At 39.1% G+C, this 111,002-nt stretch overlaps 2 protein-coding genes across 4 annotated transcripts; both read right to left on the bottom strand.

Annotated features, from left to right (window-relative positions):
• Positions 1–640: 640 nt before the first annotated feature.
• On the bottom strand, positions 641–25,886 carry CLPTM1L (CLPTM1 like). Its single transcript, XM_057423111.1, has 17 exons — positions 25,573–25,886; positions 24,706–24,806; positions 22,612–22,801; positions 21,264–21,406; positions 19,203–19,281; positions 15,279–15,396; positions 14,074–14,168; positions 13,370–13,454; positions 11,603–11,706; positions 9,493–9,558; positions 8,349–8,399; positions 7,605–7,687; positions 5,885–5,919; positions 5,497–5,552; positions 5,372–5,416; positions 2,232–2,347; positions 641–971 (listed from the first exon to the last, which is right to left on the bottom strand). The coding sequence occupies exons 1-17, from the start codon at positions 25,741–25,743 to the stop codon at positions 887–889; spliced, it is 1,623 nt and encodes a 540-aa protein (XP_057279094.1). The 5' UTR covers positions 25,744–25,886; the 3' UTR covers positions 641–886.
• A 10,064-nt stretch (positions 25,887–35,950) lies between these two features.
• Positions 35,951–96,160, bottom strand: LPCAT1 (lysophosphatidylcholine acyltransferase 1). Of its 3 annotated transcripts, XM_057423064.1 has the most exons (15): positions 95,935–96,160; positions 89,117–89,259; positions 87,416–87,630; positions 79,149–79,261; positions 77,690–77,750; positions 75,171–75,229; positions 69,979–70,013; positions 67,023–67,077; positions 63,536–63,618; positions 52,666–52,791; positions 45,975–46,128; positions 44,990–45,088; positions 42,669–42,807; positions 37,959–38,170; positions 35,951–37,389 (listed from the first exon to the last, which is right to left on the bottom strand). In XM_057423064.1, exons 1-14 carry the CDS (start codon positions 96,049–96,051, stop codon positions 37,986–37,988), a joined length of 1,584 nt encoding a protein of 527 aa, XP_057279047.1. In that variant the 5' UTR covers positions 96,052–96,160; the 3' UTR covers positions 35,951–37,389; positions 37,959–37,985. The 3 variants fall into 3 exon arrangements, with proteins under 3 accessions (XP_057279047.1, XP_057279046.1, XP_057279048.1); XM_057423063.1 differs by having other exon boundaries at positions 35,951–38,170; XM_057423065.1 differs by lacking the exons at positions 63,536–63,618; positions 67,023–67,077 and having other exon boundaries at positions 35,951–38,170.
• Positions 96,161–111,002: the final 14,842 nt, after the last annotated feature.

Below are 111,002 nucleotides of genomic sequence, written 5' to 3'. Positions count from 1 at the left end.
GTTTCATCTTGTAAGTAGAACTGGGCAGGGAAAGACCCTTTGAAACACGAGAGAATTGGGCTATTAGGTCACAGGCTCACCCCATGATGAAGAATTTGAGATGCATTAAGAGACTTTCCTAGCACATAACAATGATTTACATTATATGAATACCTGCTATGCCAAGAAACCAGAAGGTCTGTCAACAATGCAGAAGGATTTATATAAACTCAGATACATATTGAAAGAAATAATTTTACAGGTTGGGCTGGGTTTTTCTTTTCCACATCTTCATTCAATTTAAGACAACCGAACCCTTCTGTCATATTGCAGGCTAAGAAGATGGCAAAATTTGAATTTTAACAGCCCTGCCTATATTTCCAATGTGTGTTTTTTTTTAGCTATGAAGGTAAATGCCCACATACAACTTTAATAATGATTTCTAGAATTTTCATGATTTGTAATTATCATGTAGCTCAATATTATACATGTTTGTCAGCCTCCAGTCTGGCAACAATGCTCGATTCTGTGGCAACACACTGACTTTTTTCTTTCATAGCCTAGTGGCATGAGCACTGCACTTTCAGTTAGTGAGTTATCTCAAAAACACAGATTTTGGTATTAATTACAATAGTCAGGACACTCAGGCTTTCACCAAAGAGAAGTTTAAATGCAGGAAGTTTATTTAATAACATCTGGCAGACTGTGGACCTTGTGAGGACAAAAGAGGATCTTGAAATAGGAGGATATCAAAACTAGATTTTGGCAATATAGAAGATGTATTGTCCATGTAGTTTTGTCATAAGCTTTAAAAATACTCTTATTAAATATGTTTTTCCTTCCTTAAGACCAGATAATACATGAAGCCAGTAAGAGTCCAGGGGTCAGAATCTTCTTCAATTCTTAGTTATTCTCTATGAGCTTTCTTTCTTGGCTTTTCTTCATAAGATTCTCCATACTCATTCACTCTGCTCTTATCCACAGGATAAAGCCTGGCAGAAAAAACAGATAAGTAGTTACAATACTGTCTGATACCTGAAGGAATTACGCAGTTCTGTGCCACTTAATTTTAAAAGTGACTTTCTTTCTCATCATAATATCTATTCCCATTTGTGGCAAAACCCCCAACACTATTAAAGATTAGCTACAGACACATCAGCTTCTTCACATTAAGACTTAACCAGCTGTCTCATACCAGGGCCTCTTAAAAGATGTATGATCTCTAAATCTTGGCTGGTATAATTCTCAAGCAGTCCAGGATATCTCTCAAACTTGAAACCAGCACCCAGCCACTGGCTGAGAAGTTGTTGAGCTGTTAACTTCTAGAAGAATACCTTGGAAGGGGGCCTATTTTATTTCAGTTATGTGTGATCACAGAAACCCAAACCTGGAGTCCACATTTAGTATTAATGGTTAGAGAGACAAATTCATACAGTCTGGTATAATGGGAACCTGGCTTAAAATTCTTGTTTGCTTCACGTATAAATATTTATTCTTGGGAACAAGAATACATTTTCTGTAGCTTCACTTATGAACAGTATTTCAGTGATGATTGCATATAGCCTTCCCTGTTTGATTTTTGTTACTTAAAGAATCTGAAACGCACCAGATACTTGACTTACTAACTTGTGTTTGGAAACCAGATAAAGAGGAAAGCAGAGCAGGGCTTTTTCCTCATCAGAAAACATCCTTAGCTAGTACCTTGCATAACAACTTGAAAAGCGTGCATCAGATCCTGAGCATATGTAGACATGTAGCCCCTCAGCAAGGGTTAGAAGCCCAGAACTCCAAAATGGGTTTATGAACAGAAGTTTAAGAATTGCTCTCCTTCACCTTGCTTCAGGTCTCAGGTTAATTTTCTTGGTAACTTTCAAATACAAAACTATCTGCTGAAAGGGATGAGTGCTGTTTTGGGAAGAGAGAAGGGGTAACTGACAAAAACTCTGTGTGTGCTGAGAGGAGTTTCTTGTTTACTCTCAGCATGCTCAAGGGTCCAGGATTATTGTCTGTTATGAGGAAGCCCTTTTGCTCCCCATTTGTACTGAGATCTCATTTTCAGGATACCCTACTCGTTATTCCCTTCACTAGGCACATACGCAACTACCATTATCCAGACCATACTGTACATTACCATGGTATAAAAATCCTCTGGAAAGTCTATCCCAAACTATTTCACAGTTCTTTATAGCAATAACACTGCAACCATCTACAGCACTGTAAAAAAATTTGACAAGTATTAAAGAAAGGCATACCATCTTTGGTAAAGATAGACCAGAAACACCACATCATCTCTAAAGCACGCCAGCCTGTGAGATGTTGGCATAGTGATGATAAAAGCAAATATATCATCAATAAAGGTGTTGAATGCCTACAAATAAACAAAAAGCATACTTCAGTTGGCTGTGAAGAAAGGAAGTAATCTGTCATACAGAACTGCAGGAAACAGGCTTCCTAGAACTATATTTTTCAGTAGGAACACAGACTGCTTGCATATTTATAACAATACCCAAGACTTATGCTGAAAAACTAATTAATGCAAATTTTAAAGTGCCTTTTTAAAAATGAAGACCATACTGTCTACTACAGATCCCACTATCACAGTTACAAGTAAAAGTCATTCATTCCTTGTTTGAAACATAATATTCTACACCACTCAACTAGGCCTACTATAGGTTCTGTTTCTGAAGCAGTAATAAAGTATTTACTCACTACTTTTTCCTGAGTGAGAAAGTTTAAATTCCCAGACATCCGCTGGGAAAGCAATGCAAAGCAACAGTATTTTGTCAGAGAAGGTAAAGAAAGTAAACAGAAGGGCAGCTCCTCTTGATCTGGCTCTAGCCTAAAGGGAAGACTATAAATCAAGTCTTGCAGTGCACCAGTTCTAGTACTCATATGGTGCAATAAACTGTTCCAGCTCGCTAAAGACAGCAGAAAACAAATCTAGCAAAGAATATCCACTGTTGGGTGAACAAACCGAGTCAGTATCATGGCTTCTCCTTTCAATATTAGCCAGTTGTACATTCCCCTATACCATAAGGGGGAAAATTATGTATTCTTTAAGCAAAGAGGGACTCACTCTTCAAAATGAACCAATGTTTATTTGATGAAACAAAACATCGGTAGGAAAAGGGGGTGTTGGGCAGGATAGAGTTCTGATTAGTTACAACAGGAAAACTCTTTCCAGCAAGTCAAAACAAATCCATCAATCCAAAGTGATCAAAGAACACGGACAGCACTTCTCAAGCCTGTTCAAAGGTTTGTCATGGCACAATGACAACCACAAGAAGCCTTGGCAAGCTGGAAAAGGCAGCCTTTCCAAATCAACACCCAAGCATGTGATTCTACAGCGATGAAAGGAAGAAAAAGCTCCATCCTTCAGGCATGTAGGCAGTCCTCATAAACCACTGAAACTGAATGCATCAAGGTAGCCTATCTAATAGTATTTAACTAGCTAGTCTTCTGCTGAGATTACCGCATTTGAAGGTACTCTTTAGAAAACTATAAAGGGCATAAATGTAAAAACTACAGAAACTGTAAAGTTAATCTCTGTTTTTGCCAAGGTCTTCCAAAACAGGGAAGAGTTAAAATGAAGGAAAAGTAAGCTCCCTAAACCAACAATCACAAGTAAGACCTTAAGACTGTTCTTTTCACTCTTCAAGTATAGAACAGAGGAAACTTTAGATATCCAGCAGGAAAAAGTATATTACCTCTTCCAAAGCCCAGTAAGTTAAACATTAATTGAAGCATCATACGCTTCTTTCTACATATACACAAGACTTTGTGGCTTGTTGGTAGCCTCTGGCATCTTAACAGGAACTATAAATGCTGTGTAAGAAAAGGCTATTCATCAAGAGAATTCTACCGTTTTAAATGTTACTTGCTTGGATACTTGCCCTCTGTTGTCTCTTTAACTGTTGATGTCTCTGCTCAGTTATTGTTTTTTGTGGCTGAAGTGAAATTGCTTCACCAATATACCTTTCCATTAAGAAACATGCTGATTTCCTTATTACATGTCAGAAACACTACATAGGTTTTCTTTTTATTTTTTTACTGTATTTCCGTATCAAACACTGTTTAGTTGCTACTCTGCTATCATCTATATTTCCATCTGTTTTCTTAGATGCCCCTAGTTCCTTAAAAATGTTAAGGCAGCAGGAAGTTGGGCTATTGCTGTAGGCTCAAATGGAAAAGCTATGAAAGGCAGATCAAATTTTTAAGATTTTAGTTCTTTTGTCCCAGATCACCGTTCAGAATTGGACATCGTGTCTTGAGCAGTTTTTAACAGTTTCTTTTGAAGTACTGATGTTCTGGAGAGTTATTATACATCAGCACAAAGGAAAAATAAATGAAAGCATTTATGAGTGGAAGCAGAAGAATAAAAGGGCATAGGCTGATGGCATCAAGGTCTTGATGATCCCAACACATCCAGCCAGGGTTTCTCAGGACCCAATGACTAAGGAAGCAAAGGACATTATAGAAACCCTAATGACTCAGAGAGATGGAAAAAGATGGAGTCAAAACACTGTCAGCTCTTTAGGGGTACAAGAACAAAACTAGCATGTAGTTGCTGACTGAGGAAGAACATAGGAGATACAGGAACTCAGCAGTGGGTATCCCTTGTCCTCCAAATCAGTGTAAAGAATCCTGACTGGGATACTTGGCTACATCCATCTTGGTGCTTGAATACTCTACAAACCACTTGGACACACAGTGGGTGTTCGTGGGTGTGCAGGTATCAAAGGGTTAGTAAGATGATTTTGTTTTGAAATAAACTCATCTTCCCTCCTCCAAGGTCTGGTGTTCAGCTCTGCTACAGCACTGCATTATTTCCTACAAGGGCAGTCTAGGCAGTGGGGACATGCAGCCACCTCTCTTCTGCCACCACACATTGATCACTACACTGTTCAGCAGCTCAGTACCACCCCAGCACAGAACACGGTGTACATTACTTCAGTCTTTGGCAGCTCCTGGAAGCTGCCAAAATAAGGTCTCCCGGTGGTCCTATCTGTTCCTTAAGAACCAGCCTTAATAATATAATTATTGATTAATATAATAATTAATATAATTTCTCTCCCTGTGAAATAATGCAATAAATTGAGACTGATTAATTTATAGGCAAGACCAACACTTGCACCCTACAAGACAGTTGACAATATAAAAAAACGTATTACTATCAAAACTAGGATACACGCATTATCCGGATGTGGAAGTAATTATGAAAATGGAAATCAATATTTCTTCTTTTTTTTTTTTAAAGAACAGTTTCAAACAAGTTTAGTTCTTAAAGAAAAAAAAGCACTGTCAGCCTTAAGCTAAATATTAATAAGCTATTCCTTGCAGAACATTATTTCCAAAATGAATGCACCAATCTTTAAATTAGAGCTTTACTTACTTTGTATGTGAAAGCCTTCCATGGCAAGTGTGCAACAGATTTCATCTAGGAAAGAAAATATCAATTTGTAATAAAGTCTGGAAGAAGAGACAAGAAAAGTAGTCTTTATCACTTTTCAACTTTACCTTGTAGTTTACAAACAGCTGCGGCAGCATAAATAGGAATCCAAAAGCATACACTCCTGAAGATAAAATATAGAAAACTTATAGACAGATGCACAATAGAAGTACATCACACAACTATACTTTCACAATTAGAGATTTATACTCATTTTCCTAAAGAAAGAAGATATATCTAAATCCTTTGTTCCCTTTGGATTGATTCGTCTCCCTTTCTCAATCACTGTGATAATTTTGGCACCTACAGTCAAGTTATTGCTCTATACTGCACTGATCCAGCTGATAGCTGTTAATTTTCTACTTCAGAGTCTTAGCCTCCACTTGAAGATATATGAATAGGAAAAAAAACAACCAACCCCCAAAAACCTAGAAAACAACATAAGAAGGGACTCACCATTGACAAAGCTGTTAATCAACCAGGAGTACCAGCTACAAACAGAAGACAGTCTGGTTATTTTTTCACCTCATCCACAAATACATACCTGTAATACACCCTCTACATGATGCAGGCTGACTACTCAAGAACTGGCTATGTTGTAAATTACTTAATGCAAGAACTAAAAAACTCGCATCTACCTTTGCTAAGGAAAGGCTCCAGAGAAAATAGTTTAAGTGAAGGATGCTTATGAGTCCACACAAGAAGTTTGAAGAGATTTATCAACTGCTTAAAACTGAATGTTTTTCAGAACATTCTAAGACTTCTGCACCCAAACTGACATCATGCACCCAGACTGCACACTGAACCCTGACAGACTTTTAAAGATAGCACTGCATTCTAAATACTAAGGAGACACTTAATATGGCACTGTAATGACTTCTCAAATTTCAAATAATGAATACCCTTCACAACAAACTATTATAGTAAACACTTAAAAAGTTATGACAAGGAATCTACATTTTTCCCTCTTTACATCAAATGTTGTTTAATGGATGTTCGATGGCGCATAATCGTAGCTACATAACAAATAGCAGTCAAATTCCACACTTCTGCTTGTGATTGTAAGAACAGCTAAGAACTGTGATGCTCAGGTTACATTATTTAAAGTTAAACTTTCACTGCTGTGTTAGTGACGTGTTAATAGCAACATTACAGCTGTAGGAGCACTTCGATCATCCACAAGCATGTAAAAAATGCATGAGAAAATGCCTGCAAGATTAAAGGATAATCCACTGGAAGATTTTTATTCAGTCACATTTTCTTAGATTTAACAATGACAAAAATTCTACGATATGCACTGTTTTAACTCTCTTAAGCTAGAGCTCAGAGAACCCCGGCATACAGTATTCTGCAGTACTGAATAAACTCAAGAATTTTTGAGAAAAGCAGAATTTAAACGCTGCATATTTTTTACCTCCTTTCTAAGACAAGAACCTTTTTAAAAAAGCCCTGTTTTTCTAATAGCCCAGAATTGTCCCAATTTCTAGTACAAGTGCTACAGCTCATGTGTATAGCAGCAGCACTTGTTTCTGATGTTATTTTAAACTACTCTTTGCTCTCTCTCCCTTCCCTTCTGGACCTAAAGACTATAAAAAGAACCCAAAAATATGCTTACATGGCTGTCACCATGCTTGTGTTTGCAGGTTTTTTTCTTCAAACAAGTCTCATGGCTGCATACTTGCTTGCATGTCCCCAATACAAAATGAACTAGAACACTCAAATTATTATTTAGAGTGAAAGTGGGCAAGAATTTGCCTTTTCATGAAATACTGGGTCTTCAGCTCTTGTGAAGTATCAATATGTTGCAGGAAGTCCATGGCTCTAAAGGAACACAGAGTCCTCTCTTAGAAACGCTTTCACTTGCTTGCCATCCCAGCTACCATATTTAGGAACAGAGGAACCTCTTGGTTGGAGCAAATAATTCTGGGACAGTTTTTACTTCTCTCTGTTATTGGACAGGTTCAGTCACAGAACCCCTCTCATCTGTCTTGCCACTTATCGGTTCTCTGAACATCAATGGCAGCTTACTTCCTTCTCTTCTGACTGACAACCTATTCTGGTTCCTGGCTCATTAATCAAACTAACTGATTCGTAACCTATCATCTCAAATTAATTAACATACAAAAGAATGGGAATGTTTCAAATGTATATAAGATCAGTTATAAATTCACAGTACCTTTTGTATTTGACATTCATCAAGGAGTAACCTGCACCTCCAATACACAATGGATAGAGCAAATATGACAAGTATTTCATAGCCTAATAGACAAGGAAAATAGTTTTTTCTTAGTTAGTTCACATTTTATGTACTGCAGACTTTTCATGGCATTATTAGGAAGACAGACACTTGTTTTTTTTTCTCCTGAAAATTTCTTCCTGTTCCTAAATGTCTGCTGTTATTTCCAGTATGCTTCCAGTTATAGGTACGGTGGTGAAAATTCCATGCCCAATTCAGATGAGCAAACATCTTAAAGCAAACGCACCAAGACGTAGCATGAATATCAGAGTCTAAGAGTAGCTCTCTACTTAACACCAGTGTTTCCACCAATATTCAACTCCTTTCAGAATCAGGAAGCACATGAACATTCTTCCAATCTAAATAATGAGTACAGATACCAATTTTCAAAGTTGTGAATGGTAACCCTTTAAGACATTTCTCTTCAGATCAGTCACTTACAATTCTGCTTCTCAGAGAAATATTTCAACAAGATTCAGTAACAAAAAAAAATTCTTTCAGTGTTTCTTTTCACAAGTTATCAGAATGAATTTTCACTCTCTGATCATCTACATGATGATAATCCACTTGACAACTATGACAACAAGGAAAATACACTTGCAGCAATACAAAGAGTAAAACGAGTCATTCAGCAGGCTGCTCATATAGACTTTATAGACCGGAAGTCACAGGATTCCTTCCTACCTGGGTATCATACTCCTCGGTTTTTTTTTCAGAGTCATTGTATGTGCCAAACTGCAATACATGAAAAAGTATAATCAAGTCAGAACTGGAAGGAAAAGCACAGCTATGTGACTCCCTAAACAGAGTTTCAAACTGCAAACTAAACTGCTTGGTCATTAAGGTAGGGAACAGTTCAAAATTTTTATAAGCATCTATACAAAAGTCATGCAAGTGTCACGTGCAGCCTGCCAAACACAGGGTATGCAAAAGTTTAATTTTTTTTCCCTTCACAAAAAAACATCCAGGAATTCTTTGCTTAGAAAAATGTTGTTGTGAGAGCAGGGTTCAGAAAGGAAAAGGAAAGTCAAGTCACTAAGAATCTGGCAGATACAGGAAGCCATTATTAAAAACCATAACCGTTTTCATGCATAAAGAGGTCAGTTATGGATTATCTCCACATCTCCAGAAACTGTAACTGCTTCAACAAAGTTCCTTGAATACTGACAAAGGAACAACCAGAGCCATCAGCCACTCGAGATGCATAGGCTTCAAGCCACAAAAATCTAGTACTTCCTGTGAAGTAAACACTGAAGGTTCAACAACTGTTTCTCCTATGAACAAGAGAAACTTTCAATGCAAACTTGGCTTTACATTAAAAAAAAAGTAATTTCAATCACTGCTGCCAATGCATCTCCTGCAAAGTCTCAGGATTTAATTCCTGTCCAGAAGATTTATCAAAAGCAGTCCTGCCCCCAGAATATCTAAATGTTTCACAATGGAGAAGTTACATCTGCAGCTTCAGCGAAATTCAGTGTCTTATGTCAAATCCCAGTGTCAGTTAAGAATGCTTTTCCAACACAGTGACAGAAGCACAGTCCCACCCACCTGTTAACATCCAGAGGGACTAGCAGAAGAATTCTGAAGTTTCTCACACATTAAATACATACATTTAGCTTTTTCTTTTACAGAACTCAAAGAAATTTGTAAGTTTGAAAACGCTTATCTAGCTTTTGGATTAAGCTATCTATAAACACAAGATGTATATAGGAAATTTTTATAAGGTTTTTATTCATCTTCATTTTACTAAAAGGCAAGTTGCACAGTAATCTGGAAAAAGATGGACAACTCAAGAGTGTAATCATGAACAGGCCAATGTCTACTATACCTGAATTCTGGGCCTCAAACCTTGCCACTTGATTGTCATTTTCAAAGCCTTCTTCACTTTCCAGAGCTGTGATTAGCAAAACCAAAATGTGCACAGAAAAGATTATCCAAAGGAATGCCTTATGTAGGATTTAAATAATCAGAATAAAGACCCCAGAACATCTACTTTAAGCATCCATTGCATAAAGCAGCAACAGCCTGATTGCAGCACACTGCCTGTTTCTCTTCAAACCAAATGCTGTGTCACCAGATAAATACAACACTGGGAGCCTGCACTATTAAGACTTAGATGATACACTTCAAGTACAATAGTGTAGTCCTTCCAGGATACCTGCATTGCAGTGCTCAGGTGGGGATTGCTGCTCTCAGCACCAGCATGCATCCCAGGTCAGTCATTTAGAGAATTCTCTAGTAACCACCTGCCAAGCAGGTTTTCATATACCTCTGAGGTCAGCTGGGGTTTGTATAAAGGTGCCTCAGAACTCTCAACAGTGATTCAGTGGATACCTACACGGTCATTACATTTCAGTAGTGGGCTGCAAGCAGAAGTCAGTGAATCCACTGATTTGTTTGGCTATGTACTGTACAGCTGTAACAGCTTCACCGTAACGTAGCCAAAGGCTCAGTTCTCCTGAAAATTTACTCATGTACCCACCCACATAGGTACTCATGTACCCATCTATACAGATTCAACAATTTAGACAATGCAGTAGGCTCACCAGGAGAGCTATGGTCCATGAAGCTTTTTGTGGACAAGGTTTGTTTACCTTTAGATACACCAATATTCTCTTCCCACCCATCATACATTCCAAACAAAAAAGGGAATACAGTAAAGATGATCCTTTACTGTCATCTTTGATGCAAGTGAAAAAATTGCTTATTACAGAAGAAATGTCACTTAGTATTACAAGAAAAACAGGAGTTAAGAACAAGTTGTGAAAAAGCTCTTCCCAACAGACAAATTCCCTTGAGATTTACAGCCCGTATGTTCATTCTCAACTTGAGACAACCATGTTATCTCACCATTACTCTACAGGAGACAATGTTACTTCAACAGAACCAACAGAATATTTCCCTTTAGTTTAAGTGTCCTACACAGTGTTCCTGCATAATCCTTTCAACCCAGTTCCTCCAGCCTGCAGTCCAAAAGCAACAGTCATAGGAACCACAGATCTCAGAGAGATTTAACAGATCTTTGGGCAACTTGAAGACAATCTCAGACAGGCATAACCACAAAATGAGATCTGAATCTCATTAGACTTAAAAATCTCAATCTACTGAAAAATAATGTTACAATCAATGAAATGGTACTATTTAGGACACCGCTGTTCATAGTTTTCACAAGAGCTTAATCTCTCTTATACAATAAGCTGAAACTTAAGGATCACTTTGTGACTTTGCATTCAGTAATTTAATCACTAAGAATTCTGAGCAGTTTTGTTTCCACAGGGATTATCTGCAACTATAACAGATGTGTACTCAGAAATTCCATGTGAGAGCCCTGAACTTAATTTTTAAATCCTGAGAAGTAAGTAGATCTGCAGGCAATGCTAGGTGGAGAAATCTCCCCTTCCTGCGACATCTCTCCCCTTCTTACTACTGCTGACTTGGTGCTTTACTACACATAAAGCTGGCTTCTAAGCAGTACCTGCAGCTAACTGACTGAACATGTTCTTCTGGAATAATGAACACAGCCAGCAGTCTCCTCATTTTCCTCCTTCCCCAAGCACCTCAGTCACAGCCATGGAGAATGCTGCAGATGTGTAGCACTGCCTGATGGCACACAGCCTGCTCTTTGACAAATGTTTCCACGAAGGCTTCTTGACATGGTTATACATGCCTGGTCAAGATGCCTATCAGATAATGCAATAGGAAGGAACCTCAGCATAGCTTTATGTTTGGTTTCCACGGTACCAGCTGGATCATCCCAGAGAAAAATTATACTTCCAATTTAGTTATAAAGGCATACAATCTCCTCTACCACTGAAAGCCAGTTAAACAATGCTGCAAAGACAGCATATTACAGCAGTATTTTTCCAGTAGCTAGTTTAGCATTCTTATGGAAGTTGCTGCAAATAATGGTATTTGGTTCTAGAGCTTTAAGAACTCACCTCAATCACTGCACCAATGCCTGCTGGGATCAGCACCAATAAACTTGTTTGTTCATCCAAAAGGAAGAGAAATATTACCACAGTACTAAAGCAACGCCAAAGCACTAGAGAGAAATAATGAAAATTAAAGGCTTATTAATATTTAAATGAACAGCTAACAGAATTTTGTTGACCTGTTTACTACAGTTCCACCTTGCACAGTTTAAGCATAAACTTATATATATATATATATCTTGATATATCAAGTAGTCCTAGAAACAGCCAGTGATCTATATACCTCCAGTCAAATAAGGAACAAAGGTATTTTATGAAATCTTTATCACAAAAGATGAAAGGAAATGCAAATATTTAAGGAAAACTCCTGTACTGCAGCAATTCAGCAATATATCGGTACTATTATGAACTATATTCATGAATCTTGTCTTGAAGAAGCTGAAAGGCTGTGAGGTAATGGAATGTCAGCCTTTGAAACTCATGCAACTAACTTTATGCTTGTAAATGTTAAGAAGTATATTTTGGGGTTATTTTTCAGGTTTTACAAAACCTTGCATGCTTTTAAGTGTCTATCAACTAATTCTTATATTCAAATATCCATTTCCCAGAGAAAGGGCAGAAAGACATTAGAGCTACAAGACACTGAGACATCAACAATTACACTGTACCAGAGCAGTAGCCTGTGACCCTTCTCCATCAGGGCAAGAAGGAGATACAGGCAGAAAGGTGACAAAGGCTTGCTAAAGAGAAGCAGGAATCAACAATTACTGGAGACCAAAGACTCATCCTTTGATAGTACAGTTAAAAAAACCCTTTGTCACTCAGTCTCCAGTTTGATTTTCCTCACTTTTCACTTTGAATTTTTACTAACTTTTTGGCATACATATGCTAACAGCAGTACAAATGCCTTGCAGAAACAAATGCACTGTGATAAAGGCAGGAAGAAGATTCTCCACATGAGAAAACCACATTGCTGTTCATGGTAATTTAAAATGCCAATTTTTTTACTGGTGGTATTGATATTCCTCACATGTTTCAATCAGTCTGTAAACCTGATAGAATTAGGGGCAGACTCAGAGGTCAAAAGACTCCTGGTTTATAATCAGAATGGAAAAATCTTATTAGAAAAAACAAGCGGTATCAGTGCAATAAACAAGGCTGAGAAGTGGCATGTTAAACCTCCAGTGTGCAGGGCTGGCTATTACCTTCACCTGTCTCTAAGAAGGCTTGGCAGGGTATCAGACCACTATGTTTCTCTCATTTTTCCTACATCCAAGTCAACTCAACCCTTCCACACTCTTCTGCCCAAGAACCTTCTTCTGCTCCTATTTACATAAATGCCCAAATCAAACAACAGTGTTACACGACAGCATTTTCCCTCCCTCAAATATTTTGGAAGCTGTAGTTATCTACAAACTTGCAGGACAGCATTACCCATGATAGTGCATTCTCTCCACCCACAGGACTTTCTCTGGTCCTTATTCTTTTCTCAAAGTATTTTTCGGTTCCTTCAGCAAGGGAAATACAGCAACTGACCTAATCTTAAACCAATTCTCAACTGCAAGACAGTTAAACTTGGAAGTGACACAAGTGCCTGAGACTGATACTTCAGCACAATGCTAATACCATTAGAACCAGCCTGTTTTCATACACAAAAACATATTTCATTTTACCATCTTGGTGAATCCACAAAGTGTCAATTTACTGCAAGACTGGAAACGCACACAATGTATCACATAGCACATGCACAAGACTTCACATTCTGGCCCATACCTGCTTTTGTTGACATCCCAATCATGCTCCTCTTTTTCTTCCAAAAACTGATATCATTTTTGAATGCAAGGAAATCAAAGAGAAGCTGCAAATAGCAAGAAACATACTCATTTGCTTGAAATATGCACTTACTAGAGACTGTCAGCTGAACTGTTAAAAATACATTTAAGATGGAATTAAAGAAAAAACATTCCAATAAGGTTTAGAAGCTTCAGAAATAAAAATTCAGCATAACAAATAAAATCTAAAAAGAAAAACTGTTTTTAGAAGCCCAAGCTCTAAAAACAGTGCAAAATGACACAATGAATTCCAAATACTGCTAGTACTAGCACTGCATTGTGCTCATCCAAATTTCTCCAGGGATTAGAAATCAGATTCAACCCCTGCTGTTGGTGCCCCACCTGTGTCACTGCAGTGGTAAACCTTGGATGACTCAATTAAATTTGAACCTATGTTGATAGGTATATTAATTCTAGGGGCTTTGGTTCAACTATAACTAAGAAAGACTTAAATGTTTTATATTTCAGTCAAGATTGTTAGTTTCTATCTAGTTATCTCAAATTTCTGTCTTATTTGAGATTTTTATATTAATTCTACATTGGAAATACAGATGGGATGCAGCAGAAAACACTTCCATTGTTCTACTGAAATTACTATTTCCTAGAACAGTGGTAATTTCTAACAGCCAAAGTTTCTCCACTTACATGGAATGCTGCTACGAAGAATGTCAAAGCCAGAAAGTACAGGTTAGTATCAACAAAAATTCCTTTTACTTCATCTGCATCCTTTTCTGAAAACCCTAAGACAAAAAAATCCAAATAATTATACAAGAAATACCAGACAAGTAATTGCTGTTATGCTAGTCACATATGAAAGAAATCCTATGTCACCTGCATATATTTGGTTAAAGAAGCAGCTTTATTGATAAAACCCTAGTCTATCTATATATTGGTGAATTATTTGTCTTGCCCATCAGTTACAAGTAGATTGATGTGCCTTTAACATGCTGTAAGAATTTTAAGGATTTACGAATCATTAAAATAGTACAGCACAGCAGCTTTTAAGATCTGTTGGCCTGCAAAGAAGTTCAATTGCTGTCTGAAGAGCTTAGAAAGAGAGGATTGGAAAGAATCCTATAGTCTCTACATCAACGCCAGTTCAGATACAATGTAGTTCCTTACTCTGGCATAAAGAACCCAACCACAGTGTAGTAAGAGAAAGCTAAGTCAGCAAAGATAACCCTGAAAATAAGATGCAGATTTTTAAGGATGATGATTAGACTTACAAGGAACAGCTGAACAGACGTTTAAAGACAGTAAAAGCTTGGCTATACCATCACCAACATAGAGCATATTAAGTTCAGTGCAAAAGTGTACACTTGCTCCACTACATTTAAGCAAAACACAGAATTTAATAGTTTAATGCATGTGAAGCCTCCAGTTTGTCTGAATTACCTTATAAATTTGTAACTGAGCCAAAGTGAAAGGCCAGCCACTTCTGAAGTGTCAGAAGCAGTGATGATGAGAACCAAGATTCCTTCTGCATGCTAACCCTGAGCCCAGAGACTTTGCTGTGGCTGCCTGTATTTCACTGTAGGTGTACGTCTACAGTGACCAGCTGCTTATAGCTTATAGCAAAGCTTATGTAACATTGATCCAACTTTTCTGTTCCATGGATGACAGGGGAAACCCATGGTGAAAATTACCTCTCCTTTCTTTTTCCTGCATGTCAACATTTTATTTGCATCTTTACGTTTAGGTAAAACAACCTGAGACTTGTAGCATTAAACCTTTTCACCAGCTAACCAGATGGAAGTGTTATGTATGTACTTACAAGAAAACCAGTGAGGGGTTGGTTGGGTTGTTTGTTTGTTTTTTTTACCTAATGTCATTAAAGATAAAAAACATACCAAATTGTTGGAGGGAGTACACAGCATCTTGCATGTGGATCCAAAATCGGAGTTTTCCAAGAGATATTTTATCATATGACACTGTAAGAGGTAGCTCTGTTGTTGAACGATTTATAACCTGGATTTCAAAAGATACAGTTTCATTTTTAATAGAGCAAAAATGGCAACAATTATTTCCATTCATTGTTGCAAAGTGATTATATTACATCACAATTTTAAGATGTCAGCTTGGTTTCTGAAAGGGAGTAAGATCTTAGACTTCTATATGATGCCTGAAGTCTTCAGGTTCTTTTTCCAAATGTTAAATTAGCTGTTTATTCTGTTCAAGTTCTTAGAGCAACCTCACTGTTACTGTATACAAATGCCTCCAAGATGTTTATGTAATGTTACCTCTGCTCAAGTGGGAGATGTGTGCTCAAAGTAATTCTCTCTTTTGACAGTTCTTCTCTGAATATATAAGCTAAGATTACCTAAGACAGAAGATTAAAAAAAGAAAAATGACATCCCAAAGGCCACAGTCTGAACTTTACTAAATTGAGGCTGGTTTTGAGAGAAATGGAAGTTAAATTCATATCAAAACAAAAGGTGGGGAAGCAAAGTGATGCTACTTGCTCGGACTGGTGAAAACACCACAGCTAAAGCTAAACAAGCTGCCCTGCTTAGAAACTTGGGGATACGGGGTGTCACAGAAATCTCCCTGCTCCAAGAGAAGTAAAATTCAGCAAGTTCTGCTGTATAATCTGTACTTTAGTGATGATAACTACCTGGGGTCCCCTGAAGCTGGAGGGGGAAATCTTAAATTGCCTCACCTTCTTCTGCATGATAGTGTAATGTCTCCTAAACAGGTTTAACACAAGCAAAGGAAAATTGTTCTCACAGATGTCAGAATTCTCTGCAACTACCTAGGTACAAGCTCAGGCAGTATGTTCTAAACTTGCAGGGACAGCTGCAGACTACGGGCAGGAAGGCATTCTGCAACACTTCAACATCTATTGCTGCTAGCTCCTGACTACTACCCAATCATAATTCCCACCTCAGAACTGCTACTCTGCATCAGCTCTGTTTCTACAGTAATTAGGTAGCTGACACCTATCTGAGATGAATGGGCTTCTTCTGATTTTTATGTTACAGAACATTATTTTAGCCTCCCCATGTTATCAGTCAGGTGTGAAATGGGGCTTATGTTCACTTTCCCGTTCACTCTTTCCTCCAGTAAGTACAAACGATTCTCAACCTCACCACTCTCTTAAGACCCTGAGAGCTTTTCAGACAGTGGCAGAACATGTATGCATGCAAAGGAGGAAAACGGAAGCTGAGACAGTCTTACAAATACAGCAGGAAGAAAGCCTGAGAAACTAGAATGGTGCCAGGGATCACTGAACTGTCTGGGAAAAAGGAAAAACAAACAAACCAGGGTGAAACCAACAACCTTAGAACTGAGGACAGAGAATGCTGGCAAGATTCTAAAGTTGTTTACCAAAAGCTACATAAACATCTTCCAGGCTTCTCCTTTTTAAAGGATGCCCGTAATCCGTCCATTCTCATTTCAGTTTCTCAGTCTATCAAAGATAGTATCAACATTTCTGAGAGAGAAGGAAAATTCATTTTATCTGTGCAGAACAGACAGGAAACAAAAACTGCAAATGCATGGGTGAATACCAAGTGCTCTCTACACAGACAAAGCACTACTAAGGAGCTAGGGGAAGTGTAGGAAGAAAATGAGATTTCAACACAAGACAGGATAGGAATTCTTCAACACAAAAATCAAATTAAATGAAGAGAAAGATTAGAAGAACAAACTCTTTCTCAGTGAACAATTAAAGTCCACAAGTGCTGCTTCACAACTTAGTTGAGTGTAATGGTTGCTAAGCTTCTGAGAAGTCATCAAACCTCTACAATACAGTCTACTTTTGTAGCAGGTTCTCAGAACATTACACATTACTTCTAGCAGTGTGTAAACAAAGCAAGTTCAGTGATATGAATTTTAAAGTTTTCTTTTTATTACATCAGAAGCCTGTACAACCCCCAAAGCCCCAGCATTGGCAAGAGCATTTAAGAACATGAGGAACATGTAACCTCTATACTACAGTATTTATCATAGAAGACCTACATCTTGGTTAACGTAATAGTCACTTCAAAATGTACACAGCCTAACACAAGCAGCGAAAATGCATCTTCAGCTTCATGACTTTAGGTTGGGCATACCAAACAGAGCTCATGTTCTGATTTACAGTCAAACGCTGACCTTGCTCCACAAAAGTTGGATCACCTTCCCTTATTCTTTCCTGCTCTTTACTTGCCCCTCATTATCTCACAGTATCCATAGTATTAGAGCCCTCTTTCTGTAGGGCTTGAGAGCAGTTTGGAATGTCACTACTGAGAAGTCACATAAGCTAGCATTGATGGAATAGTCTTTGCAGCACTTCTCAGGATCTGTAACAACTTTAAGGTAGTGACTTAGAACAGCATTAGCCGTGGCATGCATGACAACTCCAGGGATGTTACTAGTAACATGAGAATGCTGAGTTTATTTGTAAACAGGGTACATGACCACTTAGAAGCTCTCATGAATATACTGAACTGAATGAGCTGTGGTAAGAGGCTTAAAACTAAGGACAATGACCACCAAATAAAAATACCACAAAAGCATGTCTAAAGGAATACTGGACAAAAATATCTACTACCAAGATTTGTAACAAATGCTCAGGAATTTATTTTGCCAGACAAACTTGGAGTGGGGGGGATACAAGCTCTTAAAGAAGATTCTCCCCAATACTAAGTAGCAATTCTGTTCGTCTGAGCTAGTTAATCAATTCAAAAGTCAATTTAGAAGGTCTACAGAAAGTTTACATCTACCAAGGCTTCCATCTAGAAGATAATGAATCCAGACATACTCATTTAACAATTTTGAGACATTCCCCAAGACTTCTCAGAAACTCTGCTATATTCCAGTCAGTGCAACTGAGAACTGCAGGGCTTAAATAAGAACTGCTATGATGAATGTGGTTTAGATGCAGGGGACTGCCATGTGTAACTTGCAGTAAAGAAACTGCATGATTTCCCACAAGAGAAGAGCTGGAAAATACCCTGAATACAGAAAACTATTTAAATGTGTAAAGTACCCTATCTTTTTTTAACTGCAGGGGTGACTGAAAACTAAACGAGGTTGCACAGAGAGGCTATGGCATCTCCATCCTTGGATATATATCCAAACCCAACCAAAGAAAGTCCTGAACATTCCACTCTAGATGACGCTATCCTGAGCAGGGGAGCTGGACTAACAGTCTCCAGAAATCTCATCCACATCACCCTTCTGTAACTCCATTATTGAAGTTCCTAAATCCTGATTTGAGTGCACAAAATCACTGGATGTACAACACTGCACTGCATCACACCACCAAGCTTTTAGGTGCTCAGGTTACTCTAATGTGATAGAGAGCATCACAGAAAATTTAACCACAAATGAACTTTTTGGAGATAAGAGAATAGCTGCTGACTTAGTGTAGCACCAGTGTAAGATATGTTCAGTATGCTCAGAAGATACCACAAGCCACTCTGGGATGCTAACACAACTGCTTCAGCTCAAGGAGTTTTGCTCATGAGACTGCTCCTACCACAGCTGGTGCTGCAGTGATGTCCTCCATGTTCACCCAAAAGGCAGAAGCAATGGAACCCAAGTACCTTTTGGTGGAATAGAAGGGGGTGCTTGGCGGATACTTCTGCAAGAGGAGAGTCTCAAAACCCAGATCCAGCCTCTGTAGTTACCAGCTGACCACATTAACTTAAACAGTCATTTATAGAGTCCTTCTGTGAATTTATACTTTTTCATTATTGCAAACAACCTATGACAATATCTTAATTAAAACAACATTGAATATTACTGTTAAAACTGTTAAATGTAATTAAAGGTATTCTATTACTCACCATCAAATCTTTCACTCTGTTGCTTAGCTGATCAATAAATAATATTGGAAGGTAATGCACTGTCTTCCCCAACTGAACCCTAGGGTGTTTAAACATAGATTTTATGACTGTAGTGATCTAAAAAGAAAACTACTTTTATTCAAATTAGCACTCATTCATTACTTTCAGATCTACCCATGTAGCTATTTCCCACCATCTTTTCAGGCACAGTTTCTTTTAACACACAGAAAGAAAGAAGCCACTAGCCTAGAGTCTTTCATAGAGAGATGTCTGTATTAAAAAAATCAGGCAGGTCATATTTCTCCTTTTAGTTTGCTTTTATTCTTCTGTAGAAAGACAGAATAAGCAAAAAAAAACCAACCAAAAAGCCAAATGAAATTGGTTGTGATGATGCTGAAACTGCTGCATGACCAAGAGTAAAGGAAATTAAAAAGTTTGTTGAAGAGAAACATGCTGAAGTTTACTACCATGTATTTGTATCCTTTGTCTCAAGTTTCCCCCTCCTACTGCAGCAATGTCGACTCTCCACCATCTCCCTGACTCCTGTACGCTCCCAATAACATCTATCAGGTCAGCAACAGCATGTGTTCTTGCTAGCATGGGACTAGGAACACGATGGCTGGCACATACATGGGAAGGCTGGATACTACTGGAGAAACCGCACAAGGAGCAGAAATCTTCTCTGCCTTCTCAACATAACTCTTCTTTGGATTGCTCCAACACCTCACCAAACTGCACAATAACAGAAACTTCACAGCCCTTGGTTCCTCTACAAAACTCGAAAGTTACTTAGCAAATGACGATCTATATGCAACTGCTTTGTCAGTATCTTAGAAAAGTATTTAGCCTAATGCCCCCAGAGAGACTACTTCTTGTAGTTCTTTACTAGAAAGGTAGTTATCTACTCCGTGATGTTCTCAGTAAAAGTCTATGGAACTGGCATAAGGGAACTTTTTAAAGCCTGAAAGTTGAATTTGAGTTGTTGACAAAAGAAAGAAATCTCCGTGCATGATAAAAGACTGGATACTAAATACACAATGGGCAACAATAATACAGGAAAGTACTACATCAAGACTCAGAAATACCGCTTGGTTACTTAACTGAAGAGGTTTAGATTTCTATGTAATTACTACAATTGAAGCTACTGCTTAGTGGAATTGCAGCAGACTATTTCATATCCAAACTGTTTCCAGTATATTGCAATGACAAAACAGCACTGATGCCAATATAAACATGACCCTTGTTCATTAACCCCTGCTCAACCTGGTTTTGTTATGGGCCTATCTTATGAGTTACTATGTTTATCTATTCTGGCTGGGAAGCTATCCCAGAACCCCAGGATCTGCTGAGTGAGCAACTACTTCTGGATTTAACAGCATACTTGTAGAGAAAGGCATCAACATTCAGCAACACAAGCCAACACAGCACTATTTATATGGTTAACACTGGAAGTAATTTAAGCAAGCTGTGAACAGAAGCTACTGCCTGCATTTAGTGACCTAAAAACCTATCCTTGCTTTTTAGTATTTACTTGAGAAGATAGCATAATGTAGGAATGCACATTGTCAAAGTAAAATAAAGCCAATCATAAAGGAAGAAGAAAGATGTCACAGGAGATCGATCAGCTGTGCCTGTTCAGCACTTGCAGTTTGCAGAGTTACTTTGCAGATGAAGTATAACTGGAAAGACCAAGGGACAGTAATTGCTTTAAAGGCCAGAAGTGCGATTTGAGAACAAGGGGGTATGAAGTCTGCTTTTTTACTTGTTTCTATTTTACTTGTGTCTTTGTAGTTCTGTTTTGTCTTACTATGATAGCTCCATACAAAAAGTATTCTGATCTCTAGGCTGCCCAGCAACAAGATACCTTCAATACAGTTTTCTAGTCCATGATATATCACTAATTGTCACTACTGAAACGCAAGCACTAAGAGTACCTACCTGTCCTTGTCTCCTAAGCACCAATTTAAACACAAAACACTACAAGAGGCCAGAGAGGATTTCTTAAGAAATATGCAGTAAGTTCATAATAGCAAATGTAGCAAAATGAACTCATACACTTACATCTTCATGTAACGGTGCACATCAGCAGGGAGGGATGATCCATCAAACACAAAATCTTCTGCCATGATGTTTAAGGTTAATCTTGACCTCCAGTGAGAGACAGGTTCATCTAGAGTGTTGGTCTGTTTTTCTGCTTCAATTTGCTTTAAAAATAGAGTAAAACATACATGCTGCTAAGCAACACAAAAACTGGAACAGAATTATACTGCAGCTCACAGAAATTATGGAGTCATTAATTACATCATAAAACAGAAGCCCCACTTTGAAACACTTCACCTTAATTTTGACCAGATCAAGTATTTCGCTCAAATACAGCAGAACGGGTTGTAAAGGCCCACCATAATCTGACACTAAAAATCTTTTACTGCTCATTCACAGCCTTGTTCATCAACAATGAATACTGAGCTAATTAATACCTTAGGAATGTGGGTACTACTCAGAAAAAGTCACTCTGGAAGAAGGACTGGAGTGTAATTAGATACTGCTTCAAAACAGGCAAAAGGACGTGAATCATCACACTTTTTAATTTTTGAGAGTAAAAACATCAGACCATTTGTCCTGAACTTCTGAGCCTCTAAAGGCAAGTGCCGAAACCAAGTGAGGCCTTAGCTTTCAAGAGATGCTTATCCCCAGGCCATTCTACTTGCTTTTCTTTGGATGAACACCAACTGTTCTGACTTTTAGTAGCCTCAGCTAATTTTCAACTTTATTCTGACAGGATTCAGAAACTTCACTCCTGGCTACAGGTATATTTCTGATTCCAAAGAAGAAGAGTGTGAAATTCTCAAGCACCACTTAATACGAGACAGAAAAGCCATCCAAAAGTATTTAAATAACAGTATGTTTTCCCCCTCCAACAAGCAATCACAGCATTTGTCAAAGGATACTATCTTATTCTCTTGAAGTGAAAAGTAAGAACATCTTAAAGAAAAAGAAGCACTTTGACACTGGTCACTCACCAATAGCAAAATCAAATTCGTATCTCTGTTTTATAAAAGCAAAGCATAATTATTTCACATGAATCCAGTTCACTATAAAAAGCAGCATCTCACTGTCATCGAACAATACAGTATTTCTACAGAAAGCAATGAATCACTAAAGAAGTAATTAATGTTAACTAGGAAAATATTTTGATAACAGCCAATGTTATAGAGGGCTTTACCTCTATTGCGCTGAGTGGTCTACTAGTTGTAAACAAGCTGATAATCAAGAAGAGGAGTTTGGGTTTATTTCCCATATCATTATTGTTGTGAAGATGCAAGCACAGCAAATGCTAATGCTAGAAGTGTCTATGCAAGAAATTCTTCTTTTTGCCATTATTCATCTGTAGAGGAAAAAACCCACTTACCTGTGTGGCTGATTCTCCAGTGAGCAAATTAATCTCTTCTGGTTTAGGGACCATGTATGTGGTCAGAGGGCTTACTATATGCACCTGCTTACCATCATGCCAAGGCAAAATGCCAGCATGATGAAGAAATATATATGCATATAATGTGCCATTATTTCGGGTCTTCTTTGGTACAGAGACATTCACTGTCCTAAAATACAAAATAAATATGTTATGAGATGACATAGCATATGCTGAAATATTTACCTATTACATATAAGGATCACTGAAGATGTTCCAGAAGCAAGCAAAAAATGGCTGAGAACATAAAAGAAAAAGGAAGACATTTGGCTTGCCTGGCACACAACAGTTAGGGCTAATATTCCCTAATGAGCCATGGCTGGATAGTATCAATTTATATACTCCTGTATGTATCAATATTTGCATTTCCAAAGTTTTACTAATAAGATAGTTTAGGCTTTGTCCAATTCATACTTTTATTACCCTAACAACACAGGGACTGTATTATCAGTTCTTTTGTTGTTTTCCCCTGCCAATATGTCATAAGGCCAAAATTATCAGGGCACTTGTAAAAACAGCCTTCTGTGTGTTGAATATGTATGGTAGATCCTATACATGATACGAAGTTTTAAAAAGAAAATCACAATGTTTTGCCAAGCACTTTGCATTAATATTTTCACAGCTATGGCATGCCAGGCACAGAACTCCAGATTAGAGCCCCAAACCATGAAGTCACTCCCTTTGTGTTAGACAAGATATCACCCTACTTGCAACATTGCACACTGCCTGCCCTGTTCCTGTGAATTTGCTGTGCTTGTTTTGCTCTGACTACTTTCAGTGGCTTCACAGACTATGTCAGTAAAACAATTTTAATGTTTTCAAGTCTGACAATGTTTTATATGACCTAAACTGCACATCACGTTCTTCAATTACAGAAAATTCAGAACGTGAAAAAAACTGGGAGACTGACAAAAGTATCAAGAATAAGGTGACTATTTTAAACAAAACAAAATCCAAACCAAAAGTGAGGCAGCAAATATGAAGCACAAAACAAGTCGTTCTAATCATTTTAACTGTATCGAGGCATATGTAGAGTGCAGTGTTATACTGAGACATTTGTATAAGGACACAATCTGATTCCATCTCAGCACCAACATCCCTTCAGAAGATCTGGAAACCCAAAACTACCAGAAAAAAGAATGTTTACTTTTAAGGTTATTAGAGCAGAAACAGTTACAGAGAAGCATAGTGCTAAAACACAGAAAAAGAGAACACAGTTTGACTTTGAAGTTCTATTTCAGGCTTGAAGCCACAGCTATCAAGAACAGTGTGTAGGTAGCAGATTGGCTACATATGTTAGAAGGAAGTCTAAAGCGTTTCCAGGTTCCAGGCACTTTGACTTAGATTTTCACAACAAAGTTGGTCTTACTATTATAAGCAAAGCACATTTTTGTAAAGCATTTGTCTAAAACAGCAAACTACTCCAAACAAACCAATGCTCAAGTTCAGCTCATCATATGTACATTACTGACCTAGAACAGCTAGCAAGATGAATGTTTAGAGTGGAATCTGAAAATTAAGATACATGACATAGGACAGCATTTGAGATTTGAAAGTCTACAGGACAGAAACAAGCATTTCTGTATTTACCAGTATAACTGTTTTGCAAGCTTTGTTTCCTGCAACTACAAGATGATTTCAGTGTGAGAAAAAATTGTTTAAAGGTCTATCCCTCCGTGCCAGGTGAACTTAGCACACTGTTTCCATTGCTTTACCAACACTTAATGCATTAAATACTCTATGAAATTAAAGGGAAAAAACACTGTTTTTATTAACAGCACCACTTCGTCCTCAACTCTAAGGCTGAAATCCTACTAACACCTTTGCTGCTTTAACATAGCAAATACAGTTATTACCTTATGAAACAAGTGGGAACTGAACAGCCTGTACAGCATGCAAAAATAGTTTTTACTCTTCCTCCCCCCCCAAAAATGCAAGAACAACTCCATTCATTCAACTCTATCTTGCTTTATGCGCACTTAGTATGTATTCTACCTCAGAATTAAACAAAGATCTCATAGTCTGGTTACCTACCTTTCAAATTTGGACTCAATATCAAAATCCTCCACGTTCAAAACCAGATCTATATTATTCTCAGCACCAATATTTGATCGTGTGGTAGTGTACACGCTTAGCTGAAATCAAAACACAGCACAGAGAAATCAGGGCATAAAATACTGAACTCATGTAACCGGTACACTTCAGAGCACGGATCTGTACTTTACCCATTTCCCCGGTCACATGATGGTTATATACACTGGGAAACTAAAAATGCATTCAAAAAAACCTGTAGCACAGCTTCCTTCCTTTTGGCAGCAAAAAACCACTGTAACACAGCCACCGAATGTATTTTAACAGGATGACCTAGAACCACAGAATGGTTTGGGTTAGAAGGGACGTTAAAGCCCATCCAGTTCCAACCCTGTGCCGTGGACAGGGACACCTTCCACTAGACCAGGTTTTTGAAGTCACAGATCTCTACAGAAGCCGAGCCACTTCTCTAGCAAGGCTGCTCTGGTCAGTGCATGTGTCAACAGATGCATGAAATAAGCAAACGGAAACACACTTCCATCCCGCCCGTGCTTTAGCCACGGGCCTTATCCACAGGGCAGGGCACTAGCACCGCGCTCCCTTTCACCCCCCGACCACAGCGACACTCGGGGCTCGGACGATGGCGCGGCGCGCTCGGGCACTTGACGCGTGACCGCAGATGTCAGCCGAGTCACGCCGCGCTTCCCGCACCACGAGCGGGCACGGAAGAGACAGCCCCGGACAGGCACCGCCGCCCCTACCCTCCCACAGCAGCACCGCGGTCAGGGCCCGACGCTGACGGAGACGAGGGCTGCTCCCGGCCCCGCCACTCGACCTCCTTCCGCCGGGTGCCCCCTGCGCTGCGCTCACCTGCAGCTTGGGCCTCCGCGCCAGGTAGGGCCACACGCAGCCTGCCGTACCCCCCGCCGCCGCCGGGCAGGGCCGCGTGTAGACGATGCCGTACATGACCCAGCAGGTGTGCGCCACGTACACGGCGAACACCCCTACCACCAGGCTGGTGAACGAGCTGCGGCTCAGCATGGCGGCGGCCGAACCCCCCCCCGGCTCCCCGCTCGGGATCAGCCGGGCCGCCTCGCCGCCGCCGTTCGCGCATCCCACACGCACAAAACCGCCACGCCCCGACCGGCCGCTCGCTCGTCACTTCCGCCGGGCGCGGGAGGAAGCGCCGAGCCGCCGCGCAGCAACCGGCTGCAGGAGCGCCCCTCGCCCCGGGAGCGGCGTCGCTGCGTGCCGTCACTCGCACCGCTAGGGGGCGCGCAGGGCAGGGGCTGGCGGCAGCGCCGGGCTGCCTGTGTGAGAGGAAGGTGGCTGTGGTACAGGGCAGAGGGGCGGTGTGTGACAGCAGGGGAGCACAGAGCGGGGCCTTCAGATCAGCCAGCTCCAACCGCCTGCTCCCACTAGACCGGGGTGCTCCAAGTCCCGTCCAGCCTGGCTTTGAAGACTGCCAGGGATGGGGCAGCCACAGCTTCTCTGGGCAACCTGTGCCCGGGCCTCATGACTTCCACAGTAAAGAACTTTCTCCTAATATCTAATCTAAATCCACTCTTTCATTTTAAAGCCATTCGCCCTTGTCTTGTCACTACATACCTTTGTAAAAAGTCCCTCGCTGCATATCCTGGAGGCTGCTTTAGGTAGTGGAAAGCTGCACTAAGGTCGCCCCAGAGCCTTCAGTGCTCCAGCTTGAACTAACTACCTCTGAGTCCGTCTTCGTAAGAGAGATGCTGCAGCCCTCTGACCTTCACAGCCTCCTCTGGACTCACTCCAACAGGCCCACATCGCTCTTGTGTTGGGGTCAGAGCTGAACACAGTATTGCAGGTGGGGTCTCATGAGAGCAGAGTAGAGGGAGAGAATCACCTTCCTTGACCTTTTTTGATGCAGCCCAGGACATGGTTGGGCCAACCAACAATAAAAATAAAAATATAGAAGAATTAGGGAAATGAAACAAGCAACATGAGTAAGCAGTTAAGGACAGTGGCAGTACCCAGGAGAAGGGAAGGGAGTGGTGTCCATCCATCAGCAGCTGAGTCCAGCACTCCTGCCAAGCAGTAAATCACACTCTGCTCTCTCAGGCCTGAGCTACCAAACGTTGTCCCTTTATGGAGCTGGGAATGCTCCTCTGGGCCCTGCCCTATCATAATCCAACATCCGGAACCCAGGACACCAGAGAAAGGTGGGGAAGGAGAAGAGGGCATGACTGGAGGAAGTTGTGTTGCTACCTTAGCAGAGAACATGTCACCTGAAAAGACACTGAAAAGAAGGAGTAGCAGGGAAGGGCTGGATGTAGATTCAGTCCCCCATGGCTCCCTGTGGAACCAAGCAGCACAGTGGCAGGAGAAGCAGAGGGCTCTGCACACCAAAGCCAGGGTCATAGCCTGTCACCTCTGGCAGGCCTCACACTGCAGGGAAAAGCAGGGTTAAAAACAGATGGTATCACGTAAGGGACCTTTACCCTTGGAAAAAAGAAATCTTGCATACATTTTGTTCATTCACACATCTGTAATTTCATTAATAATGTCAATCACTTCTGGTTTGTAATGAATTAAAGTGTTTTGGAAAGTGTACCTCATTCTGATCGCATCCTCTGGCATTAATTTTCTAGTGTAATCTGCTTTCATAAGTATAGAGCAAATAAGTTACTTGCATTTCAGAGCAGAAGAAAAAGAAAAAATATATTTAAGCAAAAAAAAAGTTCAGGCTTTAAAGCTTTTCTTCATAAGAAAGCATGTCACACTGCTTCATGATCGGTCAGATCTCACTGAAAGAAATAACCAGATTATTGTTTTGGAAAAATTCAGTATTATCTCCTTTCTTACACAGAATGCAGTTCACCCATTTGCTATCAGTTACAGGTGTACTTTCACACAAACCACTGCATGACTGACCTGGCTTGGACCAAAGAACATACTCAAAATCTGCATCCATCCTGTCCTGATTTCAGCTGGGATGGAGTTCATTTTCTTCCTAGTAGCTGGTGCAGGGCTCTGTCTTGGCTTTAGCTTGAGAGCAATGCTGATAACACACTGATATTTTAGTTGTTGCTAAGCAGCGCTTACCCTGATGAAGGACTTTTCAGTCTCTCATGCTCTGCCAGTGAGGAGAGGCACAAGAAGCCAGGAGGGAGCACAGACAGGACACCTGACCCAAACTAGCCAAAGGGTATTCCATACCACAGCACGTCATGCCCAGGATATAAACTGGGCATGATCACCCAGAAGGGCAAACCGCTGCTTGGTTTGGGCTAGGTATCATTCAGTGGGCGGTGAGCAATTGTATTGTGCATCAGTTGTGTTTAGTGGGTGTTACTCCTCTCTTTTTGTTGTTTCCCTTTTTGTTATAATTGTTACCAGTGTTCAAGGCCAAATTGTACAGAGCCTTCGGTGACATGGTTTAAGTGTGAGGTGTCCCTGCCCATGGCAAGGGGGTTGGAACTAGATGATCTTAAGGTCCTTCCCAACCCTACTCTATGATTCTATTTAATTGCAGTTTTTTAAGCTGGTCTTAGCCCACATTTTACCTTTATCCAATTCGCCTCTCAATCCCACTGGAAGATGTAGGGGGTAAGCAAGCAGATGCTTTGTGCTTAGTTGGTGCCTGGGGTTAAACTACGACAATAACTTGAAATTAGAGACTAACACTAAGAAAAACATTAACTAGCCTTCCCCTGGAATCTTCATACTTTGATGAACATATGTAATTTCTGTGGTAAACTTCCCTAGTATTTCACTTGTATTCTTGTTCATATTAATGGTTCAGCGTATATATATAACTGGACTTCATTACACCTTTTTCTACTACCCATTATGAAATTCTCACATATTTAGGTATCTGGAACGTTGAATCACTTTGTCTGTTTCCTGGATAAATAAAAGCAGCCAGAACTGCTTTTCAGTATAATTTAGACAGACTTGTTCTCCAGACTTCGGGAGCTGTTTTGATCTTTTGATACTCCTCTTAAGCACAGAAAAATAGAACTGGAGTCAATATCCCCATCATCCTAAGGGGATGACCAAAGCCAAAATTCAAGGCCAAGCCAAAAACCTGGAATAACCCAAACAAAAAGCCCTTAAAACCCTGTATTTCATACTCCCAGTTGTCAGGTAAACAAGCACTGTTCTCGTACACACACTGCCACAAAGAACATACACCAACAAAGCACACCTAAACATATAAAACACATACAGACTCAGGCTTATTCACAACTATGATTTGTATCCCTTCCTTTATTGTAAGCCTTGTTAGTTATAAAACCCTTAAATCTAAGAAAAAAAAAATCCAGAGGAAACCAAACATTTTTTTTGTTTCATTTTTAATTCGGCTTCACGCTGAAAATTCCATTTACAAGCCATTCATAAGGAAAATGTCCAGCTAGGCAGAATGAGCCATGATTGTATAACTGCACATCAACACTTGTAGTGTATCATTTAGTTCCCTTTTAGTAAATCATCATACGACTTGTATAGCATAGTTTAAGTGTCTACACCGTTTGGCTCAATTCATCACATGCTATAGTCCATTTCAACCTATCAGACAACTAACAAGAAAAAAAATGCTCAAATTGAGGTATTTCCTTTAAGAATTTACTGATCACTGGTATTCAGAGGTAATGTTAAATCATATTGTTTTAAACATTGAAAAATGTACAAAACCAAGTTCATTTTTAAAAAATATTATCCTTAGTCTTCCATGCATGTTAATAAAAAATATAAAAATCAAATTTGTAGCACTGAAGCTATACCTTTCATTCTGCAAAAGTATATCCACAATTGGAAACACAAGCTACAAGTCATCTTTAGTACATTACTTGGAAGTATAGTCAGTTCAGTGCAAAGGTAATAGTCTATGTACACATACCATAGGAGCCATAGCAGGGGAATTTACAGCAGAAAATATGCATTCAGATTATTGTTACTATCCAGTAGCACTATATATCGTTACAGATTTACACTGCGTATCCAAGGGCTATGATGGCAAAAAGCTTGCAGCCAATAAGTATTTTTAAACACACCAGGTCTGCCTAGGCAGCCTCGAAGTCAACAGAATCTGTACCACAGATGGAACAAGCATGTAACACCTTGCAAGGACGTTCTATGAATCAGCTTCCTGCTCTGTCAGCAAAGCTTTGCCACCAAAAGCATCCTCTTCATGGCAGTGCCTAACTGGGATTTAGTTGCGGTTAAGAGAAAATTCCAAAATGTGGTAATTTAAAATGTTTACTTTTCTTGCTTTTCATTTAAATTCTCAAGTATGTTCAGAAACATAGCAATGTATTTTTCCAAAATATATACATGATGTCCTCAATGCAAGTTTAACTATCAAAACCATTTTTCTTTCTGAATTCTCTCTCAGCCTGTTGATAACTCAATTTTATTCTTCAAAAAAGAGGAACTAGTACCTGTGATCAAGTTAGAAATGTCTCACACACCTGGGGAGCTGCTGGGAATTATAAAAAAGGTTTAGAAAGTGGTCCCACTGAACAGATGCCAAATACTTTCAGTACAATGCCGCAACATTGAAGCTGTAGAGTACACAATACAAGGTTAGCAGATGCTAAGTCTTGGTCCTCCTCCAGGAAACAAAAATCTATCACTTCTAAAGAAATTTACTTCTGACTTCTATTTCTAACATTACTGATTTACATGGAGTTCCTAACACCCTTAGAGGGACTGGAAAAAGCAATATAAACAAAACACCAAACACAACTATATAGACAAGCAGCTGCGATGTCGGGTTTTGTCTAAGTATATACAATTGCTAAGGAGAGCTGTTTAACTTAAGGAATTCTAATCCGTGTATTTAAAAATATAATTTCATTTTTAGATGTTTACTTAAAAATCACTTCTGTAGTCTGGAAAGTACAGCACTGGCTAACCTAAAGCTCCCTTCTGAAATGTAAGAAATATTTTGCTTGAACTTCATTAGAAAAGAAAACATAGGACAAAAATATATACTTAGGGCATACAAGATCTTTACAAGTTTATTTCTTTAATATTTAAAATACAAAATTGTCTTCATGCTGGAGAGTGAATAAAAGACATGTATTTGGGTTTTCCCCATATACATTCATAGACTTAGAAATAACTTACTGTCAGATGAATTTCATTTCCAGTACCATGGTAGGATGAAAAGTGTTTGAGCTTCAGCTTTCTTCTGTCTCCATAAGGAGACTTTGTGTTTGCTATCACATTTATAGATGCTGCATTTGGAACTTGAAAGTAAACAGGCACACACTGAAAGTAATATGACTCAGAGGTCAATCCAGTTTAAGGTTTCATTATACCATGTTTCTTAATTTTATTGTTCACAGGAACAAGGAGAATCTCAAACTCTTTCAGAGCTGCTGCCACCTGAACACACATGTAATGGTTAAAGTGTGGGAAATGACAAAACAGTCCTTTGCCTAATGGCAGGCACAAGCCAAAGTAGCCTTGAGTTTTGGGTGGCATTACCAGAAAAGGACTTACTATTCACATGCCGCTTATGTCTTATGGAGAGAAGTCTGTGAATTATCACTTAAAAGACAGCAAAGTTTCCCTCAGGCTGCAACACACCTACAAAGAACAGTCAGCACAAGTGAGAGCTGTGGATACACAAAACTGAGTTCACCAGCCCAAGAGGCAGAAATGATTGTTCTTTACTGTGGGAAAAGGCCAGCTGCACGGTGAAAGCTCTGCTGCCGTACTAGCCTTGGCAGGCTCTTCTGCTTGCTTGTTCAGGACCTAGTTCATCCTGATTTTTCTCCAGCTGACTCTCTGGCTCAGAACTGACATTCTCAAATAACATCCCATTTATAACACCAAAATAGAATATTACAAAAGTAATTATGACTTTTCTCTTGCTTCTAACATTTTTGGTCAAAGTGAAAAACCTGAAACTTAACGCTACACTGACAGATTATCATACAGCACCTTTTGTTGAGATCCCCAAGCTAACCTCTGATGAGCCCTAATGTTCATACGGCCCTGTGCAACGTAGCTCAGAATAAAGAAACATGACAACTGAACCCCTCCAAACACGTTAATTAACAGGAATAACTTAGGTGCAGCCTGTGCTAAGGTGACTCTACTGTTTCCATTCCCAGAGACTGATCATCGGAAAACTGCAAATACACCTTTACTGAGGTTAGCCTGCACAGAAGCATGCTGCTCTGCCACTTTGCTCAAGAAAATGGAATAAGCAGCCGCTGCCATCACACAACTAATAAAATTATTTGCCTAACAAACTTGCAAGACAATCTAGGCAGTGTCAACTGCTGCAAAAAGGTCAGCATGTTGCACAGAAACATAAACCCTCTGTTTTATAAGCCTCTTAAATCCCCTGCTTTCTTGGTATCGCCCACTTCAGTTTAATCCCATTACACATGATAGAGCACATCATCCAATCTGGGGAAAAAAGGAAGCTGTTTTCTACAAAACAAATCACTCCTCCACTTGTAAAAGTCAAAGCAATTATCTTGAAATAAACCGGAAAAGTTTCCTAGAGCAAGGAACTATCTTAGCTTGATTCACTATGAGATGCAGGAAGTACTCAGATTCAAGTCCAGGCAAGTCTAATGGACAACCTGTTTGCTCCTGAATTCTCTTGGTAGTTTTACCTCAATATCATATAATTTACGAATGCTTTGATCACAGCTTGTTGGTGACTAACGTGTACACTCAGTTAACTGCCTTAGCTGTAACACGGAATGACTGTGTTTCTTCCTTTGAGGTGATGCTAAAGGACCGCACTGTTACACAGGTCTTGCAAGGCTCCTGTCACAGTTTTAATCTTTTTTTCCAGTCTTCACGGGAAAAAGGCAGGAAGATCCAATGAAACCTCAGTGGCTGTGCTGCCAGTGACCCAGACATTACTTGGATACCCAATGCTGCAGTACCTTCAGGAAATCAACCACTGACTGAAGAGCAGCTGGCTTTATTATTGCCTAGCCAGGACTGCAAGATTACCTGAATGACAGCCTCAATCCCTTTGCTCATCTGGGAAACAGATCTTGCTGTTTTGCTGGACAGATTAATCAAGGCACCAATGACAAATTCTTACTTTCCATTTCAAACTGCTGGACTTACTCTTCCTTCTTTTTAGTAAAGGATCTAGCTAAGTTAATCAGGCAGTTTAATTTTTCAAAATTAGCTGAAGTTCAGATACCTAAAAACTAACAAACCACCTGAACTGCTTGGTTCACAGGGAAATTCCGTGCTTCAGTACGAGTCTAGGAGCTGAACTTAAGGTCTGCTGATGTAAAACTCCTGGCCAACATTATCTGTCCTTTCTTAATTCTAGAACACTCACAAAAGTGCTGCAAAATAAAAAGAACAAACCACAGGCTTCACATTAAGCAGAATGCAACATTCTGGGAGGTTTTAGGACCCATACTCCGACCTAAAGGAAAATCTGACTTGGTCAGTTTTTAATCAGATTTTTTCTTCTCTTTCCATCCTAGTTCAGTCAACATATGCAAAGCTGTGCTTAATAGTGTATTTCTGATATCATGGCATGTGCTGCCCAAGTTCTACAAGTTGTACTCTTTAAGTCCCACTCTGCCCTCCCCCCCTTTTTTTTTAATGATAACACCATTTTTGAAGGAGCAGAGAGCAGGATGTGACTAAAACAGTTAATGTGAAAAGCTGCACTTACTGCAGATAATATAAAAGTGGGAAGAACAGCAGGTAGTGCAAGAGATGGCTATGTAAGGGAACTAATAAATTAATAAAAACACATCTGCTTTAGAAAATATACCAAGCTATGAGGTTGAATTCAGCACAATGACCCTTTTTTCCAGAAAAAGGTTTGCTACATTTTATGAATTAAAAAATACTCCAACCAGCCCAGTGCCTAAGACAGCTAACAAACCCAGTCAGTGAAACAAACCTATGCATAAAAGCATGAATAAACAGCTGTGTATAAAACCTATCTACTTCCAGCAGCTTTGCCACTAAAGAGGTTCCATCAACTGCCCCAGTGCACACGTGTCTCCTTTTCAACCTCTGCGACCCAAGGATTTATATCTTCAAAGTGGGATTAGCAATCACGCAAAGCCTGGTTGCTTTCTATCACAGTAAGATTATCCTAGCAACAATAAATACATTGAAACATATAGCATGATTCATTCGTACAAACTTACGTGCACAACCTAACTTCTCCATTGAGGATTACAAACTGCCTGCAATGCTCTTCACTGTACCTGCTTACAGCAGTGGACTCCTGAGGCATCTGTACTAGCACTTGCCTTACTGTGTTACAGGCATAGTTAAACATGCTTTGTACCTCCTAAACGTTTGTTTGGTTTTAGTGGGGTTTTGTTATGTTTGAACAAATATAAATGTAAAAAAAAACACCAAAATCCCCAATAATTTTGGGGTATCTTTAATTTTGTGGCTTTTTGTGTTACTTTAAATACATTCAAACTACAGAGTATACTTGTTCAACCACAGCAGAATAGCAAAGTTTTGGCAGGGTGTCTCATTCAATATGTAAAAATTCAGTCTGATGCAAGAGCTCTTCTGGCAAGGGATGGTAGTATTACATAAAGTAGTAAAATGCTCATCAGAAATGTCAAATGCCTTCACACCCCTGCATTTTGTGTAAGGAACATTTATTAGGTTAAATTGATGCAAAGAAGTGAAGTCATTTCTTCATATGCCTCCCTGTAAATTTAGGGGCTGTTGATAACACCAGTTAAAACAAAACAATGCATTTGTGAAATACATAATACTTCAACTGAAAACATTTACACATCAGTGTTTGGTGAAGGGGAAAAGAAGCTTTCACACCTACCCTGACACTGCAGCAAGCCACTGAAACTTGCCTGTCATCACCCAGCTGCTCCACAGTCAGATGCCTCTTGAAAAGGCTACTTAGATGGAACTACTAAAATATTTTGGCAGTTAAGAGTTTCATAGGTGAGTTGTGTTGAACACTGCTGCCGTAAAGCAATGTGTTACAGGACTCAACCCTCAATGAAGTCCGAGTTTATCACCATAGAGAAATGTGGCTTTTCTGTCACTACAAGGCAGTCTAGCATTATAGCCCTATATTCTACAGATGCTACAAATCTACAAATTACCTGAATTACATCCACTGTAATTGTGACGTTATGTGTGATCTAATAATGTTTTCGTGAAGGCCGACCAGGACTTCAACCTATGTTCATCCTATTATGGAAGCACCACAATTCATTCAGAATCTAAGTGTTGCTTTGTGGATCTGTTAGGTTTTTTTTGTTTGGGTGGTTTTCAATGGTTGCTTCCACCAAAAGTACTTGCATACCAAGCAAACAATGCACTGGTGACTGGCTGCCTTCAGCAGCAGCTCTGGACAGAACTCAACTGACACACGTGCTTTTCAGTGCCTCTTCACCATGCAGTGTGGCTATTGTAGCCTGCAGCACCCTTCAAACCAAACACCCTGAGCAGCTTAGTTGCAAACAAGCGCAGCTCTGAAGTTCACCACAATTAGTAAACATCTCCCTCACCAAAACAAACATGAAACCAAATGAACCTTTTGGTTTTCAGAAGACAGATCCCCAAGTTACACGCACCATACATGCAAATTAGGCACACTCCTATTTAGCCAACTTCAACCAGCTTTCTTTGCTGTTTTATAGATGAGGACAAAGAATCTCTTCCTCTGGAGCTTTTAAGTTGTCCACGGGATATTAAGCTTAACTTTTTCTTCTTTTCAGATGCGCCTCAGGGAACTATCTTTCATCCCCTGCACTCTGAAATTCCCAAATTCTCAAGCTCACATAACAAAGTTGAAAGATAACTACCTCAGCCAGCCTGAGCCATGTGCCATTAAAAGTCTGCAAGATGCAATATGCCCAGACTACAGTTCATGTGCTTTCCCTTATATACCGGTTTAAATTCATGCTGTATTATCACAGAAAGTAGACCTCAGGATGTATCCCTGTACCCTGGGGTATGCTCAACAAAATAAAGTGTCTCCATCTTAGTTGTCTGTTCTGTTTTTATAGCCTTCAGTGAAGGAAGGCTCCTCACCCCACCTGGAATAACCCATCCTCCCTATTCTAATGAGATGCACTGTAAGGAAATTTTCCTAATGCTTAACTTGCCTTTTAAATAAATAGCCTGTATCTACTATTAACGTGGAGAAAAGGCTATTCCTATCCTCTCTATAGGAATGTTTTTCATATTTGAAGACTGTTTTCGCATCTTCCATCAGTCTCCTCTCCCTTTCATTAAAGAATATTTCATGATTTCTCTTTTTTTTGAGTACTTTATGTCCTCCAGAATCTATCCAGCCACTCCCCATCTCTCTCAGGTGCCCCAACATGGACAGGTACTTCATCTGAGGCCTTACCACAACTTGAAAACAGAAATACCACCACACTTCTCACATGTTAACATGAGTTAACAGTGCCCAGTTTGTCATACTCTATACCATCCCTGCCCCAAGATGTTTTATGCAGTAATACCCACTCCCTCCTCTGCTTGTGCAGTTGACTATTCCTACCTAAGTGTAGTTCCTTATATGCCTTATTTTTCCAAACCACTTATCCTATTTCTCATGATCAGTTTTAACTCAAATTTTGTCTTGTCAGTCTGCTGCAGCCCTGTCAGCTCAGCATGTGTTACCTGGATAAATCAAAAACTATCACCTCCAAATGAGAACCCACAGACCCCAGAGAATGCATAATTTCCTATGTTTTTTTCCCTCATACCCTTTCTATTAAAGCCAGTTTCAGTTTGGAGACTTGCCACATACAGTTAGGAATGTCTAAGGACACATTCCAATACCCTAATGAGCTTTAAAACAGCTCCTGCTATGTAAAAAAAAATAGTAATAAAAGCATTTGGTACAAACAGATTTCCTTCTGCTAAAATTCCTCCCTTCCAAATCTGTATGACTCTAACGTGGAAGATTCAAATCTCAACAGTTTTCCAGTCACAAAGCCATCATATTTTAGCGCAGCCCTACAAAATTAGTCAGAGAAATGATCTGAAAGTATTTTTGGTTTGTTTGGAAGTAGAGTCGCCATCAAGAGTTATTTCTGTGACAGAGTCCTTCCCACTCCTTGAGGCTTTTGTCACATTTCCCAATCAGCGAAGCTCTGTGGTTTTATAATAATCTGAATTTTTCTCTGAGACCTCCGTTGGTAATTAAGGCATCTGGCTTTACAGAAGGAAAGATAAGAAACATTACTAATATAAGTGGGTTTAGTTTTTGTTGTCGTTTACTTTTGTTTAACCAGTTCTAAACCATTTTAAGCTCATATACTGCATATAACATATATGAAGGTTTCTATAGAGATTTAACTAGCATTTCTTAAGAATGTTCTAAAACTTGTTGCTGGCTTTGCCTTTGAAGTAACTGCAACCTTTTGAAATTTGGGCTGATACAGCAAAGCTTCCATAATGCATTCCATGCCAAGTTATCTGTGTATACAGGCTTGCCACAAAAGAAACCTGCGATTCCTGATAAATCGAGAGTAACTACAATTGTGTAAATGCCTCCCATTTAAACGCTGGGTGGGCATGACTGGAACCGATTAGAAGAGAAAAGCACAAACAGTTTTGTCATGTATTTGCCAACAGTATGTGGCATGTCAGTTTGGAAAACATTCACATTTAATTGCATATGGAAGATGACAGTAGAAAAGCGTTGGGGTGTGGGATAAGGAACCTTTCCTTTTCATCCTACCGTGGAAGAGACTGAAAAAGAAACAATTTTGTCATTCAACAATAAAAATTAAAAGTAATCCTTAGCAAGTTTTTGCATTATTGTTTCCAAACTGTTCACTGGAACCAAAACAAAGGGCCAAAATATGCTTGCCTTGCTCAAGAGAATAATCCCACTGAAATCAACAAGACTGACTATGCAAAGATGGACAGCAAAGTTTGGCCCCAGATAAACATCCCCATAACTAGGGAAAACACTAATCACCAAAGTGCACTTAACACCATAGTAGCTACAGTTTCTTTACACATGCACAGTCTCTGCGACACCTGGTACATGAAACTAGCCAATGGAATATAAATAAGTGTGCCGCTTCCTTTTAAATATGAACATTAATAATGAAGCACATTCACATTTTTGCCTTTCAAAGACCTTTTTGGGAAAAAAAAATAAAAACACCTTCCCCAAAATAACCTGGAACATGTTGTTAAATATAGCACATATGATCAAAGAACGGTATTAAAGAACTTTCACACACAAAACTGGTATTTGCTGTATAGCTGGAGTGACTTATGAAAATCCCAAGAAAAGACAATCCTCTCACCAGGAGAGGAAGGGAACAGCTGTAGTGTTAATTCAGTTTCTTCTGCAGGGGCTTGTTTCTATCTTCAGTGCTATCAGGGCTGAAGTCAGTACAGATACCATTAGGAACAGAAAGAGATGAAGTCTCCAAGCCACTCTCAGCTCCCATCTGATCAGCATAGAGATAGTCTTCTGCAAAGTGTGGGTGCAATTCAGCAAATCTGTAGAAGTCATCTAAAAAAATACAAATTGTTGTTACACAGAATCAGCTCTTTGAAACAGAAGGGTGCTAAATTTGAATAGTTACACATGTATAATCACATGATCGCTTTGGAGAAAAATAGCAGCAGTTAGCATAATGCTATTCCCACAGCCTGTTTTAGTTTCTCAGCAGAAGTTTACCACATCCCCAGAGGCAAGACGCTGCAAAAGGTTATCTAAGCCCTCCTAACACACTTCAGACCAAAGCTTAGCTTGTATGGTGAAGGAGTAAACAGACTCAGATTTGCATTAAAATGCATGAGGAGCACCCCATGTCCTGACATAACATCCCACTGTTCACTGGGGGAAGGGTAGGAGCCTTCCAGCTGAAGAACAACAAACGGCAAGAGCAGTCATTTCTTAAAATCTGGGCAGACTTTTGCAAACATGCCCTTTAATGCTTTGCACTCATAATTCTCTTCAGCCTAACACCAGCTGACCTTGCTGCCTTCCTCATTCGAGATGACAGCATGTCGAAAGTCCTAATATTTTGGAGAATATTACTGTGAGAAGATCATTAATTTGTGACACATTGGGGAAAAAAACCCTCCAATTTTAATGTTGGATACTAAAGAAGACAAAAAAAGAACAAGATCACCTCTTGGGGCAGGGGGAGGAATCCTTAACATCAAGAAATATAATTTTGTGTTAAAAATCAGACATTGAAGCCTTGTCACAACTTGCCCATAGGACTGTTTATACAGGCATAATTTGAACACAAGATACGAAGTCACAAGTGGCTATACTTATAATGTAAACTGATACTGGAAAACATTATCACCAACTCAGTCACCTACAGTATATCACTCACAGCCCACTCAAATTCACAGTGAAGAGTTTGTCATCAGGCAATCCGTGAGTTCCCTAGAGTGCAGCACAGATGCCAGCTGAAGTACCCTTTCAGAGGTGTGACTCGCTGGTACAACTGGGCTGGTGTGGAAGAAGGGAACTACCACAGCTTTCCCTCCCCGAGACCCTTCTCCATTTCAGATGACATGTCTTCCTCAGTACTCCGAAGGGCGAGGGAATGTCAACTGTCTCACAGGGGCACTCAACTGGTAGGTCAGCCCTGCTTCTGAACTGTTGCAAAGGGAGAAGTGGGGAAAATGAAATAAACAACTTAATTCTGCAAATAAAAAAGCATGCATCTAAAGTATTGGACCCTGTAACTGCAACAAAAGCTGAAGATGTTCAGGCTATGAAAAACAGCATTACCATCTTTGTTGAAAAACCTTTATGTACAAAAGGCTGATTGATCATGTAAATGATAAAGGCCTTCACGGAAAAAAAAAACACTACTTAAATGTTTGAAAATATATACAGCAAAGATTTTTAATGCAAGTTCAACTTTTTTTTTCTAACTGTAATCCCATAGCAAAGGATGTGATGTATCTGACCTTTTTCAAGAAAGGAAAGTAGAGTGCTCCTTTATATTTAGAATACTCAAAAGTGGTAGTAGTCATTTCTGGTAGAGCTCAGGAAGTAGACATTTTGGGTCTTACTGAAAGAACTCCCGAGGTTATTAAGGAGTATTCATCAAGCCTGTGCATAGCAGAGCCCAAGGAAAAGTGCCTGGATCCCATTTGCCTCATTTATCAGAAATGTGAGACAAGGTGATGGAGGAAGAATGAGCTATTTCAGCATTACTTCTAATCACAGGTCTCATCTTGGAGTCAAGCTTAAAACAATTGTGAAGCATGAGACTGGAGAAAAAGATAACCATAGTCATTTACTTGGGAAAAAGTAATTTTGCTTCCTAACCCTGCTAAAGGGAAAAATACAAAAAGAAAGACAGACCCCAAAGTGGAGTTCTTTAAGACTCCTGTGTTTTTGCATTAAGTATGCATATGTACAGTACAAACTTAAAGAGGTCTTTCTCCTGCCTTTGCAATACCCTCATAATACTTGATGCTCCTGACAGAAGCTCTGTGTTCATGAACCTCCTAGTTTTCGTTCCACCTCAGCCATGTAATTAATGTACACAAACTTAATAGGATAATCCTGTAGATAATACAGGCAGAGGTACTGCATTTTAAAGAACAAACACTTCTTCCTTCTCTCTCCAGTCATCCACAGAGGTATTCACAATACTGCAAATCCCCCTTTTCTTCTTATTACCATCAAGTAAGGCAGACTTCGGAACATTTTCACAGTCACCATTTGTCTATCAAGAACAGGTGGAGAGTATCCTAGAATTTGCAATGCCAACCTACAGAACCTATTCAAATTCTCCAGAAGCATATTTTAAGACTGAGAAATCATGCCTGTTTCCAGGTCACACTGAGCACAGCAGCTCTGGAATAAAGGTGTATCTAAGCAAGTAAGCAAACAGCACACTGCTTTAGAGAACTGATACACAGATCTTTTGACAACTAGTGTATTTTTAAAGATGTGACAAAAATCCAGACTTCTAACAATTCCAATCCAAGATTATCAGGCTAATTATACAATCTTGATTTTGCTGTTGGTCATTCTGTTTACCTGGACTTTTCCTTTGGGATGAGATCTCTGGCTTCAAGGACTCTGCTATATGTCCAGCAACTTAGGTTTGCTACTTTGGATTTTTTTGTTGTTGTTGTTCTTACAAGGAAGACTGAAGACTTAATATTCCTGCTTCACACTCCAACACACTAGAAAGAAGGAGCTTGTAAACAGAACCCTCTGCCATATGTGTCCAAAGTAATGTCAGTACTCTTTTACCAGATACAAAGTTCTGATTTCTTAGAACTTGACTGAATAACGCCTTCAGAAAAGGTGTAGTCTGAAAGTTTTCCACCTCTCCCTTCTCAGCATTTAAGTGCAAAAAACCGAGTATGTGGAGTCACATGCTTAGGAAAGGCAAGAGACTGGTTATTTATGGCAGGAATTTTGAAGGAAGAAATGCAATACCAAAAGTTTACTTTCATCTTCTAATTCTCTACCACAATAAACTAGACATTTATTCTCCCTATTAAGCTTTCATATATGTTAGAATCTCAGTGCAATGCTTGTAGTGTACAATGAGCATTTCTATAAGAAAAAGATCCAAGCAAAGTTTCAAAGAACTTATGTGACTACCATCATACTTTGTGTAGCCTCGCAGGAGACTACTCTTGACTACAGGAAATAAAACAGTGAAAATGAGAGTTAAGCACTACAATGTCCACTGCTGTGTCTCAGTGGTCCAGATTTTATTGTGACGAGAACACACCATGATCACGTAGGGAAAAGGGCAGACTTAAATGCAACTAAGTACTATTAAAGGTGAATATTCAATTACAAATTCTTTGCTAACTCACATGAACCAGCCTGAGTTCACCTGTACACTATTTCAAATTTAGCTATTCTCAAACAATGGAGCGTGCCAGAATTAGTATTCTGCTAGGCTTACCACCTTAAGATTCTGTGCTGGTATTTTTGAATATGGGGGAAGAGTTGAGTCACTGCTCAAATGAGTTCAGGGACAAGGAGCAACAGAGATAGGCAGGAAAAAGGCAATAGCATAGGATGCACCAGGAAATGCTGGGGACATGGCAGATCAGAGGTACAAAAAGGAGAGGGGTAGTATGCAGGAATCAAGGAGGCAGGAAATAGGGGAGGGCAGTGTCCACGATATTCCAATAATTAAAGTACTTCTGTAGTTGAAGATTTACATATATATTGCATGACTGAAACATAGAAATTATTAATGTAGGATTTACCAGCATTCATACCTTAATTTGTAAGATTTTTACAAATTAAACACATCCTGATTATCCTGAAGGAAAGCCACTAGGACATGGCATGTCATAAGCACTTCTATTGGAGATTTGTGTTATGTTGGCTATCAACAACTCAGTTCATACTTAAATGATGTAACTAAATTTAGAACCTTACTGCATAAATGATGAATAATCTGAAGTAACACTCAAGTACTTTAATTCACAGCATAATCTATTCACCCAGATCTCACCATTTTTAAATGCAACTTTCTCGCCTCTGTCTCACCTGCATTACAGGCTATACATATTGAGCAGCCTGGTTAATAGCCCCGTTTTGCCCCCACATACACTTGTGACTTATTTTCAAACAGGCTGAGAAATGATTATAGGAGCAGAAAGTATTATATCACTCTACATTCTGTAAGGGCAGAAATAGTGGGGAACAGATAAAAGAGACAAAGCAACAGGACAGAGCCAAGAGAGATTTCTTAAAGACATATATTCACATACATAGAAGTCACAGAATAGAACATTCTGAAAGAGATCGAGGTATTGCCTGACTTAATGTGTAAGGAAAACCTCTGAAAATATGCAAGCATCACATCTGATAAAGGGGAAACTCAATTTTTTCCAATGTAAATTTACTTTGTTTGCAGTGCTTTTATCATTATTAAAGTCAACAAGTCAACTAAAAATGGTAAAGTTTAGTACAATTGACTGGTTTGTGTATCTACATGAGTTCAGACAACTTTGGCATTTTGCGACAGCTCAGATCCACCTAAAATACTCACCATAAGTAATCTTTCCCTTTTCTTCTTCATCTACAGCTTTAAAAAGATGCGTAACATTAATCTGTGACACACCCATGGCAGTCTTCAGAATATAGGCTAAATCCTCTTCTGTTATAGTTCCATTTTCTGACTGGTACATCTATGAATCAAGGCAACAAGATAAATCACTGCATAACTGAATGCTAACTTCTATAAACAGCACCACGTAACTAAGTAGTTATGCAAAATTAAAGCTTGGTACTGGAAATTCTAGTCACTCTCACATTCAAGTGACCTACTAAGGATTTCTGATTAGTCTGGGTAAAAGATAGCATTGATTATTAGTTCACTTGTGTATTCTTAAAAAGCAAAGCTTGCTATGTTCAGAAAAAAAACCATATGTTTACATGCATAACCACCGGAATTTCAGCAGTATTCAGAGACAAGACAGTTTAACACTAACATGTCTTGCAGATGTGTAAATGAATAATTATTAGTCCACTGACTTATGTGCCTAAACTCCAAGAGAGTCAGGAGATACATGTAAAACATTGCGCTTTATCACTGAAAACAAATGACAAAGTGCTTTTCAAGAAATTGCACATGGCAGAGGACAGCACTTGTACCAAGCCGCACATTTATGAACTGGCTAGATCCTTCACTGGCTCCCAATAAACTGTGTGAATATCTCACTGTACACAAACCCAGGACAGGGGACAAGATTAAAAAAACCCCTCTCTTTCCATTTTTTCTAGAACACTGTGAGCAAAATTTCCTCAGCTCAATACTTTTTTTGATCCTTCCACTCACCACTAATAGGATAAAGCGTGCCATATCTGCTTCCCCTTGCTGAGCGCTTCACCTTTTTAATACATGCATAGAACTTCTTTGCAGTTCTACAGTTAACTTTATATTTTACTTTTATAAGTAAATTTTATACTTTTGAGGGAGCTCAAAATGGTGTATTATAAACTGTTCTATTAAATTTAGGTGCTTCCAAAGGAAAATAACTGTCCAATCTGAGCTTTTTTTCCCCTAAAATGGTAAAGTACATTGCACATTATGCATGATGACAGCTAAATCTTACTGAAATACTGTCCAAAAGCCACCTTCAAGTTTACTTTAGTCTTGTTCATTTTAATATAAAGACACAGAGTTGACCAAACAGCACCTGAGCATTTCTCTATGCCATTATATAGATCAAATGGAGTAAGGACAGAGACCTTTCTGCTTTTCCCTCAGAAGCAGCAGTAGGTTAACAGCTATTAGAGGCAGATTTTCCCAAATGTCTGTATGAACTAAATATTTTTGTTCCTTCCTCCTTTGTCAATCTTTTTTGATATTGACAAAAGGGTAAGAATGATAGATCTGGACACTAAACATTCACGGGAGCCTCATTTCTTTAACAAAACATAATTAAGAGAATAATACACTTATGCTGAAGACCTTGAAAACATCTACTCAGAAAATAAGGCTGCCAAGTAGAACCATGCAAGTGAATGTTCTCAATTCCATTCACTAATGAAGACAGCATCAAGATTTAGCACTTTTCAGTTTTAACAACACTAAAGGCACTAAAGAGTTCAAGGCAAAGGGAAGAGATGATGCAGGACGCAGCAGTTTGCATGCTGAAACAGAAATATTAAAGGAATTAACAAACAATAATTCAAGGTGTCAGACAAACCCACAGGAATGGCAAGCATTAAAGTATTGCTGCTGTCACTTTCCCAAAAAGCCTGCATTAACCATCTATGCTGATGCTATGACAAACCACTGAGGACAGAAGAACAAGATTAGGAGCACTTTTGGGAGGCATAAAGTCTGGGCAGAGACTGCAGGACTAACATAGAAGCATGGTTAAGCCTAAGAGGGAAGAAAATCTTAACAAGAAGATAAAAGGGGGTAAAAATAAAGCAAAACAAAACAAAGCAAAACCAGAACTCTATTAAGATGTAGGAAAAGTTTTTAAATATTTTACTAACTTGAAAAATGAAATTTGATTGAAACATTATAAAAAGTAGTAAGCACAACTCATTGGCCTTTAGTTTAGAGGAATAAATACAAAGGACTTCAGATTTTCAGCACGTTTCAATGTGCTGAGAAAGGATTCTACCAGAGGTCCACAGGGAGCAACTTCAAACTGCAGACTTCCATAATTCTACATAAACTTGCAGTGCATTCCCTCTGAACATGAACTCTTAATCTAATTTTCCATTACTGTTATTTTAAAATGTAATTAAGTATTAAAAGGGCATGTGAAACGAGCTTCTCTTAAGTCTAATGGCAGTATTAATAACTTCTAAAGGTAAGTAAACTACACAGAGGCTGAAAACGCTGCTTACCTGAAATGCCAACTGAATTGTTTCCAGAGTTTTGGATGGCTTGCAGACAACTGACAGAGCAATAACAAATTCCCGAATGTCAATTATGCCTTCTTCATTCTGTGAAGGAAAACCTCACCTCAAAATACTGCAATTTGTCTGAATGTTCATAAATAACCAACAGTTAACAAAGATGCAGAATATTCAGAAAGATCATTTACAGTTACATATGCCACCGCAAAGAAGCCTCACTGAAATGGAATTCTATGTCAGGGCAAGACCTTAGGTCACCAAAGCTCTGCAGAACCTTTTCAGAGTCTCAGTCAGAAGTGATAATTCAAATCTTTTTGGAAGACAGTGCTGCTACTGTCACCCTTCACTTGCATATTTAAGATTTTTACATTAAACCATCTGAATTACCAGGTAGAAATTAAAAATGGAGAACCACAACGCAAGGTAGCCTAATTTAATCCCTGAACACATGACATCTGTTCTTCGGTCTAAGAGAGAACCCTGTGCACATATCCACCTCCTGCTCCAATCAGCACCTCATCCAGATAAAGATAATAGTCGTTTCCCTATTCTGACTGACTGCCTGATGAATGAAGAACTGGCTCATCTGCCAAGTTCCTAGGTCCTTCAGGTTTCAGACACCCTAGAAGAACAAATTATTTATTTACAAGGTTAAGTAAAATAACAGCTAATAGGCACTGCATTCAGTTGCAACAAGCAGCGGCAAAGATTTCTTCCTCTTCATATTTTGCATTTAAAATCAGTTTTGTCCAGCTGATGCTTCTTTTAACTTCTACCTCAGTGAATCCTTTATTTACTTGATAACAGGTGCTCTTACTTTGCTGGCAATGGAATGCAGTAGGCAAATAATGTGGCGAAGTGCTCAAAAGCACCAGCCCAAATCAAACCTCTATGAACTCAACTGGAACTGAATTAGGCTAAAGTAAAGTTTACTTTAAGTAGTAGAATTTTTAAACATGATGTTGCTTCTTACCTCATCAAAAAGTGCAAACATACTTTCTAGTGTCTGTGAAACTGGAAATTCCAAGTATGCTGAAAATTCTTTAAGATCAATCTTTTCTTTTTTCATTTTCATGGCACTTGCAGCATATTTATCAAGATCATCTTCAAGTGTTTCTGGCTTCAGCCTAGAAAGAGTATTATTTTTGCACATTTTAAAAATAAACCCGATTTTAACAATACAAAATTCAATATACCAAGTGAAATAGTGGATGATATTGCTGTAAAACATTACAAAATCTAGAATCATAATTACTAAGCAACATGATAAAATAATGTATTAGTAATGTAATTTTAAAATTACAATTAGTTCTTAAACTGTATCGGAAATTACTGCAAGGTTTTAGGAACTCTAGTCTTAAACTTGTGCTTTTCATTCTACCTTGGTAACTGCTATTCTACCTTGGTAACTGCTATTCTACCTTGATTACTGCTTGTAAGCTGTTCAACATGGACAAGAAACACCACCATTATTAGAACTAGCTAATAAATATCAGGCATGATGTGGGTGGGATTTAGGTCACCTGAATATGGCTGTATTATAGGACAGTAACATAAACCAATTAAGCTTCCAAATTTACTAATGTCTCTGAACAGGAAGGACCTGATGCATCTTGCCTACAATAAATCAGGGATTACATAATAGAGATTATACGGCTAATCCTGTTTGCCAGTCCCCGTTCTTCACATTCAGTCTGGAGCTGGACACCATTATGAGGTGACCCAAACAAAGTTATAGCAGTTTATATAGCTACAGAAATTTCCCCAGTGCTTCTGATTACAAAACCAGATTCTGACTGATGAGTGAATGAATGGCAGAGATCTACTGCATGGTACTGCAGCATGGTTGCTGGTTCTTTTTGTTTGGGGTTTTTTTTGCCATCCTCCCCACCCTCAATTCAAGCTTCCTGTTTCTGTTCTGTGAAATGAAGTCTTACTACGAATATGATATATGGTTCTCTTAGTACGTGGGGAAAAGGAAATTCCCTCCCTACTACAGCAGCAATGAAATCTTGACTAGCAGGTTTCCTCTGAACTGATTTAGAGGACATCCAAGCATTCCAGTCTGAAGACAAAAGAGACCAATATATTCTTTTGCAGTATTATTCTGCAGTTGCCTGATTTGCTGTTTGCTGCTGCAGACAAGGAAAAGCAGTTATTTACAGAACTCATAAGCTCACTCCAGAATTGTTACCAGACTGCAGATGGGACTCATCAGCAGCTTCCTCTCAATGACAAGAATGAATAAAATACTTAATATCAGCATTCTCAGGAGCTTCTGAGAAAAGATAAGAGCATTTCTGATAGGAAGATTATCTGATACATCAGCCCCAGACCATGATCACTTCTTGAAATGAGCCTTCCTAAAAATTACTGCTTTTAAGCAAAAACACAACTACCATGCTTTCTGCCATTACTTAAATGACATGTCAAAGTTTACTAACTAAACAATGCGAAGCACAGTAATTCTAAATTATAAGAGCCAAACATGCAAGAATTCTTCCAGAGACCCATGGTCCCTACAGAATATTCATATGTTCTCCATCCTGGCATTAAAGCACCTATCTTAAGTTTTGGTCCCTAGACAGTATAAAAAGAGCAGCAGAATACTTCTCTGCAGAAATTCATTTTCCATGATCAGGCAGAGAAGCAGCAGGAACAATGACAAAGAAAACCATGGAGGCTTCAAGATGCACGAACAACCCAGCTTCCCACATGCAAGGTTACACGTAAGAAGTCTCCACAGATAATACAACCCCACTGTAGTAGCCGAAATGGATTGTAACTGTATCATAGAATCATAGAATGGTTAGGGTTGGAAAGGACCTTTAGATCATCTAGTTCCAACCCCCCTGCCACGGGCAGGGACACCTCACGCTAAATCATATCACCCAAGGCCTCATCCAACCTGGTCTTCAACACTGCCAGGGATGGAGCATTCACAACCTCCCTGGGCAACCTATTCCAGTGCCTCACCACCCTAACAGGACTTTCCTCCTTATATCCAATCTAAACTTCCCCTGTTTAAGTTTTAACCCGTTACCCCTTGTCCTTTCACTACAGTCTCCAATGAAAAGTCCCTCCCAGCATCCCTATAGGCCCCCTTCAGATACTGGAAGGCTGCTATGAGGTCTCCATGCAACCTTCTCTTCTCCAGGCTGAACAGCTCCAACTTCCTCAGCCTGTCTTCACACGGGAGGTGCTCCAGTCCCCTGATCATCCTCGTGGCCCTTCTCTGGACTTGCTCCAACAGTTCCATGTCCTTTTTATGTCGAGGACACCAGAACTGCACACAATACTCCAGCTGAGGTCTCAACGAGAGCAGAGTAAAGGGGCAGGATTACGTCCTTCGACCTGCTGGTCACGCTCCTTTTGATGCAGCCCAGGATACGGTTGGCTTTCTGGGCTGCAAGCGCACACTGCCTGCTCATGTGCAGTTTCTCATCAACCAACACCTCCAAGTCCTTCTCCACAGGGCTGCTCTGAATCTCTTCTCTGCCCAGCCTGTAGCCTGGGATTGCTCTGACCCAGGTGTAGGACCTTGCACTTGCCATGGTAAAACTTCATGAGGTTGGCATCAGCCCACCTCACGAGTGTGTCGAGGTCCCTCTAGATGGCATTCCTTCCCTCCAGCGTATCAACCGAACCACACAGCTTAGTGTCATCGGCAAACTTGCTGAGGGTGCACTCAATCCCACTGTCCATGTCAGTGACAAAGATGTTAAACAAGATCGGTCCCAACACTGATACCTGAGGGACACCACTCGTTACTGGTCTCCAACTGGACATTGAGCCATTGACCACAACTCTTTGTGTGCGGCCATCCAGCCAGTTCTTTATCCACTGAGTGGTCCATCCATCAAATTGATGTCTCTCCAATTTAGAGACAAGGATGTCATGTGGGACAGTGTTGAACGCTTTACACAAGTCCAGGTAGGTGACATCAAGTGCTCTACCCCTGTCCATCAGTTCTGTATGGATGTAGGATGAAGACAGCTGGCAACTGAATCCTCCCTTAAGATAAGCCACTACTGACATAGAATATGCAGGCTAACATCTGTCTCTAAATCAGAGACATTTGATTTGCAATGAACTGACTCAAAATTCATCTTCTAGTACTGAGAGAGTACTTGTTTTATGAGGTAGTATTTGAGACTTGTGAAATGATCTCTTCACCAGCCAACTAAGTCTGAAAAGCTAAAGTCTGAAGGCGAAAACTTGCACAAAAAGTAGCATGGCTTACCATGAATCTTACAGACATATCTTGTGGTTTGCGTTTCGTCAATATAGAGAAAGAGATGCAAGACAATCTCAGGAGTCAGTGGATCAGTGAGACAAACTTACTGCTTCAGCTTGAGTATGACTGCACTGTACATCTGGTAATCCAAGGTGGGCTAACTTCCTTCTAGCCCTTTCAGAATCGGAAAGTAATTGATGTCTGGATGACTATGACCTACTGAACATCTTCCTAAGCCAAATGTCCCAAATCCCACAGTAGGTTCTGAACCAATCTGTGAAATAGTTTTGAGTGTCTCAATGCCTTTAAAATTGTTACTTTTAGTCCAATAGAGACTATAAAAGCTAGAAAGCCAACAGAGATGCCTTTGCTCATGAAATCATGCTTCTTTGCCTAATGGCTTCCATGCAGCATCTAGGCTTTACAATACATAACATTATTTGCTGCTGTGGCATTTGGCTTCATTTTTTAGGCCAATGCGCACTAGAGAGAACCAAAGGTCATTCTGAGTCCCTGAAGATGGAAAGCACATTTTTCAAGATTAACAGCTCTAAATCCTTTACAGCAGACTTCACAAGGAAAACCAGATCCCTGAAGGTAGGGTATTTTCAGCATAATTACCACTATTTTTAGCCAGTGAGATGTCTTACCTCCTTAAAGCTAGTTTTAGCTGCATTTGACTATTTGAAAACAAACTCCTTTCTTGCACGCTGAGAACCTGCCAAAAACCTTCTAGTGTCTCTCAGAGCTGGAAGTTGCATAAGAACAGCTGGATCCTGTAGCTAGTAACTGTAAGCTGCAAGCTCAGAGAAAGATGCCCTAAGCCAGAAAAGCACAATACATTCAGTTCTACGTATGCTGGTGCAGTTCCGTGCTACTTCTTGGCATAGTGGAGAAAGGATGCTGAACAGCTGCAAAACTGACCTTCCAAATACTCTGGAAAACCCTGCCTTGATCCACAGGGCAGGGACTATCATGGTTGGTATTTGCTATGTTACATCTGATCTGTGATCACCTCCTGTAATGGACAGTATTGATCTGATCATGAATACAGATGGACAACATCCTCCAGAGGCTTACTCTTGTTATAGATCTCTGAACACTCAGGCTCAAGAAAGCAAAGGAAGTAATTAAAGATCCAAAAAGAACTCCAAAATAAATTGCTGCCCATTGTTAAAGACAAAAAGACAGAGATGAGACCTAATTATACTGTATTAACATTTTCTGAATGAGAAGATATCTGAAGAAGTCTTTCTTAAGATGCAAAGTCCAAACAAGCTTCAATGTCTCAAACATGGCAATAAATCCAGTCAAAGTAGATGACTGCTTTAAACAATGGCGGAATTAACTGTGGAATAAACAATCAAATGAAGCAGAATATTTACAATGTATAAAAGCTACAATAAAGACTACATACAGCATAGCGATCAGCATATTATTCAGACACAGATTACCAGGCTCAACAGAAGCATAAGTGCCTGAGGACTAACAAACGCAGAATCTGAGAACATGAGACAATGATCAATTGATCTCATTGGTACAGCAGTCATTTTACCACAGGGCTCAGCAGGAGACAGATGAGTTTCAGCCAGCTGTGACCCAGCAGCTGTACAGCTGTGTTAACAGAGCCCAAGAACTTAATTAGATGAAGCATGAGAACTTGCTGCTGTGGCTGCATGGCTTCTGGATTGGACCCCATCCAGCTGAGCACAAAGCAAGCAAATTTTACAGACAATGTTAATGAACTCTGTAGATACACAATGTGAATAGAAATAACTATCCAATATAGCAAACTGAGGTATAACTTGATTCCAAAGAACCTAAAACAAAAACAAGTCTGGATTTGCCTTACTATAAACTCTTGCATTTAAAACTCGATGTTACCTTGAAGGTACATTATTGCTTAAAGCCAAGTATTAAGACTAGATGCAAAATCCATTTGATAAAATGTATTGTTTCAGTTATTTAGGGATGTGAATGGATGATCTTAATGCCTCCCTGGCCTCAAAACCTTTGAAGAGGCAGCAAAATGACTGCATCACCATCAAACATGCATTAGAAATGAAGTCATATTACAATCTTCACCTAATCATGCCAGAAAAGTACCATCATAATAGCCCTTTTACTGGCACATACTCAAATCAAGACAACGTACTGTTTTATCAATGTACAATTACTCAAACCAGACAGAGAAATTTTGGGTTGTGGGAAACCTCACTCACAAATGCACGCAATATTTTTGGAGGCCAAAACAAAAACCCAGAAAAGCATAATTTGAAACAACAGCTTTAAATTGAGCAAACAGAAGCCAGACAATTTAATGAGAGGATTAAACTGAATCCCAGGATTACTGACTGCATAAGAAGAGGCAGGGGTGTTTGGGTTGTTTGTTACTTTTTTTTTTTTTGCTTTTTTTCTTAGTACTGTAAATTCAGAGCCTTTGGAACAAAGCAAGAATCTTTGCTTTCCCTTAGAAGTTTCTCCTATTCTACCGAAAGTCCTATCAGATGAAGGTCCTGACAGAAAATTACAGTATGCTTGTCACCTGAATGATTAATGCTGTCCTACATTATTTTCTCCAATAGATATCTCTTCTTTTTTTTTTCCCATTTACGTACACAGGATGGAAAATGAAAGACAAATTAATAAAAGGAAATAAAGTACAGAATGGAACCATGAAACTGCACTCGCTACTTTCAGGTGAGGAGAAAAAAAAAATGGAAAAGGGTGTTTGTATATTAAAGCGGTTAATAGGATGAGGCTGTAAATTCAGTCAGTGGAGAAATAGGAGAAAAGCTGGAAAACAGCAATCTACTATTTGGCTTTTCACTCTTTGTTGAGCCTTTTCTGAAAGGTAAAGCCAGAGGGAACTGACACCGAGAAGAGAGGAACCACACTGCACACACTAACCTACAGTTTCATTAGAAAGTCCATTTAGCAGTAATCTACTCAAAAGATCAACCACTGCTTTGTGCTTCTTGAGAAGAGGTGACCCCTCTGCCCTCACTATTATAACGTTACTCCACTCACAAGACTTGTATGGCACCACTGCTCTCTTTTCATTGTGTCACAGGGAAGGGCAACTGACTTAACTATATCAAATATCAGGAATCCCACAGTATTCTAGACACTCTTCAGGAAGTGTCTTTGATATTTGCTCAGGAATGAACACTTCAGACACACTCTGCTCACTTGAAAGAGTGTAGAAATAAAATGTTATGACCTATGCTACTCACGAGGATCTAGGGGTGGCGCTCGTAAGTGGAGATCAATATCGGTTTAATTTTGCATTAGTGTTTCCCTGATTGTAACAGAAAAACATTCCATATATATCCATAATGCAGTATTGTTATATGAAGGGAAAAACTATATAAACATAGATATATAGTAAATATGCATCTTACATATAAATATCGTATATGCTCACCCAAGGCTTCTTACAAGTTTTGCAAATTCTAAAAGACACGTGTCCGAAGGCAGACGAAGTTGTCCTTCAGCCAAAGCTAACTGACAGTCTTCAAATGTATAGTCTGTCACTGAAACTCCCAACGCCCTTGAACAAACCAAAGAAACACAGTAAGCAGGATAAGCTGAGAAAACCGAGTAGAATCATTACTTACTTAAGCAAGAAATCCTGTAATAATTATGCTCTTTATTCTGAAGAGCCATAATGAAGAGCCCATAAAAGAAGGTTCACATACAAAGAATGAAATATGGTACTCTAGCCATTACAGAACATCTATTTTTGCTTTACAAATACATGAAAATATAAAAGAACACAAGGGAAAATACAGGCAAAGACTTTCAGTTTCCTTAATATTTTCATAGAAGTGAATAACAAGGGTTTCAAAATTACACACCTAGAACAAAAAATACATATTTACTAATAAATATTTATATTAATACTACATTAACATTAATAAATCAATAATCACCTGAGCAGAACAACTATCCCCTTCAGGTAATACTGAAATTACACAATAGGCAAAATTTCTCTATAAAGAGTGGCTAGAACATAAAGTATAAAAGCAAGTAACTTCCAAGGAAACACAAGTTATTTTTAACTGTATGACATAAGAAGGGTAGAAGAAAAAAAACCAAACTCCCAAGCTTCCATATGCCAAACAATTAAGTATTCATTTTTCCTTTTCTTCTAACTTGATGCTCTTTATTAAGCATCACCAGCTTAATAGCAGCACCAACAAGCAGTCTAATGAAGCCTTCACAACTTTTCTTGATTTACCTTTATTCTTTTTATCTACAGGTTTTCTACCTTACTACAACCACCTTTTTCCATCTCTGAAGTTACTATACAGTAATGGCAAGATTGATACAAAATCCTAAATGCCATATTCGTTTTGGCTTTGACAAAAATCCTGCATTGAATTTTACACTTTATTATGGACATTTTGACCTGTAATGGCAGTTACCTCTCATGCAATAACCACTTAATTTATGTTAAGTAGCCTCTTTCCCAGAATCTTATTATAAGGCCTTTGAATGTCAATGTTAACAACATAAGCCAGTTCTCTTTTATCCACTGACTAATTGTCAAATTTCAGGAATTCTAATATATATTAAAACATGAACTTAACATTAAAGCTACTGATTAGGGTTTCTCTCTTTAAGGCTGAGAAAGTCAAATATTCAGGAAGAACAGCTCACTAATACATATGCAAGCCCCAAAGTACCAAATACGTTAAATAATTAGATCACATAACTGCAGAGTCATAGAATGGTCTGAGTTGGAAGGGACCTTAAAGATCACCTGGTTTCACCCCCCTACCAAGGGCAGGGACACCTTTCACTAGGCCAGATTGCTCAAAGTCATGTCTAACCTGGCCTTGAACACTGTCATAGCTATTTTTCTTTAAGCTAGTTATGAATAAACCAAGGACATACAGCATAGTGATTTTGGATGAACAGCTTCTCCCTTGCAAGAAGAAAAAACAAACAGAAAGGAACAAACAGAAAAAAACAAAAAGATAGGGGTACATAGGAAAGGCATCTTAAAATCCTGAAGACTGCTGAAGACTAGATCACCTCATACAGGTGATTGTAAGCAATTAAAGTCAGTTCCTTCAAATTTTTCACTTCTTTATCTGTTCCTGTTTCATTATTCTAGTCGTTCTAACAGTGTTCTAGTAATAGCTGTGAATCAGTAAACCAACTTAATGGAATGGACAAGATATTCTTGTGATGCCATTTTATGGTTACCATAGTAATGAATGTTGCATAAACATGTTGTGGTTTAAACCCAGCATCACACCCCTCCACTTTGCCCCCCTCCAGGGTGGAATGGAGGGATGGGAAGGAGAATCAGAAGAATGCAAAATCAATGGGTTGAATAACTAAAGAACAGCTTAATAAGTAAAATATAGTGATGATAGGAAGAATACCAACAATAACAACAATGGTGATAATACGAAACAACAAGAGAACAAATGAAAGCTCAGAAAATACAATACAATTGCTCACCACCCATTAACTGATACCCAGCCCAACCTGAGCAGCAATCTGCGCCTTCCAGGTAACTCCCCCGACTTTATATACTGGGCATGACGTGCTGTGGTACGGAATACCCCTTTGGCTAGTTTGGGTCAGGTGTCCTGTCTGTGCTCCCTCCTGGCTTCTTGTGCCCCTCCTCACTGGCAGAGCATGAGAGACTGAAAAGTCCTTGATCAGGGTAAGCGCTGCTTAGCAACAACTAAAACATCGGTGTGTTATCAGCATTGCTCTCAAGCTAAAGCCAAGACAGAGCCCTGCACCAGCTACTAGGAAGAAAAACAACTGTTACAGCTGAAACCAGAATAAAAATCCAGATGAACTCCCACATGCTGCAGGGATTTAAATCCAAGTTCAACCTGACTTAGAGATCAAGTATTGCAGGTCTTGTCAATTATTATGTAATAGGCTATTCAATATAGTTTTGTATCATACGATATGACATCATTGATTTTGCGTTGTATACTACTAACTTTCTTTGGGAAAAGGGGTGGATGAAACAAGAAGCATCTATCCTGCCAGTTAAGATTATTTCCTAGTCCCTTCTTTTGTACTCTGTGTGGACTAGATCATCCTTAGAAATTTCCCTGTAAACTGTCAGTGAAGTAGCTGAACTCCTAGGGCAGCAAGGACACACTATAAGGTCTTCCATCCACAGTGGCTTAAAGAATGTGGTAACAACTAAAGATCTTGCCCAGTCAGGCACAGTACGCTAGATTTCATCAGATTTTAAGGCATAGCACACAACAGAAATACAGGAACCTAATGGTGATCAGCTGAAGCCTAAGGCAACTACAGAGAAAAGGGGAAACTGGCTAAAAATAAGTTAAAAGAAGAAACTGAAAGGATAAAGTGCTCATTTGTGGTACAAAAGGGGAAGTGACAAGACACTTAAAAAAAGATCCTGAAAGGGGAAAAAAAAAAAAAAAAAATCCAGTAAGACTCAGCAGCTGATTAAAGGCGGCAATTAGAACAAAAGACCTCCGTTTTTAAACAAACTCCACATGGTCTCTCAAGGAAAACAGACAGACAAGTTAAAACATAGCCATAAGGTGGCAAGGCAAAGCAAGAAACAGTAACTTGTTGAAACTAAAAGCTAGAAGCTTTTCAAACACATCAAAAGCAAGATGACTAAGAAAGATTAGGCCGCTCAACCTAGGGGGGGAGGTCAGAATCCTGACTGACTGTCATCCAGAAACAATGCCAGATTTAAATAACTTCTCCAAAATAATGGTCCCCACACATGTTGAAGGAGCCTAGCCAAACACAAATTAACAACAAACACACAAACAAACCCCAACAAACAATCTAACCCAAGCTTATGATAGAGAACAAATTCCACACAAAAGCAGGGATCATCTTAGACTTGGTCAAACCATAACGGGAAAAAACAAACTTCATCTTTTACAGCGGTATGCAACCCTTCAAGAATGAGATGTATTTGGACCAGACTTCAAGTGCTTATCAGTACAGAAAAATTCCCACTACAATTAATGCCTGCCTACATGCATGCCTGGTGTCAACACATACACAAAACAGGTTTGAGAAGGTTAAAAGCATCTTCCCTTTCTCACTGATGGCAATTTTCCAGCCTTTGGACTTCCAAAAAAAAAGCAAAATAAATTGAAACAGTGTGTTTCTATATGCATCCAAGCTTTCAAAAACTTTTGCTCACAGTCAAGTGCTGTCATAGGATCAACCAAGGCCAGATAAATTAAGAGTTCAGTGGGCTCTTCAGTTTAACACAAAATGACCTTGATTTCAGCTCAGAATATTGAAGAAACTGAAGCTGGGGAGCATCTGAAGTTCATTATTTGTGCTAACAGTTGTTTATTTTTCAATTTCTTAGAAAAAAGACTGGCGTACTAAGAGTTCACTGTAAAGCCTGAGTGCAACTGCAACCAACTTATCTCAAGGGCAATCTTTCTCTACTTCAGTTCAACTGCTAGAGGAAAAAAAATCATTTCAATTTGAGATGCAACTTGCAAGTGCAACCTGATGCTTTTAATAAGCTAGGAACATAACAGCTTTTCCCATCTCTTCGTTTACAAGCACTTTTTTCCCCTCTTTTCTACTGCTCCTGCTTTCACAGTCAGTTAACCCAAGCCTAGCCTTTTTACTGCTCAGCAATTTTTATTTGGCCAGATGTGCGCATCTGTCTTGACATAGCCTGAGACTTTTTGCCTTCCCTACCTTCCCTGACATGCTGGCTATTTACCTTTCATAGTATCACACTACATGAAATCCCAAAGTCAGGAAGTCTCTTCAAAAAAATAAAACCAAATCAAAACCCAACAAAAACCCGAAAGCCTCCTGCATACTCAATCTGTCACACACAACAGTTGTACTTGTTATAGCCTGACTTCTCACACCAAACAACTCCTATGTCTAACACTTGTGCAGTCACAATATAAAAATAAGTGATCAACGTTCTCATATTCTGCATACCAATCCACTATGCATGCAAAATTCTGATCATAAAACAGAATGTGACTGCTGGCAATACTATGCAAAGTGAGAGAAAATAGTACAGGCAATATTGTGACATTCTGATCTATGCTTCAACAAAAACATTTACAAAACGTTTTATACTGTTAATGACCAGATCTGTAAACTAATCCAGAAAATATTCCACAGGCTACTCACGAAAAAAAACACTCCTTTAAATCAGGCATCATCTTTACAGGGTGTGGAACACATTAAAAGGCTATCAAACTTGGTATTGCTACTTCACTATCAGGTATTTTGGAAAAAGACATGGTGGAGGGCCACGAGGATGATCAGGGGACTGGAGCACCTCCTGTATGAAGACGGGATAAGAAAGTTGGGGCTGTTTAGCCTAGAGAAGAGAAGGCTGCGTGGAGAACGCACAGCAGCTTTCCAGCATCTGAAGGGGGCCTATAAGGATGCTGGGGAGGGACTCTTCATTAGGGACTGTAGTGATAGGACAGGTTAAAACTTAAAACAGGAGAAGTTTAGATTGGATATAAGGAAGAAGTTCTTTATTCTAAGGGGGGTGAGGCACTGGAATGGGTTGCCCAAGGAAGTTGTGAAGGCTCCATCCCTGGCAGGGTTCAAGTCCAGGCAAGACAGAGCCTTGGGCAACAGAGTCTAGTGTGAGGTGTTCCTGTCCATGGCAGGGTGGTTGGAACTAGATGGTCTTAAGGTCCTTTGCAACCCTAAATATTCTGTGATTCTATGACAAATAACCCAAGCTTCCAACAGTCATCTGTATAGCAACTTCCTGAACCAGAGAATATTTGTACCACTGTATTGTAGAATCACTGACAGACCAATTTTTTTTACAATATATCCCATCTCTGATTAATTCCTTTAATGTATCTGGTAGTGAATGCTACAATTATGTACATGTTTTCAAGAGTATTTCCATCTGCTTTCAGTTGATCTACTGCTGAGTGTTTTCTCTTTCCTTACTATGCATTTCTAGAACATCATGATTTCACTGACCTTCACAACAACCCTCCACTTTTTGATTTCTTTTTCTTCTTTCACAAAGCTGAATAGCTTTCATCTATTTAGTTTTGGAAGGCCAGGGTAAACAGCCCCTTTACTCTCCCTGAATTACTTCTACATTGTCCAACCAAACGAAGGTCCAGGCCTAAGAGTCTGGAGGTCACATCAAGATACAGTCTTTCACGACGGTTTAATTTTCAGACAGAAAAGGGAACTGTTAACAGCTGCATTTATCCATTGTGTTAAGAAAATGGATTCTGTAATGTTGGCCTTGGAGGCGTGTACATCACAAATCTTCAAGGAGTAAAAATGAAGCAAGATCTTTGTGTTGTCAGCATTCAACATTCTAGTTCAAACCAGACTGCTGCAAAACAGCACTTAACTTTAAAAAATTATTTCTTCCTTGAGAGAATTAACTTAGCAAGAAGCTGCACAGAGTTAACCCCGTTTAGTAACTACGCTTGCCGAACTGCCAAAAAGCCTTCACAGAAACAAAGACTGCACAATGTGGTTCTCATCTCCATTTTTGTATATGGCCTGAAACTTAAACAAATGGATGCTTTTTAAGTCCAGCACTTCAGTAACTGCACTTATGTTGATCCTCATGCCTTTGATAATATGATCAAAATGACCAGAAAGCATTGGCATAGAGCACAGCAGTTTTTCCAAAGCTAAATCTAACTGGTCACCAACAATAACAACAAATAGCCATGACAGACCAGTAAGCTACTGAAAATCTACATCTTCAAGGCTATTCTTCAGCAGCTGGCATTACCATGTCACATATAGTGATCAAGATCACATTCCGATACTGTCAGAGCCTGCAAGAAAAAAAGACCTGATTTTGACTTAAATAGAAGATGACAGAAGATAAAATGGACACAGGAGACTATTTGTAATATCTTTTGACTTCACCAGCATGCTGGAAAAAAAAAGAATTTACTTCTCTTTTGAGAAAGATAAACAAAAACATAATGTTCATTTGCCAAACTGATAAAGAGTTACTGCTTTTAACAGTATGACATGCTCCAAAAACGGGAAATGATCTTGACAAGGACTGGGCAGAGAAAACATAAAACAGATGTTTTCAAGTTCCATGTCTAACACACTGCACTTTAACTGAATAGCATGTATTTAAATGTTTGTGTAAATGGAGAAGAAAAACAAAGTTATCAGAAAAATGCAAACCAGACTACGACATTTTGGTATTTCTGCAGGAAGTCTGCCTTTCTGGGCTCACCACAAAAGAAACTCAAAACTCCTGGCTACTGTTGCATCTGCAGCTATGCCAAGTTCTAACACCAGAAAGAGCAGAGAAATGAAATGCTCAAATCAGAGATGCTGACAGAACTTCACCTGAGGTGCTTACGGTTTTGAAAAAGAAAGGGGCAAAGATGTCCAGCTTCCATCAGGTTCCAGTCTAAATATTTGAAAAATGCATTAAAAAAGCTGAACAAAGTTGCAATATTTTAACTGTATTTTTTCTTAAACTGTACAATCTAAACCATATTCTTCTGTTCTGAAGACAGTCTCTAAGAGAAACTAAAACAGAAGCAAAAAAATTGTGCTTACATGTCATTAAGTGACCAACAGGCCTGTGTATAATTACCTAAGCAGCTTACCTCTAATTATGGGTGAGGTTACTTCAGACTTGCACAAAAGAGCCTGCACTGCAGATTTTCACTTAGCTGCCTGCACTACCACTGGCTTATTTGTATACAAAATGAATAATGCTAAGTACATGCAACTAACTAAAAGCTGAGCAACTGACGTACTCCTTTTAAATATATTTCATTTCTAATGCATAGTAAGGTAACCAACAAATTTTGTTTTGCAAAATGGGAGTGAAAAAGTTACCTACTTTCTCATTAAAAAGAAAAAGGAATAAATATGAAGAGTGACATAACTCATTACTAGCTGAGAATAGTAAAATTGCCGAGGCAAAAAAGCTGTCATACGTAATAAATACATAAGAAAAAAATTAAGATTACATGTCTCATGAATAAAATTAAGTACTTTCCAACACTTTAACAATGAGAAATTTTTAGAAATAAATACTTGTGATGGCAAGATCAGATCATTTGTCCCTCCTAATTCTAGAAAATCAGGGATTGAAGCCCCAAGCCTACACACTGACAAATTTATAACACTACTGTAGTCCCAGTAAATCTTAACTAGAAAATACCTAGAAGAAACAGTAAGTGCTGAAATTAATAAACATGAATTATTGTGATCCGTTTAATCCTATCAATGTAAGGTGATAACAGCTCACACACAGAAAGACCAAAATGTTGATTTTGCAATTTTAAGTAAAACTTACAAAAGTGAGCCAACATAACATTTATTTACATGGTGTGACCTACTAGCATGGTCGTTTCAGAAATTTATTACAAAACAGAACAAAGTGAATTAAAACTCAAGATACCACCAAATTTTATTTGTTTTAAAGAGAGAACCTGAATGGACTATTGCCAAATTTAAAAGCACTCAATGTTTTCAGTGATTTGAAAGTGACTCAACACAATTCTTGATAGCATGCTGAGAATGAGATGGACATCAACTGAACAGAATAGTAATCAGAACAAGCCCAGAAAGACAGAATAAGACAGATTCACTCGAATAAAGTAGGTTGTATGAGAAAAATCAAAGGCAGGGTATATTGATAGGAAGGAGGGGGCCATACTTTAAACAGCAGATTAACCTAACCAGCACATACCTTTTGCACAGAAGAAGAAAATGATACAAAGGAAGACAAGCCTTGAGTAACTACTCAATAGCAGTGGCTACCCTGCATGAGTAATACCAGTTCCGATTATACAGATAATCCCCGAAACAGAAGAAACAGTGAGCTGAGTAGCAGTAACAAGACTGCACATGATTCTAGTTTTTTGTCAGTGAGAAAAAATGTTGACAATCACAGACATTAAAATACTGTTAATTGCATAATGAGAGTAAGAAACCCTTTTAGAAAGAAACTAAATTTTTATAGATGCTGTAAAGCTTTTAAGGCTTGAATCTTGCTCATCCTCCAGAAGGACTGGAACAAAAGGTATCACATTAGTAAAAGTAAGCTCTGTAGCAAGCAAACAGCCATTACTGCAAATGAAAGGTCTACAGAATTTGTGAGCCATAAATTCATTTTCTGTGACCCCATCACTTCCACCTTTGGCTGCCCGCAGAGAAGCTAAACAAATAAGGCTGACCTAAAATTTCTCCAATAGAGTCAACAAGAAGAAGCAACGTAAGAATCGGACATCCTGTGCTTTATTCAGTATTTAAGAGAAGCTGTTCACAAGACAAAATTATGAAGGCAAACAGATTTCACGACTCAAAATCATCTCAAACGCTGCACTCAGCAAGTTCTATCAATTCTCCTTGAAATCAGGGGCAAGACACAAGGTTTTGCTGCAACACTGGTTCTAGACTCACGAATACTTTATTATTTGTGACTGCCACCTCTGCTGCTGTAAAATATCCAGTAGGATTAGACTCTTCTTCCAGAAGAATACGACTGGGAGGAAGGGGAAAGCAGACATCTAAACAGATCCTGAAGTGACCTCTTGACACCAAAACGGTACACTGCCACCAATCAACCACCACACCAATTCAATCTTCCAGAAAATACAAACCTAGCAGAAGCAGTAATACTGTCCTTTATTCAGCAATACATAGTGCATTTCTAGCACCAAATAACACCTGAAGTGCTAGAATTGCAATTGCTACAGCTCCAGCAGTAACAGACTGACAGCATCTGAGCTGGCCAAGAGCCACATGAATGAACTGGGAGAGTCTGGAGAACTACCACTAGAAGTAAGCATCTGGAAGTGGTCAGAAGTAAATAAGTTTTGGCTATGTTTGGCTATGGTATTTTAACTGGTTTACAGTAATCTACAATATCCATTCTGTTTCATTCTATCTTCTACATGTTAACTTCTGAACTTTGATACACATTTATTTTCCTTTCATATCAACACAGCATCTACAGCCCTTCTTCATCTCAAAGCAAGCCATATTTGCTACCCCCCCCCCCCATCCTAACAGTCCTCCCTTTAGACCTGCATCCCATTTCTGCATTTCTGTTACCCCAAATGCCTGATTCTTCAGAGGTAGGAGGGAGAAATAAACAGATGAAGAAAATCATGTCTCTTCTCCTGTGCACACATAGGAGGGAAGGCTTTCAAGATGCTGTTGTAAACTTCTGTGGGCTTTCAAAATGTCTCTTTATACCACATAATCCCTGCCATCTGACTGGATTACAGTTCAGAATGAAGGTTTGAGAACCCAAAGTTTAAGGACAACACTATTATGTAGTGCCAGCTGACTGTCTAAAATTAACTAAAAATCTTCGAGGCCATTGCAACCCTAAGACAGGTTGATTTACAGAAATGCTTTTTTTCTTTTATGAGAAATGTCCTTTCGTACAATGGATTGAGTATTGATTTATTGTTATATTATAGGCTCAACATCCTCAAGGAAACTCACAGAGCTGAGTTGTGCTTATAAACTGGAAAAGTATTACCAGTTCCTATCTACAAACTGGCCTTTGGTTGAAACTGGTAACTCAGAAATGGAAGAGTAGTTACACAGAGGAAATCAAGATTTCACAAACTGTTTCAAAATTAGGATTAGAAATATTCCTAAATCCTTCAAGAGTTATTAATGATCACAGACCTGAGGGTTTCTCTGTAAATACTGAAAAGAACATCTACAGACTAATGGAAGATATACTAAAAGGACAAAATGAATGAATAAGAAAGGTTCATAAAAAATACAACATGAGAACATTATAGACAAGTGCTGTAGGTGCTGTCATGTTAACATTCAGTTTAATTAGTTTGCATCATATCAATAGTCTATTTCCAATAGAAGCAGCTTTCCTGTGCTTTACTATTTGAAATAACCACAGGATAACAATGAATACACAAAACTATTCTTAACCTCATGGAAAATAAAAAAAGCATAGCTTCAAAAGCAACCTCAATACCACGAAATTCAATTATGTTAACTTTCATAAAATTCAACTAGAGCTTTCTCCCTAGACCCACAGCAACAAGTAGAACTGGCTTGTTATATATGAAGACATGTTAAAAAAACAAATAAATAAAAGCCCAATACAAGCTCCTATAATTCCTGCTGTATTTGTGGCTCCCTGGCCTCCTCAGAGAGGAAAGCAACTGCTAGATAAAAAGTTTTGTACACACTACTGCAGACTATAGATTCTTTGCAAGCAGGCAACTACACTGACTGGATTTCACATTTTCTTGATCCTAAAATTAAAATCACACATCTATTTTTATTCCATATTACAACATACTTACTCTGCCATTACACGTCTGACGTTATTGGCATACAACACTGGATTTTTTCTTTCTTCTTCTGAAGGAATATACACAGGCAGAAACTGCATACAGAGAACTGAATTATACCAAGATCATTTAACAAGTTAAACAACTTCTATCACAGCACTATGGTAGCAAATGTATACATTTTGTTGCTACTTACAAAATTATATTAACAAAAGGACTATAAAAAATTAAAATTGAACTCTTAAAATCTTAAGGATGCACTATACTTCTAGAAATTCACATAACGGTGACTCTGCTCATTTCTTACCTCTACCAAGTAGAGTTTTATCTTCCTTTCATAAGTGGGACCAGGAATTTCTAAATCATTTAGAAGTATAAGCCTTCTCTTGCACAAACTTTTCTTTTACATCCTGTATTGCTCATATCTTTCCAGATAACCAGGAAAAGCACCTGCTACATGAACATTGTTCTATAGCTTAAATACTAAGAGTTCAAACTCTCAGGACATCAGGTATTACTGTTCCTGCCCTTGCACATTTTGAAATTATATACAATTGCTTCATGAACATATTGGAAATGTTTTTATTTTCTACTGTTTGAAAAATTTCTCCTTCAAATTGGACACTAGATATTAATGCTCAGTTGAAAGAAAGTCTAAATAAATGCAGATGGCCACACAGTCACAGAATAGTTGAAGCTCGAAGGGGAATAGTGAACCAGAACTACTGGAGCATGCAACAGAAGAGGCAGCGTTCAAAATGTGATAGCCTATATGTTCACTGAAATAGGATACAAGCCCCAATATAGTGGCCAGCCTTGCCTACAAAATCCCTCAAAGCATGCCATTTCTGCCAAGTAGCTAACAGATAGAACAAACAAGAAGGGATCACTCCAATTCCCATTCCTGCTCAGTATGAGACAGAAAATCCCCTTAATGGTGCAATGCAATGATATAATTTATGCACTAAGTGAACAAGATGGTCATAATCTTGTGGAAAGCCCCTGAAGTAGAAACCAAAGTTGTAATGAGCTTAGTTGTATTTGATGTATTAACCTATGAATATGATACGGGAATTATGATCCATAAATTTTACACTGGTCTTTAAAAAGGAAAATAACTGGAGAAGAGATACAAATTTTATCATTTAAACAAATGCTTCTCAGTACCTATGGAGTTAGCCATATTTTCAGAATCACAGCAGCACCCAAAACGTTGCCATTTGCCTAACTCTTTCTTAGAAGTATACAGCAATGGACAAATCTATTTTGGATTTTGCTATGGTTTTCCCTCCATGCACCACTGCAACTGAAAACATGAATCCTAGGTGTGCAAGCAGGTACACCAGCCTAATGTAATGCAATATACAAAATGACAAAGATCGTGAAGCTAACATATATGGAAAGATTGTTCCTTAAGCTTCCAAGCCCTGTTCCATTTCAGTAGCAAACTGCTATCAAGTCATTCATCCAAACACAGGACAAGTTTGAATATGAGGTGATTTCAGAGGTGCTCTACATGTCTCTAACTAGACAGAAATAACATGATCATTTCAGCACCACTAACAAAACTAAGAGAAAAACTCTCAGCTGTTTCAAACTGATGGATGTACAAACACTGAAGCTGACAGGCCAGCAAAACAAACTGGCAGGAGCCAAAACAATCCTCACTTGCAGATGATTATATATTCTTTCTTCACAAGATTGCTTGCATGCCAGTTCCAAGTACAGGATGGAAGGATGGGTGGGCCAGTATCTGTAACAATCAATTATGAATTCTACACAGATGCTTGCTTCTCAATAAACATGCGGGATGACATGTATGGTGTGACAGAACATAAATTATATGCAGAGAAGCCCAGACTAATAAACTTCAGATCCTGATTGCTGATTGTTAGACCTTACTACCTATCCTTACTGAAACTGTGTTGTCTTGCTCTACACATCCCTGAGTTATTGGGTCTTCAGCAGTAATTCTGGCACCAAGGCTAGTTGGCACTTGCCCATAACCCTGTGCTGATGGAACAAAGCAGGAATAAAAGCCAACAAGCTTTGAAGACTGGTGGAAAAACATGACTTTGAACACAGAACAACTCATTTTTCCTCTACATTCCTAGATCTCCTGCACTTCCTTATAAAAACAGACTCCACAAGGAGCTCCCAAGTACTCTGCCTCATACTTGCAAGCAGTCTTGCAAACAGCTCTGCTCCTCTACATTCTGAAAGCTCCTGCTTTTTAGCCTGGAGTTATTTCAGACAGCCACTAGTTTTTGGGTTGTTTTTTTTTAAAGACTACCAAAGATCATAACTTGTCCTTATGCAAGATATGTTTGAGCTACACAACCTCATCATCTGCTAGCAGCTGCCGCCTCAAAAATCAAGACAGCTCAGCAGTGTTCACTTCTGTGTAAAAGAGCCCATTTTACTTGCCTAGGGCAGAAAACCATGATCCTGAGAGACAGTAAAAATCCTGCCAATCAGCTGTGCCAGGCAGATACTCACTGGCCCTTCTGTCAAAAAACAGGCCACTATTTTAGAAATAAGATTTTTTTTTATAAATATATAAACTATTGATAGGTAGAAACATATGACTAAAGTGATAAAGCGCAGATCTCTGCAACAGATACAACTATTCATTGGCTGCTATTTTGTGAATTCATTATTTTTGTGAATTCATAGTGCAAATAAGTGAAGAGCACACTGCAGTGATAAATACTGTGATTGTCATGTGTTATATGTTACTACGGTAACATATATGTGTATGTAAATATGTAATAGTTCTTCTGACTAATTCACCCTGCCATCAGTTCCATCAGTCAGAGATAAATAGCTGCTTCATTATTAGAAAATCTAAGCATGAGAAATGCAGAACATCTGTCAAATATCTTATGTAACACATTTAAAATACCATACTTCAAAAGAATGCAATTACTTTCTGTAAAATGCATAGGACAGCAATTTAAAACTAATTAGCTATGTAGCTTCACTAGTCTTCAGCCTTAGGATCATAAGTGTTTTCCTCAAACAAAGTTAAGAATAGACATAGGTTTTCTGTTTTCCAATTTCACATTCTGAATAGTGCAGCCTAATAAAAAAATTAGCCCAACATATTAAATAACTTATCTGGCCTATAAAAAACTACCTACAATTAATTTTCTCTAGAAAATAGTCATTAATTCGTATCCAGTAGTCTGACACTTGGATATCTAAATTACACAGTTGTTATGCTAGGTGTAAAAGAAATCAGGCCAGTAAATGACAAAAGAATTGTTTAGGAAAGGCTCTGAACAGAGTCAGAAATCTGACAATTTAAATTAATAAGTAAAGTCTTAAGCCAAGTCTTATTGCATTTTTAGGCTACATTTTCAGATACAGAAGCTATTTATAGCCTGTTTGTACAGACATACATACAAAGTTTGAATACAAACTTTTTACTGCAGAAGTAAGTATAGTATTATGTATTCTGATACTGCTCAGAATACACTGGGTTTTTTTTACTGACCTCAATTTCCACAGAATTGTGCAACTGACACAAAGTGAGCCACAGAATTTCTAACCTAGAAAGAAAAAAAACAAAACAAAACAGGAAAATGATTGAGGAAAAACATCTACAGGTATCAAAACAGTAGTACGTTATGCTCCAAAGTCTTCAACTAGAATATGATCATGTTTAGATAAAAAAATTAACAGAAAGGTGGAACAAAAGCAATTTGCATTGAAGTTGCATCTTAAAAGATATCCAAACAGTAATATGATATACAGGTACTAATACATCCAGTAACAGATGACGTATGTACAGTGTGTACAGAAAGAGTAAGCGCATATCAGGAAAATGTTGCATTCAGCATAGAGTTGGCAAGATTAATTACAACTACTTGTTACCTTGGTTTGGAATCAAAGTTCATGAAATGCAGTATGTGTGTCTTAGTAGCCTAAGACACAAAATAACTGGGATCAACTTGACCTTAGAAAGCAGTAAGAATCAAATCATAGCAAACCTAACTTAGGGAGCAGTGTTAGTAGCAACAGTTTATACAGTATGTGGGTAGTTAGAGCAATCAATCATTATGAGGTGAGGGCTAGTCAAAATCCTCTTAAGTAGAGATAAAGTGCAGTTCCTAGAAGCAACACCCTACTCATTTTGCTACCAGCTCATTCAGGGCTGCAACATGTTTTTTATCCCTTGTTTCCCACTGAACTTCCAAAACATTAAAGCAAAGAAAAGGGGAAAAAACAAGAATGGAACTTGTGATTTGAAGTTTATATCACTGACAGGACATGTGTAAATGTGGTTTCTAAACCTTGTCCAAGAACATTAAAAAACCCCAGTAAGTTACAAGTGAAGTCTTCTGTCAACTTCTGTAATCCTCAAAGATTGAACCTTAAAATTTAAATATCAATTTAAAAACTGACAGAACCTGTATCCAACTCAAGTCTTATGTAGGAAAAAAAAAAAGTTGTATGCTATAGTCAATCTGTGTTTTCAAGGTGGAGTCACAGTCAATCTGTCAAACCAGTAAAAACATTACTTTCCATAAATGGAAGAAAGTGACTTAAGTTTCCAAGTTCTCAATCCATTTTTGAGGCTACACCACTTCTGAAGAAACAAAATACTCCTGAATACAGCAACATTCCCTGATTAAATTTTGGCTAACACTGTGACAGAGGAAGAGAGGCATTTGCTGAGGAAGTGAAGACTGCATCAGTCTTAACAGTATTTTCTGTCAAGACATCAGAAACACATTTTAGGTCACTCAGGAGGATTAATCCTAATTAAATAAAGCTGTAATTTAAACTGACCCAGTAAATTTGCGTAACATCACACACCTCAGATTTTTAATTTAACATTACTAACAGAGTTCAGCACTTCCGAGTGTTTTGTACATTAAAGTGATCTGAGGCAACAAACCTACAATTTCCTTCCCTCTTCCTTCTCCTTGTGTTCTTGACTCCTCAGGTAGGACACTAGCTGGACATAAGCTATTCACCTTTCTCCCCTCTGGCTGCATTAATTTGCTAGATGAACTGCAATGCAAATGCAAGGGAAGAGGTAGGAGCTCACTGAGAACAGAAATCCCTGCATGCAGCAAATACTGTAGCACCTACTTTAGACGTCATCACGGATTCATCTACTTCTAATGTTACAATTTAATTGAAAGCGGAACCTTTGAAAGTGATCAATGATCTCCTCAAGTTTCCAAATCATAGAATCACAGAATGGTTTGGGTTGGAAATCACCTTAAAGTTTACCCAGTTCCAACCCCTCTGATACAGGCAGGGATACCTTCCACTAGACCAGTTTGCTCCAAGCCCTTTTCAACCTGGCCTTGAACTGCCAGGGATAGGAAAGCCACAGCTTCTCTTGGCAGCCCGTGCCAGTGCGTCACCACCCTCATAGTGAAGAATTTCTTCCTAGCATCTAATCTAAATCTCCTTGCTTTCAGTATAAAGCTATTTCCCCTTGTCCTATCACTACAGGCCCTTATAAAAAGCCCCTCTCCAGATTTCTTGTAGGCCTCCTTCAGGTACTGAAGGCTGCTCTATACCTTCACTGAGCCCTTACTTATCCAGGCTGAACAACCCCAACTCTCTCAGCCTATCTTCACAGGAGAGGTGCTCCAGCCCTCTGTTCACCTTAATGTAGACATGTCCTTAATTAGATCTGGTTACCAGTCCACCTGAAGGTGCAAAATTAATTAGCACCTAATTCTAAGTTATATGAATCTTGGCTAATTTTCCTCATTAGTACTAAAGTATAGGATATCAGGTGGGACATTCAAAACAACATTTCCCCAGGAGGAGGCTAATGGCAAGCCATTAACCATGCAATTCAACTCCCATTTACTTAAGGTTCAAAATTTCTTGGTTTGATCTTCATCTAAACATTTCAGAACTTCAACCCCAACATGAAAATAAAGCTAAAAATAGTTTTTTAAAACAAGCAAGAACTGCTTCGTTTAGTATTTTACATCACAGGAACTTGCTAAGAACCTCTAGAATAACATTTTGTTTTTAAAAAATCAAGTTACATTCAGACAAGGTAATGGAAAAAGTATCTCCAAATGCCCTGAGTGGGTTGACTGTTTCCATGGGACTACACCAATTTAAAACAATAGCCATACAGATTTTATACAGAAAGACACCAAATTGATTTGCAGGCAATAAAACACATAAAGCAGAAGCAAGTTGTTTCACTTCAGGTACTTGGCTAAAAAAATTTGAAATAAAAACCTAAAATCCATTCTGCATACCATTAAAATCATAGAAGTAGACTGCTTATACCTGGATTCCTCTGAATATTATGATAATTAGGGAATACTAGATAAAAGATATAAATTTATCCCAAAGAATAAATTTACTAGAATTACTACTCAACTATACATGCCTGTAAGTTATGTAAACAAGAACTAATGAAGGAAAGTGATCATGATGCAAGCAATAAAACACAAACCACTTACGCTCCCGGCCCTTGCCATGTCCATGTGATTGTATCCTAGGAAAAGAGGGATGATAGTTGCAATTAATCACTGCACTTTAAACTTTTGTTACACTATAGATAACTGATGACATATGACTAAAAGGTTTTCATGGAAACTTCAATGCCCTCTGCAAAAGTTCTTAGTCCTACGAGCAATCAGCCTAGTAATCTACCTTTTAAACACGTAATATCTATATTTAGAAAACAGTTAAAGATGCAGAGACTCTTAAATGTTGTTAACCTTGGAAAAGAAAGTTATGTACTCTAAAGAGGATGTTGCTTGCTATGCATTGTCCATATATATTTTCCTAACCCACCCTGCTCAACAGGGTGTCCCTCAAGTGTCCCTATACTTTACTTGGACCTCCCAGCAACAGATACGAACATGCTGTAACATGAAGAGTCTTGGACCTGTGGGGATGACTCACAGGAAATCTGCTCAACTGACATGAGCAGCAGGATAAGTAAGACCTTTGTGTCTTACCTCAAACAGTATTTTTCCAGTTGCCTTTACTCACAGACATCATGTATTCACCTGCCTGATCCAAGAATCAAAAAGGTACAAGACATCTAAACCCACCAATTTACTCTCAGGCAAAACCAGCACCACTTTTATATGACTCAGATGAACCATGTATGCTAAGAGAGGACAAACAGCAGTAAAAGAAATGAACAAGATGCAAATAACAAAAGGGAACAGCGATCTGGAAAGGAGCGTATAACAGGGGACAAGGAGGAATATGACAGTAAAGGTCATCACATTTTTAAGACTAAGAAACTGTATGGAGAAAAAACTGCAATACTGGGAGACAAGATTTAAGTGTAGAAGTAAGGATTAAAAAAAACTGAAAACAAGTTCCAGCTACTGTTTTGACCAACTGAAAAAGAAAAAAAAGTACAAATCACTAACGGAAAGATATGAGGACTTGGTAATTCAAGTTTCTGAAAGATCAGAGGCATACTTCTGTCAACCTGCTGAAATTATTCTAGTTCAGTTCTGTGCTAATACAAAGAACCGTTTTAGAGAGTTACATGATCACACGTGCCATGATCTTGAAAAAAAACAAGTCAAACTCATATTTTAGGTACCACTTAGAGCAAAAGGTTGTCACAATTAAAATGAAAGAAAGCAACGCATCCATAAAAAGTGAAAACTGTGATGAATGTGGTAGATCAACTTGGAGTAAAGTCAAAATATTGTAAAGGACTACTAAATATTTAAATCTTGACTTTCAACTATTATTTTAAAGTCAACCAAAATATAAGGAACAGTTCTATATCTAGCAATCAACATACATGCATGAAAATAGACTTCGCCATGCAGTGATCTTTTAGAACTTTAATGTCTTCAGTTTTACTGTTGAACTGTTTCTGGCAATTTTGATGTCTCTGGTAATACTGAAAATAGAAGTTTTACAGCGTTTCCCCCCCCCCCCCCCAAGAAGCTTTTATTTACAAATCCTGACATCTTGGCGATGTAGACAGGTGGTAATTTCTCTCACCTGAGACTAGATATGCTATGTAGAACAACACCACAGCACTATACATATCCAACTCGGGTCTCCAAATTGCAACAGTGCAAAAGGAGACAAAGCAAAAAGCCAGCTCTAGAAAACCACCTGGCCTGGGCAACTGATCACGGAACAGCAAACAAATATTTTCACATTCCAGTCACTATGCTGGAAACATAGTCAAAATATCCACTCACAAAACAAACTCAAATAAGCCACATACTTACCAGCAACCCTGCAAGAAATTCCCAATGTGAATGTCACATCAGACATGCATGTTTTTTCTCATTGAGAACTTGAGGACACAGCAGGGGTGATGGCTATAAATGCTACATAGTAGAAAACAGGATTCTGGTCTGCAAGAGGCAGACATATTTTGTAGGAGACTCTTGCCAGAATATCCAGTATTTTTACAATAAAAAGCAGGAAGCAGAAGATGGGAAGTGGTATATTCTGTACTTAGTTCAGATACCTTTTATATTTATCACAGCTACCAGCTTATCTTTATGGATAGAACTCACTTTGATAGCATTCTGAGTACACTTGGAAATTTTTGCATCTAGACAATGAATTCTTTGAACTGTGTGGAAGTACATCTTCCATATAATTTTTATTTGACACAAGAAGATACTGAGAACAGTGCCAAACTTCAAACAGCAGATTGGCTGTTGTTTTGTATACTCAGTCAACCCTGGTACACCAAAGCTGCACAGGAGATGCTGCCAAACCTCTTATCAAATAGCAGAGTTACCTGTAGAAGACACCTGGATATAAAAATACATTTAAAATGGCTCTGTGATATTTAAACAGGTAGATAGCCTTTCATAATTACCAGCACTCTGACAGAAAACTCAAATGAAGGAAAGACGCAAAGATAACCAGTGTAAAAAAGAATTGCAAAATGACTCCTGTATAACCTATGGATGGAAACATTAGAACATTTATTTTAATCATATTATAGGTAATAACTGTCTAGCATCCAACAGGCAAAATGCTACCAAACTAGCTAAACAGAAGTAAATTTTTGAATTTCATGTCTAAACAACATTTTAAGCCTTACAATTTCTTTCCACTCGTGCATCAAGAGGGGCAACATACTAACATACTACTCCTAAAAAAACATTGATACGGGACCAGAGGCATCATGTACTGCAAACAGTTGTAAGCCCAAAGAAAAAAGGTATTCAGGGGGCAAGCCTGACTATAGAGTTCTTCATGGCAACCAGAATTAGATTTATTTTCTAGAGAAAGCCCAAATTTACATTACCAATTCTGCCACAAGTTCCAGTCAATAGTACTTTCCCTAGTTCTTGAATAGAGTACAAGGAAATCAACATGTAAATCACACACCTACTACATTCACCCCAGGCTCCGATCTCAAAAAGCCTCCCAAAAGAGTCAGGTGCACTCAAGTTCAAGAATGTTCTCAACTGTACTCTGTAACTCAGAGCTCTGGAGGTGGATCAGAGCAGGCAGTCCAAGCTAAAAGCAGTGGGGTGACTGAACACACCGCATATCCAGAATACACTGACTAAGCAAAGATCTTAAACTCCTTTATAAACCTAAAATTATAATATGCAGTGGCCAAACAAAACAACAGTGCATGCAAAACAATGTTTCCTCCCTACTCTGTTGCTCTTACTCGCTATCTAACTCTTAACTGTACCCTAATCAAAATAAACCTCACCTTCACACATCACATCATGTTTCTCCTTCCTCCGCTTTCTAACCTTGCTGCAAATCTTCTTCAGCCCACCCAAGCTAATCTAAAAATCAAACATTAATAGCAATTATCCCTCCCTCATTAGTGCTTAGTGGAAGCAGACTGTAGGAGGTTAAAAGATTCTGTAAGGCACTGAAAACTAAGTGTTTTAAAGCAATCAAAAGTGGTAGGAAAAAGTAAAGTTCCATGCACAGATTCAGGCCAACTCTGACGGATATCTATATAAATATTTAGAGTTTGTTTTATGACATTTTGCAGTAATATAAAAAAAATGGAAAATTTCATTAAAACTTATACTGTTTTACTTCAATGTAAAAAGCTGACCATCTCTGTTAATAGAACATTAGGAATATTTATTATTAGCTGAAACATTGCATATTAAGTACTACAGGCAATAAGGACATTTCAGTATGAAAATGGATTTCTGAAGACTTTAACATTTGATAGTTTTATATTGTTATAAAATGTTTTACGCTAATATACCATGTTACTTTCAGTGAAGTATGATATCAGGCATGTGCACATTTGCAACTTAAACTGCCAGTGCAATAAACATTCTTTTCTAAAAGAATTTTTCTTCCTGAAAATAAAACAATTATGTAATGAGAAGTCCCAGGCAACTTGTTAAAACACACTTCATACTATGCAAGCATAACAGGCAGCTATTCTTGTCACAGCATCCACAAAGATAATTTTGGGCTTTGTCACTGCAAACTAGTTGACTGCCATCACACCATGTCTCAGTCAAGAGCTAACAGTGCTCTATGTAAACTACCTTTGCTTAGATTCTTTACTTTTTTAACCAAGGATGTGTCTTATACCAAACTTTAAAGTGAAAGAAAGAACAATGGTTGGAACCACTTTTAAGTGCTACAGGTACCAAGAGGAGCGGAAATCCTTCCTAGATCAAGGGGTTAAAGGGCTAGTCAGAGATCTGATGCGACAGGCATCGGCCAAGGTAGTCCTTATTTTACTTCTGACGCTTCTCCCACCCTCTCCTAAATAAGTTCTATTTTTGAAGCAGACAGACTAGATGTGAAAACAGCCCAAGAGGGCTCAAAAAGAAACTTCAAGTATAAAAGCAAGCAAAGTTCTCCAAGCAGCATCTTCTAATTAACCAAGGAATGCAGACAGACAGGATTCTGGCTGCAGTAGGACAAGAAAGTATTCACATCAAGTAAACTGAATAATAATTAAAAAAAAAACAAACAACCAACCCAAAACAAAAACCACAATATAAAGCTCTTCTCTGCTTTCCTGTAGGCTTGTTCTTGAAGTTGGTAAAGTGAGCTTTGTCTTAATTTGTTAGCCTATATCTTTAAAAGCATTTGTAAAAATCAATTTATATATTATTAAATACACACTATAATTTGCATTTTACCCGAATCTGATTTATATTGAAGGACTACTCCAAATTAGTCAATGTCTAGCATCCCTTAGCCAAGCGCACAGTAAATGCAAAGCATGGACAAGAAGACACATTATGGAAGTGCTGAACTCCTCAACATATTACTCTATTATCATTTAGCTAGTTGCATTAATTTACGACCAACACCCCCACAGGTAGGGGGTGCAGAAGCATCTTCCAGCAATAAATGATATCAAGAAAACTCTTCAGCACACACTGAAGTACAGGGAGCACATGGGAACACAGATCCTAGACAAGACAAATGTCAGTTTCTGTCACTTGTACAGTACTTCCTGTAACAAACTGAATGACTTTTAAAGCACTATTTAGGAGCAACCTAATAAAAGCAGAAACATTTGAACTGTCTCAGTTGAGATTATTTATACTGCTAGAGGCTTAACAAATGCACATTTAGCCAATAAGCATTCATTAATGATTTTCAAATTTCTAAACCTATTTACCCAACCTAAAAGATTACAAAAGTGCCAATGTTCTTAGAGGAAATGCCCCATGTTTCCAACTGAACTTACCAGTTTGTTTGGATAACGTAAAACCACTGGCTGTACCGGAACTCCAGGAATGAACGCTCCTAGAAGGCAAATATCACACAATCACTGTACAGTGCATTTTGGTACAGAAGTTTATTGCAGAAAAAAAAAAGTATACAATTAATGAACTGATATGCACAGAAATGAGTTGATATTGGAAAAAATAAGATCTGAAAGTAGCCTTAAAAGTAATCTAAAAAGCAAGCACTGGAGAATGACAATGCATCTTTTCAGCAGATAAATAATAAAGAATGCTTGCTTATATTTTCTAATTTATCCTCTACCACTTTCACAATTTGTCATGTACACAAGTCAAAGCCCAGTACCAAACTCAGATTCATAGATGATTAAAAAAAAATAAATATGAGCATGTGCAAGATAGTTAAGTCGATAGATTCCACGTGGTCAACAGCAGTTATTGGTGAAGCACCTAAGCTTTCATATTGAAAAGCAGCGTTCTATTTTTAGCTGAGCAACATCAATTTATAGGAAATTTATCACCTCTGAAATAACAAAATTAATGTAACTTCTGTCACTAGTTAGTTAGAAAAATCTAATAGAAAGTATTGAACTACAACTATTGTACCCTAGTATCACTTCATTTCATATGAAAATTACAGTTCTGATAAATAAGTAGCACACAATCCGTAAGTGCCATTTACTTGGTTTCTAGCATAAAGAGTGGGTAAGAATGGTAGGTCTCTTGCTCAAGATTTCTCTTATGATCTTTTCCTCATGAAAACAATTAAAGACAGCTGCACTGAAAACTATATAAATCGAAGCAATTTACTAAGTTATGCCTAATATTTTGATTAAAAAAGAAACAAACAATGGAATTACACTGCATTCTTAGCATTACATTTGCTTTACAAAATAATTGGCCAGACCTAAAAGAAGCAACTGTTAATGTAGTATAAACATCTTTAAACTAAGGTTGTCTGAATGAGATCCCGCAGAGATTTGGTTCTTGGCCCAGTGGTACTTTCTATTCAGTCTCCAAAAACAACAGCCTAAGCAACTTTTGAAAGAATCTGAAGATGACAAAATCTGAATGGCAGATGACACCACCACCACTGAAACAAAACTTGACTAGCTTGCCATGTACGACTAGCTTGTACAAATACAAAACCAAAACACTTTGTAGGTAAGAGCAAGGAGTGTAGGCCACATGAGGAGAATGGGGAAAGGCACTGTGATGGAATTTACTTGAATAGAGAGCTGAAGTAATTTGATGTGAGAAATTTTGGCCCAAAGAATTCCTGAGAGGCTGGATGGATACAGAAGCAGGTTCCAGTAGGAAAAGTGAGACAGTCAAGGCGCAGAAAGCAGTAAGTACTAGACCAAAGGAAAAGGAAGAGTAGAGAGGAAGAATGGAGATTGAGGCATAAAGGCACAGAGGGAAGGTGTGAAATCTGGGCTTTAATGAAGGATTCAGGCCGTTTTTCAAAGCATGGCCAGGATTCAGGTGGAGAGCAATACAGAGGGAGCGTAAAAAGCAAAAAAAGAGAATGTTCTCCTAACCACCACACGTTCATCTCAAACAGACGAGAGCTGAGTGGGGAGGAAGAAAAGCTTTTTGAATATTTGTTCAGGAGACAACACTGAGATTCCTTCAGCCAAATGAATCAGTCCAAGGAATCACAACGTTGACTCATCACATGATATTCTAATAGTGATATGCAAGTTGTAAACACCACAAAATACAAGACGCACAGTAAGACCAGAACACAATGAGCTAGGCAGAAACCTCAGAAAAGTTAAAAAAAAAAACAACCAAACATTCACAACTGCGTTGCTCACTGCAGTCTCCTTATTCGCCATCTCCCTACCTACTTCATAAAGTCAAGCTTACATTAAACATTGGTGGTTCTCTACAGTATTGGCATGTCTCCCTGTTGCAACTGCAGTTTACACCTGCAACAATGTTCAGAGTTATACCCTCTAAATGGAAAGAGCTTAGACTATGAATGTTAAGTTAAAAAAATATTATAAGAAATGATAGCCTCTGTAACAGCGGTATACTGGCAAGACTCTTATGCCTTCCTCACCAGAATGCAGCTCAGCAGAAGAATGAGAGGAATCAACCACATACAACACAGCAACAAATGCTGCAGCAGCCTGAAATAGATACACACTGATACCTTAAGCTTTATAGCATATTTTAATGCTGCATGACAGACCCAAAATAGGAAATGGAGGGGGCAAGAGAAAGAAAAAAAGACAACCACAAACAAAATCCCAGTAAGAAACATTACTCCTCCAGCTCATATGCATCTCAGAAGCCAAGAAAAAAAAAAAATAAATCTGAATTACCTGGTTTGGTCAACAGTGGAACTCAATCCTTTCCTAGCATCATAAAATTTCTATTCCCATTCTACCCTACTGCAAGATTTTTAACTCAACTTCTGCAACAGCAAGAAAATTACAATGCAAGTGGTACTTCAGAAAATGAAGATACAAGAACATTCTGTAGAGAACAGCAAAATGAGTATCATACCTACCAGGCTTGAATGTAATTAGACAGGATCGGTTTGTGCAAGTGCCCTCTGGGAATATCATTATCTTGAAGTAAAAGAAAAATTGACTTTTAAGAACTATTTCAGTGTGGATTTATTTATAAACACATCTTTTCAAAGCTAACATTAACTGAGTACAGTAAAAAAGTTTCATAGCAAAACAGTTCAGATTTAAAAAAAATAGTGCTCAACGAAGAAGTCAAAGTTTTCTCTTAATAGCAGAAACACTTTCTTTATTTGTGATTTTCGCCTCTTTCTTGACCTCTGATAATAATTCTATTCAATTGGAACACTGATAGTGACCAGAAACATTTGTGAGACCAAGAGAACTTTCACAAGAGATTTTGGTGCTGCTCAAAATAGCATAATCTGTTCTGCACCAAAACAAAATTCCTTCTCCCAGGCTACCTGCTTACAGGGTAAGAAAAGGAAGACTTACATTCTTTTTGCTTTTACTACTTGGTATGTGCACAGGCGTCAGAATGACAAAGGCTGAAAATACCTAAACAGAATTCTAACAGTTTGAACTGAATTCAGAGGGTAGACTGCAAAAAAAAAAAAAAAAAAAAAAAAAGGAAAGAAAAAAATGGAAAAAGTTTTGGACAGCAAAAAGCCAAGAACTGCTGAAATTTTGTGAAGAAAAAGACATTTAAAGGAAATATACATTACAGGGGGACAAAGTAATGAACTAGAATTAACAATACTAGTTTTATTGCCCTAGCTTGATAGATATTCTGCAAACCACTTCAGTTCTGCAACACAGTTTCTTCATCTGTAAAAGTAAGATTATCTGCTTTGAAATCTATTGAAAGTCATGATGTGAAAGCTACATATCACCTTTTTGTCACACTGTTTATAACTTTTAATACTGTTTACAGTATTTCTGCAGTCCAGTATGACAGTTGCTATGACAGTCATCCTGTATCTTTATCTCAAAAATTTACAGAAAGAATGCTTCAAAACAAAAATAGCTCCAAGCCACTTATTTTGGACCACATGATGAATGCATTGCTAACAGAGGTGTATACCAGTTATTGGAACATCTTAATTGCTTGTGCTGTCTTGGACAGTATCACATCTCCAAAAATGACAGTATGCCAAAATCCCGAGAATGGTCAGAACACACAATACTCCCCCAGGTATTCTCCTGAGCACCTGACTACTTTCTTCTTAGAGAACTTACCATATGACAGCAGCTTTAGAATGACTTAGAGCTGTTTGTCCATGTACTTACCAGCCAGTATCCCCTTGAAACATACTGCAATGAGATGGCAGTGTTTTGTATAGATAAGAATCTTCTATCTTCTAGAAAGGATGGGGTGGGGTGTGGAAATCCTATCCCTCACAAACCATCTAAAGCCTCCCACAAGTTAAAATGTAAACTGCATATCCAAAGCCTGGAAATACCAAATTCCATCTGTCACACAGTAGTAGTATACAGTACCTGTGGCCATTTACCACCAGACTGAGCACGCCTCTTTATTTCTTCAACAGTTTTCCTGCGAGAATCCTGGTCTGACCGAGATACAAACACTGGTCGGATGTATCTGATTAGAGCTGAAGAGGAAGGAAAACAAAACCAGCCTTTATTTCCCCTTTGTTTGAAAAATATTTCCTCCCCTCCCAGTAGTCCTCTGAACAAGTACATAACCTTTTGGTACAAGTACATAACAACTTTACTACATTACACTGCAAACTGAAATACTCAGCTGAATTACTGCCATTTTATTGAGACATTTTCATAAACTCCTGTAAGGAAAACCGTTTTCATAATTCTGGCAATTTCTACTTGGTCAAGTTTTAATAGAACAATACACATACATCACAGATAATTTAAAATATGATTGTACATATTATGCGTAGGTTTTTGCAACAAATCAGCTGTGCCTGACTATAGGCCGTTTCCTTCTACTACAAAAGTCACAAAAATCTATAGACACTCCCAACGCAGCAAAGTATGTCTCTATGCAAGTGCTTCCAAAACACATTCTCTGAATCAAACTCCCGCTGTCTTTAGAGCTTTTGTCTTCTATGACAGCTCAAATTCACTGAAGATACACCAGAGATACTCCAGATACAGTTACCGTTTTGAAATCAGCATCATCAAAAAAAAAAAAAAAAGCATGCTTCTTTCCTAAGATGTCACCTGCATGCCTGTTCCTCATACTAGGTATCTGGCATACTCTTCTTGGCTTGGTGGGAAACCTCTTATATACAGCGAGACACAAAACGAGCATGAACAAGAATCAGAAATCAATCTACAATATGCTCTCCATGCAAATCTGTCACAAGGACACCAAGGCCCACTTAGAAAATAAATATCATATACAACTCTTTCACAGTGTCAGAAAGCACTACAAGGGAAGCATCTTCAAGTATACTACTTCATGCTTTTATTTAAGCAGGTTGTCTTCAAATACCTTTTTATCATTTTTGTGTCTTGTAAATACATTCAAAGGTTCAAGAGTCACTAAATAATTAACTATTCTATTTGCCTAAAAAAAAAGAAATAAAATACAGCTTTTATTTTTCCAGCCACCATGGGATGAGCTCACTGACACAAGCTGCATAATCTTCTTTAGTCAAGGATAAACTTGTTGCATTAATGGATCAGCAGTGCTTAAAGTGTGAAGAATAAAAAGTGTAAGAAATTAGAGTCCTGTTCTCAGCAAAAGCTGCTGGTTCTGGTGTTACTTCACTGGCAGCTCAGCCAGCAACTCATCAAAATCCTACTGTGGTTCTGTGAAACCTATCTGTCACACTTTACAGTAAGTTCCAAACATTCAGACAACCTCTGAAACACTGCTTTTATCCCACAGGCTGCTGAAGCTTAGGAGATAGTGTATCAGAGAAAAGTTACCATGTTCTTGCACTTTTCCCTACATGCCCGTTCTTATATGGTATCCATAGAACAATGCTCGCTAGGGGAGCAAAAATCATCATGGGTCAGCTGGGGTTCCTGCTGTGGGAAGGTAAAACAAAACAAAACAAAAAAAAAAAAACAAACCCAAAACCACCATATACAAAAAAACAAAGCAAACCAAAAACAGGACAAGGGATAAAATATGTGAAAGAAATCATACTTTGTTTCATAGAACCACAGAATCAACCAGGTTGGAAAAGACCTTAAAGATGTTCAAGTCCAACCTTTACCCCAGGACTGCCATGCGCACCACTAAATCACATCACTGAGGGCCTCACCTGCACGTTTTGTCCACTTCCAGGGTCAGTGATTCCACCACTTTCCTGGGAAGCCTCTTCCAATGCCTGACCACCCTTTCAGTGAAGAATTTTTTTCCTAATACCTGTACCTGTTTGTTTTCTTAGTGATGCCAGTCCTGAGTTTCCCCTACCACTGCAAACTACTATTCTGTAGCAAAACCAGCATTACCAAGAAAAGGAAAGCAAAAAAAGATTCAAACATCCTCAGCCTTCACCCTGAAGTTTCTTTTACATTAGGCCCATCTGATGGAATTCAGGTTACTTCAGGCCAAGGACTGCACAAGATAAAGGCTTCAGAGCTCTGGAATTATTTGAGGATATGCTGCAAGCAGTCTTCTTTATAATACATGAAATTAAGCAAGCAGATAGATTTTACATAGGGCAGTATGACCAAAACATGAGCCTATAGACAACTCACCAATTCGGAGTCTCTAACAACTAATGTAATCTGTATCTGAAAACCAGGCAGGCAAGCATTGTTAACCTGGGAGCTTTACTCTTACAATCTTCCCAAATAGCAAGCTACTGCAATGTTACCAAGCCCTCAAAAAACCAACCACACGGCATGTTCTCTTACAAATGGACACCACCACAAACAGCAACACACCCAAGTGCAAAGAAAAACTATTACAGTATGCTTAAACAGAAGAGGCAACTGAAAGCTTGGTTTCCTATGGATTTGTTCTGCCTGGTGAGTTACATGATATAAAATAGGCTTCAAGGCAAGTTCATTTCTTCTCTCCCAGTTCAGACACTATTTTCACACAGCCTGTAGAACTTTTATCTTTTAAACCATCAGCTTTCTTTCAAATACGTATGAAGCCATCACTATTTCAGCCCAGCACATCAAAACTTTATATATTGTTTATTATTTATAAACCTTGTCTATTAAGCTAAGCTTCCTTCAGGATCAGACCAAAAATATGACAAAAATCTCAGCATTAAACAGCAACTTAAGATCCTATAAGACATTGAAACTCTCACGTCATTAGTAACAAGCTGAAAAAGTACATACCATGGAAAGGCTAACTCTGTACTTGCCTTTCCTCATACACTCTTTTTATAACCATGTTTTAAAACAGAGCATAAGGCTACACAGATCCTTACTCTCACCATGTATTTTCATGTTCAGTAAACAAGACAGTAATCTGAAAATTCAAAGGCTGTACCAAGTTGATCTGTGCAAGAAATAGTCAGGAGCAGGGCCAAGAGTTTGTAAAGAGAAACTGAGAAACATACCAAATAGGTGGACAAGCTGAGGCTGCAGTCAGAAATCGAGTCATAACATAGGAAGCCCTAGAGACAGTACTGTAAAGTAGTATGTAAGGCAAGGAATAAGCTGGACTAGAGCAAAGTCAGACCAGGAGCAAAAAGCAGCATGCATGAAAACACTTCAGACAGCTGGCATACTGAGCTACTAAAGGAAACAAGCAAAACTGTGCAATATGCTTAATAAATAGAACATAATCTTAACCTTCTCTGCTTGACAATTTAAGTGACCATCCTTAAACTATAAATTCTAGTGGGCAGAAAAACCCTCAATTCACAAAATTGACTTTGCCAGTGTCATTTTTCTCTAGCACTGTCAGTCCTACTTGATGTAGTCACTCTCATCCCCTGTTTCAGCTCATTACAAGTGCTCCTGAAGACAGGTGAAACACTGTACTTCACCTTCTTAGGCAGGTGCCCGCAATTTAAACAGTACCACCAGTAATTCATCAAAACCTCTGCCTTGCAGGGCAGCCAGAATGCCAGATACACTAACCAACAGAAAGTTGCTCTAGCATGAAACAGCATGTTTTAAAGGAGCCTGCAAAAATTCAATATTGCTTTAATTAATTGCAGGGTGGCAGCTCCAACTGATTTCAGAACAGTAACTCCCATGCAATCATCTCAAGCACCAGCTGATGCATAAGCAAAAACTGTTCCTTTCCGATGAGCTGAACACATACAATTGCTGTCAATGGACTTCTCAGAATAATGGGGTTGGGAGGATAAGGGGGAGGAGGTATTTCACCTATTTCCAGGCAAATGAGGGTGAGGAAACCTCATTTCAAATCAAGACATGAAGTGCTATTTATATAAAAAAGTACTGCAATAAACCATTTAAATTATGCTGGACAGTTACAGTCATAGAGTAAAGCTACACTGGCACCACCACCACTGGTCTATAAGGTATCAGAGAACACAAAGCAACAGAATGGTACCGTGGCACTGAATACAGTACTAAAACGTACCCATACACACATTTTTGAGTAATAAGCAGTTACATCTTCACTACTGTAGAATCAGAGTGACAGCTGAACATGAAGCTTTCTCTTGGCCTCTCCCAAAAACACAAAACCCCATCACCTACATTCCTCTGATACACTGAGATGGCAACCTATGAAGCCAGCATGAACGGGGTGGACGGCTGGAGGATTAGTCTGCATACAGAAGTGATGAGTAAAGAATTTGGCATATTTTAAGTTCCAAGAGGAAAACATACCCAGCTACCACAGCATAAATAATTCTGAGTTACTTATTTCTTGTATTTTAGTATGATTCTCTAGAAATGCTTATAAAACACTTTCAGAAGGTGAGCTTGAACAAAAAAATGTGGGAGATGTGGGAAAAAAAACACCCACAAAAGAACTGATAGGTTTTACATCGCAGTATGATTCTCCCCATTTCCTCTGTAGCGCTTCCATATTCTGCCAAGTACAAATGACCTCTTTGCCATTTATACATTTAAGCTAACATATCCCCCATTCATTTCACAGGTACCAAGGTTCCTCTCTTTTTTCAGAGGGTGAAGTTACAGATGTCAAGAAGCTGATTTAAACTTCAAGCACATCACCTTAAAGTTAGTTTTTAAAAAGTCAGACCACTGAAGATGTGGTCTGAATCACAAAAGTTGTCAGTAAATTTGATTTCATGGGGATTTTGTCAGACAAATCCTTTTTCCTTCTTATTGAAGTATTTCTGCAGTAGCACCAACCACTTGAGCAATGAAAAGTAACTTTTACCCAGGTTGCTTTACCAGCCAAAAAGATAGTGAAGTGTAACTATCCAGAAATTATGCAAATAGTTTGTCCTGGCTTGACATGGGGTCCAGAAGACAAAACAGGAAAGTTTAAGGACCTATGCTGATGAAAGAACTGATCTAACTTGTTCAGCCAATGTAAAGCGCAATGGATTCCTGAATGTCATCTTTGTTGGGCTGCACACTTTACATTAAAGTGGTGCAGTGAACTTCACATCTCCAACCTATCAAAACTCTGGAAAGTAATTGTGTAGAATACATACATGTCCTTCTTCAACATTGTGGTGATGTGCTCTGTCTGTTCTCGCATTCTCCATTTTCTTTACTACTGACACTAATTGCAGAAGTCATAACTCCCCCATCAGATCAAAAGAGCATTTTTTAATATGGTTTTTCTCCCCCCCCCCCATGAACGAAGTTGTCTGAAAAAGTCACAAGACTTAAGTCTGCTTCCAAAATTGGCCTCTGTGGTCCAGGAGAGCTGCCTTTTAAGTCAGAAAGCACAAGAATACTCAAACACACTTGTGAATACTTCCATGAAAAACAGGCTTTCAATCAACTGGACTTAAAACCAGCTCAAAAGCTTAATATTCCATGACTGGCAAACTAAGGGTACAACAAAAATAACACAGGCAGCTGCTCCAGAAACCTATTAAAATACTTTTGAAACCAATCTTGGTAACCAATTCACAATCAGATCTTTTTGTGCCTGTTATAGTACCTGATCCCTCTGGCACACAGTGTACAGTGTCTTGATAAATGTTGCCATTACATCAAAAAGGCAACTCGTCTACCTCATGTTTGGATAGCCTTGATGAAGATCTACTCTCCACTTAAAGTCCTCATCCATGGAAATTATCTTCGGATATCTTCCACTGTTACATTTTTTATATGCTGAATTCTTCTAAGAGTTAAACGAATGTATTTTATCCAAAATTCCCCAGAAGATTCTGAATGACCATTAACGAAACGAGACTCAATCAAGAAATCACAAGGTTAAAATTATCAATGGCTGGCTCCAAGACTTCACTGGATATGCTACAACAAGTTTGCAAGATTTACAAAAATGAAGAACATAAAACAATTCTGACCACTGTGGGGGAAGTTCTAGATGAATGTCTACCCCAAGAAAAACATGACCACCTTCTCACAGATAGCATAAAGAGAAAAACCACTGGCCCAATTGCATGAAATGTATTTTGTGTGTGTGTGTGTGAAGTGTAAATAAGTACACTGGAATTAAAATACTAGATCAAAGGAGGAGAGGATGGTCAGTACCAACTGCTTCACAGAAATCTTCTTTTAAGCAGTAAAAGATAATATCTCAACTTGACTCCATGGACAGCTTTCACTAAATTTTAAGCCCAAGTAGTCACTACAGTCATTACTCACCTTTCTGTTAAGGTCTATTTATTTTAGTAACACTAACTGCTGTAATCAATGCTGCTCATAAAAAAAGCACTGCTCTAAACCAAAAAAAAAAAACAAACCCTAATGTTTTCGAACTCCAAATTCCAGCTATAATGTTTGCCATACCCTCACCTTTGTGGCATTTTTCTAAACACCTCATAAGGGACCACATAATTTTTGTGGCTGCCTGACATAAAGTGAATGCAGCTACACAGGACAAAACACTCATTTACTTGGATGTACTCTATATTCTGGTAATATTCCATCGATTCACTGTGTGCAGTTTTCTGGGTTTTCTGTTTTTCTGTAACTAGTTTTAGTCATACATGGACAAAATTAAGTTTTTTTTTTAATTTATTTTAAGTCTAGACTTCTAAGTTAAGTTTTAAAGGACTCAATTGAATTAGGCATATGGGAAATTTGAACTACTCAATACACATCATTTGTGCTACATTGAGTGTAACTACAACCTGCATGTCCCTACAGATCCTCCTCAGATTTTCCTACTAGTCCCCACCGAATCTATTACATGGGATAGTTAAGCAGCTATTATAGCATTATATCAAATGCTACTCTGCCATTTTGTCATATTTCAGTAACACAACATGGCCTGGAGCTACCTCATTTACCTTGCGTCCTCCAAACAGCTGCAAGCAAAGGAGAGCTCCACATGGACTACTTTATTTTGCTAAGCTAGCAATTATTAAACAGTCAGTTGAGTTGGGGGGGAAGAAGATAAATCTGCCCCTGCTTTTATGGCTGGACTGCTCCTCCGAGCCCAAGTTGGCCAGGGCACACCTACACTGTACAGGAGTGTCAACATACCATCTCATAACAGTATCTTCTTTAAGTAGGAAGAGTTTAATTTCATGTTGTTTTCACACTATGCTTATTTGCAGGCATTTGTATTTATTCATGCCTACATGCTTCTTGTTAAAAGGATCTATTCATTTTTACACAGAGTTTTCACTGCCACGAAATTTCACTAAACTGTTCTAGCCTGAATTTCACCTAATGCAAAGAGACCTTTGTACCAAGAGATTCCACACATAAAGCTTCCAGGTGTAACCACTCACCATATGTGACCATGTCTCAGCTTCTGGTTTTGAACCTGTCCTTAAAACTATACTGTTTAATGAAATTTTAGGAGGATGTCAATACCAACAGCCTGATTCCACTTAGTTGCAAGGTTAATCAAAGCTTTTATTTAGACTTTTAAACAGTACCTACCCAAGGCCGAAGTAAGAACTTTTGTCCTTTTTATACTACCCTTAAAATCTACATAATGGGACACAGGAGGATCCTTTCAACCCTGATGGTCCCACAATACAACATGGTGGATTTCTCCAAAATGTTTCCACATAGGCTTTCATTAGAAGCCTACAAGGCTAAAAGCTTACACATTTTTGGCACAACTGTACCAAAAATCACAGGCCTCTCTTGAGCCTTTGCAACAATCTACACTGACAATTCCAAAGATAGTATTCAAACACTACTGACCTGGGCATCTGCATTTCTTGTGACTAAATCTGAGTGTACAATAATCCGCTCTTGCTCATCTCTCACACCATGCCTAAAGCAAGCTTATTGATGCATGAAGGATTAGCAGCCCTCCCTCAAGACAAGGCACCATTGAGAGCAGACAACATTCCTAAAACACGTTTCTGGGATGGTGCCCTGACTTGCACCATGAAAGAAGTCTTGACACACTTCCTTTCTAGCCTCACCCTTTGCTTCCATAGCCCCATCCTCACTTGCTTTTCTATTTGTCAGCCCTTAAAATATTACACTTTCACTGCGAATGTAACCATGAGTTCTGTAGGATTGTTTTGACTTTGTACAATGATTCAACTTTGGAGAAAGGGGAAAAAAAAAACCAAAAAACATATCCCTCCCAATTCTTTCTATTGACATTAAAAATAAACCAGTGAAAAAGTCACCACATATTATAGCCTGAAAAAAAAAGTAAATGTTGCTTTCCCATACATAACCAGCAAACCTCCTAAGTAATCATTTTTAATTGTTCTTGAAAAATTAATTATCTACCAACTTACTTCCCCAAACAGGAATATCTTTACTTTCTGCTTTCATCACAATGGAGGCGAAGGTCATAGTTACTGGAATGGCATCAAAGTAGGAAGAATGGGGAGCCACAGTTAATATTGCTGCTTCTCCTGGCAATGCCCGTCTGCCTTTTACACTTATCCAGTGGAATCCACCAGCAAGCCACATCATTCTCATGATTGCTTTCAGCAAAATATCCACTACCCTGTAAAGAGTTGAAAAAAGAGTTATGCTGCCACAAGAATACCTTAACAAAGGAAAAGAAAAACTTTACACAAAAATTTCATAAGCATGAAATACGTGCAGATAGGATATGCTGCTCAAACAGAGCAGGAACACTACACAGACTTCCGTTTCCTCTTTCTCAGCAGGTTTAAGACCACTTTTAAGGTAAGAAGCCATTTAATTTCAATTCATACCTGAATATTAATGTGTTTTAATCACAGTAAGAGTGGCATTTATCACTAAACTAATTTTGATTCAGACTACGACTGCTCAGTTTCTTCTATACCATGTTTAATAATGTTTTCTAGTAACACTAAAAAAAAACTTTATTAAACTCAGTCCTGAAAAATACTATTAGGATATTGCTAGAATGCAACAACCCTGATTCCTGGGTTCAAGTTCACCCAAACAAAACAGTGCAGAAATGTAGGGCAGAGATTCCCAAACAGAGGGATGCTTACAGAATATACCCTGGAGCTTTGGGAATATTTTACCTTCTTCTCTTTTCCCCATCTCCTCCTCAAGTGTTTTTCTGTTTATTTTGTGGTGGGTTTGTTTGTTTTTTTGACGGAGTTTTGTTTGCTTTCTTTTTAAATGATAGTCATGAAAAGAGAAGCATTTACTTTGAGCCCACAGAGTGCCAAAACCAAACACTACAAATTGCTGTACTCACAGGGACTGGAGGCTGGAGAGCAGGGTGACACAGAAACTGGATTAAATGGAGGCGGGACAATCTAAAAAGCTTCAAAGTAACTCTATGGAAGGTTGATTGCAGCCTATTACTCCTTTAGTAATTATACTGATAGGATTCCAAATGAAATGCAAAGTGACATGTCTCTGTGGTTCTCAAACTCCTTCCCTCCTGTGTTGCAAAACAGAATCAGCTTCCCTGATGGTAATGCCAGCTCTTTTAAAGTTCTCTACAGAAAAGAGGTGATACACACCTTTCTTACTCCTCAAATGGCAGTTTTCATGGATGGGTGAACACTATCTTACATTCTACCTTAATCAGCTTTCCAATATCAAAATGAGCACAGACTTATTAATAAACACCTGTCAATTTGTCACAGGGCAGCAGTAAATGGGGTGACGCAGTTTAAAACAACAATTTAGAATATGAAATCTGGGCACATTCCGTAGTGTCACTCTTCATAACAGGAAGTTGACATTACAGGAATAATTGAAATTGAAGGATGCCACAATGATGCTTTGCACTACATCCTTGATAAAGAGGCCAGTGATGATCAGTTTTTCTCCCTGTAATTCTTGTATCTCCTGGTATATCAAACAGTTGAGGTATTTTTAGTTTCCCATCCAAGGAGTGTTTAAATAGTAATTCTTATATTTTTCTTCCGAAGAGAAAAGCAGGTCTGTAGGAGAGATATCAGGTATTTCCAACATTCTCTTTTTCAAACCACCGAACTAAATACTGAGTCTCTCAGTATTTCACCGTATCAGTGACTCACTTTCGCCACCAGGAGAGGGGCTTTTCAAGCACTTGCTCATCAGGTCCCATTGAAGCAATGAATGCAAAAGGCCAGGCCAGCAACATCATAAAAGCAGCAAAAAAGAGTCGGATAGGAAACAGAGTCAGGGTCATGAAGGCAATCTGCAAAATAAAAAAAATAAAAAAATAAAAAAAAAAGCAGCATTATTGTAACATGATCTTAGACTGAATCTCATCAGCGACTCCTGGAAACTGATCTGAAGTCTTAACTTAAAAATGTTAAAACCAGCAGAATATGCTTCAATTCCAAATAAAAAATTGTAGTGTATGTGTAACAATTTCATATTCACCAATCTTAATTACAGCTGAAACACAGCACCCCCTTTAAAGCCAATGAAGTCACAGCTTTCCACGCTTCTTCAGACCCTTTGTTTGTCAGTGAATATATCTGCATGCTCTTCCCTTTCTGCAGCCTCACACTTAGTAAATATTTAGCATGGGTGTGTTATAAATCTTACTGCACTATAGAGAAGTTGGTCGACCACAGCAGCTCCCAGTCAGTGACATGCATTACTTCAGAAGAGCGCATTGACACAGCAATACAGAAACCAACCTGGAAAACTCTTCCAGGACTGAGCAGGCACCTGTTCCTCTGCAGTAGGTTCTTGGAACCAGAAGCTGTGGGGAACCACAGTGGGGAGCATGGTGCAGAGACCTCTGAACAAACATCCAGACACATATTATGAGTTTCAGCTACAGGTCTGTTCTAACAGGCACAACACCCTGGAAAGCAGAGGACTTCAAGAAGTTATCCTCCCCTGGGGAGCCACAGTGAATGAACATAGCTGCTTCTGCACCTTCTCCCAGCACTCTACCTCTCAGAGCCCTTTCCCAGCCAGTTAGCCCTCTGCCTTCAACTCTAGTGAAAAACATGTCATGTTGGAACTTCTCCCACAGTCTCTTGAAGGATTGTTCCAGAAGCAGGGCCTTTCCCGATCTTTCCAGAGTTGTTCCCAACTGTCCTCTGGAAAACATAACTTAGCTACTATGTGTGCAATGATCCACCTAGCCCAGGAAACAGCTCCAGGAGCCAAGAGTCCCTGTTTCTCACTCAAGGGACAGGAAGAAAGAAATCTCTTAAAGCAGAGGAGGGTACAGCTCTGGATGACTGGCTAAGGGAGAAAGAACAGAAAACTGAAGCTGACTGAGGTAGCACCAATGTTCCTCAAGGTGTACAACAGAGGCTAGCAGAAGATGAAGATGATACTATGAAAAATAAGGACCATATAAAGAATAAACTCAAAAGGAAATATATTGCATATTCAGTTGTACCAGATGAGGAAGAAAAGCTCTTCAGCTTGTACCAGATGAGGAAGAAAAGCTCTTCTGAGCACCACAATGGCTGGGCAAGGATGAGTAATGAGGCATAAGCTGCTGTCTCATGTTGTGCTTGATCTGATGCATATCCAGGCTGCTGTGGAACGCATTATTCATATTCTTCTTTCCCTAATGCAGATCTAGTCCTCATGCAGCTCAGTTTCCCATTGATCAGTTCCTGCTTCCTCTCACTTCTCAAAACAGCTCAATAACCAATTCAACCTGTAGCTGCACATCTCTCTAGATCTAGGGTAGAGGCAGGGAACACACAGCAGGAGAAAAGCCTAAACTACCAGCCCATTGCAATGTCAGATTTTACAGTGATGGTTCCAGCTGGTACCATCATCTTATAACAACCATGGTCTCATTCCCTGAAAGCAGTCCCTTGATGGACTGCTCCATTTTGCAGAATTGAAAGAAGGAATTTCTTTCTTAGATAGGCTAATATCCCAGATTAACCAGTACTACTTCCTGAAGTGCAGTGGTCAGATGAGCACTGAAGTCATACCAACTCATGCAACCTGCATCCATAGACAAGACCACCATGACTTGCAGGAAACAGGGAAGCATTCCTCTGCAAATTGGAGAAGAGAGCAGCTGCCTTCTAAGTTTGTAAAATGAGAAAGACCAGCTGTCAAGAAAAAAGGGAAACAAAATGCAGGTGAAGACACAGCCTCTGCAATTCACACCCTCTCCCTTCCACTTCTCCAAGTCTCCTCCTATACCAGGGCAGAGCTGAATGGCAAGTAACTGGTGATGAGCCATTCAGTCCTTTGCATCTTTGTAGCAATTCCTTATATCAAGATCATGTTAGAGCCACATCACAGAACTGGAGCAGTAGTTGCATGCATAAGATCAGAAAAGATGGCATAAATGTGCAGAAAAGGCTTCTTGGTCTTCTGTGTCCAGAGACAGCAGCTGTAGCAATGGACAGCAAGAAGCAGTTTCAGCAAAACAGGTGTAACATCTGGCTGTGACACGAGCCTCTTTTTTAGAAGGCGGTCATGAAGTACCTATCCACACAAGAAATTTAGGAGACAAGTATGTTTGGCCCCTTTAGAAGGCTAGGAATCAATAAAGACACTAACATTTGAAATGCAGTTCAGTCTACATCTACATTCAGACACCTTCCAGGGTAAGAAAGCTGTAACACCTACATAAAATATTAGACAGAAAGAAGAAGATCCTGTCCCTACCAACCACTGTACAAGATCCGAATGTAGGAGATACACACTCTTGGTCTGACCTTGTCCAGGCATTTCTGTGATTATCTCTCTACATATTTAGGACATTCACCCAAACATGTTTTCTGTTAAAATTAGAAATTCTACCTGGTAATAACTTGTATAAAAACACCCATGTTTTGAATACATTAAAACAAACCCTAAAGGTCCATCTGGAGCTGTACCTTATGAGGTTCAGCTCATGACCAATTTTCTCAAGAGGGGTTTGACTACAGGTCATTTAACATTTGCTAGTCTACAGGAGCCTACTTAGTTTTCAGAAGTGGCAGCATATGCTGTGAAAGGCTCAAGGAAGACAGCAGGAAGGGAGAGGATGGTCTTACAGCTTGTAACAGAAGGCTGCCCTGGGAAATTGTACTCACTCTTCTGTCAGAAAGGCTTCAATTTGAAGTCACTTAAAAGTGACTTAATCACTTAAACTAAATAGGTATCTTATGTTCTCCTCATTCAGAGACTCTGCATTCAGATTTGAGTTTGAACTTACAATTGAAGTATAAAATATGAACTTAAATCCTTTTTAAGTTCTCCAGCATATCAGCTCATACATATCTAAGCACCGAGCAAGAGAATCACAGAGCACCCCTTGTCTCCTCTTTATGTCTCTATTTCCTAGCTTGAAAGTCAGTATCATACCTCTTATGCACAAAGGAACTGAAAGAATGCATCTTTGAAATTAGTAATACAGTGAGAAACATTGTTAAAATCAGTTTATTCACAACAAATTTTTCATTACTAACTACAAATTAATGGTTACATATTGAACAAAGAAAACAGAATAATGAACAGCACATGTAGCATGGTAAAGGTTTTGATTTTTCTTTTAAATATGTCAGAGACTACATCTTGCCCTACACTTTCACTTCCTCACTATTATCATTCTTACAGCCTCAATTCCCCAAAGATGGCACTGAAGGAGCTAGGAACTTGTCCCTCAACAATTCTCTTATTACCCACTTTCCCACTCTGCAAGTTCCCCAATTGACATAATCATGGAGATAAATACCAGAGTAGAAAGTTTCATGTGCAACTAAGCCAATCTAACAGATCATTGCTGCTGAAGAGCATGGTCCTGTTCACTGTTCCCCCAATCCTCCCCTTGAGTCAGCTCAAGCACTATCTGAGCTTGCAAGGAGCCAATACAGCTCATTAGAGTGAAGAAAAGCAATCGCAGCAAAAGAAAACAATCAGAATACAGAAAACCACAATAATATTCTGGCTTAATGAGACAAATCAGCTCACCAAGGCACCAAAGGAACACCAGCATTGGTGCAATAAAAGGGCCATAAACACTAGAAGAATGGAAAATGGTGTTGTATTGTATTTTTAAGTGGCAGGGAAACAAACCTACAAACACTTTGTGATAACTCCAGTAATGCTTCTGCCTGTTCTGCAGAGATAACTAGAATCAAGAGCTTTGACTTACCTGCTAAGTGCCCAGAAGATGATGAGGATGAACCAAATTCATGGCTAATGAAACCATGTCTGTCTCTTTCAGAAAGGGTATTTTTATTATAGTACTGAAATAAAACAGGTAGCTGCAAGAATGATCCCCACTGTCACCCTCTGATCAGAGTAAAATAGCCACTATATCTACAGGAAGCATGAGACTCAGGTCTGAAAGAGCGTTATTGCTTTTACACTCCTGTTATCTTCCTGCTTTTATAAAGTCAATAGAAGATGATGTGAACAATTCCTTGGCATTCAAATGGATTTTTGTTGTTATTCTTCTTTGCAGTTGTTTTGTCCTCTACATATTTATTTTCTTTCCTCCGCTCCCAGGGTCTTGGGCTAAAATGCATTTACTGTGAATTGTATTAATGAGTAAAAAACCTAACCTACCCTATTGCAGAGTGCAGGATGTGGGAAAGATGAGGAGGTAGTAAAGATAACGGGACTATCTGACAGACAAAGCAGCCTTGTCTCCCATTCCCCTGTGCTCACTAACCTCTTCACATACCTCCAGTCCCCACGTTTCTAACCTTCTGAAATAAACTTTGCAATCCCAGAACTCACCCCTGTTAGATTCACAGGGGAGACAGAAAAACCTGTGACACAGTGTGGGCCCACAGCTGAACAGGAAGCGAGTTCAGCTGTAATACTTCATACCAAACCCTCAGTAAAAGGCCAAGACTGCATGGAAGAGAACGCACACTGCTGTGATTCACTGTAAAGCAGCCTCCCCATTCAAGAGGTCTCCCTTTCTGGGAGAGTGGCATTTCTCAGAAGTGGAAGCGTTCCACAGCTCTTCAACAGCCTCTATGTCAAGCACAACTTTTAATCAGTGAAGAGGTTAGGAGAGCATGATTAAGGAACAGAAGAAAATTTATCACAGTTCTGTACGTCAGCTTGTGTGCTTTCTCCTCAAAGGAAACTGCAAAAATATGACTGCAAGAGAGGCTGGGTTGAAGAACTCCGTGCCACTGCACATCAATAAGCACATCTAAAAAACAAGACCAAGCCACACTCTTTTGTGGGGCTATTCCTTTAGTCCCTACGCTGTAAAAAAAAACACTACAGAGCTTTAGACACATCTTACAGTTTTTTATTGAAAATAACATTCTTGAAATAGAGTGGCAAAGCTCATGTCTCATATAGACATGAAGGCCAGCCCACACAGAAGGCAAAAGTCACTTTGCTGGTGAAGGAACTAAAGGGTCTGTTAGGACTAAACAGATGAGCAATGCTAGTAGCTCTTATGAGATTCAACACTGCGAAAACTGTGAAACCAGCACTGTGCCCTCTCAACGGCATATTTAAGATTCCTTACAAACAAGCAGGTAGAAAGCTACATTAAAAGATACATTAACACTGCAAAATAAAACACAGTTATTGTTACAATTAGATACAATCCCAGACCATATGAATGCATGGTATCTTTGCTTCTCTCTGGTCCCTGTAAGACTTCTACCTCATTAATTACTTAGAAGCATGACTTAAGGAACAAAGTAAGGTTACACTGAAAAGAAACCATTACAACTATGTGATTTATTGAGGAAGCTCTAGGTATAAACTGAACAAGGCAAATGGCACAAACCTTTTCTCCCTTCTCCCATTCAAACAACAATTTATCAGTAACCATAAACACATACCAGGAAACCTGATTTAGAAAAGTAAAAGCCTTTTCACTGGAGTCTACTACGAATTCTTTGGCTGCCAGATACTTAACATGAGGCGCATTCCAATGTTTTGTATGACAGGCCAGACATCTCTTGTGTTAAGTCTCTGGACAGCAACAGGACAATGCAACAATCAACTTCACTCAGAATGCAGATTAAATTGAAGTTGGATCTAAAGCCCTTTGGAGATGTTCAGTATTAGTAGATCTTAATTTCCGTATAGGCTGTTAGGCCCCCAAAACAACAGCTTTAAGGAACTGAAGTGTTACAGTGATGAAAGTAATAGAAATGGCCAACACTTATTAGGTGAGCCTTTGATGGCACTTCTTCATCCATCAAGTGACCCAGATCTTACCGACAGCCTAAGACAAGGGCCATGCACTCTGAATATCCAGCCACCTACTACTCATCACACGAGGCAACTGAGGCAGAGACATGGAGGAAAAAACAAACCAACTAACAAACAAGCCACACAACTGCAAATTTACATTTTAATACCAATTCCCGTCATCTTACAGCTACCTGTACAGTGGGTGAATTATGCCACAGGGATCATTTACCCAGGGGCCAAACTTGGGATGCCATAGCCCAAGCATACCTTGACGCTGGGAAAAGAGGGCCTCCAGAGCGCTGCTCCCCTACCCCCATTAAAGTAAAAAACACCCAAACAACCCCCACCCCAACAAACAACCAAAAAAAACAAAACCAGCAGCAACAAAACCCAGAAAACCAACAAAACACAACACAAAACCATGTAAAAAAAGAAAATATGTGGTTTATTTTTAATTGTTTATAAAGCAGGCGGCGGTGCACAAGTTCAGAGCACGCCCTGCGAGCGGCGGGCGCCGGCCCCGGGAGCCCCTGCGCCTCACGGCCACCCCCAGCCCCCGCCCGACCGGGGCACCGCACCACGCTGCCCCCGCCCGCCCACCGCAGCCCTCACAAGCCCGGCTTGCGGGCAAGCACGCACACATGCCCCGGTTTTCCCCGGTCTCACAAAGCGCCGGCGGCAGGATGAGTGCCGCCGCCCGCCGCGGGGGACGCGCGGAAGGCGGCGGCGGGAAGGAGGCTGAGGGAGGGCAGGCCCTGCGCGCCCCTACCTTGGCTTTATCCAGGGGGCTGAGGCGCAGCTGGTGCACGAAGGGGCTCCGCGGCGGCGGCCCACGCTCCCGGCTGCCGGCCACGCAGCATCCCCGGCCGCGGCTGCTCAACTTCATGGCGGGGCAGGACTAGGCGCGGCGCGACCCAAGACGGGAGAGGGAGCGGACGCTGCACAGCGACCGCTAGTCCCCGAGTAGCGGCAGCGGGGAGGGAAGGAGGCAGAGGAGCACCAGCAGCCAGCTCACTCACCACTAGACACCGGCCCCCGCCCTCCTGGGTGCTCCGCGCATGCGCGTTGCGCGCCGGCTACAGCGGCGCGGATGGGCCCCGGTTTCCGCGTCGGGTTGGTGGAGGAGTAGCGGGGTAGTGTGAGTGCTGTGTGTGCGCACCCACCCAGCCGCCCAGCCTCTCTCCGACCGGGCTTCTCAGGGCATGCTGGGAGGGCGGTCTCTCCCCCGGTACCCTCTGAGGCGTGGAGGGGCCATGGTCTCCGTCTCTACTAGCGGGCGGCCGCGGGGGGAGCCCCGCGTTAGGGCTGCTGAGGGGGAGCCAGCGGCCTGGGGCTGCACCTCTGTCGGATGCAACTGCTGGGCGTGGGGCAGGTGAGGGGAGCTTGAAAAACGCCAAAGGAAAGTAAAAAGTGTTGAGGGGAGTCTGGCTGAGGTGGAGGTGGGTCTTAGATGCTGGAGCAGTAACGACACGGCAGTCGGTAATACTGAATGAAGACATCTGCCGCATCTGGATGAAGCAAGGTGTACTCGCATCACCTCTTTGTTTGTAGGGTCTGTGGAGACTCTTCTCTTCCAAGCACTCTTAGGTGGTTTGTAATGAAGAGTCTAGCTAATTTGCACCCTGGGATCTTGGCAGAGTTGGTGAAAGAAGTAGCTAAGCGTGGGGTTTAATAAATCTTTATTGAGAAATAAAAGAGTGCTTGTGCTCTATCCACTGTCAAAAGATCAAGCAGAATGACCTGTACAGTTCTTGACTGTTTAACATCAACCACAAGCAAAACAGTGGAAAAGACAGGCGAGTCATTTGATAAATATGTAACGTATCCTTAATAATCTCACAGGTCTTATAAAACAGGCCTCATAGCCTTGCTCAGTGACATTCAAAGGTAAATTGATAAAAGTGACTGCAAAAACTTAATGACTACAGTTGCTAATCATTAAGCTTAAAAATGTAAAATGGTCTCTCAGTCCATATATCCTTCCAATGGCTAATGCTATTAAACACTGAATGTGTTGAACAGATACATGGTTTCTGACTTGAAAAATTAGAAAAATTTCAGAGGTTAATTGTCATCATATTGGGGGTTGCAAGGTTTTGCAGGCTCAGTGACTTTAAAGATTTTTACCAAGGATCCAAATAAACTCGTTAATAAAATCCATGGGTGTGCTAGATGGTAACTTGGTCAATTACTGTGAGAGCAGCTGCAGTGTCATCTGGACAGGTCAGTGAAATTAACACTTTCACACAAGCTCTTGCAGCCAGATGTATGTATATTTCCAAGAATACCAAGCCATACCTTTGGAATGAGAGCTTATGTTTTGGAAAAGATGGTCTAAAAACAGTTGCAAGCAAACTATTACACATAAAGTCCCAGTGCATTGTATCCAGTGTGACTGTTGGACTTACTGCCAGGATTGGTGTACAGGAAATCAGTTACTGTGTGTGTTAATGAGAGTGGTACTAGAATAAAGTCTGTAGTTCAGACATTAAAGATCAGGTGGTGCTGGACAGTACTGGAGCAAACTTCTTACAACAATACATTAAAAAAGCTACATCGATTTAATTTGTCAGAAAAGATCTGCAAGAGATGGCCTTACTGCAGTGTTCAAATCCCTTCCAGAGGAAAAAGTACCACATGCCAAAGCTTTTTAAAATGGCAGGAAATTTGTAGAGGAAGAATCAGTGGTCAGGAGCTGAGATAACTTACTGCAAATGATAAATGATTGTTTAATGATAAACAAGCTCCTTGGTTCAATTTGGGACTAGTGATAAGACTTCCTGGCCCACAGTCAGAGTATGTGATCCAGTGATCCCTTTTAACCTTAAACCCTGTGAAGCATTTTAGCTGCATTCCAGATGATTTGGCTGCTCTCTCATTTTCTCCCTCTCCAGTGACTTCAAGCCATATGAGGCTGATTTCAATAATAAACGACAGATTACTTGAAGAATGAAGCAGAGACTCCCTCCAACAGGGCCTGTATGCCACGTAGCCAGGGAGGAGTTCACCGTAGCTCCCCACAGGGATCTGCTCTCTCATGAATCTTTCCCATAGGAGGGCTCCAGCACACACACTTATTCCCAGACTGGTAGGGATAGAACATAAAGTGTGATGAGGGTATTGAAGATGTTCGGCTGTAGGATGCAAGCAGGCTTCTTCAGTTCTGGCAGTTGTTAGTTTTCCAAAGCCAGTTTCCAAAAATGATCTGATATTATTATTAGCCACATAAGAGTTTTTGGTATTTGTAGCATCTTCCACAATTGTAAAATCAAGTGGAGCATTAGACACCTGCCTGCTCCTTTAGGTCTTAAACCTTCACTGTTAGGGTAGCTGTTCTCTATTATTGAGTATACAAGCAGTATTCTAATTTTTTATTACTTCTGTCATGGGTTCCTTAATTTCTAATTACCATGTGTGTATCAACTGAAAGAGGTTCCAGGAGACTCTGTAGTTTTAAAGGACTCATTTGTTGGGTAGGAATAATGTTCCATTATTTGTAATTTGGTGGCTATCTTCTAGGTTGTTTTAGAGTTCATGAACTATTTGGAGGTTAAGAAGTGCTTCCCTGGATTTTGTTTCTCATTTGTTTTCTTTAAAATTCTGCTGTGATCTGTATGACTTAAGAGAGGTCACTCAAAATGCACAGCCATTTGCAGAAATGTGTTTCCCCACCTCTGCAGTCCCTTTAATCTGCAAGCGTAAGAAGATGGAACTAAGCCCTGTTTCTTGGGAAAGAAAGTTCACCAGTGAAGGCAGGAGCTGGGCATGAGCTCTGAACAGGGGCAATCCTGTGGCAGAGCTTGAATGTGAAAGGCAGGCTGGGAGTCTGAAAACAAACCGGTTTATCATGTGATAAACAGAGGGGTGTAGGGGCCAGCCCCCATGGCAGGGCAGAATAAGCCACATGTACAGGATGCTACTGCTTTCTGTGCAGTGAACTGGAAAGTTTATTTGGATCCTTTCAGGGACACATGACGAAACTTGCTACTGGAATGTTATTATATGACCCTGAGAAGGTGGGGGTAAGACTCTGCAAGCATGCATAAATAAAGGGCAGTATTTTATTCTTATAACATGTAGCTTAATAATTTAAAAATATGTTGTCTTCCTTTTCTGGGTTAATTTGAATTAAGATGTACTTGAGTAAGTACATCTATAGTATTGCGGTTTGACTGCTACTTTTTTGTGCAAAGCACAAAAGAGCCCTATGATGTTGCTGGCAAGATTGACATATGTTACGTAGCTCATCTAATAAGGATTTACAAGGACATAAGAAGAGGTGATGAATTTCTTGCAGGATTTATGGAATCTACCTTGCACCATGAGAGGAGAAAATGTGTGATACATTATGTTGGATGTAAGTGTATTATGATACAATTGGAAAAGGAAATGTTGAAGCTGCCTATCATGAGAATAAATTGCAGTAAGCTCTCAATCTCCTCAGGGAAACTGCGGAACCTGAAACCATTAAAATGAGGCTGCACAAACATGTAAGTGCCATTCTATCCTGGTGTGCAAAAGCTCTAATTGGTCCTTTCTGTCATTCGTTGGTATGATTTATAGGGAGCTGTACAAATAAGAGGACTCATGTCTAAAAAGCATACAAATATTAATTATGAAATATGCTTCTGTGAACCTTGAAGTAGGAAACAGAGTATTCAGTATTTAACAGCTAAACTGAAGTGGTTTTCTCTAAATCAAAGAAACATTTGTAAAAAGTAAATATGTTGACCACAGCACTGAACTTTATTAAAAAAAAAAAAAAAGTGGTTGCCTAGCAAACGTCCTTGCTTTGATTTTTATGATGGTCCTTGACCTTGATGGCCATTTGGCAGAATCAGCTGATACCTGTTCAAGACCAATTCATGTTCATCTCCACCCTTTAAACAACTTTTCTACAGTTGTTTTCACATACTCTGTAGGGTTTTTTTGTGGGGTTGGTTTTTTTTTTTTTTCAATTTCTTACTTTTTCCCTTATGACTCCCATTGCAAGTCTCTTCAGTGTTTAAATCAGGAAAGGTTTTAAAAATATTTGGAAAAATAAAATTATTCTGTGAAGAGAAAATAAAACGAGTTCACATTAAATTATTAGCTGTAGTACAGATTTAGCAATGAAAATGTGCTCATATTTTTCTTCTGATTTATGAGGAAATGCAGAATCCATCTGACTTCCTTGAATCAGGAAAGGAATGGCTGGAGTTAGTGGCCGGTCTGTGGGAAGAACAGCAGTTTCTTGTTATGGTAGTGCTGTATTACCTTTGACGTGTTAGCCTGAAAAAGTAAGGGACCTCCCTCATTCAGGAATTTGTAGGAAACAAATATAATTCAGGGTGTTCGAGAAATAATTGTTAATACGTACTTTTCACCTCAGAATATAATTTGCACATAACCTTGTCTTTAGCAATTGCAAACAAACTTGCCAGTTCCCACCCGATGGTGGCCTCTCAATACTGGGCTGGGAGAAGGCACATGTGTTTGGTGTTGCTGAGTTTTTGCCAGGTGTTGAGCAGTCTGCACTTGCTGTACAAACCCTGCTCCTGCACACCACTGTAAATACCCAGCATTATGAGAGAATTCTCCCTCAGGAGCTGTGCATGCTTATTCCATCCTTCCCCAGTTGATGAAAAGAAATTTTGAGCAAGTGGAGCCTTGCTCATCTTTATCAAAGGCTGAGCCAAGACTGGAACAAATTGCTCTGGGATCTGAGATCTGACTCACACTTGATCCTTCGATCAAGAGTATCCCAATTAACCTTGTGGATTTTATTTCTCCCTCTCTGTTCTTAGATTGAAACCCAGAAGAAGGAGGCCATAGTAGTTCTGGTAATATCTCACTGTTGGTTCTTAGAGATGGTTCAGACCTAGACTGAACTCCCCTCAGTTCTTTGTTGAAAAACCACATCGTTGTAAATGGCCACACACACAAGATATATGAAGGTGAACATAGAGCACAAATAAACACTAGGTACAAATTAAAGTAGCAATTTTTTTTGTGATTTACTATGCTTGTAGCCCCCTATATCTGCATTCATTTCTTTTTCATCTTCATACACCTCCTTACTATTCTTTGAATGTCTTGGCTTCTGTTTGTAGTCCCAACAGAAAAGAGTGATCCTAAGGAACTGAAACAGTCTCTCTCTGGCATAAGATAATATTGAAAGATAGGGAATGAAATCCTTGGACTCTTTTCTGTGATTTTTCATGTACATCTGTGGTTTGCAAGTAGAATATGCAAGCCCATCAAATTCTACAGATGTACTTACCCTCAAAAGAAGCAAATTTTCTCTGCCCATATTTAAAGCCTGTCCCCAGGTATGCAGCAGCTAAAGCTCCATATGACTGTCATGATAATTTCTGCAAGTTGTAATGCTAACTACTGAAACAACATTTTCTATCTTCCAGATCACATTATATAAAGTAGATAAGAACATCTTAAGTTTTGTGCAGACTCCACACTTGCATCTTTGTGCAAATGTTACAGTGTCTAACGAAAATACCTTTTGAATTCCAACACATTCGAACTTTCAGTTTGCACATGTTCTCTTCCACCCACTTCCTATGATTTCTCATTTCTAAGTTACTGTGAATATTTACAGTATTAGGCAACCTTTATTTAAAGAGCACTAAGTTAACATTATTCAGAAGATAAGTAAAGCAATATCCAAATGTTTTATTTTAGGAAGCTTTGTGTGTTATTTATAACAAAACAATCACAAAGATTGCTGGTAAGGTGGATCAGATTCATATAAATGAAATCACCAGGAGCAGCCCTTGTGAAATTAATACCATGATTCAATTACATCCAAGACCATTTTCCAATAGCATGAAATGCTTCATTTACTTTTTCTAAAGTAGTAAAGTCTACTGTTTAATAAGTTTTAAATATTTGTTTACTATAAGCTAGCAGCACTGGTTAAATACAGAAAACATAGCATACAAACATTTTATGCTTTTGGAAGTGCAAATAGGAGGAGCTGCCAAAAGATCTCTGGGCAAGAATGTCCAGATTCAATCTGTTGCCTTAGGAGGAAGATTATGCGGAAGCAGAATCACAGCCTGCAGTGAAAAACAGACCATATGGGACTCACAGTGGTGCCAGTGGCTTTATGCTCAGCTCATGCCCCTGCCCATGGCAGCTCTCTGGCAGCTGTAGACCTCAAATGAGGCATGGCAAGTCAGAAACAGGCATTTGTGGCCTTCTTACTTGTATACCCCTCCCCACTCTGCTGGGGGAAGAGGGCTATAAAGTATGTGTGTGTGTGTTGGTGGGGGGATAGCAGGGATACAATGACTGCTCTCCAAGTACAGATGTATGCACAGGTCTTCCCTGGGGGCAATAAATCTAGGGATCATGTGAAAATACAAAATATGGCTGTACAACTCTGGGTGTTGTACTTGTACAGCCAGAGTACTCTGGGTACAATTCCAGTTGCATTTGGCTTCCACAGATAAGAACCACAAATGGCTGTACCTGTGTATCTGCCAGTCAGGATGACCCAGAGGCAGGACAGAACGCAGGGAGAGCAGACGGCATAGCCAGTAGAATTGAATAAGACAATAAAGAACTGCCAAATACAGATACGTTCCTTCAGGATGCGTCATTGACTGCGTCATCCAGTGGAATAACCCATCTAAATCTAAGCATATTAAGTTCTCCAGTGAGTTTATTAATGTAGGCTAACACCATCTGTTTGTGGATGCAGGGCATTTTAGCTCTCATTAACATGATACAGAGTTAAATTCAGATAGCCTCTTACACGAGCTGAGTATCATTTAGCTGTTCTTCATGCTATGAATGATTTCTAGGTGTTGGAGAATGGAGTTATTAGTTAATATGACGGGTTGTAGCTGACTTTTCTACAGATTTTCTTAAATTCAAAGTTATCTTGCCAATAAAAAGACAATTCTTTGTCTACAACATTTTGTGTTAGTAACATTTAAGTGGAAATATATTACAACAGTGAGCCATGATGATAAACAGCAAGGATGGCAAAACTGAATGGATTAATTTAATGTGAAAGTTTTAAACCCTCTGAAGTAGTAATAATCTTTTGTTTCATTTGTAGTGTGCTGCTGCTGGCTAGATCAGATTGTTTTCCCAAAGCTTTGACAAGGAGGGATAGATCTTAGGAAAGCTACACAGTGGCAGAGAATAGTTATAATGATGGTCCACTGAACAGCCTCTGTTAAACAAAATGTCTTCCGTGAGGTTTAAGCCAATCTGTGTGACTTCACATGACTCTACCCACAACCACCAGTAATTATTGGTCAGCCAGCAGAGGATTTGCTTAAGGAGCAGCGAAGATTATTGCCCCTGTGCGTTGCTAGCAACGCAGAGGTACTCGCATGCACTACCCAGCAGGCAGTGGTAGATGCATGCCTGTGTGGTGGTTGTAGCCCCTCAGTAGAGCAGCTCTATCTGTATCCTTTAATTCATGTGCTGTAGTTCTCTGGCTCACATCACAGTAAGCCAGAGAGAAAGGAAATGACATTCATAGATGATGAATTTATTAAGAGGGTAAGGGGATCATCAGCCCAGAATCAGCTGATCCTCCCAACACAACATTCAGGCTCCCACTCATGTCATAAGCATTGAATTACATGGCTCTCTTGTTTGAATTGAGAGGGTGTCTGCCCATGCAGTCATTTGCTTGCAGCAGCATGAGTGAGATTGTTACCAAAGTATTGCATCCTCCCTTCATAAATGGCACTAGCCTTTAAGTGAGGTTTCAGCCAGAAAACAAAAGAATATTCCGTGGTCTGGAAAAAAATTATAATACAGCTAGTGAGAAATTTGGAGTCTGATGTACTCAGTAGGATTCATAATTACATGCACTTAAGGAGATCTGTAGCAGTAGATGACTCTAACCCTGCAGAAAACAGTATCATAATAAGATTCAGTGACTGCAAGTAGAAGCTAAAAGCATACAGGTTCAAATTGAATTGGAGAAGAGGAGATTTGGGGAAAGGCTGGTGAAAAGGAAATAATTAGACATTCAAAAGCTTCCTTTCAGATGTTTGCATCTCTCCCACTATGTGTTTTTAGTAGAGATTTGATGTCTTTCTTAATAGAAATAGAAATAAATGCAAAAGTTACTGTCTCGGATTTGGGGCAGAAGTTATAGAGATCAGTTTAGGTGGTCATGTGTTGTTCTGCGTGAATGGCCAGTGTTCCGGAAGTGGTGGACTTTACCTTTTTGGCTAGGAAGTTAAACTGATGAACTGTGCAGGAGATCTATGAGCAGCCAGGGACTTGGGCAATGATCACAGTCAGCATCAGAGAATAAACAAAGTGTGACAAGTACCCAAGTTGAAATACACTTCAGGGCCCAACTGCCCTAAAAATCTCAAGTTCCATATCTGGAGCATCAGTAAGGATGCTGTCATAACAGGAAGTGCTTGTGAAGTCAGGGAATGACGATGACTTAAAAGGTTGTTTCTCAGAAGACAGCTCTTTCTTCAGATGAACTGGTGCTATGGAACATTCTTTTTCTCCCCTATTTTAACTGTTCTTTGGAATTCTTCAGAAAGCCTGGGAAAGTTTTATTCCCATGACTACTTCTGTCGTGCCATCAACTCACTGCCTTCTAATGTCTGACATGAGCAGAATCTTCTATACTGCTTTTCCAAAAATGATCCATGCCAGAATACACAGTGTGCGAGGAATACCCTTATGATGAATGTCAAATTCCGAGTCATGAGCTTATTCTCCAACTTTGAAGAAATATAGCTTGGTAGCCTCCCAGTTCAGCAGAAGCTTTGTGTCTGCATCATAATATATTATAATAATAATACATAATAATAATTCATATGTATTCAAGCACACAGGTGCATACACCATACTTTCAGTTCTTGGTTTTGTATCATTTACCATATAGGAAGTGGTTACATGCAAGCAATTTGTTGCTACAGACCACATACAAAACCTGTAGCTTTATATCCCTCTGCAAAAGATACAGGTCAATTAACCCAGAATGTTTTGTGAATGCCTCTTCTGTGAATGCCTCTTCTGTGAATGCCTCAAAACCTCTGGTGCACCAGCACGTTGCTCTTCTTCACTCAGAACTGCTGCTTAGTGCTCTTTCCTGATAGAAAAGAACCCAAAGAGGAAATTCATTGTATTTTGCAGTAAAGGTGCATTGGCAAATTGTACAATGAGCATTTATTTTATTGTGGTTTTTTTTTTGTGGTTTTTTGTTGTTGTTGTTGTTGTTGTTTTTTCTAGTCTTTATATTCCATTACATTTAATCAGAAATCATGAAGTGTGCAGCTTTTGATTTTAAGCTCTTTTCCTTAGAAGCTGAATTTTTTTACACAAACAAATCTGTTGGAAAAATGTACAGAATTTGATTTTTCTTACACCAAGTTCAGTAAGTTTCAAAATTCTTGATGTTTCTCAGTGTATCTTCTTGTTCCTGTGTGTTTTCCAGGCAGAGAGCTTACATATAGGTAGCCTAGACAGACAGCTAAATCACAACAGTTTTTACCTACTACCATTCAAGTTGAGGCAGGGTCGTCCTGCACCAATGGAAGAAGGAGCTGCATTCTGCATCTGCATGTGGAAACTCCTTAAGCAGAGTTTCTGTAACTCCTTAACAGCGGCTTCAGTGCCTTTTCTGTTCTGTGGGACAGGAGATGCAGCCTGACTACTGCTGTGAGGGACATGAGGACCACTCTGACCGCTGCTACCACCTGTCCCTTTGTCTACTAGGTGCTCTATAAGGTAGCACTGGGGCATGGGGCAGAGGAAAAAAGGCACAGGAGGAGGTACTCAGTAATGAGGGTCATAAACGTGGGAGAGGCAGTGTAGCTATTTTTATTTTGGTCGATGTTCTGAGCACTGAATATCCATGATGTTTCCCTTTAAAGACATTGTATTACCAGGAGCACAGGCACGCAAATCTGTAGCACAGAGTCAAGGCTTGATGTGACAGGGCAAAGTAGCCTGTCTCCATCAGTCACAGAGTTTCACAGAAGGGACATCTGGAGCTCAACCTTCTAGCAGCTGTCTGTCCCTTTCTTCTTATACCTCTTGCTCACCCAGCATGGACTGATGAAAAAGCTCCTCTGCTACTCAGAGGCGGGAGAGTACAGGGGAAGGTATCAGCAAGTGTTACCCAAGAAGTCAAAAAATTTAATTCCTTCTGGAGGGATTCAATCTACACTACAGTGTCTGCCAATGGAATAGGAAAAGTGTGTGCGTGTAGCATTATTTAGGAAGATGTTTTGGGGTTTTTTCTTGTGTTTGTCTGTCAAATGCATGTGAGTTCTTAGGAGCTGTGAGGAAAGAGCAAAATTAGGAAGGAGGATTGTGATCTGTCCGAAGCCGCTTTACGTTTATTCGTTCACAAGCCTGTAACTTGTTCCTCCCCTTGCATTGCTGTGGGTTAATCTGTTGGTGGCTTTTCTAAAGCTAGGAGCACCATCTAGTGGAAACCTATGCTGGTCCGGCAAATAATTCAAACTTTCTAGAGGGCAACAAAGATTTTGTCTTTACGCTGGAAGTGTATGCATTTGCTTTTATCTTTATTTACAAACACAGGAGTCTAACATCACAAATCAAATGAATTACAGAAGTGTTTTTATTCCATCCTCATTCCTGTCTAGCCACTGTTACTATCAATCTTCATTGCCGTCGTAAAAATACAGCATATCGCTTTACACAGTCCTTTCTTTTTAAGTGCAGTGGGTTTCCCACTGCTATACTTAACATTTGGTATTTTCACGTTCATATTACGGTACTCAGTGTCCTAATAAACTCCCTTAAACTCAATTTATATGTCCGAGGACAAAGGTGTGCAGGAGAGTCCGGTACAAGTGTAAAATCTGCATTCTATAAAAATATCAGCACAATAGAAGATCATAATAGGAATTGCAAATAGTATGTAGAAATGTTTATCCTTTACATGCCTATGTTTCATCTGTAGTAGAGTTTGACATTAAACTCTCAAAGCTACCTCCTAAGATACGTATTTTCTAACATTTTAAAAGAATAAATAAATGAACTGCTTCAGGCTAGAAAAAAGCTGTATGAATGTATCAGAAAGAATATGATAAAGATCATATTTTTACTATTTTTTCTCATAATGTGGCTACTAGAGCACTTTCAATGAAATGCCAAGTGGCATATTTAAAATAACAAAGGAGAAGTGCTCTTATAAACAATTTATAATCCAAGTTTAGAATTCATTGTTGCAAGATATTGTGGAGTCCAGAAACAGGTTAAAAGAAGTGAGATTAGGCATATTTTTAGAGGATAGGCCTAATGTGGTTGTTGAGCACAGGAGTTTAGCTGCAGCCCTGGAAATCTCCCAGCTGCTGCTAACTGGAAGCTGGTAGGATTTATCAGTCTAAAGGGAGAGGAGTGGCTGGACTGGTACAACTTAGATCATAGGCCAACTAATCCATTATCCTGTCTTCAACAGTTTCCAAAGATAGATGGCTTGAGAACAATAAAAGCAAATTTGTAAAATACTTCCCTTTCAAAACTTTCCTGGCTGAGGGTATTTCTTGAGTCTGCTGTGGTCTTTCTTACAACACTCAGGATCTTTTAAGTGCTCCTGCAGCCTCTGTTTGAGCTGTACCAGACTTCTTGCAGCCACAGGCTCTTGGGCGAAGAGTTTCTCAGCTCTCAGTTTCTCATCTGCTGTGTGGTGAGCCACTTCCTTTTGTTTGTTTTCAACATAGCTGCTACTAAATTAATCTGATGGCTTTCTCTGCTTGTACTGGGTGAGACAGGGAACAGTCAGTCTCTTCTCCATCCAGAATATTGCAAAATCACTCACTGTGAGCCCTTGCTATCTCTGTATGTTACTGGAGCAGTGCTCCCAAGCTTCAGCATTCCCTGGTGCATGGGGCACGATGAAATGTCAACTGATTCAAGCAGTGTTTCCATTGCAACATCAGGCAGACTGCTCAGGGATGCTGTGGTCCTTTTCTCTCCTGTACCTCTTCTCTGACCCTCCTTCTGGCCATAGGCTGTCGTCTGCTTGTATCCTTGTACCAGCATCAATGAAATTCAATAACTGTGCCTGTAATAGCAGCAGACTGCTTTGAGCTGCGCTACCTGCGTTTCCAATTCTGGAAATGTGGCACAGGGATCCCTGGACTGGATTTTCCCAGAATGGGCTGAGATGGAACCAAATGGGTTTGGGGAAAAAAAAAACAGGTTGCCCATGCGGGCTCACCTCACAGACTCCCTTAGTCCTAGATGGCTCTGCAGGTGCTTTGCCTTCCTACAGCAGAATCCTCGGGGCAGTGCTTGCCAATAGCTTAGAGCATCATATTCCTGAGGCCAAATAAAATAAATCTGCCTTTGCAGCTGGACTCAGCCATCCCAGACTTAGACAAACATGACGGTACTGCATGTGGCTATTTCTCCACCTCTTTATAAATTTGGTAACTACTACTGTTGCTTAAATTAGGTTTATATTAACCCAGAAAAGCTTATAGACCAAGCAGTTTGCTTGAGACAGATTGGCAACCTCAGCACCAATATTTATGCAATCCTTTATTTTTTTCTGCTTATTTATCTTTGTTACTTTTCCAGATTCTTTCTTTCCATAATTTTGTCTTACTTGAAAATTGCTTCTTTCCAGCCTTATGATTTGCCTTGCTGTTATGTACACAGCAGAAAAGAGTAGGGAAAGTCTATCTTTTGGTGAATTTGGTGTATCCAGGTCACTGATGTTGTTGCAGCTGAGTTGGCTGTCTTGGGAATGGAGTAGTGCCATTTGAAACAGCAGCTGCTCCTGTCTGAGTCTCCAATCTTGTAAGTATGAATTGTGCCTGTGGCAGCAAAATTAATGGCTAGCATAAAAGGAGGAATAGAAAGCAGGTGGCCTCTTGACAAACCAGCCAGAGCTCTAGGATCACATTTGTACTACAGAGCACATCATCAGCGGTTCATTTTCTTTACGCAAAGTATTTTGTGAAACCCTTTTCTGTAACCTTACTCCCTATTTGAACCACAGTCCTCCCAGGGGCCCATCCATCAGCCCAGGAAACTTGATATTAAAGTATAATTAAAATGAATGCATTCAGACCCCAGTAAAAAGACTATAAAACCCTGCAATGTTGCATATGTCCATTTATATTTACTGCTCAGATGCTTTTATTTGTAAATAACTTTATCCTCAGAAGAATGTAATGCCATCATGCAAGGCAGCATATAGTTGAAGTCTGAATCTTCCTAATTTCAGTGAGTGATGTCTCTTGGTTGATTCAACTCTATGTTTCACCAAACTTCATCAAATACCCTTAAAATTCCTTTTTCAGAGATGAGCTTGAGGCACAGAGATCAGACTGGGTTATGAATCTGGCTTCATAACATCTCAGTTTTCTGAAGCTCTACAGTCTGATCCACTACACCAAGGCTCATTCCCTAATAGGGGCACAAATGTGAACCTTACTTTTTTAAAGACCTATTATTAAAAAGCTGCCTTTTAAGATAGGCTGTCTAGGTGTTCTTATACGAGTAAAAGCTGCCAGACTGGGCAATCCATCTGAATAGGTAATTAATTCACGTAAGTCTACACTATGCGATACATTTCAATACTACAGAACAAATTATTTGTAATATTTTGTAAGTACTAAAATTAATGTTGTATGAATTTGTCATCTCAACAAAAATGTTACAGATTATATGTAATATAATTTCATCTTGTTAATGTAAAAGTACGAATTTTGCTTTCCCTGGCCTCTTGGGAAGCAAAAAAACAGTGTATCTAATTATCTGAACACTCAGGAACATGAAAGACTAGCAAGTGGTGAAATTATAAATCTCTTGGAACAACTCCATGTTTTCTGATTAAACTCTATTTCTGGTGGCTCTCAGCAATCATGTTCCTCCTATGTTCATAGTAATTGCATGTGTCAAAGCTGAGGCCTTCTGTAAACTGTACCAAATGAGTTACAATTTTAATTTAGAAGGAGATAACTGTATTTGCCCCTGCAGGCAGATTGCATTGGGTCAGAAGTTTAAAAATGAATAAGAAAGAGAGTAGGGAGGAGGCTGGAGGGCCTCCAGGTTAATAATAAGTAGAAAATCTAATAAGGCTTACATTACAACAGTTGAATTTTAGGGGAGGGAGGGGAAGAGAAAATGCAATTTGCAAACATGAAGCCAAATTCTGTTACTTGCATCCGATCCATTTGTATGAGTGCATATTACTATATGCATGTGGGTATGTCTGGCTTTGGTGCAGAACTATCTGTGTATTTTACAGTTGAAGGCTACATTGTTCTTTACCCCTAGTACTACATTGACCAAAAAAAATGGAGAAAAAGTTTCAAAAAGTTACAAGCTCTCAAACCTGCTGTATTTTCACTATTAAAAATACCCTCTCGGTCCCTCTAATTGCATTATATTTCAGATTCTTTCTGCTTAAATAATACACTAGATAATTGTCCTAATGTGACCTTGCATTTTGAAAACATTTATGTCCTTATGAAGAATAAAGTCTTTTTTTCTGAATCTAAAATCTTACCTTTATTTGAAATTTTAATCAAGACTCTTTGAAATACATAGAAATATGTTTGTGAAGCTACAGTGATTTTGTGTGTATTTGAAAGCAATCACTTTAGCGATGACTAGATGCTGTCTATAATTTTGCTTAGTACTCTGGCCTATGGAAATTGCTTCTGCTTGACCTTCTGTACAGAAGACCAGTAAAAAACGAGGGTTGTTTGAAAAAAATGAGCTGCTTCTACTTCTTATAATTAAGACTTAATTTAATTTGTCTACAGACTTGCAAAATTTCCCCTTTAAGGAGACTCCTTCGAGCTGATTCTGTGTTTGTGCGTGTTTGATTTTCACCTGGAATAAGTCTGGTCATTT

This window comes from Pezoporus wallicus, unplaced genomic scaffold (genome assembly GCF_028554395.1).
Source record: "Pezoporus wallicus isolate ANWC-B61680 ecotype Strahan unplaced genomic scaffold, APGP_CSIRO_Pwel_v1 contig_749, whole genome shotgun sequence".
Classification (NCBI taxonomy): domain Eukaryota; kingdom Metazoa; phylum Chordata; class Aves; order Psittaciformes; family Psittacidae; genus Pezoporus; species Pezoporus wallicus.
Note: the sequence above shows the minus strand (reverse complement) of the source record. Positions and strands in the feature narration are given on the sequence as shown.

Excerpts from the sequence above, each read along its gene's own strand:
- CLPTM1L (XM_057423111.1), bottom strand. The coding sequence starts at position 25,743 with ATGCTGAGCCGCAGCTCGTTCACCAGCCTGGTGGTAGGGGTGTTCGCC. Across the intron at positions 5,920-7,604 it reads ATGAATGTCAAATACAAAAG|CTGGTACTCCTGGTTGATTA; the intron begins GTACTGTGAATT and ends TTCTGTTTGTAG. Across the intron at positions 972-2,231 it reads GTCTATCTTTACCAAAGATG|GCTTTATCCTGTGGATAAGA; the intron begins GTATGCCTTTCT and ends TTTTTCTGCCAG.
- LPCAT1 (XM_057423063.1), bottom strand. The coding sequence starts at position 96,051 with ATGAAGTTGAGCAGCCGCGGCCGGGGATGCTGCGTGGCCGGCAGCCGG. Across the intron at positions 87,631-89,116 it reads CCCCTCTCCTGGTGGCGAAA|GGTAGTGGATATTTTGCTGA; the intron begins GTGAGTCACTGA and ends AACTCTTTACAG. Across the intron at positions 77,751-79,148 it reads CTGGTGGTAAATGGCCACAG|ATAATGATATTCCCAGAGGG; the intron begins GTACTGTATACT and ends TTTTACTTCAAG.